Here is a 139,169-nt window from a genome sequence, read left to right on the forward strand (position 1 = left end):
TTCTTGAGGTGGGGAGGGGCAGAGAGAGAGGGAGATGCAGAATCCGAAGCAGGCTCCAGGCTCTGAGCTGTCAGCACAGAGCCCGACGCGGGGCGTGAGCCCATGAACTGTGAGATCATGACCTGAGCCGAAGTCGGACGCTCAACCGACTGAGCCACCCAGGTGTCCCTGTGTGGTTCTTCACATATTAAAAAGCTATTTGCACATTCTCTCGTTGGTTCATGCAAGCGCCTGTGAGGTAAAAATGATCTGTATTGTCCCATTGGATAGAGTTGGAGCCCAAGCCTCAGTGAGTTTGACATACCAGACCAGTCAGAGGTTATGGAGTGAGAATTGAAAACTCAGTGAGTGCCCTGACTTCCAGCCCAGCAAGTTCATGGTTAGTTGACATGGATGAATCTGAGATAGCATTCAAAGATGAAGCACAGGGGACACATGTGGACTGGCTCTTAGAAGCTAAAACTCCAGGGCTGGAATCTGGTTATCTGGGCCAGGTAGGTGGGGTTACGGGTGATGGCCTGTGCCGTGGGAACCCCTGCAGGTACTAACGTGGATTCCATTTGGGACACCCCAGACAAGACAGCCCGGACAGCGACACATTAATTACACATTGCTAACATCCTGGGCTCCCCTCCCTCTTGTTAAGGGTTTTACCACCTGTGACTCTGGGGACACAAACAGGGGTGTGAGATTACCCGGCAGGGGGCAGAGGTGACGTTCTTACAGATGCTGGTCTCTGGCTCCTGACTCCCTCTAGAGGGTAATTCTTGAAACTGGCGCCTCTTTTCCTCCATGTGCCTCTCCTTTTGGGAGAGGATCCCTGACGGGCCCACCCTGGGTCTTCTCTTTTGGAATGGGGGCGGGGAGGGGCTCACAGATGTGAGCAACAAGGAGCTCTGGGCTCTGCTAAGCCCTGACAGGACTTCACAAAGTGCAACTCCCCCATGTTCGGGAACCTCCCCCCCCCCCCAACCCCGCTCCCCGCCCTGCTTTAACACAGACAAGAAGCTGCTCAGTGGCTCCCGGGTGGGCTGAGCAGAGTTTGGTGCCTCAGACTTTGAGCATTCACATCTTTATTAAAGGCTGCATAAATGGAGAGAGGGCAGAAGAGCCCTTTGTTATAAAACCTGTGGTCAACTACATCTGCAGATGGCAAGCACGGGAGGGGCGTAAACCAGCGGGCACTGCCTCGTTCGGGGGGAGGCTGAGGGAAGAAAATACGAGTGGTGGCCCAAGGGCTGCCTTGCAATTGCCAGGATGGTCAGCACAGCCAGGCTGGGGCCCAGCCTCCTCTTCCCCTCACCCATCAGCCTGTTCCCACAGCTTTTGAGCCGGCACTCGCTTTACACTCGAATGCTATTTTAAACACGTCAAAGCTCACGGTTAGAGTTGACACTCCCACTGTGGTAGCTGGTTCCCATGTAATCCTTTCGTGGATCTATCTCCAGGGCACCCAGCGGACGGGGGCTGAGGTGTGGGCACACAGACTTCACTCCTGTGAAAGCTCAGGCAATAGGGGCAGGAGGCCCTGGGCTGTGGCCCGGCGGCGGGAGCCAAGGGAGGGGGAAGGGAGAGGAGATGGGGAGGGACAGTGGTTCTGCTAGTCAGAGGGAAGGCCCTGACCTTGCTGTGTTCTGCTGCTGCCCTCTGGTGTGACCACAGATTGAGGACCTTAGCTTAGGTTAGGGCTGAGAGCTAGGGTTTAGGTTGAAAACCATCTTGTCCACTGGCTCGGTGGCTGCCGTCCATGCCTAAAGTCCCAGAATGGAGGAACTGGAATGGGAGCTCTGAGCCCATCTGGGCCAATTGGCCCATTTTACAGTGGAGACACCAGGGGTCATTTCCTAGGTCACAGTGAACGTGCCCAGTCGGGGCCAGGACTTCCTCTGCTGCTCTTTCGGGAAGCAGTCTATCAGAGCACTGGTTCTTAGCGGGCATCAGAACCAGTTGGAGAACATGCTAAAACAGCTTGCTGGGCCCGCCTAAGAGATGCTGATCCCAGAGGTCTGGTGTAGCGACTCTCAGGGGATGCCAACACTGAGGGCTCCCGGTGTGTGTGGCGGGCAGCCCTGGGCTAGAGGACATTCCTGATGGGGCTGAGGGGGGTGGTACAGAGAGAGCAAAAGCCACACTGAGAGGGGCTGATGGCCTGAGGACCAAAGAGAAAAGCCCGACTAAAGGAGAGGCGTCTGGGTGGCCAGAAGGCAAGAAGCAAGCTTGGAAGGGTCAGACTCTGGAAGGTGGGACAGACATGGGGCAGCAGATTCTGTCTCTGCGGACACAAGGCCCCGTGGGGATGAAAATGCATTTTTATCCCCAAAGAAGTGACCAGGGAGCCGGCCTTCAGACAGGCAGGTGGTGGGAAAACCCAAACTCATGATGGCGGTTTGGTTGAGAGGCACTTTGGGTGCCTGTGGGGTGTTGCCGGCAGGCAGTGTCCACGGGGGCTGTTGGCAGGTCGCCCAGGGCAGTGGCCGGGGTCAGGGAGGAACTGCAGGGACACTCGTGGAGGTGGCGAGTTGGGTGGCTGGGGGCCTTCTTTGCGTAAAACCTCCCTGGTTTTGGCTCCTGGAGGAGAGGGGCCAGGTGTCTGGTGAACCAACCCACTGGTGCTCCCAAAGCCGGAATGGGGATTTGGTGGCCCCCGGGGGATTAGGACTTGGACTTAGAACCTTCTCTGTGGGGCTTTTCGAGAAGGGGAATTTGGTCCGGGAGAACTGATTCTGGACCAAATGACAACTGCGTACTGGGGCCCAGGGCCTGGAAATGCGGTCATGGGTGGGGCCTGCTCAGGGGCCTCATCCCTCTCGGCCCCCTTGAGATTCCAAGCCGGTCATCGCCTCCTCTCAGCTCTGTTGGGGCGCCTTTTCTGCCAAGCTGTGGCCAGCGATGCCTTCTGCCCGTGCCATGGCGGCCTCCTCTGACAGGCCTTTGAAGTAGCTGCTCAGAGCCTGCAGGTTGACAGCGCGCTGCATGGGGGGTGACGAGGTGGTCTGCAGGCTCAGGTAGCGGCTGTACTTCTTCAAGCCCCGCTCTGGGTCACGGCGGTGTGCGGTCAGCAGCTCGGTGAAGCTCACGTTGTGGAGGGCCAAGAGGCGGGCCTCGGCCCTGAGCAGGGCGGCCGCCTGCACCAGGGGCTGCAGGGACGCAAAGCACTGCAGGCTGCTGAAGGAGTAGACGTGCTGGGCCAGCTGGGGGCCCGGTGAGACCTCGAGGAGGCGGCACAGGTCTCGCATGGCCAGCACGGCGGCCAGGGCGCTGCGTTCGCTCATGTTTCTCGCCAGGTAGGTCTTGGCCAGACTCTTGAGTTTGAAGCTGCTGGCCCTGGGCACGCGCTCCCGGATGAGGGGCAGAGCGGCCAGGAAGCCCGAGATGACCTCCTGAAACTCCCACAGCCTGTTCATGTCCTCCAGGGCCCGGAAGAAGTTGGGGAGGCCGGGCCCCCACAGCTTGTAGCAGGCCAAGATGGGGCGGCGCATGGAGCCCAGGAAGCCAAGGAAGTGCTGCAGCCCTACCTCCAGGGAGACGGCCTTGGAGTAGATGCTGAAGAAGGCCTCGGGCTGGATGAGCACGCGGAACTCACTCTCCCGGTTCACGGCTGCCAGCTGGCTAATCTTCTGGGCTGGGCAGGAGAGAAGGGCAAGGTGAGGCCCCAGGGGCGGGGTGGGGGGCCCAGGGCGGGAGCAGTGGAAGCTCTAGGACCCCACCTCGGGGCCTGCTGGCAGGACCCAAGCGTCAGCCTCCAAATGCAGCTCTATGCTGGCTCCAAAGGGGACAGGGGTCAGAAGGGGAGGGCGGGCTGCTTTCCAAACACCCCCTACTCACCTGGTGGGAGTCCAGCTCCCCCCTGCCCCCCTGCCCCTGTCCCCAGCCCCAGAGTTTGCCAAACAGTTTAGATCCAGGTCCCTCCTGTCCGGCTCCTGTTAGCCTTACCCGCCTACACTCGGGACCCTTTGTTGTTTCCACCGCATCCTCTCCCCCCTGCCCCAGCCTCCAATCCCATCGTCACTGAGCCGACATTCCCACCCCAGGCAGACAGCACACCTGCCCAAACTACTCCACTCAGAACATGGCTCACAGCTGCCCTGTGAGGCCTGGGAAGGACTCCCCTGTCCTAGGAAAACCCACTACTTCTGTCTGGCTGGGCTGGCCCCATGCTGGGTCTGTGCCACAGGGCAGGCCGGAGCCTTCTGGTTCGGGGAAGGGCATTGCGAGGCCAGGGTCAGCACCGTGGAGAGTTGAGGGGCTTCTGGGAGAAGGGGTCATCTTTCTCCGTGACCTGGGCTTTGTCGGCCTCCCTGTGGAATGAGCTCTGTACTCAGAATTCTGCAGCCACAGCTTAAGGCCTTGCTTGGATCGCTGGCCTCCATGCAGTGACTTCCCACATCGTGTTCTGTTTACAAGTGTGTTGCCAAAGGTCTCTAGAGAAGCGCTGGTCAGGGGTGAGCTCACGGATGCACCTGCCTCATGCTTTCAGGCCCTGGAAGTCCTTATTCAGACAACCAAGTGGTACACCTGGAGTCCCAGGGGAGGCTGGGACTCAGGGACTGCCTGCTCTCTGGCTGCAGTCATTGGCCAGAGCTCTGGGCTCTCCCGGGCCCAGAACATAGCTCTGCCTGCACCTACTTCGGGGGCTCAGAGACTAAGCTAGAAAGGGGTGGGGGTGGCCACTGGAGAACCCACTTTCACTGTCAATCTTGAGGTCAAAGAAAACCAGGGGCCTGTCTTCTGCTTGGGGGTCGGCGAGGCTCTCATCCAGGACCCTCAAAGAGCTGGGACCCTCCAGTTGGAGGTCACTGGACTCGCTGCTGCTGTCGTCCAGCTCCCGGGAGGACTGCAACACAGAGAAACCAACAGGTCAGGGGCCCGGAGGGCGAGAGGGGGGGGTGTTGGCAAGGTGAGCATGTGCCCACGGGCCGGTGTGCGTGTGTGATGTGAATGTGGGAACAGGAGCAAGCTGGTGGGGGGGGGGGGGGCATCCGCACGCACATGCGGGAGAGAGGGGAAGGGGAAGGTGTATATCCGTCTAAGCAAGTGCGTGTGCACGAGGATGTGTGCGTATGAATGGATGTCAGTGTGCATGTGCACGTGTGAGGGCCGTGTGGGAACCACACGTTTGTGAGTAGGGGTGAAAGGCTGAGATCACGCAGACGAGTGTGTGCAAAAGCACGAGCATGGGAATGAATGCAAATGCCAAATGTGTGTGTGCACATCAGGGGTGAATTTATGAACCTGTGTTGACAGGTGTGTGGGAATGTGAGCATGTGTGAGTGTGCACATGGGCGCATAGCGCCAGGTCTGGAAGCTCAGGGAAGGGGCCAGTGCTCTGGTGGGCAGGGCCGGAGGGGTCTGCTGCTCCCTTCTCTCTGAACAGACTCAGAAGAAACACTTCTTGGGACGGGAGGAAGGAGCCTCATCTCAAACCTGAGGTTTCTCTGGAAGGGGCCAGGAGCTTGGCTCTTCTTGTCCCCATAGCCAGCCAAGGCTCCAGTGTCTTAGGGGGACCGCTCGCCTCAGGAATGCCACATCTGGGTGGACACACGAAGCCTGGAGGCCCTCTGTCATTTAGCATCCAGGAGCCGGCTGCTTAGGGAAGCCTCAGGCCCGGGGCTCCTCTAGCCTGGGCACCCAAGGCCCTGTTCTCACCAGCACCAAGGCAAAAAATCTGAAAGGCCTCAGGGTGGGGGAAGGGCTCTGTCTCCGTGAGCCCCAAGGGGCTGCGGCTACAGAGGGCGGTAGAGGCTCATCATCTGCAAAGCTGCCAAAGCCAGCCGATGTCTCGGGAGGCCTGCTCAGAACTTCCTGTGAATGCCACCTGTGGACGTGAGCCAGAGACCAGGGGGAAAGGACGTGGCCAACATCACACGGCCAGCTGGGAGTACTGCTGGGACAGAGTCCAGAGCAGCCTCGGGTCTTTCCTACTTACAGACTGCCTCACCCGGGGCTATCTGAAGCCTCCAAGGATGAACGCTGGCCTCTGGCTAATGTCCTTGGCTCGGCAGGTAATAAGCATGGGCCTTGGCCCTTTTATTCACCAGGTGAAACATTTTAACAAAGCTTCAGCCAAGAGCAAAGTCCTTATTAGCCACAGGTAAAATGTGCTGGTTTTCCCCAGGAGTGGCCGATTTTCACTTCATTGGCTTCTCATAGCCCTACCCCAGGCTCACCAGCTTCCTCCCGGTCACTGATAGAGAAAGACATTCACTATGAATCCGTCTAGAGCTGGTCTTGCTTAGAGAAGCCTGGAGTTCGGGGATTCTATACATAAGGTCCCAATAAAAGTCTTCGTCAAACGCCTCGCATATCTGGATCCTCGATCGGCCACGCGTCAAAGGTTTATTTTGCAAGGGTTGCTCTGCATCTTCTGTCTCACTGTGGAAGCTCCCTTTCCTCCCTGTGAGGAGCCTTCTCCAGGAATCTTCCTCGAAGTTGCTAGACCAGATACTCCACCTTCTTTCCTTGAGGGAAAACCCAGCTGGTTTTTATCTTCAATCTTCCAGACATTGCCCTTGCACCTGGGGTGGTGGAAAGAGCTGGGCTCTCCTTGCTGTGTCCTCCCCCGGACTGAAGAGCTGTCCCTTTGGCTGAGGCCTCTCTGTCCCCACCGACACGGCACCCGGAGCTGTCTCATCTTCCTTCCTCTTTTGGCTCCCAGCATGACTGCAAGAGCCCGTGCAGTGGCCCTGAGTTCTTCCGCCTGCCTCCTTCCTTCTGGAAAGTCTTCTCAGGCCTTAGAGCCTTGGTCACCTCTTTGGATATCTTCTTTCAAGACTTGAGCTCCCAGGACAGCAACACAGCTGCATCTTTGGGCTAGCTCCATTTCCATACCAGGTTGTTTATTTTTTTTAAAGTTTATTTACTTCTTTTGAGAGAGACAGAGTGTGTGAGCGGGGAAGGGGCAGAGAGAGGGAGAGAGAGAATCCCAAGAAGGCTCGACACTCAGTTCAACGTGGAGCCCTATTGTGGGGCTCGATCCTGCAACTGTGAGATCACGACCTGAGCCAAAATCAAGAGTCAGTCGTTCAACCAACTGAGCCACCCAGGAGCCCCAACCAGGGTCATTTATGATGGCCATCAGAATCTCATTTTTACGCCCTCCCATTGCCCTGGGGTCATTTTCTCTTATAGTGGCAGAATGTCTTTTGTCCTGAACTTGCTGAAGAACTTGGTGGCTCCCTTAATAAAAGGACACCCCCTTTCTGCTGAGCTTGTCAATGGAGAGAAGGCTGGAACTTCCAGCTCTGACTCCTCTTCCTTTCTGATCCTTCCTCACCCTTGGGGCTACTGCATGGAGATGATCTTGCCAGCACGCCTTCCACTCAACTCCAGCCAGCTGTAAACCCCACTCCCTCTCCCTGCCTTACGTCCCAGCAACGTGGCCAGGAAGTGCCCGCATGCTTAAAAAGGACTTTTCTCAAGACCCAGGTTTAGCAAAAGGGCAATCAGCATGAGAGGCTCTGGGGCAGGAAGGCTTTCTGCCCCCTGCTCACTACCCGAAGCCCTATGTTCCAATGCCCATAGCACTGCCCGCTGGGCGAGTGTGTGGGCGGAGAGTGTAGACGGAGAGGCACAGAGACCCGGGCCCAAGCCAGGCAAGGGCCTTTTACTGGAAAAGGCTTGAGATGTCCTGGGAAGGGAAAAGGAATGGTGGCAGAAGGCAGTGGAGTGGGGAAGACTGGAGCCCGTGTGCTCGGCCTGGAAAGTGAAAAGTGGGGAAAGCTCCAAGGAAGTAGGGAGCGGACACAATGGGAGGTGAAAAAAAGAGGAAGAGGAAGTGAAGATGTTCTGCTAAGAGCTGGAGGAGTAGAACTCACTTTAGTATTCTTTAAAAGATGCAAGCAAATAATAGGATTCATTTCTCTCTTTTTTTTAAATGTTTATTTTTGAGAGAGAGAGAGAGAGACAGACAGACAGACAGACAGAGCATGAGCGGGGGTGGGGCAGAGAGGGAGACACGGAATCTGAAGCAGGCTCCAGGCTCTGAGCTGTCAACACAGAGCCCGAGGAGGGGCTTGAACTCACAAACTGTGAGATTGTGACCTGAGCCAAAGTCGTCCGCTTAACCAACCGACTGAGCCCCAGGATTCATTTCTTTATTATACTTGGTTAATGGACTTCTTTGACTGCAAAAGTGTGCTCAGACCGAGCCACAGGGACCTGGGAGTTTCTCAGGACCCACATGTAACTAGGATACACGTGCAATCTGGCTTGTGAGCTTTAGTTCACTTGGATTCAACACAGATCAACTTAGCAGGGCAAGGGGATTCCACCTCCACACTCCACGTGGCAGGCTGCATGGCCGTACCAAGCACACCCATACGGCTGGCTTGACATTTTAATCACCTTCCCCAAGTCTAGGTCTCTTCCCCAAGATCCAGCACCCCCTCGCCCCCGCCGGATCATATCCCAGTATGTACAGGGCATCCCCATTCAAGGCTGATACACACAGATGACAGATATACAACTGAGTCCCCCCATCCGGTGGTTCTCTCTTTTTTGGCTGGGCATTAGCAGCCTCAAAAAATCCAGATGCCCAGGTTGCACCCCAGACCAGTTCAATTACAATCTCTGGGGCAGGGGGAGTGACACCCAGGAATCTGTCGTTGGTAACCCCCCCCCCCCCCCCGCAAGATTCCAGTGCGCAGCCAGGGTAGAGAACTACCGTCCTACTGATTAACTCCATGTTTGGGCATCGGCCACTCAGGAGCTGAACTCTGATATTTGGCATCCAGTCGCCTGAAGTTGTCTCTGCAGTGCCCGACATCAATTCTTATCAAGAGTCCCCAAGTTCCCGAGGGACTTCCTAAGCACCCACTCTTAAACAACAGCTGGGGTCAGTTTGGCAACACACACAGATTGCCCTTTTTTGCAGACACAAAATCCCAGCTCTTGCAACGTCTGGAAGCCCCGCGGTACCTCATGCGTGTCCGTGAGCCGGACCATCCTGTTAGCTAGCCTATGGCCCCTGCTGCCCCCTGCGCCAGGCCCTCGGGGGACAGGGCTCCCATCTTCTGTTACACACACTCACCAGCATCCCAGCCCCTCCCCTGGATCGGTCGTTTCCCACGGGCCCCTCCTCCTACTGCTGGTCACCACTGCCACTGCAGTCAGGGACTGTCCCCTCCTGCTTCCTCTTGGTCTTGCTACTGCCGGATAGTGGGGCGAGTCCTCTGTCACAAGAGTAGCTGAGAGCACCTATCTTTTCCTGCCTTGGACCCTAACCCAGGGCCCAGGGCAGAGGCACTGCTGACCCATCCTCATTTCCTAGGATAGTCCTCACCCCAGGCCTCCACCATCAGGCCTGGGTCTTGCCCCGCCACCCAACAGTGGCACCCCCACCGCTTCCGGCAGCGGCAGGGGCTCTTACAGACCACTCTTCCCGCACCAGCCGTCTCTCCTGGAGCCTTGCCCACCTTGCCAGGTCTGCACCAGAGCCTCCAGGCGTGTCTAGCTGCAGTCTGGGACACTTGGAAAATGTGCTCTTTTTGTAGGCCAACTTCCACACACGGGAGGTGGGATGAAGGCCACGGACAGGAGAGGACATGGGTATGTGGGAGCCCGGAGCACCTTGCGGGTGTCACCCTGCTCCCCACCCAAACCGCTGCGGGTACTCTGGGAGTGCCAGGGGTCTGGAAGGGAGCACAGAAGGTGGGTGAGAAACGCATGGAGGGGACCTAATTTGTTTTGTTTTTGCATAGATGTTTTTTAAAGCTTGGGACACCTGATGGTTAATTTAAAAAATGTGTGTCTGGAGGCACTTGGGTGGCTCAGTTGGTTAAGCACCTGACTCTTGATCTCGGCTCAGGCCGTGATCTCATGGTTTGTGAGTTCCAGCCCCGCGTCGGGCTCTGCACTGATGGCCTGGAACCTGCTTGGGGTTCCGTCTGCCCTTCTCTGCCCCTCACCTGCTTGTGCTCTCTCTCTCTCTCCAAATAAGTACATAAACTTAAAAAAAAGAAAGTGTGTCTGAAGAACTAAAGAATACCAACACAAAAGCAGTGGTCCTCTGGCCCTCCCCACTCCGGACCTGGTCTCCACAGGTGAGCAGCTGTGCTTCTAATTGTTTTAACTCTTCACCACCTGAAACACACTCCCTCCTTCCTGGAATAATTCAGACACAACCTGGCGACCCCCTACTGACAGCTGAGGATCAGACTGACACCCCGCCCCCCACCCCCAGCAGTGCTGGTTTCAGTTTCTGCGCCCAACTGTCGTGAAGTGTGGTGAGACTACTGGCATTCCGATCCTTTCTTGAGCTTTCCATCCCAGACTGCTACCTCCACCCAGGGTCAGTTTTGTTTGATGAGGTTTAGGGGATGGAAAGAAGTGCCCAGATTTCAGAGGAATTTAGAACATGGCTTAAAGGGAAGACTGAAATATTGACTGGTGGTGAAGAATAATCGAAAGAGGGGCATCCAGGGCGGCTCTGGGGGCCTTGGTTTCTGTAGCCGGACAGACGGTGTGACTTAATGGAGAGGAGAGGAAGAGAGACGAGTGATCTACGGGACACCCGAGTGCAGACGTCGGAGGGCCACTGGCTATCCTGGTCTGGCAGCAGGAGTGAGCGCCGGGCACCAGCAGCCTGTGGGCGCTAACTGAGGCCATGGGCAAGGCTGAGACCATAAAGATGGGCTGTAGCCGGAAGAACAAGGTGGAAAGGAACAGAGACCTGAGAGGAGGGTGAGGAGGGGTGGCTGGAGCTACTACAGGAGCTGGGACAGGGAGGGCAGGGGTCCTTGAAGTACCGGTGAGCTCAAGGGGCAGGAAGCTGTGGCCAGAGTCCCTGCGGGCCAGCTTTCAGTATGGTGAGGTCCAGGGGGTGGCCGTGGGGCTGGTGGCTGCAGTGGGGTGGGGCAAAGACCCCAGAGAGGCCAGGGTGCTGGATGTTGAAGTCCCCCAGAAAGAAGGCTGGACCTGGCTAAAGAGAGGCCACCTGGGAGGCGGGTGCTGGAGCCTCCCCTGTGTGGGGGGAGGCAAGAGGAGGTGTGAAATGATCTGGGGAAAGTGGGGTTCACCTCAAGAAAGGCACAGAGAACCTGACTAGATGGTGGGACCGACACAGTCCAGGAGGCACAGAAGGCCTTGACCCGCCTCCCCACTCTGAAGCTCACAGGGCGTTGGAAAGAGGGGACATGGTAACTCCACCAGAGAACCAAGTTTCAGTGCAGGGAGGACACAAAACCGCCTGCAGAGAAGAGCTAAGTCCAGCAGGGAATGTGATGGTCATGGAAGAAGGGGTTGCCAGGGCAATCTTTCAACAAATATTTATTGAGCAGCCGTATCTGCCAGGTCCTGGGATCGACACATTCCCTGCCCTCATGGGCTTAGGTCCTGGCAGAGGCCCAGCGGAAAGCCTCGGGGTGGTGGGATGGGGCAGTTGGAGGGGCAAAGGGAGATAAAAGCTTCCTATTTTGGGGCAAAGAGGCCTGGGGATGTGAGGAGCGGGCAGCCTGTATCTCAATCATGCCCTTTCAGGTGAAGAGGGCTTACATCTCCCTGACGGGTCTGTGCAGCCGCTCCTTCCTTGGTCCGCTCCTTGACCACGATGCACAGAATGCCTACTGTGTGCAGGGCCTTCAGCGAATGGGCCAGGCTGGGTGGTGGGGTGCAGGAGGGCCGGGGAGCAGGAGCCAAGTGAGCGAGTGGCCACGCGGTTCCAGGAGGACGGTGGCCACCAGCTACAGAAGAGGGAGGTGCTAGGGGTTCTCAGAGGCCTGTCTGAGGGGGGCCAGGCTGGTGGGGGGTAGGGGGAAGAATTCGAGGGCAGGGGGCTGGGAATGCAATTGGAGGCACCTCCAGAGGTCCTGGACGGGGTTCTCCACGGGGGCGGTGTCAGAATTCCCAGGGGGAGATCCTGCCCTAAGAGTCTGGGGTGCTCTGCCTCCCCCCACCCTTCCTGAGAGAGGTGTCAAGCTGGGAAGCCACAGAGAGAGGAACGGCAAAGAAGCTGTTGAGCCACTGGGCTATGTGGGGGGAGCCCCGGAAGGAGCGGCCGAGGGAGCGCACTGCTCCCCGTGCCCGGCCGCGTTGACTGATGGCCCTCTGGAGGTGGCAGGGACGCTCCTGGGGATCGGCAGGATGGCTGGGAGGCCCTGTGGCAGCAGGGGTGGTGGCCTGGACTGCGGGGGGAGGACACGTCCACATGGGGTTATAATACACTTTGAGGGGCAAGTGGAAGGCGCGGTGAAGACGGGGGGTACTCTGTGCTCTACGCGACAGGAAGCTAGTCCCGCGGCGGCTGCGGACGGCAGTGTCCTCCCGGTGACTGGCGGGCTGGCTGTGAGGATCGGCTTCAGGGACTGCAGGTTGTTCGGCGGGATGTTGGGGAGACCAAGCCGGGGGGCGGCATGCGCCATGGGGCAGGCGGGGGGGCCGGCAGGGGTGGTATGCTCCTGGTGCTCTTGGCAGGGGGTGGGCTGGCGAGGAGTGTTGTGCAGCGGTCTCCATGCGCTCCATGCACTTTCCAATACAGAACCTCAGACTGAGGGCCGGAAGGGACCTCAGAGGCACCCAGTCCAACCTTTCCCTCTGTTCAACCCCCCTTTCCCCACCTCCATTAACCAACCTCCAGGGACAGAAGGGTGCAATCCACAAAGGTACTCGTTCCATTGTGGGATGCCTTTAAAGTTCTTTCTTATCGAGTGAACGCTTGCCTGTTTGGGCCCTGTACGGTGCTGCCCGTGCCCTCACACCCCTGCACTGACCCTCACTGGCTGCGATTAACTGGGGAATGGGTTCTTGCCCCCGCTCCTCACTGAGGACTTAGAGGTCAGAGAAAACATAAGGAAGCTCCAGACAAAGGCATTGGCTAGTTCAGAAGAGAGACAGGGCTCTGGAAGGAAGCACTCTCTCAGCATTTCAGAAGAGTATATATGGTTACTGACGGCTCCTGCCCTGGTATAGAGGGAGGGCTGGGCTGGTTCAGGCCCGCAGCTGGCATTTGGAGACTGTCCTCAGGACAGCACAGAACTCACTGCCTCGCTGGAAAACTCCCCAGGCGCAGGGCAAGTCTAAGAGTCACCTGCTGCGGCTGGGTCTCCTGGGACCCGGAATGGGGGGAGGCAGGAGTCCAGGGCTGAACTTCTGGACCACTCACCGAGTTTTCGGCATCTGAGTCTTCCGAGCTGCTGATCACCACGACGCGTTCCTCTGAAACAGGGCAGAGGAGACAGAATTAGGCCCTGCCAAGATGCCCACTCAGTGGGGCCCAGGTGTTCTGTGAGAATCCCTGTGGGCCAGTGGATGGGGTGGGCGATGTGTGCCCTATAGAGGGGGATGTGAACATTCACCAAATGTGCTAGCATGGATCTGTTTATTCAAAGAGACTTTCCGTCACTGCCCACTGTGCCCTGTACGTGAATACTTAATTCAGTTATTGGTCCTGAATTCAGAATCTGTTCCCTACACAGGCAGCTTGGCAAAAAAGCACCTGGTTTGTTTTGCAATCCTAAAGAAGCACATTGGTTTTTTCCAATTCTGTCTCATGAGCTGAGATGTTTGAATTAAAAGCTACTTTATATTTGGTTAATCAAAACCTTTTGATTACCAATAGCATTGTGAGCAAGGAATGTCGGTCAGGGCTCAGTGTGCAAGCAGGATCAGGGCTCAGTCTGAGACCTAGAATGAAAACAAAGGGGGCCTCTGGGTGAAGCAGATCTAGGAAGAACTGTCTTGACCATTCCAGAATTCTATCAGTTGGCCTCAACTCATGCCCAAGAACTCCCAGTTTGGTGGTGTCCATAAAAGGTATCTAGGACAAATGACGTACTTTAGCCAGGTGGCCTTTGCAGACAAATTTGGGAAGTGATGGGTGTGGACTTGACCCAAGGTCTCTCTGGGAGCATGCCAGGCACTCACCAACAGAACTGCCTGGGGAGACCCACCTTGTGCAGAGGCACAGTGCTGGGCGCTGTATGGGTGCGTTCGGGGAAGGGGCTACAGACTGTGGGTTTTAGCCTCTTACGGTCCCCACACTGGAATCCCAGCAAATCACACGGTGAACTGTATCCAATCTTATCCCCCAGGAAAACCATGGGCTTTCCCTGCCCCATCTGGTGGCAGCTGAGAGCAGGACACACAGGGGATGCTGTTGGCTTTGGGCTCCCTGGGTGGGGTGAGGATTTGGGGGAAGGGTCCCACCCTACCCAGCCCCTGGAAGACAGCACGTAGGCCTCAGCCTCCGCTGCCCACCCACTTCCTTACCTGCCTCCCCAGACTCGCCGGTCACGTGGTTGCTGTTGGGCGGGAAGACCTCGTTTCCGATGATGGGGCTTTCAGGGCTGCAGGGCCCATCCAGGTGGGGTGGCGAGACTGCCTTGGAGGTGCTGGGCCTGGGTTGCTCGGGGGAACTCCGGGCCAGCCGTGTCTCCTTCTCCTCCTCAGACTCCATCTTGATAGCCTTCCTGGGGCACTCGGTCTGGCAGGACTTCCTCTTCTGGGGGGTGACTGGGCTGCAGACCTCCTATGCGGTGGGGAGTCACAAGGCCGGGTTAGCAGCCTTCAGGGGTGCTGGGGTGGTGGGCAGAGATGTGAACCTGGGTGGCAGGGACCTGTGGCCCGCCCCCTTTGCTCCTGCTGTCGCCTCTGCTCTCTGCCACGCAGATCGTGTCTCTCTCCACATAGGAAGACCCCTGGGCTGCCACGCACACTGGCCGTCTGCTGACCACTGACTCTGGTGGCCTCTGCCTGCCCTGGAGTGGCTCACGCTTACAGGGGAGCTTCCTGGCAGGGCAGCCAGGAGCAAGGGAGAGAACAGCGTAGGTGCTGACTAAGGCCTGGCTTCTCAGGTGGGAACCTGACTGCCTGGTGGGATCTGGGCCTCCAGGTGCAGAGGCAGGGGGCAGGGAGAACCTTACCTCTCTGCAGGAGGCGTCTTTGATGGAGTAGGCATGTATCGGCACCGGGTGTACCCCGGGCACCGACTGTACCAAAGCCATGACTGGGGTCTCAGCTGGCCCTGGGGCCTGTGCCCGGGCCCTCTGCATCTCCTCTGGCTGCGAAGTCCGGAAATAAGAGAGACCGAAATGAGCGGGTGGCAGGCCCAGGGCTGAGACCCCAGGCCTGGGGTCAGCCCAATCCCCAGGGCCTCAGCCAGCCACAGGTGCAGGCTGTCCAGAGCCCCCCGGGGACCAGGAGTCCTCCTCACACCCTCCTTCTGACCCTGAGGTGCTGGCATCCAGGGGCACTTCAATTCCTGTGCATCCTAACAGAGCCAGAAGGTGACTGCTGAGATTACACGGGACCAACCGCGCCTAAAGGTTTGCTCGACAGCTAGCTCCGGGTTAACAAAGCGCTCGCTCCTGGTGGCAGCAATTCCTCTACAGCTGCAGAGCTGTAACAGTGAGGACACCCTTCCACTGAGCTGAAACCCTTCCAGGGAACCTCCCTGTGACCTTCACTCTGCCCCTGGGCCTTCACTCCCCCTGGGTCAGAACAATTACACACCTTGGCCAAATCCCTTAAAACCCCTCAGCCCTCAGTCCCCCTCTGTGAAATGGGAATAATATTAATATCTGTCTCACAGGATACCGTGGATGAAATGTGTTACCACAAGTAAAGTGCCTAGAAGAGCACCCAGCACTCAGTAAGTGCCACCGATGATAATGATGCTAAATACAGTTTTTATTGCCACTCTGAGCCAGGCATAGTGCTAACTATACATAAACCCACCCCAAAACGGACTTCGGCTGGTTCTTCAAAAAGTTAAACACAGAATTCCCATATGATCCAACAAGTCTTCTCCTAGGCATGTACCCAAAGGACTGAAAACAGATGTTCAAACAGAAACCTGCACACAAATGTTCACACCAGCCCTATTCACGACAGCCAAAAGGTGCACACAACCCAAAGGTCTACCAGCCTCTGAGACATCAGCCAAATGTCTAAACAGCCCAAATGTCGGACAGTCATACAGTGGAATTTTATCCAGCCATAAAAAGGCATGAAGTCGGGGCACCTGGGTGGCTCTGTCGGTTAAGTGTCAGACTTTGCTCAGCTCGGGTCATGATCTCGCAGTTGTGAGTTTGAGCCCCGCGTCGGGCTCTGTGCTGACAGCTCGGAGCCTGGAGCCTGCTTTGGATTCTGTGTCTCCCCCTTTATCTGCCCCTCCCCGGCTCATGCTTTCTCACTCTCTCAAAAATAAATAAACGTTAAAAAAATTTTTTTTAAAGGCATGAAGTTCCGTACGTCAACATGAACTTTGAACACATTACACTAAGTGAAAAGAAGCCAGCCACAAAAGAATACATGTTGTGCGGCTCCATTTATATGAAATATCCACAAGAGCTGAGCGCATAGAGACAGAAAGCAGACTGGAAGCTGGAGTGGGGGTGGGGGCGGGGCAGATGTGGAGTGGCCGCCTCATGGGGACAAGGTTTCCTTTCGGGGTAATGGGAATATTTGGGAACTAGATGGGTGGGGTGGCTGTACAAGATTTGGAGGGTGCAATGTCACTGAACTGTATACTCAAAAATAGTTAAAACGGAATTTTCCTAGATGAATTTTACCACAATAAAAACAATTATAGTTAAAATAACGAAATAGGGACCATCCTGTGATTATTGCCAATCTACAGAGAAGGGTAGGAGGCACAGAGGTGAAGTGACTGATTTCCCAAGGTCATATACCTAATGAGGGTCTGGACCAGGGTTTGAGTGTAGTGTCTTTGAACTGGTGGTTCTCTTTCCTGGTCACTGTCTCTCTTACATCCCCCCACACCGCTTTTCTCTATACTGTGTGAAACGGAAGCATCCGCTGGGCGGTTCACTGAAAATAAGTGACGAGTGACCTGGGAAGTGTCCCTCCGAAAGGGGAGGCCCAGACTCTGCCACTCCTGCCTGCAATCCTGACCCCTTGCTGCCTCCAAGTCCATCCAGCAGATGACCGTGAGCAGGCGCCTGCAGTGGTCCGTGTGGTGAGGGAAAGGAAACAACACCCAGCTGGAGGGGGCGCTTCCTCGAGCACAGCCACGCTGGACAAGTCAGAAGCTGGACTTTGAGATCAGGAAGCCAGGGATAGGCTTTCCTCACAGGGGAACCCCAGGAATTAGCTGGCCAAACCTGGGCTGGGGCAGGTGGGGGAAAGCCCCATGTGGCCCCATCGTGCTGGGACCAGAGCTCGACGTGGGGCGCTTCTTGGTATTGAGCACTTTGATGTGGGCTCCCAAATCAATTGCTATAACGGACTGACTTCCTTTTCCCCTCCCTCTCTGGGTTTCTTTCTCTTAACATCTTTATAGAAAGGGAGGAGAATTGTCTCTCTGGATCAGAGTGTATCTGGGGGAAGTGGAGAGAATGGAGAATCTCCTTAAACTTTTTTAAGTTTATTTATTTATTTGAGAGACAGAGAGGGAGAGAGAGAGAGAAAGAGGGAAAAGCACAAGTGGAGGAGAGGCAGAGAGAGAGAGGGAGACTCCCAAGCAGGCTCCACAATGTCAACTCAGAGCCTGATGTGGGGCTTGAACCCAGGGACTGTGAGATCATGACCTGAGCGGAAGTCAGACACTTATCTGACTGAGCCACCCAGGCGCCCCTACACCAGTGTTTTTCAGACTATAGTCTGTGACCCATTGGTGAATCATGAAAGCAATCCAGTGGGTCACGACCAGCATTTTTTAAATTATGCAGAATAGTATAGAACAGAAAACCCATGTAACAAGGGTAATTTACTTTGCAAAGCTTCCATTTTAGCTACAGTTATGCATGTGTACATATATATACCGTAGATATAAAAGATATTTCTTTATAATGGGTAGTGGTCAGAAATTTAAACCACGTCACACCCATTAGGATGGCTATTAGTGAAAAAAGTGTGGATGAGAAGGTAAAGAAATTGGAAACCCATGAGGTGCCTGGGTGGCTCAGTGACCGACTTCAGCTTAGGTCATGATCTCATGGTTCGTGGGTTTGAGCCCTGCATTGGGCTCTACGCTGAACACTTGCTCAGAGCCTGGAGCCTGCTTCAGATTCTGGGTCTCCTTCTCTCTCTGCCCCTCCCCAGCTTGTGCTCTGTCTCTCTCTCTCTCTCTCTCTCTCAAATAAATGTAAAAAAATTTTTTTTAAAGAAACTGGAAACCCTGTGCACTGTTGGTGGGAACGAAGAAGGGCATGGCCACCTATGGAAAATTGCATAGTGACTCCTGAAAAAATGAAAAATAGAATTACCAGATGATCCAGCAATTCCACCTCTATGTAAATTTTGTTACGTATATTTTATCACCATTAAAAAAATTGTTTAAAAAAGTTAAAAAGGTCCTTTCATGTCTGGATCTACAAATCACTGGTATGTGAAAGACCCTCTTTCCAGAAGGGCAACAAACTCCCTGAAAGTGGGCCTGGGATTCTCTGCCTCTGTCCCACCCACGATGCCCTCCTTCCTGTGTTAATGAAGCAGGGGACAGACAAGAAGGCTCACTAAAAAAAAAAAAAAAAAAATCATGATGCCCAATTTGTTGTTTGGTAGCTTTAAAATGTTTTATTTTTTTCCATTCAAGTATTATAACGTCATGATGCAAAGAGTCTAGAGGAAATGGAAGAAAGATGGCCCCCAAGCTGGGGAGTTCTAGTTAAGGCTGTTGCTGTGTTTTCTCGTCACCTCTGTGCAGATACATGACTGAAATGAAAGTAAACCAACAGTTTCAAGAGGGATCCAGTGTTGGGGCGGAAAGCCCAGCTCCTGCCTCCTAAGGCAGGGACATGGGCCCGAGAGTCGCCTTTCTCCTGGCATAGCTGAGCGACCGTACTTTCTCCAGGGACTGCCCGGCCACGCCTGCCTCCCTGGAGCTGCTACACCAGCCCTTTGCACTCACAGAGTGAGACGACATCCTTCCCCCGGCTCCCCTGGCCTGCCTGCCCCCTCCTCCAGCCTACTACCAAAGTGAAAGCAAGAGGCTTTGCAGAAAGAGCATTCTTCTGATGTTCCAAGTTCAAACTACTTAGTAGCGAATGGTGAGAGGTCACATAAAGACAAAGACCCGGAAGAATGCCTAGACCTCACACAAGATAGTACAGGGTCTCTTGCTGTTCATGAACCAGCAACTGGCACGTAGAAAACAGCTGAGCTCTGTGGACCTGGGGCACCTTCCCCAACTATTTATAGGATTTCTTTGGGGGACATTATTCATCCTAGCATTGTGATACCAAAACAACCTAAATATGCATTGACAGGGAACTGGCTAAATAAAACATGCTACATCCATTCACTAGACTGCTATGCAGACACAAAAAGACATCAGGAAGCTACCTACCTACTGAAAATGTAAGAATTCCAGAATACTTTGTGGGGTGAAAAAGCCTGGGGCGTAATACTATGAATATAGGGTAGTATGCTACCTTTGTGCAAAAACAGAATGGAAAATGGAATTACCTGTAATCATATTTGCTTGTAATTACATAAAGAAATTCGGGAAGGATATGTAAGAAATAGAGACAGGTATATGGGCATAAGAAGTGGAAAGATAGGGACCAGAAGGGAGGGAGACATGATATGTTACTTTCTTTCTTTTTTTAAGATCCAGATACCGTACGTGCAGGATTTGGGCAGTAAGGTGCCATATGTAGGGGGTTACGTGAAAATATTGGATATGCACAAACACAGTCTTAGTTTGCACAAGAAATCTCTGTGATGCTGAGTAATGGAGAGCTCAAATGAGAAACGGGGTGCAGAGAGATGTTGGGGTGTCCCCCCACCTCAAAGCATTGGTTCTCAACTTAGCTACAAATTATCATCACCTGGGGATCTGAAAAAAAAATTTAGGTACAATTTATATACAGTGAAATGTACAAACGGTAAGCGTACAAATCAATGGATTTTAAGAATCGAAGTGTAGTTGACATATTTATCATTCTATGTTTTTACTTCTGACCGTGTGATTGTATTACTTCAAAAATATAATAAAAATGTCCTTTTTTACTTTTCAAGCTACATACGTGGGGATGCAGGACCCAAAGCAGTTAGGAGTCTGCTTCTAATCCTATCCCTAGCTTGCTGTGTCATGTGGCCTGGGGTTGTCACCCTCTCTTTGGGCCTCAACCTATGCAAAATAGAGGGTTAGACTCCATGCGCTCTCCTAGCTCTAAAACTCTCAGTTCCTAAATCCTGCATTCTCCAGGAAGTCTCTCCAGATTGCCTCTGCCTACAACAATCTCTCTCCCCCAACGGCCATACATGACAAAGCTAGGCTCGCCACCAGAAGACCTGATTTCTGTGGAAGTCTGATCAGTCCTGGGCCCACACCTTTGACAGGCAGACACAGGCAGACCCAGATGACCAGGACGTGGAGGAGACCAGACGCCTAGTCCAAGGAAGGATCTCAGGAAGCTTATCCCAGAGGAGCCATGCATGCAAGCACTTAAGAGGGCAAGCCAAAGGGGTAACACTGCATTTTCTCCCAGGGAAGCAATCTAAGGGCAGTCCAGAGATGGGGGTGGCTGTCTCAAGCATGAGTGAGCTTCCTGTCCTTGGGAGGTGTGTGTGTGTGTAGACAGCCATAGGTCAAGGGTGCTGTAGAGGGAATGCCGACGTTAGAGGGGGTATGGACACCTCCCAACCCTGAGAAACTATGATTCTTGCATATATGCTGGTCCTGAAATGACACCAATGAAACCCAACCTGCTGGGACTGAGGTCTGCCTCCTGGCCCCATTCTCCTCTCCAAGAACCATGTTGGGGGCGGGGGAGAAGTGGGGAAGGCCTCCGTGTTGATTCCAGGAAAATGCTCACATATCTAGGATGGGGGACAGGGTAAGGGAGATGTCATCTACCACCATCTGTCAGGGCCACCCACCAGTGACCGCTTTCTTCACCTCCTGTCCATCCCTGGTTCTCACCCCTCTCAAATCTATCAAGTGCTACTTTGGCATTTAAGATCTCAGAGCCAGCCAGTTCACCTGCCCTTCCTTTACTCCTTCCCACTGAAAGCTCCAGTCCGGCCACTTGCTGTCCCTCTCGGGCACTCTCCCCTCTCTAATGCCTGCAGACACAGGGGACAACAAGACTCAGGTTCCTTCCTGACACAGGGGAACTCTGAACCCGTTTGACCTGTGGGACCATACCACCTCCCCTTGAGACCTCAACCCATCTTACCAGGTCAATGTCAGAAGAGTCCCTGGGAGTGCTGACAGCCTCTGGGCTGGCCCTCCTGTGTAGAGCTGCATCTGGAGAACACAGAAAAGGTCACAGGCAAGTCAGGGACATCCCCGGTGGGAGGCATCTTCGCCTGGGACAGTGACAAAGGAAATGTCTCTGCTGCTTTTCCTAGAGACTCATTCTTCAGGGCCTCTCACAACACTGGGGCAGCTCCATGGAGGGGCTGTCATTTGGAAGGAGAGCTCCCTGATTGCAGTGAGCACGAACCCAGCCAGAAGGGAGAGGGTGGCATTAGAGAGTGCAAACCCCAGGTGCATCTCTGTCCATCTCTCGGCTGCCACCGAGGCACAGTTTGGTGGTATGAGCCCACAGCCATCAGCTCCAAGGGCAGGCGTGAGTGACTGAGCCCCCATCACTGGCACTTGCCCGGATGCCTTCAGATTCTGTTGCCATCCACCTCTTTCCCAGTAAGGGCATCCTCACACCAGCTATTCAGAGCTCAGATGTGAGCCTAGAGATTTCCTCAAAGAGCTGTTAAAGGTTCCTCACCTTGGAGGCCCTTTGGGGCACCCCCCTCCCCTTGGCGTCCCTTGAAAGCCCCGATGACGTCATCAGCTCATACAGAGCTGCTCCAACTCCTGGATCTGGACTGCAGAGCCAAGCACTGTCTCATTCTCCAGCTACGTGATGTGCTCCCATCTTGCCCCAGTTGGACTGGACAACTGCTGAGGTCACAAATTGGTCTGCTCTCCACTTCCCAAGGGCCCACAAAGGTAGGCAGCTGGTCCAGACAGCAGGCCATGCTGGAGGCGAAGCATCTCCTCCACTGAGGCGCAGTATGGTTTCTGGTAAACACCCAACCACTCCAGGGGGTTTTCTCAGTACCCTTCTGCTCTAACCTCACGTTCCAGTTGACTTCTCAATTGCTAGACAGGAGGCTTAAGAGAATTTCCTGAAGTGGTTATCCCTTTGGGGCTAAAATGATACTGTGTCTGGTTCTCAGCTTAGTAGTTTCTTAATTCTCCAAGGGTCACAAGATCACAGCTAATCCACAGGGCCCTGTAAATTAGTAAAACGTGACCCCTCTGGAGGGCTGCAGACGCACGTCAGGGCCTCCTCTCCTCCTTATCCTGTGCTCTGGAATGTACGATGTGAGCAAATCTGACTTTAAACAAAAACAAAACTAAAAACAAACCCACGGCTTCCTTTTCTGCCCTGTCTCCCCCAGGGAGCCACAGCAAGGCACAGGCCCTTAAATGGTAAACAGGTCGGCCACAAGGGTGGCTCGGGTGCTTACCCGTCTCCTGAGTGATGCAGGAGACGAGTCCCTGCAAGCGCACTTTGAATTCGTCGAAGCCATCGGTGCGCACGGCGGCTTGCAGGTTCTGGGGCTCTTCCTGGCGCAGGCGGCTGAGCGCCTCTCGCAGGAAGCCGTGCATGTCCAGCACCTCCTGGTCAGAGGCGTAGCGCTTCATCCTCTGCACCAGCGCGCCTCCCACGCGGATGCGCTGCAGCACCGCTTCCAGGTGGCCCAGCTGGCCCGCGATCTCATCATAGCTTCGCTGGTACCGCGCGCTCACTCCCTCCAGCAGCTCTTGCTCCTGGGCCAGCACGTGCGCTACCACCTGGCGCACGCGCGCGTGGATCAGCTCCTCGGTGTCTGCGCGCATGCGGCCCAACTGGCTGACAGCCGCGTGCATCTGCGCGTGCGCCGCGCCAAAGGCGCGGTCCTGCTCCTGCAGCGCCTGTGCCATGGCGTCCAGCTCGTCCTGCCGCTGCTGGATCTCCGCGCTGATGTCGCACTTGAGCTCGCTGTGGCCGCTATCCAGGAGCGCGCACGAGCAGCACAGCGGCTTGGAGCAGCCTCGGCAGTAGATGCTGCAGAGACACACAAGGCCGGCGTCAGTTAGGGCTCTCCTGCTTCTAATCCCTTTATATTTTTGTTATTAAACTCTTTTTCAAAAATTACAAAACTTTGAATCATGGTAGGTCCCTAGGTTCGTGCTTTTCTCCATTCAGTTTGTGGTCTCCAAACTACCCATAGAGCATTAGAACGTAAAAAAGTTACTTAAGTAACAACAGCTAGCCTCCAGTCGTGAGACAAGGCACAGATACACACATTGTCTCTCCACACCGTTTCTGAATTTCCTTTCCCCGCCTCCGAGGCAACCAGGTGAGCACTGGGGTGCATCCTTCCACAACTGTCTGCTCAAACCACTTTACACAAATATCCAGACTGCTTGCAGGATTTTAAGGACTTGATACATTTAAGGACTTGATACATGAAATGTTTTAAACTTTCTTTTTAAAGTTTACCGGGTACGTGGTGCATGGTGCGTGGATGGCTCAGTAGGTTAAGCCTTGGACTTTTGACTTCGGCTCCGGTCATGATCTTGGGGTTGGTGAGTTCAAGCCAGCAATCGGGCTTTGCCCTGACAGCGCGGAGCCTGCTTGAGGATTCTCTGTCCCCTCTCTCTCTACCCCTCCCCCACTCGTGCACACACGCTTGCTCTCTCAAAAATATATAAACTTTAAAAAAAGGTATTAAAGTTTATTTATTTTGAGATAGACAGTTTAGGGGCGGGGGGCAGAGAGGGAGGAAGAGAGAATCCCAAGTAGGCTCCACACTATCAGTGCAGGGCCCAAGGAGGGGCCTGAACTCATGAACTGAGATCATGACTTGAGTCGAAATCCAGAGTCAGAGGCTTTAACCTACAGAGCCACCCAGGTGCTTTTACATTTCATCCCATATAATCCTCACTAGAGTTTCTGAGGGGAGAATTATTGCTGTTCTCATTTCACAGATGAAGAAAGGGAGACAATCAGTGGTTAAATAATTGGCTCAAGTATCTACAACAATTTTGGTGGGTTGATGTTCTTAAAAAGAAAAAAAAGATCATGCTATAAAAGATCATGAGTAATGTCTTTGTAGCTTCCTCCTCTAATTTAACTTTTGTTCAGGACATTCCTCTAGGTCTAATAAGTATAGATCTAATGTATTCTCTTTATAGCCCCCTTAAATTCCACATTGTACCACAACTGATCCAGTCATTCTCCTGTTAATGGACATTCTAGTGATTTCCTATTTGTACTTTGTCAATATGGATAAAGCTTTATGTGGCCTAACACATGGATGCTTTTGTTTCTATGAAATAGGTTACAAAAAATAGGAATGCTAAATCAAAGGGTGTGCATTATTTTCATTTACTTAATATATTTTAGCTAGCACTTGCACAGCATTTATTATGTATCAGACAATATTATGAGTATTTGAGAAATATCACTCTTTTAATCCTCCTAACAATCCTACAGAGTAGGAATTATTATATCCCCATTTTAAGGATGAGGAAACTGAACAAGAGGTACAATAACTCGTCCAGGATCACAGTTGGTAAGTGATAGAGTCCAGAGGGCAAACTGTAGGAGGCAGAATAATGTACTAATTCCCAGAACTGGAGTATGTTAACTTCTATGACAAAAAGGACTTTGTATATGTGATTAAGTTAAGGATCTTGGGATGGGAAGATTATCCAGGTGGACCTAGTGTAATTACGAGGGTCCTTATAAGGAAAAGGGGAGGCAGGCAGCTGTGAGGAGGAAGACGTGATAATGGAAGCAGAGGTCTCGTGCTATCCTGCTGGCTTTAAAGATGGAAGGGGGTCATGAACCGAGGAATACAGGCAGCTTCTAGGAACTGGAAAAGGCAAGAAAATAGATTCTCCCCAAGAGCCTCCAGCAGGAACACGGCCCCGCCGACATCTTAATTTTCTCTCAGGGAGACCCATTTCAGACTTCTGACCCCCAGAGGTACATAGTAACAAATGTGTAATGTTTTAAGCTCCTAAATTTGTGGTAACTTGTTACAGCAGCAATAGGAAACTAATATAAAAACCCAGCCAGCCAGGCGCAAGTCCATGCTCTGAAACGCTATAATGCTACCTCTTCAAATACTACCAGGAAAATATTGTTAGTTACTTCCCCAGAAATATTGCTATCATCTGTTATCAACAGCAATGATAAGTCAGCCCACCTGAGGCCAGGAGAGAGGCTCTTAGCTGGAGCCACTTTGGCCTCAGTTAAAGATCAACTTGTCCTGGAACTGCCAGCAGAGACTGTGCTGGCCAACCTGACTCCAAAATTGTGGCACGAGGCACTGGTCCTCGGCTTTGTCGGCTCTCAACCTCCCCAGACCACCGAAGAGGGCAAGGCTTCAGAGCTCGAACCTCTTGATCAAATACAGGAGATTTATGCTAGGCTAGCTGAGGTTTCCTGGAGAGCCCAGAGCGTGAGGGAAGCATGGGAGTTGCCACTGGGTCAAGAGCACTCAGCAACTCCAACATGGGGAAATCTGATCTAAGTAACAGAGACCCATCACCAAGAGGCAGGGCCAGTGACTGAGGTAAGGGTCAACTGAAGCAGAGGGCAACTGTGGATCTGACCTCAGCTCTGTGCCCTTAGCAAGTCACTTAACCTCTTTTTGCCTCTATCTTCTATCTGTAAAACAGGGATAACCCCCACCTCATATGGGAATTCTATAGAGGATCAAATGAGAGAAGTCCTACATATATGTTCTCAACAAAGACTGCGATCATTATAATTGACTGAGATATTAGCGCTCACCAATGATACCATTAACAAGAAATGCTGAGCAATTATGAAAAGAACTAATAACTCTACAGAGGGCAGTTTGGCAATATCCATCAAAATCACAAATGTATTTATCCTCTCACCCAATAATCCCCCTTCTGCGTATCTATTCTGTAGCTCTACCTCAACATGTACAAAATAACATCTGTACAATGCAACACAGTCCATAATGGCAAAGAATTGAAACACGCTAGGCAAACAGTTGCATAAATTATGATACAACCACACAATGGAATGCTATCCCAGCAATTCAAATGAAAAGAATTATGGAAAAAATTCCCAAGCTCTCATTCACAAACAACAATTTTCAAATGCTCAAAAAAAAAAAAAAAGTAGACATACTTCTAACAAAAAATATATACATGGGAAAAAAAGAATTCCACTGAGAAAGAATCTAAAAAACAGAAGAGTGTCTCAAGGCCCCAACTGGAAACACTAAATAAACATCACGATATCAATTCTCTTCAAGTTCAGATAAAGGTTTAAAGCAATTTTAATCAAATTACAGATGAGAGTTTGAAACTTCACCAATGGATTGTCAATTTCACAGGACAGAATAAACAGATCAAATAGTTAAGAAATTTGGGGGAAAGGGCACCTGGGTGGCTCAGTCGGTTAAAAGCTGCCAACTCTTGGTTTCTGCTCAGGTCATGATCTCAAGGTTCATGAGTTCGAGCCCCATGTTGGGTTCTGTGCTGGCAGTGTGGAGCCTGCTTCGAATTCTCTCTCTCCCTCTCTCTCTGTCCCTTCCCTCCCCCTGACCCCGCTCGCGCGCGCGCTCTCTCTCTCTCTCCTAAATAAACTTAAAGGGAAAAAAAGGAATTTTGGGGAAATCAGTGTCAGAAAGGGGAATTTTCTCTGCCAGATAACATAGGATAGAACTACCATTATTTTAAGAAGTGTGTGTGGCACTAGTCCAAGAGTAAAAAGGAAGGAAAATCAGCAGAACAGACCAGATATTACTTATCTAGGTCCTGGCATCCGTATAAGAATGTGATATTTTATAGAATAAAGAAAGCATCCCACACTAATGGACATTAAACAATTCCACTCAAAAATCAGAATCGAGAAAACTGGCTACTGCGGTGGGGAGAAGCAAATTAGGGCTTGTTTCACACGTGATGCCGCAATACATTTCTGGTGGGTCACAGACTTAACTATGAACCATAACACCATAGAGGTGTGACAGTTGACTACTGATGATGGTAAAGACCTTATAACCACTGAAGAAATGGAAGAAATCATACACTCAACAGATGCGACTACCTAAAAATTCAAAACTATGTATTTTTCGGAAAGACATTCACAACTTCCTATCGTGAGAAAAGCAAGTTACAGAACTATCTGCTTCTGTTCAGTTTGGTTTATGTGATTATAGAGACGACAGGAAGGAGAGTACACAGTCTATATTGATGGGAGTTACTTCTTTCTCCCTCCCTCCCCCTTTTCATCTATTTAGATTTTCCCAAAATTTCCATAATCAATTCTAAGTGAAGGAGTTTGGACTTTAAAGAGGAGGCAATGGAGAACCCTCAGAAAACATTCCATCTAGGAATAATAAAGCTTTTCCTCTTCTTCCCTGACATGTATTGTTTTGCTTGTCCCTTTATGACTGTTCAGTGAATTGACTATGTCGTTAATATTTTAGTTAGAAGCCTCAACATGTTTCCTGGGTTCTCAGTCTCCCTATCTGAAAGCTGCCTATGTCTTAAATTGCCATGCCAGAGGCCATGTGACAGCAGGAAGGATACGGGTCCTGGAGGTGGACAGCCTTGGGCCTGAATCTGAGCCCGTCTGATTCCTAGCTACAAGGCCTGGAGTAAAATACTTTCTCTCGAGTCTTAACTTCCCTGTCTATAAAATGGGGATAAATAAGAATGCCTCTCATAGACTGTTGCAAGGACAAAGATGGGCTGGTGTATGGGAAGTCACCTGCACAGTGCCAGCGACACATTGGACATTCTGGAGCCATGCAAGAAGGGGAGGCATTAACTACACAGTTTTGCACGGCAGGGATATTAGCCCTACTGTTGGTAAGTCAACCTCTCAACCTCAGACAGTATGGAAACATCATATTGAGTGTGGTCTCTGGGCCGTCCCCTTCCCACTAGGGTCAGGCCAGCCCAGTGTAGCCACACCTCCTGCTGAGACCAGAGCAGTATGCCACTTCCGCTGTTCTAAGAAACAGGGCTGGGAAATCCAGGAAGCAAAAATCCTATGAAAATGGGACCCGTGGAGGAGAGCTGGCCCCAGAGCAGGACTCCAGGGCAGGGCCCGGCTGGTCTGAATGGGAACTGAAAAACTCTCTACTCTACCATGCTCACTTCCAAGAGAATGACAGGGAGCTTTCACTTTGAGGGAATAGCAAAAGGAACAGCCTCCTTTGGAAACTCAAATTATTGGCTAGAGGGCAATTAAAGGGATACATGTGTCATTTACATACAAATATGAATGCTTTCAATCAGACTGGTTTCCTGCTCTGCTGGGAAACAGAGTTGAGGAAAGATTTCTGAAGCCAGGAGAAGAGATGGGTAATTGCAGAGCCTGGGATACTTAGAGCGAAAGCATTATTCCTATTGACTTCCCCTCCTCCAACTCTTCATTGGTTGAGAAGCTGGTGACAGAGATCGGAGAACCCAAGGGCTCCGAGAGGAAACACCAGAAAGGCAGCAGCGAGAAAAGGTAAGAGGAGGAAGCTTTGTCTGTTTCTCACACCCATCTTCTGCCAACCCCACAGCCAAGAATGAGGAAGAGAAAGTTTGTGCTTTTCCTTCCCCACTCTTTTCTTTTTTCTTCAGACTGTCATATAAGTTCTAGTTAGTTAACATACCATGCAATATTGGTTTCAGGAGTAGAATTCAGTGGTTCAACACTCACATACAACACCCAGTGCCCATCAAGACAACTGCCCTCGTTTAATGCCCATCACGCATCTACCTTCCCCACTCTTTTCTAGGCAGGTCCCTGCTCCCAAGACAGAGGGCTGGCGTGTCCATTATGGCCCACTGAAAGGCCACTCAAGCCAGAGACCAAGGGGGAACGCCAGATACGCGCCCCCCTCCAACCACTTCAACAAATCACTAATCTTGCTGATTCTACCTTCATTTACCCTCCCCCCACAAATAGTAAATACCAACTATGCACAAGCATGGCACTAGGATGTAAAGACGACCAAGGTAGAATCCTGGCTCCTAAATCTGTCACATGAGTTCCCATTGCTACACACCTTTGTTCTTGCCTCGATCACAACTTATCTCCTTTGGCATATCCCCTAACAGGCTTCCCTGCCTCTGGTCTTTCCAATCAACCCTTCCCGGTGCCACCAACACGGTATTTCTAAAATGTGATGATCGTCATACGCTGGGACCATTGCAATGACCCCGCTCAGAAGTAGAGTCAAAACAGTATCAAGTGCAAGACATTTTTAAAGCATCACATAAGCTATATGTTAATAAAGGAGATTTGATTTTTGGAACAGAGTTTTAGATAACTTGGAATTCACTGCATTTTATCATAATGGACTACAATTATACAATATTGAATGTTAGCGAACAGTGATGAAGTAGGGATTTACACGCCAGGAAATGTTGCAAGGCAGCAAGACAAGGTTTATCACATAGATGAGTACAGTGACTACAAACTATTTAAATCTCATCTAATTTCAGTAAATGAGATGGCAAAAGAGATGGAAGTAGCTAAAACAATCGGTTAATTAAAGCCATGAATAAGAAAAACATGATTTGATTAAGTTAACAATAAACACTGTTTATCAATCAAGTGACACATGGCATAAAAAGGCAGCTCTTCTACTTGGCTATACCAATCTTGAAATGCTTTTCTAACTCTAACAGCTTTGGCAGAATAAATCCAAATTGTAAGAGATGCCAAAGCGGAATTTGTTACAAAATTCAAAGACTAAAGTTAATCATTAAATGTTAATGACTCTGGTAAAATAGAAAACAGGCAGTAAATCCTTACGTGCAACAATTTTGATAGTCTCAAGTACTTTTACTACAATGTGTATAAAATGATTTATCAAACAAATCAGTTCTCCCCAAATCATAGTAATACTGTTAAGATTATGAATCAGAAAAACCCAAGAAATAATACTAATACATTATAATACTAATGGCAATAGAGCAAAAAAGAGTACAATGAGGAGGAAAAAGGAGAAGGAGTAAGAAATTTTCCCTGTAATAAGGAGAATTTCTAGATTGAAGAAGTCTGCCAGGTTTCAGAATTGGATACAAAATGCTCAACACCAAGACAGTTTGGTTAAATTAATAAACTTCAAGAATGAAAATACCTTTAGGTATCAAGACAGAAAAAGCAAATAAATTTGGCCTCAGACCTCTCCTCATGAACATTTGATGCTGGAAGACTACGCAGCAAAGTCTACAAAATTCTAAAGGCAACAGTGTAACCCAGGTATATTATACCCAGCCAAGATATCATTCAAACAGAAAAGCAACTGATAGACATTTTCAATACTAAGAGATCCTAGAAATTTAGACTGCTTACTGACAACATCCATCCAATTAAGAGCTGAATTGAAATAAAGAATTTATAGGAACAAATGCTAAAGTACAAGGGCCAGGGCCACGCATGAGAGCCATTTTAACATAGAAGCAAGAGAGATAGATGGGAGTGGGCCATCCTGATCTTTTTCAGCAGAGATTCTAGCTACTATTGTCTAAAATGGAAATGTTTCATTAAAACCAAACTATAATAACTACAACCTCTTAATGTCTTAGTATTTTTTTTTTTGCTTAGTCTTAGATATTTTAGGAAACATTTTACAATGAAGAAACATTTCTTTGAAGTTTAGTAAAGTCTAATTTACTTCAGTAAAATTTTTCTTCAGTATCTTTTTCTTCTGCTAAAGTTAAGGAAAATTAAATTTATCATTTCTTAAATAGCACGCTTTCTTTTAATAATCCACTTCTGAGGGGAAAAAAACACTCAAGTTCTAAACAAGCAACTTGCAGAATCCTTTTTTGCAACTCAGCCCAGTTGTTAGTTGAGGACTGCCTGCCTGTAGTGGCCAGCAGTGCCAGGAAACACACACACGGTTTGCAGTCAGGAAACCCTCTACCCCATTTGGGTCTTGGCTCAGACAAGTTCTCCCAGTTGGGTTAGCTCCCATTAATGCATTGGCCTCTTGCCTCATTTATACAATGGGAACAGTTCTCTCTTCCTCAATAATCTTTCAAGAAGGCATGAGAATTAAGATAACAGCCCAGGAAAAACATCTCAAAAGACAGATAAGTATTAATAAAAGGGATACTCCATCCAGAAGAGCCCATTCTCGGCCCAGGTTGGAAAAGGGAAAACGCCTCCTGCTGGAAAGGGACTGCCCAGGTTCCAAGGAGTTGGGAAGCTTCATCTGAGGCTGGCTTCAAACCTGTCTCCTGCATGGATGGGTGTCTGATCCAATCAGAAGCATACTCAGACTAGGCTTAGAATCTGGGAAGGGATTCTTGCTCTCTCCCACTGGATTTGAGAATGAGGGTGTGTACAAGGGCCTCTGGAGCTGCAATCATCTGGCAAGCGACAGGAAGAAACCCTTCTGTGAATGGGGCTGACTTGGAGCAAAGAAGGGTCACAAGAAATACAGAGAAAGCAGGTCCTGTTGACATAATATGAATATCTAATCAAGTAGGGTCAGAGGCTGGCCACAACCCTGTTCACTTCTTACATAAGCCATTCATTCATTTTTGCTTAAGAGACTGACTAAAAATTTGTTACTAATTTACACGTTTGTTTTCGTTGTATCTCATACAGACAAACCTCTTCAAGGTACACTTCACATGGCCCTCTTATCTATGCATTCAACCAAATCTACCTTGGGGCTCCATGCCCCCCACCCCCATGAAAGGAAAAGCAGTTGCTCTTGGCTTGGCTCAGAAAACAAGTCCCCTGGGTGAGTTCATAGAAAAACTTGGAAATGGATTCTTTGTGCCCTAACTCCTGGCAGCATCCTTTTGCTTGCTCATGTGGTGCTTCTGGGTCAGCTTTCAACCCCGGTAAGATCATCAATCCCCAAGAAGACGCAATTTACTGATAACTTCACAGAGGGTACCAGGAAGGCCTCAGACAGGGCTGGGCCAAGGAGGCCAGCCGGACACCGAGGGTGCAAACGAATTTCAGGAGGCACTTGCTTGGTTCATGAGGGCAAGGGGGCTCCTCATAGTTTGCACCTGTGGCATCTGGCCTTCTTCCCCCACCCAGCCCTGAGGGGGAGTCCATGAGGTCCATGAGGATGTCTTTTCCATTTCCTTCTCAGCTAGCAGCCCTTCCCTTCTTTGTCCCCAGCTTTGCCACTGCGACCTGTCCGTCTCTGCCCTGAACCTTCCCCTGGGATGTCCCGCCTGCTTCTCCCTGTCCTCTTGTGAAATCATTCCAACTTCTGGCCTTGGGAACCCTTTTCCCAGGTTATGGTCTCATCACACCTTTCAAACTGGATTAACAGATCTTTTGTTTTTTCCACTCAACTAATCCAAATGCCTTCTGGCTATAAGCTTTGATGCCTCTGGATTAATTCCCCCACCCCATCCGGCCAAGCTTTGGGATCTGACACCCAGATATGGGAGTCAGTTCCAACTGCTGTCCTCGACTCAATATTACTATTGGGCAAAAGGCACTCCCCAGCAATCCCAAAAATGGAAAGGTTGGTGGTCACCTTTAACTCCAGGTGAGGCAGGCCCTGGTAGTGTGAGATTTGGGCCCCTTCCCCATTCTTCCATCTCCGCATTCTTGCAGACCTCACCCCCATCTGTACCACAGCCTCAGTCTCCTAATGGGGCTCCCTTTCCCCTGGTCCAGGTCCTTTGCTTCAGTTTCTGCTAGGTACGTATGCCCAACAGCACAGTGGTCAATCTCCTCAAATGCTTTATGGAATGGGGTGAAATAGAAATAAGTATGCAGCCAAAGAAACAAATACTGGGTCTCCTGGCTCCCAAACTTACCCACTTCACAGAACACAGTGCAGGGAGAGAATCTGACCCTCCCACCCTCTGCCTTAACGCCCATCAGTGGGCTTCCAGCAGAGCCCCCCCATAGGGTCCCTCTCAAAGTGTGTTCTATAGACTGTTCACTGGTAAAACAAGAGTGAAATGCACGAAAAAGGAACAAGCTGAGAATAATCTATGTCCTAAAATTTTAGGATAAAGTTCTAAATCCTCTAAGCCTCCCATGTCTGACCCCAGTTCCCTCTTCCAGCCCCTGCCTTCAGGCATACCCTTTACTTGCAATTCCTGAAATGCAGCCGACTGACTAGTGCCTCTGCCTTTGTACAGGCTTCCTGGTCCACCCTGTCCTGCCCCCAATGCCGTTTCCCCTTTCTCAAGTGTCAGGCTAAATGTGACACCTTCTTGGAAGCTGCATATGCCAGTCAATGCCTTTTCGAAGATGACTCGCTTTTAGGCCTGCGCTCCTCCTGCTTTCTGTCCTTAACAAATGACTGAGCACACATCCCGATGTCAGCCCAGTGTGCATGGGGATACTGGCAAGGGAACATGTAAGATAGCAAGGTAGAAGACAGTGTGAAAAGGGCAATTATCCAAGCTCAGGGTGAGCAGATTTCCTCCTGGCACTTTCTAGCCTTGATGGTTAGTTGCAGATCTGGTTCTTCCACCAGACGGCGACCTCGCAGAGGGCCAGGGCTGTATCTGTTCACATTTATACCCTAGCACCTAGCAGACTGCGTGCCACATAGAAGGAAGTAGGAAATGTACTCCACGCAGGGCGCCTGGGTGGCTCAGTCGGTTGGGCGTCCCGACTTCAGCTTGAGTCATGATCTCACACTTTGTGGGTTTGAGCCCTGCGTCGGGCTCTGTGCCGACAGCTGGGAGCCTGGAGCCTGCTTCCGATTCTGTGTCTCCCTCTCTCTGCCCCTCCCCTGCTTGGGCTCTATCTCTCTCTGTCTCTCAAAAATAAATAAACGTTAAAAAAAAAAAAAAAAAAAGGACTCCACGCCAGTGGTGGAAGTGGTGATCAGGATCAATGCCAGTGGCCCAGGACAGACATTCCCAGGCTGAGTTCTGAGTTTAAAGCCACCTGTGGTGCTGCTCCCCAACCAGAGTCCTAAATCAGCTTGGTGTCAAAGGACGGAGTGGCTTGTGACCGCATTGTGACCTGAAGAAAGCTGTGGGTTATTTATGGCACTGAAGTTTTGTGCAGAAAAAACAAGTTGAGTGTTCCCAGTAACTGCTAGCAAATCGTGAAAACAGTGTGAATCGTGAGTGTCTGTGTATGATTTTTAAGCAATATGATCAGGTTTTTGAAACCATCCACCTTGCTCAAGGGATGGGAATCCTATGCTCTTGGCTGGACCAGCCCTGCCCATTGTACCTGGACCCACCCCAACCCCTACATCAGAGGTGGGACCACTTGTAAGCCACTAACATCTTATTTAGAAATAAGAAAGGGGGGCATAGTTACAGGTATAAAAGAAATTTTTAAATTATGAAAGAACTTAGGATGAACTGGAAAATTTTCAGAAAATCTGACTCAAGATCCAAAACAGACCAATACCAAGGAAAAAACCTGACTCTTCAAAAAAAGCACCAGTCTCAGATAGTTTCTCAAGAAACTTCTACAAACCCCAAATTGCTTATGTTCTTGAATTGTTCTAAAGCAGAACAGAGAAATTATAGGAACAGGATTTTAACGTTGACTGTGTACTTAATATGTGCCAGGCACTGTGCTAAGCAATTTACGTGTGTGTGTATGTGTGTGTATACCATGTTCAAACAAAGCTTACAAATTCACTGAAGGAGATTAGTAGAAAATGGATCAAAAAACGTAAAAGAAATCACACATATTCATAAAAATTGATCACATTTATAAATATAGATAATAGCCTAAATAAGACAGTATTAAATGGAATCTAGCTATGAATTAAAATAATAGTATCAGGACCCAATAGGGTTTTTTCTCCTGGGAATTGAAAAAACGGCTCAACATAAAGAAACATACTTCTGTATAATTCATCACACTGAAAGGTAAAAGGACACCTTCACAGAATCAAAGAACACCCATTCCTGAGTTAAAAATAAAACAAAATAGCAGCCACAAAAAACTTTGTAGTAAGAGAGAAGCGGGAGGCAACTTTCTGAATGTGATTTTGTCAAGTTACCCAAGGAAGCCAATAATAAACAGTGTACTAGAATGCGTAAACTTTCTCATGAAAGCTAGGAATAAGATAAAGTTGCCTTTCCTGACCACTTCTTCGCAGTATTCAATATTCTGGCAGTTCTAGCTAATGAAACAAAGCTACAAAGAGGAAATATGCATAAATACTGGAGAGAAAAAGGTTTTTATTATTTGCAGATGATATGATTGTTTACCTAGAAAATCCAAAAGAATCAATTAGAAAACCTTACAAAATGGAAAGAGCTCAATCAGATGGCTAGTCTAATACCAATACACATGAATCAGGAGGCCTAGAGCATGTTAATGATGACCAGCTAGAAATTATAATGGAAAATATTTTATTCACAGGGTTATTAAATATTATAAATTAAACTATAATTTAAAAGTTCAAGAAGTATGTCAATAGCACTATAAAACTCAAAAGATATAAACAGAGATGAAGCCAACTCCCCCCAGATTTAATAAAATCCCAACGAATATGTAGGTTCTGAAATTACATAAACTGTAGGAACAAAAGAAAAGCAAAAATGAGGAAGAATGGGAATTTAATTTGCCTTATCAAACATGAAGCTAGCTACAGCATTCCCTACAGCAGTACAGATTAGCCAAGGAATAGTCAGGTCATTGGCCCAGAACAGATATTTACAAACATACTCATGATTACGTGGTTATTTAGTAGAGCATTAGAGGGCATTTCAGATCAAGGCAAGAGTGGATTATTCAATAAAAGTTGTTGAGAGAACCAGCTTTCCATTTGGAGAGAAAAGCAAAGTGAGAATCCTACTTTATACCATGCAGAAAAATAAATTCCATACAAATTAGAGATTTAATTATAAACACAAAACCATGAGATTATTAAAATAGAATATAAGAAAGTATTTTTAACATTGGAAGGGGGAAAAAGTCTTTCCTAGTATGATTAAAGCCAGACACGGTAAAGGAAGAGACTGATGAACTGGATTTTATAAAACTAAAAACTTAAACACAATACCTCCTAGGAAAAGAAATGACAAAAGTCAACCTGAGAAAAACACTTGCACAGCTACTGGTTCTTGCAATTTAAGAGACTTATTTCTGGAAGGAAAAACACCAAATAGGTAAAGGACCTAAATAGGCAATTCACAATTGAAGAAAAAACAAGGGCCAATAAACATATAAAAAAGTCACTAAACCTGAATCTTAATAACAAAGAAATCCAAATTCAAGTTGATATTATCTGTCTGCTGAGGAACCTGCAGGAAATGCATTCTGGTAGTGCAGGTGGTAAAAGTCCAAGCAGGAAGTAAGCCACCGTGAGGAGGGATGCAGTTCTGAGTGTGTCCCCTATGGGCAAAGAATACCTTCACTTTGCGGATCCCAAGGGATCTACAGAATCTTACAGAAGCAATCTATTGGGAGTGGGGAGAGTTCACATTCATATGCCACCTTTTTGGCTAAAAGAGGGAAAATAAGAATGTATAAGACTATATACCCCTATCTATCTGCGCATATACTCCCAAAGAAACCCTGGAAACATTCAAAACTGGTAACAATGGTTAACTGTGGATGGGGGAGGGAGGGAGAGAGAAATGGTAGGAATTAAGCAGACAGGGACAGAGTGGAAAGGAGACTTGCCCCCTCTCTTTATAAATTTTGTGACTTTTTGACATACAAATGTATTATCAAAAATACTGAATTAAAATCCTATGCTGTTTAATAAAAATAATTTTAACTGGATTCGATAGGGTTTTTTCGAAATAGACATCCTGAGATAGTACGGTGTTATAGTTTTGCCTTTTCGGACAGAAACGAACTACCTGCATCTCATCTAGAATCCAACTCTATACCCTGACTCCATGGCTGTGATATGGAAAATTCCACTGTAAGACTTTCTAAAGGCAGTTTGGTAACAGGTATCAAAGTATAAAATTTTCACACCCCTTCACCCAGCAATGGCATTTCCAAAATTTATCCTGAAGAAATTATTGGATGAATTTGTAAAGCTGACTCTGCAGCTTTATTGATTACAGAGGGGAACTGGAAACGATGACTACCCATTTGTAGGAGATAACAGAAATTGCGGCCATGGCCACAGCACAAATGCTGCCGGTCTGACGACCACACTTTGAGTTGTAGGACCCTAGAAGCTCCTCATCTCACGTTCCCAGCTATGTGCCTCTCTGGATCTCTGCTCCCTGCACCTTCTACCGGTATCTTGGATGTGCCACCCCACCCTGGGCCGGCCGGCTCACCTAGTCAGCATAGGGGTGCGGTGGTTGGGGTTGGAGCAGAAGATGTTGTTGGACTTCCGCGTGCCATCTAGGAACTCACGCACCGACTGGCTGCGGAGCTCTGCCAGGGGCCGGGCCTCGTGCTTGAGGAACCACTGGTGCGCCTCGAAGCACTTGGCACAGAGGAGCTGCTCACACTCGAAACACCAGAAGTCGGCAGTTTCTTTGCAACGGGTGCAGAGTGCCTGCGCGTCCACGATCTGCCGGTACACCGACAGGCGCCGCTGCAGACTCTCGAAGAAGACGTTATCCAGGGCCAGCGAGTCAGAGCCTGCGGGCTCGGGCGCCTGGCAGATGGGGCACTGCGTGCCCGGCGCCCCCAGGCATCCCGAGCACAGCGTGTGCAGACAAGGCAGCAGTTTGGGGCACTTGGCTTCTACCTGGCAGCCCTGGCAGCGCAGGAACTCGAACTCCTCCTCCACGGCTTTCTGGGGGACCAGAGAGGTGGGGGTGAGGCCTGAAATCCAGGAGTCCCCACCCACCGCACCCACTCCTGTGGCTGCACAGAGTCCCATTCCAGGCAGGATGATACAAAACCGAGGCTTACCAGTACCCCACTCCCCCACTCACTCACACCTTCCAGCTCTCCCTCCACAGTTTACTGAGCATCCCCTAGGCCCTGAGATACCCGGATGGATGGGATAAATCCCTGCCTTCAAGGAACTCAGTTTAGAAAGGAGATACATTAAAGCGTATCTCATAGGACATCGTATAAAGTGCTTAATATGGTTTGGCGGCTCCTCAAAAAGTTAAACGTAGAACTACCATACAAACTCAGAAATATCATTCCTAGATGTATTCCCGCAAAGAACTGAAAACAAGTACCTGAACAGATACTTACGTGCACACCCATGTTCCCAGCATCATTAGGCACATTATGCACAATAGCCAAAAGGCAGAAATACCCCAAGTGTCCATTGATAGATGAATGGATAAACAAAAGTGTCTACATGTGCAATGGAATATTATTCAGCTTTAAAAAGGAAGGAAGGGGGTGCCTGGCTGGCTCAGTTGGTAGAGCATGTGACTCTTGATCCTAGGGTTGTGAGTTTGAGCCCCATGCTCGGTGTAGAAGTTGCTTAAATATAAAATCTTAAAAATTAAATAAAATAAAAAGGAAGAAAATTCTCATACATGCGATGAGAACCTTGAAGACATTATGCTAAGCAAAGTAAGCCAAACACAAAGGGACAAATATTGCATGGTTCCACTTTCTAAATTAGGCAAAGTCATAGCAACAGAAAATAGATTGGTGGTTACCAGGAACTGGGAAAAGGGGGCAATAAGGAGCTATTGCTTAAAGAGTACAGTTTCTGTTGGGGGTGGTGAAAGAATTCTGGAAATAGAGGGTGGTGATAGTAACACAACATTGTGAATATACTTAATACCACTGAAAGGTACACTTAAAAATGGTTAAATTTTTGGAGCAGCTGGCTGGCTCGGTTGCTGGAGCATGTAACTCTTGATCTCAGGGTTGTAAATTCAAGCCCCACGTCAGGTGTAGAGATTACTCACAAAAATAAAATCCTTAAGGGGCGCCTGGGTGGCTCAGTCGTTAAGCATCCGACTTCGGCTCAGGTCATGATCTCGCAGTTTGTGAGTTCAAGCCCTGCATCGGGCTCTGTGCTGACAGCTCAGAGCCTGGAGCCTGCTTTGGATTCCGTGTCTCCCTCTCTCTCTCTGCCCTTCCCCTGCTCTCTCTCTCTCAAAAATAAACATTTAAAAAATTAAAAAAAAATAAATCCTTAAAAACATGGTAAGTTTTATGTTATGGATAGTTTACAGCAAAAAAAAAAAAAAGTGCTTAAAACAGTACCTGGCACGTGAGGAGTGTTCATAATTAAGTAGTATTACTCCTAGTTTTAATAATGCAAATACCACAAGAAGGTGCTTTCATGAAAGGGAGCCAAAGGGCCTGGAAGAACATAGAGCAAGTGATGTAAGTAGCTCCTTTGGGGGAGGAGGGGAGCTGGGGCATTTGTCCGGGAGAAGACTGAGGCAAGCTTCCAGGAGGAGGACCTTGTGGACGGGGGCTGTGCTCGAGGGGTGTTCCAAGAAAAGGATCCTGGAGGTATCCTAGCGGAGAAACCACCACAGGAGCTGTGAGGCCTTAGCCAAGACACTTCTCTCATCCGGGCCAGTTTCCCACTTTCTGATCTGGGAACTTGGGTTTTGGTTTTCCCACACCTGGGACATGTTCCTGGCTCCAGAGGCCTGCGCAGTAGGGCTGCTCCTGCCATTCTCCCTAACCTGTGGACCTTCATCTGAGGCAGGAGCTTAGGAGGCAAAGCGCCAGCGTGGTCATTTTGCCCCCTGCTCCTGGAGAATCACAGCCTGGAGAGGCTCCCCTAACTCATCCTGGTCTCACTTACCCCTACCCCAGCCAAGAGGGTCAGGACCCAGTGCCTGCTTTTCTCTCTGTGTCACTCTTTGAGGTGCTTGGCCAAGTTGCCCTCTCCCTTCCCACCTCTCCCCGCAACTGACCAAATCAACAAAGCCTAAACCCCATCTCCCCAAACCCAGTAGTACCTCCGTGGGGCTGTGGCTGGGGCTGGGCTGGTGGTCTTCGGAGACGGACTCCGGGGGAGGCATGGTGGGTGTGGGGGGCAGTGCGGGGTCTTGCTGGGGACCCGGAGATTGGGCGAGTGCAGGCTCCCGCTGCATGGATCACAGCACAGTTTCGATTCTGGGTTTTGAGCTTGAGGGGCGGGAAGAGAAGCGGAACGAGAAGCAGGCGCCAGAGGGCCAAGTCTCCCGAACCCGTCCGAGTCTATCCGTAAGGGGCGGCGCCCGCTGAGAGCCCGCCTCCCGAGAGGAAGTGAGACAGAGCGGAGGGGCGGTTCTAGGGGCGGAGGGGCGGCTCTAGGGGCGGAGAGGCCGACTTGGGGGATTTGAAGACACGCCCAGAGCCGGAGGACGGATGGAGGAGGAGAGGAGAAGACGGTTGGCTGACCTGGGGGTAAGGGAATGTAGCAGAACTGAGCTGGAAAGGAGGCAGCGCCCTCCCTCGGCTTTGAGGGAGGGCCAAGGGGTGGGGACAGAGATGAGCCACAGGTGGCCCTGCTTCGGAAGAACCCCAGGTCTAGTGGAAGAGCAGTTACCCAAACAGAGGTTTTCATACACTAGTGGGACTGGCTGGAAAGGAGATCCTCGGCTGGCACTTGAAGGAACGGGGAAGGAGGGTGGGTGGTCGCCAGGACTTAGGGGCTGGGGGAACACTTGAACAGCACGTGCAAAGGCACGGAGGTTTGACACAGGAGAGCCTGTTTGAGTCATGTTCAGGTTTAAGAGGGGACCCATGGGCAGCATCAGAGCCAAGGAGATGGACCAGTTCTGTGAGCAACAAGAGAGTGAGTTTAGAACCCAGGAACATGACCCAACATGGATGCTGGGACGGGCACTCTGACAACCGGGACGGCCTGATCTAGGACAACGGCTGTGGGATGCAAAGGAGGGATCTGAGTTAGAGACACTGGGAGGACACTGAGTGGAGATGAGGGGGGACAGGATGATGCCTTGGGTGGCAGTTGGAAAGGCTGGTGAGTCTGAGGCAGTGGTGGCAGGCTGGCAAGGGGGAGAGCTGGTGAGCAGATATGAAGACAGCGAGGAGAGAGCAAAGCAGCTCTTGGCCGAAGGAGAAGCGTGCCAGCTCCCAGCTGGTGAGGGGAGAAAGCACAACTCCTCACTGGGTCAAGGGCCCTGGCTTTCAAACATCAAACCATCCCAACCACTGTGCCACCTGCTGTGTACAATTCTGTGCTCAGTTCCAGCTTGGAGCAGACTAGGGATGGTGATAGGATCTTGCTCTTGTAAAGCTTATCGTCTGGGGTGCGTGGGGGAAAGGGAATGGCGGGGAGACCCGACTTCCTAGGGACTATGTGAGAGGCCTCAGGGGCCTACCCTAACCTTCAGCCTGATCAGTACCCACCAGGGCTTTAGAATCAGGCCATCAAACTAGGACAAGCCAAAGATGGTGAAGCAGCATCTGCAGAAGGGACATGGCTATGGCTGGGGTGTGAAGGGCCTGAGGAGGCAGGACTGGCATGTGGCTGAGACAAAGAAAGTTGTATTAATTTTTTTGCTTACTCTTTTTTTTAATGTTTATTTATTTTTGAGAGAGAGAGAGAGAGAGAGAGACAGAGTGTGAGTGGGGGAGGGGCCCAGGGAGACACATGCACAGAATCTGAAGCAGGCTCCGGGCTCTGAGCTGTCAGCGCAGAGCCCAGTGTGGGGCCGGAACCCATGAACCTCAAGATCATGACCTGAGCTGAAGCCGGATGCTTACTCAACTGAGCCCCCTCTTTGCTCACTTTGAAAGACACCCCGCCCCAACACCAAGTTGAAAATCAGTGCTTCTCAGAGTAAATTCACCATTTGCATTTGGATTTTCTTGAGCCATGGAGTGGCAAGTTACCTCTGGATCAAGGGGTGTGCCATTTCTGGACCTCTGTGATGCTCTCTCTGGAGGGCCTGCCCCAGGATGGTTTATGCTCTCCCCTTCTTCCTCACTCTGCTGTACTCCCTGAGGTCTGCACATGAAATTTCTCTTTTTGTGCCAAAGTTCAGGCCCTCCTGCCACACCGGGACCACAACAAGCTGGTTACGGCTTTATTCAACAAGTCTGAGATCCATTCTGTGCCGAGCACTGCTTGCTGGGCTGTAGGGACACAAGGAGGAATAATTTGCTCACCAGACCCTTAAGAAACCCTAATTCTAGATAAGACACCCCCACACCCACACGCACCGCCACCTCAGTATGTGAGTTTGCAGCGGGAGTGCTGAGAAGGCTGGTAGCATTTCCTTGATTCTGGAGTTTTAAACTTCGGCTTCTGAAAACCCACTCACAGAGTTCACCTTGCCTTCCTGCTCCTTTTCCAAGGCCGGGCGAGAGCAGAGAGGCAGGGCTCCAGCGGGTTCGGTCCTCCCGGCGCAGGGGGCGCTGTGCGACGGCGGGAACGCGGCCGAGCTAGCCGCCTCCTCCTGCGTCGCGGCCCGTGAAACCGGAAGCGGCGGCCTGCCGGGGGCGGGCTTGGGGAGCGGCCGGCTGCGCTTGCCGGGCACCGCGCGGGGGCGCGGGGCGTGCCCCAGTCAGGAGCCATGCTCGGCAGGTCCGGGTATCGGGCGCTGCCCTTGGGGGACTTTGACCGTTTCCAGCAGTCGAGCTTCGGCTTCCTGGGCTCGCAGAAGGGCTGCTTGTCCCCGGAGCGGGGCGGCGTGGGGCCGGGGGCCGGTGAGTGGCCGCCCAGCACAGCGGACCCGGGGCGGGGACCGGCCGGCACCCTCTGGAGTCAGCCGGTCTGGTGCCCTCGCACCCTAAGAGGAGGCACAGAGTGGCCACGATGTGGAGAAGGGCCTGGACCGGGCGTTGGGATGCTAGCGCTCCTCCGCCCCCCACGTAGGGCTGCTGGGCTGTTGCCCCGGAGCCGTCTTATTTTCTAACAGGCCTCACCCCCTGATTTCTCCTCTCGGCTCTTATCAGCCCTCTAAGCCTGGGAAGGGATTTCAAATTCCCATTTTGACCAGAAAGAACCCGGGGTCTAGGCATAGGAGGTCACCAGCTCACTAAGGGCACTTGGTGGCAGAGAAATGGCAGAATCTTCATCCCAGTGACTACTTCTGGATGCCCTGAGCTTAAGCATCTACCTGTTTCCTGATGGATAGCGACAGGAGAAAAAGGCAGGCCTTCAGCTGCCTGTTGTGTCAGCTTTGGTCCTCTTTTGCTTCAGAGCCTTGAGTGTTTCCCTTAGCCCCCCTGGGGTCAGATCCCACATGCCTCAGTCTGAAAACCGAACCCTCCTGTAATGATAGCCGACCCTATCCCAGGGTTTCTTTCCTGCAGTAGCCATAGGGGTCAGAGCCAGGCAGTATCCTGGGGCCTGTAGAGCCCAGAGGACATGGTGTTCCTGGGAGGTCTGAGCAGAGGCTCCTGTCTGCCTCTTGTCCAGCCTTGGCATGGGAAGGAGAGCAGAGGATAATCATCCTAGATTCTGGGGCTTTCTCAGCGCCACTTTTCATTCTGGGCTCTTGGTTCTCCAGGGGCCAGGGCCTCTGTCTCTGATGAGCCTATCTTCCTAGTTCCCACAGCCCATCTGAAGCTGCTTCAAGTGAAGCATTCAGTAGTCCTTAGGGCATTAAAGGGGGTGCATGGTGAGCCTGAGAAGAGAGAACATCTTCCCTGTCATCCATGGCTTCTGTTGAGCCATTAATGCTTTATCCCTTTAGGCTAAGGTATTATCTGCAAAAGGAGGCCCTGAAAGCATGCTTCTGGGCTGATGGTAGAGATGGAATGTTTTACACCACCAGCATTCAGTTCAACCCAGCACAGTGTGTACAGATGCCCAGGTGCCCCTGGCTCTGTGCTACACATGGATGGCAGGCTATATCAGACAAGGGAATTGGTCCAGATACCCAGAGAGGAGAGCGTCACATGGATGGCTTCTCACATCTAATGGCTGTTGCCTAGCAGAGACTAGGCCTTGTGGGAGCGGGACTCAGACAGATTAGTTTCGATGTGTGGGAGGAGGGAACATCCTTAACTAGCATCTGGTTAAAGATACGGGAGTATTAGGCAACGGAGAGCCCTGAAAAGGAAAGAGCTGGTGAAGGGGGGGTGGTTGGAGGTGGGCAAAAGGTGCCCTTGACCAAGTTCATTCAGCCTGCCGCTATCCTGCCAGAACCAGTTGGCGTTCCTTGACCGCCTCTGCTCTCTTGTCCCCAGATGCGCCCCAGAGCTGGCCTTCCTACCTCTGCCATGGCCTCATCAGTTTCCTGGGGTTCTTGCTGCTGCTGATTACCTTCCCTGTTTCCGGCTGGTTTGCCTTGAAGGTAAGGCTGGCCAGGTTACCCTCAGGGTGGTTGGGCTGCACTGAAACCTTTGGCGTTGTTAGGTGAATTCCCCATCCTCTGTCCACTTTCCCTAAATATTACATTATCACACCTCGATGAAATGGGCTAGTCAAGGATGGTTCATTTGCATCTTTCAGATGAGGAAAGTGAGGCTCAGACTTGCCCAAAGTCATACTGGGCGCCAGTAAATGGTCAACAAGCCTTCCCAGTTTCCCAAGTCCTGGGGTCTGGACACTGGCTTTATGGTACACACAGATATCTTTGCCATACGTTCCTTTCTTTGGGTCAGGCTAAAATCTGAAATGAAAAACACTCAACTTGGCCCAGCAGGTAATGAGTAGTAGGAATTCAGGCCTGGTTCTCAACAGGGCTGGTGTAGAGGGGAAAAAGATGAACTATAGTTAAGGATCACATCTGAGAGCTGCAGTGAAGGTGGAAGCCCAGGAAGGCCTTGCTCTTTGTGTGACCCTAGGCAATAATAGTCAACTTTTCTGGAAAGCCTTTGGGTTTGGTGTGGTCTGGAAGGAAGCCTTAGAAGGTCCTAAATCCTGGTCCTAAAACTGCCACTGAAACAACTACTGTGTGACCTTGGGCAAGTCACTTTGCCTCTCTGGGCCTTCATTTCTCAATTTGGACATATTTACTTCTGAAATTGGGAAAGCCCTTTGCTTGGGGTTGGAGTCATTCAGAACTACATCCAAATCTTGCCTGTTTCACTCGGGGGCTCTGAGATTTTTGAGTAAGGCATTTAACCTCTCAGAGCCTTGGTTTTCTCTTCTAAAAAGATCTAAGGATAACTGACACCAGCCAAAGCAAGGGAAGAGAGAGGCAAGGGAGGGATCCTGCCGGACGTTGTTGCCTGCCTACACTCAGCATTTTCACCCCTTTCCCTCGTTCTCGTGAACAGATTGTGCCCACCTATGAGCGGATGATAGTGTTTCGACTGGGCAGGATCCGCACCCCTCAAGGGCCTGGCATGGTTCTGCTCCTGCCCTTCATTGACTCCTTTCAGCGGGTGGACTTGAGGACACGAGCTTTCAATGTCCCTCCCTGCAAGGTGAGGGGCTTCTTGGCTCCCCTGGACAGAGGGAGTGGGGGCTTGTGCAGAAATGTATTGTGGGAGCGGCACCTTGGTGTATGAGTAGCCATCAGGGGTGGGGTCGGGGGAGTGACCAGAAAGTCGAGGATGGAGGTTGGAAAGATATCCTTGCTTCGTGTACCTAACACCATGCACTTGGGGACATGATTTTCCCCTTCAGGAACTAGGTCCCACGCGGGTGGGTCAAGCTGGGTGGTCTCAGTAGGCCTGACCTGCCTGCAGCCCCAGCCCTTTGAGTGTCCCCTGTCTCACGTCCTCCCCCAATAGTTGGCCTCTAAGGATGGGGCTGTGCTGTCTGTGGGGGCCGACGTCCAGTTCCGCATCTGGGACCCAGTACTATCTGTGATGACTGTGAAGGACCTGAACGCAGCCACGCGCATGACAGCCCAGAATGCCATGACCAAGGCCCTGCTCAAGAGGCCTCTGCGGGAGATCCAGATGGAGAAGCTCAAGATCAGCGACCAGCTCCTGGTAGGCAGCTCTCACACGGTAGAGGTCAGTGGTGGGCACGTGGGCCTGGCTCTGCCTGCCAGGGCACTTTGAGCGAAGCACTGGATCGCTCTGGGCCTCAGTTTACCATATGTCCTAACTTTTGAAGAGCCAGTGGTCTGGGTGGGACTGTGAGTTGAGGAACAGAAGACGGGTGCAGACCAGAGTGGTCTTGGGCGAGCCCATCTTAAAGAGGCAAAGGGGCCCTGGAGGGGAGTGGCCTGCCAGAGATTCCTGGGTCCTGCCTCACTGCTGGGGTTTTACCCTGCCGTGCCCTGCGGGCACTGCCAGGACCACACCGCGCCTCACAGGCAGGCGGGAAGGTCAAAGGAGCAGGCCTCCTGCCAGTCACCTTCTGGGGACTTCTGTGCTCGTGTGCAGCATGTGCATTTTGGGGGCCTTGTGTTCCTTGTTCAGGACAGAACAAAGGGACGTCGGGACCTGGGGACCTTTTTCCTGCCTCTTCTCCATGTGTGAGTAATTATCTATACCAGAATTCCCCTCATGTCCCTTCTATGACAAGATGGGGTGGAAGTGAATACACATGTGGCAGCACGTCCCCTGCTCCCCATGCTTACCTTGTGCTTTGTCCCGTGTCCCGGTGGACCGCGGATGAGGTTTCCCCTTGTTCCCCTTGGCTCTGTTTTACCCCGGGGACTTGGGGTGAGAGGACAGGAGGGGTGGGGTAATGCCAGTCCCTTCAGGAAGTGAATCAACCACGTGAGTGAAACTCCTCGGGAAATCCTACTGTGATGGTGACTGCAGCTGTCACATGCAGAGCATTTTCTAGTTTACAAGCCCCTTTGCCTGCCCAAGCGTAGCTCTGCTTTACATTTTGCTGCGAGAGGGCCTATTATTACTGTTTCATTTTGGAGGGAGGAAACTACAGGCTCAGAAACTTTTTTTTTTTTTTGATGTTTATTTTTGAGAGAGGGAGCATGAGCATGGGAGGGACAGAGAGAGGGAGACACAGAAACCGAAGCAGGCTGCAGGCTCTGAGCTGTCAGCACAGAGCCCAATGTGCGGCTTAAACTCACAGACCCCGAGATCACAACCTGAGCCAAAGTCAGACGCTTAAGTGACTAGGCCACCCAGGCGCCCAGGGCTCAGAAACTATTTGAGATGCTTTCTAAGAGTCACAGTCAAGGGCAGAGCTGGCCTAGAGCCAGATCACCTGCCCTCTCACCCCCCCCCCCCCACCTCCATCTTCTACAATTGATAACAATTTTTATTTATGAAACCACATGCCATTTTAACGTGCTTTTCAGAGCAGAAAACTGATCTCAGTCATTGCTGTCAGGAGCAGGGTAGGGGAAGAAGCCAGAAAGCCAGGCATGTTGTGCAACAAAGCCAAAGAGAGGCAGTTTGGGGGAGTCAGTCCCACACCAGGATGTTAGTCATTTAGGGCCTGTTGCCCAGACTGAGTTGGCGCCTGGTAGAGTAGGGTCAGGGCCTGTGGTTAAAACGAAATCCCGAGAAACCCAGCATGCCTCCCCAAAGCCCTGGGTCAGGCATAAATGTCTCATTCCCACTCGCCTTTTTGCCTACTTCTCCCCTGGAGGGGTGCACGCTCCCCACTGTCCCTTGCCAGGCCCTCCCTTAGCTGCTTGCTCACTCTTCCTGCAGGCCGATTGCTTCCCCTTCACCGCCCACCCACCCCTTGTCCCTCTGCCACAGCCTCGCCTCTTGCTCCTGGGGCCGGGGGCGGGGAGGGGAGGGGCAGATGCTCCAGGACAAGAGCCCTTTCAGCACCTCCAGCGTCACCCTTCTACCTCCTCTTCATAGGTGCTATTTTCCCTGCTTCACTGCCAGCTTCCTCAGAGACTCCGCCCTGCCAGGGCAGTGCTCTGGGCCCAGGGCTCAGCTCCTGCCTCCGCTAGTTCTCCCTCCTCCCCTTTCTGTGTGGGCAAAGGCTCATCCACCACCCCAGCCCTTACTGGCTCCCACCTGCCTCTCCCCTGCCCTTCAGCAGCCGGTCCTCAGTTTAGGCTTCCTCCAGGCCCCTAAAAGAGACAGCCCCTTCTGCTAGCTCTGGGGCGTTTCTCAGTCCTATGCTCGCTTCACCTGGCAGTAGCCTTTCACTCTGTGGACCCTCCTCCTCTCACTCTCAGACCCTCTGCTTCCCTTGGCTTCCACTATTCCACAGTCTGCTTGTCCTCCTTGCTCCCAGCTCACTGTGTTACTCCTTGTTCTCCTGCCCTTCAGTTTCCAAGTTTCTGGCGTTGGCCTCCTCTTGTCTGGGACGGCCTGGGAGAGCTCGTCCACCCGGGCTTTGTGCTACCTCTGGACACTATTTACAATCCTCTGCTGTAGCCCTACTCCTGTGCCCGGGACCCTATTTATCCCCAGTTTATCCCCTGTTGGACACTTGGCTCTTCCATAGTTATCATCCCTCCCCTAGCCACCTCCAAATCTGTGTCTCCCTCTGTGCTTGCTGTCTAGGTGAACACCTACACTCACGATCACACGGGAGCCCACACCAGAAATCTGACTCCTCACTGCCTTCCCTCATTGCACATCCAGACAGCCACCAAGCTTACTGGTTGTTTCTCTGGTGTCTTGCTGTAGCTTTATATAGTTTCCAGAGTTGTGCTCTGTCCTCTGTGTACCTTGGCTGCACAGCCACATCTCTGCCTGACAGCAGATCCGAATCGCTTCTGCCTGCAATTTGAAACAATGTCTTACCTGGACTCCATGCCTCCACCTTCAGCCCCCTTCAATCCAGTGTCCACACAGCAGCCAGGAGGATCTTCCCAACAAGCAAGTCTATGACCTCCCTGCTAAACTCCTCTCTGGGGCTCCTTGCATGTCAGAATAAATCCAAGTGAACCGGAGCAATCCACCCTGAGCCCTCAGCTATCTCCAGTCTCCCAGCCCACACCTGATGGTCCAGCCTAATGCACCTATGGTTACTCACACTTCCTCAAACATTCCAGGTTCTCCAGTCTGGGCTTTTGTACATCCTGTTCCCATTGCCTGGAAGAGTCCTTTTGGGGTTCCCGGACCCATTTCCAATGTGGGGGAAGGGGGTTCCCCCCACACAACACCAAGCAATTTTTAGACACCAGTAGAATGTCCAAGAATTCAGCTCAATTCTGACACTATCTACTGGGAGACAGCATCATCAGACCCCATGGGTTGAGGGCTCAGTCCCACAAGACTGCCCCCCACTCCCCACTAAAGATGCCAGTCATAAGCCCCAGGCCATTACGGTGCTTATGACCAACCAGATACAGACCGGAGGTTCCAGTGACCTTCCTGGGTTCTTCTGCTAGAGCGGCTCCCAGAACTCTGGGAAACACTTAATGTTTGCCAGTTTATTAAAAGATACGATAAGATATATGAATCAACAGCCAAAGAGATACACGGAATGAGGTCTGGGGAAGGGGCATGGAGCTTCCACGGCCTCCCCAGACACACCATTCTTACCACCCTCCTGGTGTTCACCAGCCTGGGAGCTCTGGAACCCAGTCCTCTTGGGGATTTTATGGAGGCTTCTGAGGACTGAAAGTTCCAATTTCTCCAGTCACATAGTTGGTCCTCCTGGCAGCCAGCCCCCACCTTTGGGTGGGGTCCAAAATCACCTTTGCTATCAGAACCAAAGACACCTTTATCACTTTTCTCACAGGCAATTCCCAGGGTTGTAGGAGCTGTGAGCCAGGAACAGGCCAAATGTATAGAAATATTTTGATGATTTAAATGATCAAATGTATATTTCTTACAAATCATAACATTGTAGCCCTCCTTTCCCTTAGGCCCTTTCACCGGTTTGACTCCCCTCCAGCCAGCACCCATGCTCCCTCCCTGGACCTCCAGGGCTTCAGGCCCTCTCCAGGTTGCTCACCACCAGCTGCGCACTGCTGGGTTGTAAAGGCTCTCAGCCTGTGTCCCCTGGAGGAGCTTGGCCCATAGGGAGTTGTCCCGGGAGGCTGTGGGGCCTCCGGGCCAAAAAAAAAGGTGCTCCCAGAAAGGCTTGTTGATTTAATTCCATTTCTCCCCACACTTTTTTCCAGCTGGAAATCAACGATGTGACCAGGGCCTGGGGGCTGGAGGTGGACCGAGTGGAACTGGCAGTGGAGGCTGTGCTCCAGCCACCCCAGGACAGCCCAGCGGGGTCCAGCCTAGACAGCACCCTCCAGCAGCTGGCCCTCCACTTCCTGGGAGGAGGCCTGTCCTCAGGGGCAGGAGGTGCCTCACCCCCAGGGCCAGGTGAGGAGCCCCGGGGGAGGAACTGGGCGGCGCTCAGCCAGGCTCTCAGCTTGGTGTCCTGCCCAGGAGGGGCTTTGCTGCTTGTTCCCTTACGGAGTTCGGCACCTGTGTGCAGTGCACCCCTGCCCAGCTGCTCAGCCAGCCCCGCTGGTGAAGCGGACCGAGCTAAGCAGCAAGAAGAGCCCAGGGACCTGAGTGTGTAGAGGCCTTCGGGAGCCTCGGTGGCAGGAAGTGACCGCACCTGGGAAAGAATTTGACTTTCAGGGCTGGAGTAGCTGAGAAACAGGCTCTGGGGATTAAGGCTGAAAACGTAAGGGCTACTTCTTAGAGGAGGAAGCTGAACTCAGGCCTGAAGGGCATATAAGAGGAAACTGCCACGAGAGGTACAGAGGTGACACTGGTCTTGACCTTGGCAGCACACTGACTTTCTTCTCTCTGCCTCCTTCCCCAACCCTGTTGGCCACGCCCAGCGGACACCTTGGAGATGGTGAGCGAAGTCGAGCTGCCTGCCCCTCACGGCGGCGCCGGGCCCAGCCCGAAGCAGCCTGTGGCTGAGGGGCTGCTGACGGCCCTGCAGCCCTTCCTGTCGGAGGCCCTGGTCAGCCAGGTCGGGGCCTGCTACCAGTTCAACGTCCTCCTGCCCAGCGGGACCCAGAGCATCTACTTCCTCGACCTCACTACAGGTGCCACCACCTTCCCCGCCCTCTCCTTCACACCCACCTCCCACCCCGGTGGTCCTTTTTTAAATTGCCCTCTGCTCCTGCCAACAGTTTAGTCAGGGGCTCAGACACCATGCGCAGACAGCAATTATCCGGGCCTTTGTCTCCCTGCCCTGTCCTGGCCAGCGGGACAACCTAGACAGCCGAGCTTCCTACACCAAGAGCCCCACACATAGTGCAGGCCCACTGCACGCCAGGCTCTCTGCTGAGCATTGTGTGAGCTCAGCTACTTCTCACCACGAGCCTCTGATTTCGGGATGATCAGCATCCCTATTTCACCAGTTTAGAAGCTAAAGCCCTGAGTGGTCACACACACTTAGAACCCACACACTTTACTACTTTCCACTCCCCCCAGCGGGTCATGCTAACCCCGTCTTCCCCCTGCTGCATAGCTGTCCCTCTACTAATACTCAGTTTTCTTTCCCTGCACAGGGCACGGGAGGGTAGGACACGGGGTGCCTGACGGCATCCCTGATGTGGTGGTGGAGATGGCTGAAGCAGACCTGCGGGCCCTTCTGTGCAGGGAGCTGCGGCCCCTGGGGGCCTACATGAGTGGGCGGCTAAAGGTGAAGGGCGACCTGGCCGTGGCCATGAAGCTGGAGGCTGTCCTCAGAGCCCTGAAGTAGCAGCCTTGGCTGACTGTCCATAGCCCAGCCCCAAGTCTGGCATCAAGCCAGGGGGGGCATCTGGGAGGAGGAGGCACCGGTGCTGTACCTTGGATTGTTGAAGCCTTGGGAAGTTTCAGCCCCAGCCAGGAGCCAATGAATGGAGGCTGGCAGACACCAGACTCTGGGAGAGACTAAGTCAGGCTGCCCTGCCTTGCTCACCTACAGTGGTCTTCTGAACAAGCCTTTGCCCGTCCCGGTCCCCTGCTGAGTGCCCAGCCCCGAGCTGAGTACACAGTGTGATGACAAGAGAGCCAGGCCTGCTTTGCTCTGCTGGCTACCTGAGTGGAGAGGCAGGGCCCATAGAAACAGTTTGACCATAACTGGTTTGGTCCCAGTGTGAAGGAGCAAAGCATGTGGCTCAGGTCCAGCTCCAGAGTGGGGATCAGAGACGTGGAGTCGGGGAGAAGGAAGGCAGCCATCAAGAGGTCACTGCATGGCAGGGATTTGGGGGTTGGGCTGGGCCTGCCTTCCTGGTTGCAGCCTAGGCCCAGGCTGCTGGGTGGTGGGGATGGAAAAGCGTGGGCCCTGCTCCTGAAGACGTCTTGACTAATCCGCCAGCTCCGTCTTGCATGCTTGACGGGCTGGGGCCCAGGGCAGCATGTTGGAGAGCCCTGCTGTTCTGTGCTTTTTACCAGAGGTTTGCAAACCACCAATAAATGTGCTGTTTACAATGTATTGGAGAGAAGTGGGGACACGGGGGTGGGCTAGGGGGCTCCCAGAGGCCATTTCCCTGCTGCCCCCCTGGGCAAGGACGAGGGTTTGGAGGCTGACACACCGTCAAGGTACACTTGAACCGCCCACAGTTCCCCTTCCTGCCAAGGGTTTCAAAGACCCTGGGGCAGGTGCTGGGCACTCTGTTCCTATTTAGGGTAGAAGTTTGCCAGGAAAGAGAGGGAATGGGTGTGTCAGAGCTGGTGCCGCAAACAACCTCCTGAGAGGCAGGGTGGGGGTTCTGATCACATTCAGGAGCTCCTGTCAGCTCCCCTTCTTGTTACACCAGGTCACTGTTCTCCACCAGCACAAAGGAAGGAAACAGAAGGAACTGGGCCTGGAGGCCTAGCCTGGGCTTTCGCCCCGGGAGCCCAGCCCGGCTTTCTGCTCCAGTGGTCCAGCCCAAACCCCAGGGACCCCAGAGAAGGGGCCTTTTACTTCTTTAGCCCTAAGAAATGAATCTCACTTCCTGGAAAGGCTTATGAAAAAAAAAAAAAAAAAACCCACAGAAATCCGGACCTCCCCTTTTGAGAGCAGCCTCAGGCTTGTCCTCTGGCACCAGGCATTTCCCCTCGGGGCCCTAACCAGCTCCCCTGGCACCAGGCTCCATCCAGTTTTCCCCTCGGTTCCTGCCAGTGCCTGCCTTTCCCTCCTCCTGTAAGTCCTCCCGGCATAGACTGCGTGGCCTTCGGGTTCAGGTTTTAGCTACAGGGCCCCAACCTGGAGAGCCAGAGCCCCCGCTGGCTGCCCCTGCTCTGCCGCTGCCCCTCACCTGGAGGCCACCCCGCTAGCCAGGCTCTCTGTTAGAAGCCTTCCCTCGAATGCTTCCTCTCCCGGTCAGCCACCCTTCTGGCACCCCTGAGGCCTGGTGGGGCATGGGCCTCTGCTCTCGACTGGGCCCCCTCTCCACTTTGGGGCCGTCATTATGGCCCTTCCCCACTGTGTTACTGTCCCTTGCATAAGTGCCTGCTCTCCTTGCCGGACCTTGGGCTTCATGAGTGAGCTATTTACCTATTCCTTCCACCACTGCTGCACACAGTGCACCAAGAGTTTATGGGAAAGCCCAGGCATCTTCCTCAGGAAAGCTTAGAGGAGAAACTGAAACTCAGGTGTTCTTTGTGGATGTGCGAGGATCAACAAAACATTTACAGGAAATAGAAACTTTTGGATGTCTATATAGGTGGGGGGTAAGGCCTGCCATTAATCCCCCCTATTGACGGGAACTCATTCCTGGGCCAGAGTAGCACTCCAGGAAAGCGAGCCCATGGATTCAAGGACGCTGGGCTTCAGAGGGCTGACATGACCTTGCAGTCCCCAGTCCCCAGGGGAAAACAAGGGGCAGTTATGTGAGGGAGGAGGATGTGAGGAGGGAGGGAGAAGGTGTCATCAGAGGAAGCTTCCCTGAGGAGGTGATGCCCTTGCAGCCACAGGGCAGGGGTGAGAGAAGAAAAGAGACGGGGGCAAAGCATTCCACAGAGGAGAAAGCCCCCTCGAGGACCAGATGGTGGAGGCAGCTGAGTGCCTCTGATTTGGGGAACTGGAACCTAAAGTATGGGGGTAGGTGGGTGCAGAGATTTGGGGGCAGGGGGAATAAAAATAGTAACACTGTACCAAATATGTCCTGGCACTGAACTAGACACTTGCCATATATCATTTTTCCCCTCAAGATAACCCTGTGAATAATAATTAAAATAACTTATGTTGACGTATTATTTTGATGTTATTTAAAAAATAAGTTAATTTTAGGGGCGCCTGGGTGGCTCAGTCGGTTGGGCGTCCGACTTCAGCTCAGGTCACGATCTCGCGGTCCATGAGTTCGAGCCCCGCGTCGGGCTCTGGGCTGATGGCTCAGAGCCTGGAGCCTGTTTCTGATTCTGTGTCTCCCTCTCTCTCTGCCCCTCCCCCGTTCATGCTCTGTCTCTCTCTGTCCCCAAAATAAATAAACGTTAAAAAAAAAATTTAAAAAAAAATAAAATTAAAAAAAAAATAAGTTAATTTTGAAGAGCTAGTACTGTCACGTTCAAAAAACGTTTTAACTTTTAAATTTTTTTTTTTTTTAAGCGAGAGATCGTGAGCAGGGCAGAGGGGCAGAGGGAGAGAGAACATCTTAAGATCCTAAGCAGGCTCCACGCTCAGCGCAGAGCCTGACGCGGGGCTCGAACCAACGACTCAGGGATCATGACCTGAGCTGAAATTGAGAGACACTCAACCGTCTGAGCCACCCAGGCACCCCCCAAATTTTTTTAAGGATTAAAAAGGTACACTATTAAAATTGTCCTTCATACTCCTGACTCCATCCATGTATGTCCTTCCTCCAAACAGGTATCCCCTGATGCTAGTTTCTTGGTTATTTTTCCAGAAGTTTTTTTTTTTTTAATGCATATACAAGAAAATCCAAATATATAGCCTCTAGATTTATTTACTTATGTATGTATGTATGTATGTATGTATGTATTTATTTATTTCAGAGAGAGAATGCAAGTGGCGGACGAGAGAGAGAGAGAGAGAGAGAGAGAGAGAGAGAGAGAGAGAGAGAAAGAGACTCTCAAGCAGGCTCCACGCTGAGCGTGGAACCCAGTGCAAGGCTCTATCCCACAACCCTGTGATCACAACCTGAGCTGAAATCAAGAGTCAGACACTCAACCGGCTGAGCCACTCAGGCACCCCTCTGGCTTTTTAAAATACAAATGGCAACATCAAATATAATGTTGCTTTATTCACTTAACATTACACCTTAAGGATCTTTTCATAATAGCACACACAGACTTTTCCCACTGGGTTTTGTAGTTACATATGATTCCATAATACGGGATGTATCATAATTTATTTAATCTGTCTACATTGATGGACATTTAGATTATTTTGTGTGTTTTTCTATTCCAAACAACGTTGTGATAATAATCTTTAACATACACTATTTTGCGTGTGGTTAAGTTTATCTGTAGGATAAAATTCCAGAAGGGAAATTCCTAAGTCAAAGCATTTGTAGTTTAATAAAAATTACCCAAATGCCCTTGCTAGGGGCTGTTCCAATTTACTTTCATCATTAGTAAGAGTGTGCTTTTCCTCATAGTCATGCCAACACAGTGTGTTATTAAATTTTTGGATTTTTTAACAATCTGGTTAGGTGAAATATTGCATCTCAGTGTGGAGTTTTTATTATTGTTCAATTGTTTACTGCTCTTTAACTTGGATTTTCAGTCCCAGAAAAAACACAGGATTTTTGTTGTCTTCCTCCAGCAATTACTTAAATAAAAAAAAGTATAGTATAATGAAATGCGCCCATTTTAAATGTAGCGCTTGATGTGTTTCGACAAATGTGAACACCGTGTAACCATCAGCCAACACAATCAAGATCTAGAACATTTCCATCAACTCACAAATTCCCCCATGCCCCTTTCCCCTATCCCTTTCCCAGGCCGCCACTGATCTGCTTTTCTATTGCAATGGATTAAATTCCACTTTTCTAGGGGAGCCTGGGTGGCTCAGTCCATTGAGCATCTGACTTTGGCTCAGGTCATGATCTCGTGGTTCCTGAGTTCAAGCCCCGCATCGGGCTCTGTGCTGACAGCTCAGAGCCTAGAGCCTGGAGCCTGCTTCGGATTCTCTCTCCCTCTCTCTCTGCCCCTCCCCTGCTTGCACTCTGCCTCTCTCTCTCTCTCTCTCTCTCAAAAATAATAAACATTAAAAGAAAATAATAGTAAATTCCACTTTTCTAGAACTTCATACAAAATGGAATCACACAGCACATTCCCCTCTTGTGTCTAGCTTCTTTCTCTCCCTGTAGTGTTGCTGAGAGTCATTTGTATTATGTCTATCTGTGGGTGGCACCTTTTTCCTGTATGCTCCTTCCACTGTGTGGATAACTGCACAATTTACTTATTTGTAGTTTTCCATTTTTGATGATCAAACAAAGCTCCTTTGAACATCTATATACAAGCCTCTGTATGGACATATGTTTCACTTGGGTAAACACCTAGGAGTATAATTTCTGGGTCAAGAAACTGCCAAACCAACTCCAGAGTGATCATGCCAACACTTGGTATTGTCCATCTTTTTAATGTTAGCCATTCTAGTGGGTGTGACTGATGATGTCGAGCCTCTTTTTATACGCTTACTGGGCACATGTCTTCTTTTGTTGATATCTTTATTGGAATTGCATTAAATGTGTGAAGAAACGCATCAAAAATCACAATGTGATATTGAGTCTACTGCCCCATGACCGCAGCATGTTTTTAGGTCTTCTTCTGTGTTCTTCAGGAATTTTACAATGTTCTTCATATTGGTCTTGAGCATTTCTTAAGTCTATCCCAAAGTACTTTATCTTTTATGATACTACTATAAACAAGGTCTTTCCTTCCATTTTAATATCTGATCAGGATGCAATTTACTCTGTAGGAATTTGGTGCCTCATTGACTTAACTGTATTTCTATTTAGATCACTTCATCTTCAGCACCCAGTCACCTACAAGTGTTAACTTTATCTCCTCCTTTCAAGGCTTTGAGATGCTTTCTGTTGTCTAATTGCATTGGCTGGCATCGAGGTGAGTACTTTGAAGATGGGAGTGAGAGATTATTACACTGAGAGGAAAGATCCAGTAAGAAGAGAGAAAGAGGGAGGGGCGGGGAGGTCCTAGAGGAAGAGAAGGAATGGGACCTGAGCCCGATGAGGGGATTAGCAGTGGACAAACGGAGTGACCCCTTACCCTGAAGAAAGAAGGAGAAAGTAAGGATGGGGTAAATATCTGGGTGAAGGTGAAAAAGAATCTCTAGTTGGCCCCACGTGCAGCCTGGGTCTAACACGTGGGTAGGAGTGGCTGGTGGTAAGATCTCAGTCGCTGAAACATCAAGGCCCTGGTGGGTCCACCCAAAACCTTGCAATGAGAATGATGAAGAGGTGGGCTTTGGGGAGACTTGTGTATGGGAGGGATGAAAGCTGGGAGGAGAATACTTCTGGCTCATTCCGGTAAGTAGTTCTTGGAAGGGAGGGGAGGGGGAGAGGGAGAAAGCAGAGGATAAAAGGGGGTCATCTACCACAGTCCTCCTTCACCGGGAGCTATTCCCCTAGACTGAGACTCTGACTTGTCTGCACTGACTTTCCAGAGCCTGGGACAATGTCTGCCGCACTGGTTTTTAAAACTCACTTGTTGGGGCACCTGGGAAGCTCAGTCGGTTAAGTGTCCGACTCTTGATTTCGGCTCAGGTCATGATCTCACAACGACATGAGTTTGAGCCCTGCATCAGGCTCTGCGCTGATAGCACAGAGCCTGCTTGGGATTCTGTAACCCTCTCTTTCTGTCCCTATCCTACTTGCTCTCTATCGCTCTCAAAATAAATAAAAATAAACTTTTTTTTTTTAACGTTTATTTATTTTTGAGACAGAGAGAGACAGAGCATGAATGGGGGAGGGGCAGAGAGAGAAGGCAGACACAGAATCAGAAGCAGGCTCCAGGCTCTGAGCCATCAGCCCAGAGCCCGACGCGGGGCTCAAACTCACGGAGCACGAGATCGTGACCTGAGCTGAAGTCGGACACTTAACCGACTGAGCCACCCAGGTGCCCCAAAAATAAACTTTTAATAAACTAACTTGTTGAATGAGGTGGAGTCGTATTAGATATGTTGAGGCAGATATTAGGTATGGATGGCAGAAAGAGAGCGAGAGAGGCGGGGAGAGAGAGAAAGGGACTGAGAGGTACAGACAGGCACAGACAGGAAGAGGGAGACAAGAACAAGGAGAGACAACAAAGTTGGGAGACCAGGACAGAGAGGGAGCAGGAGTCAAACTGCTGTGCCCTGCCACAGTGGTGAAAACAAAGCCATGCAGATCACCCTGGAGGGGCCAGAGTCACCCCAAAGAAGCCTGGGGCCTGGGGACGACACCCAGGGGCCTCTCTGGTCTCTTCTCTCTGAAGGGAGCCCACCGAAGCCCAAGCGTGAGCTTGTGGCACCACCTGGTGGCGATTTGGGAGATTGCTGGTTTCTTTAATCCAGAAGCTGCTTTCAAGGGGAAAGGGATTTTAGGGGGCAGTGACACAACCTGAGTGGAAAGCAAATGAAGAGGGGACCAGAGCCTGGGAAATGTACACCTCGCCTGACCACACACACACACACACACCATGTGTACCAAAGGCCAGGGTCGGTTTGTTGGAGAGAGTGGGTAGGGAGTGGGGGAAGTGGTGATGGAGTAGGAAGCGGGGAGGACTTGGCCAGGAGAAATTGGGGAGGTTGACTAGTGTGACCAGGAAACTGCAGATCATAGAGTTAAATCTGTAAAGTGGGGCTAATTGTATCAAAGAACAATTTTGAGAACTTAAACATTTTAAGAACTTCCTAGGATGAAGTACTATCACGTTTCAAAGTTCCTCCCCAAATCAATTATTAAAACGCACAGAATTGCCACATTAAATATAACACATTTACTCTAAAATAATACGAAGTGAGGGGCGCCTGGGTGGCTCAGTCAGTTAAGCGTCTGACTTCAGCTCAGGTCACGATCTCGAGGTTTGTGGGTTTGAGCCCCGCATCGGGCTCTGTGCTAACAGCTCAGAGCCTGGAGCCTGTTCCGGATTCTGTGTCTCCTCCTCTCTCTGCCCGCCCCCCCACCATGCTCATGCTCTGGCTCTCTTCCTCTCTCAGTAATAAATGTTAAAAAAAAAATTAAAATAATACGAAGTGATTTTTGTAACTCTGCCTCGGAAATTATTTGGCTAAGAGTAATTCATTTACACTATAATTATCTGCGAATTCTCTGCACTCTTTGGGCATTCACTTGCATTCTTGAAGTGCTTGAAGAGTTTTAAAAAATCTAATCTACAAATTATTTCGAAACGTAATGAAATACTTATGAACACTACATTTAATAATTAAAGAAGTTGACAGAATTAATGACATAAATTAACAACTGATGACATTTTGTAGACGTTTCATTAAACATTTATTAATTTGGGCTATTGTATGTTTTGCATTTGGGAGCTGGGGCTTTTCTAGGGCTTTCAACTTTTATGCAGGTCTCCAAGCACGTGAGAAGGGAGAGGGCCTGGGATATTCTGGAACAGCAAGGCAGTCAGGTGTGGCTGGCGTGGAGACTGGGGGAAAGTAGGAAGGGATGAGGCTAGAGGGGAAAATGGGGCCAGGTCACGTAGGGCCTTGTAGGCCATCGTGAGGACTCTGTGCAAAGGGGACTCACCGGAGAATTCTAGCAGAGGAATGTGAGAGACCAAATTTACAAACTGACAATGGCCAGGCTACAAATAAAAACAGAACTCTGACCTGCAACCTGCAGAAACCACCCCCCTTTTCTATGATAGCCAGGCCAGGAAGCCAGCCTGCCGTGAGTCGGGTTTTCGAGATGCCAGACCACTATCTCTGGTGACAATCCAGGAAGCCAAACAATAGCTTCTGTAACAACTGGCCCCAAATGGTCAGAACTTGATGCATAACTGACAGGTCCCCTACTTTTTGTCCTTCCTTCCAACTTAGAGTCAACCAGAAAAAGCCAAGCATGCACTCCTAACCAATCACACAGGATGTCTGACTTCTGATCAGCCCACCTGTAGCTTGCCTATGCCAACGGCCTTCACTGGGGGCACACCTGAGGCTTCCCCATTTTCCACCATCAAGCCTTCCCACTCCCCTGCTTGCCTTTGAATCTCTGCCAGAACATAAGTGACGGTGGCTGACTCCCTTCCAAAGCCGGCTTCCCATAAATAGCCTTTGCTTTTCTCCTTTGGTTGGTCTTCATTTATTTCCATAAACGACAGAAATCGCCTTCCATTTTAAAAGCTGCTCTTTTTGAGAACAGGCTGTATGTAAAAGCGGGAAGACCCATGAAGAGGCAGTTGCAATAATCCAGCCAAGAGATGATAGTGGTTTGGACAGGCCTGGTAACAGGGCAAGTGACTGGAAGGGGGTGGATTCTGGCTATATGTTTTTTTAATTAATAATTAATTAATTAATTAATTTTGAGAGAGAGACAGCATGTGAGTAGGGAAGGAGCAGAGAGAGAGAGAGAGAGAGACAGACAGACAGAACGCAAAGCAGGCTCCAGGCTCCAAGCTGTCAGCACAGAGCCTGATGCGGGGCTCGAACTCGCGAACTGTGAGATCATGACCTGAGCCGAACTGGGACGCTCAACCCACTGAGCCACCCAGGTGCCCCTATATGTATTTTTTTTATTTTGAAGTAATTATAGATTCACAGGAGGTTGCAAAGGAATGCACAAAGAAGTCCTATGTACCTGTCCCCCCACCCCCCTCTCCATCTTCCATAACCCCAGCACAGTAGCAAAAACAACAAATTGACATTGGCATAGTGTAATTTACTCAGATTTCACTGGTTCTATGTGGACTCGCTTGTGTGCGTTTGCATGTAGCTCTATTTAATTTTTGTCACAATGTGAGCCTGGAGTAACCACCACAACAATCAAGATGTCCAACTGTACCATTGCCATGAGGTCCCTGTGTCACCCATTTTTAGCCACATCCCTCCCTTCCCATTCCTGACCTCCAGCAGCCACCAATATGCAGCCCTATAATTATGTTACCCACAGTTGTTACATACGTGGGATCATGCAGGATGTATTCTTTTGAGACCAGCTTTTTCATGCCATGTAATTCCCTGGAGATTCATCCATATTGCTGCATGTAACACTAGCTCATTCCCCTTTGTTGCCAACTAGTGTTCCACAGCAGGGATGTACCAGGGTATGTTTAACAATTCACCTGGGTAGTTTCCAGGTTTGCACTATTGCAAATGAAGCTGCTTGGGAACATTTGTGGACAAGTTCCTCCGTGAAAATAAGTCTTCGTGCCTCTAGGATAAATGCAATTGCCAGGCCGTCGGTAAGTGCATTTTTAGTTTTGAAAGGAACTGGTTATATTTTGAAGACAGAGCCACAGGATCAACCTGACGGGTTAGATGTGGGTGGGAGAGAAAAGACAGGAGTCAGGGAAGGTTTGAAAGAAACTTAGCGCAGTGCTGGGACACGGTAAGGGCTCATGTCAACTAAATGGCAGTTACGCCAGACAGCAAACACAACGCACACTGTGGGGAAATGAGAAGTGAGATACTGGAGGCCATGGGCACCGGGGAGTCACTCAGAGGACACTCAGGGCATGGAAACCCCTTTGACTATCTGCATGTATTAAAGCGAAAGAGAGGAGTTCGGCTTTCTCTCGGGATGCAGAAAGCCACAAGAGAGCGTCATTTCTAACAAGACAGAGCCAGATAATCTGCAAACTGAAAGTTTAAAAACCCACCAGAGAGCTGAGGTCGTTGTGAGCGACCAAGAGAACTGAACTCCAAAGAGTGAAAATTGCCTCTTAGGAACGACAGGACAGTTGGCCTCGGGAGCTCAGGTTGGGGGCGGGGGAGCGCCCCGCCTTTCCCAGGAAGCTGATGGAAGGCCGAGTGGGAGGAGCAGGAGAGGGGAGAGACACCGCCCCCTCCCCCCCCCCCCCCCGCACGTGCAGGAGGTGATTGGCTGGATGGCAGTCCCCGCGACATCTCTTGTTTCTCAAGGAGGTTGTCTCTAATAAACCACTTCCGGTGGGGCTGGTTGGGGGCGCAGCCGACTCTGATCCAGGGCTGCTGGAGGAGAGGCAGAAACTAAGATCCTCTGTTTCTGGGGAGGATAAAAGTCCACGCCGCCTCTTGCCTTTTGAGAGGTGCAGGAACCTCTCTTCTAAGTCCCACCGAGAGACACGAGGTGAGGGTCAAGAACACTGCCAGGACTAACCCTGAGTCCCAGGTGCACAGGTTCTGTGAGGCTGGTCGGGAGAGCGGAGAAACTAACAGCAATCTACCACGGGGGGGGGGGGGGGGGGGGAGCAAGAACACGCGGAGGGACGACTCAGCCCTTGGAGGCAGGCAGGGACCTCTGAAGGCTGAAGGTGGAACACCAACAGCGGGGGGGGGGGGGGGGGGGGGCGGGGATCCCTCGCGAACCCTAGGCTGTGCCTCCAAGAAACCCGCCCTAAATATACAGACCTAGATATTAGGGTAAAAGCAAAAGAATGAAAAACAGACATGCCATGTAAACACCAATCCAAAGAAAGATCAAGTGCCTATACTAAGACAAAGCAGACCCCAGAACAGAGAATAATTCCAGGAATAAAACACATAATGATAAATGGGTCAAGTTCATCAGGAGGAAAACCAACCTCAGGGTGGACAACAGACCCCCAGGATACATATAATTACAACGGAAAGAACTGAAAGCAGAAATGGACAGATCCACTTCTCTCTGAATACTTCAAAGAACGAGTGAGTAGACAGAAAATCAGTCTGGATGTGAATAACTCAAATAACACTGTTAACCAACTAAACCCGACTGACATTTATAGGACACTCCACCCAACAACAGTGGAATACACATTCTTTTCGAAGCACGTGGAACTGGACCAACATTGATCATATTCTGAGCCATAAAACAAAGCTCAACAAATTAAAAATAATGAAAATCATACAAGTATGTTCTCTCATCATAATAAAACTATAAATCAATAACTGAAAGATACCAGGAAAATGCCCAGATATCTGGAAGTTAAACGATATATTTTTTTAAATAATTCATAATTCAAAGAAGAAACCATGAAAGTCATTGGAAATATTTTCATTAAATTAAAAATAAACACACACAACCTGGCAAAATTTGTGGGACAGAGTTTAAAGCACTGCTTAGAAGGAAATGATAGCATTACGTGTTTATATTAGAAAATGTAGAAGAATATGTTGGGGTGACCTAATTTAGATAGAGATTTCTTAGATAGAACAAACAGTACAATCCATTTATAAAAAAAAGATTGTATTGGCTTTCACTAAAATTAAAAACTTCTGCTTTTCAAAAGGTACTAGGAAGAAAATGAAAATACAAACTCCAGGTTGGGAGAAAATATTCGCAAAACACATAACTGATAAAGAACTTGTATCCAGAATAGATAAAGAAGTCTTCCAACTCAATAATAAGACAGGCCATTTAAAAATGGGCAAAGGATTTGAAGAGAGACTTCATCAAAGATGAGATATGATGGAAAATATGTACATGAACAGATGCTTACCATTATTAGCCATTAGGGTATGGAAAATTAAAAACATAATGAAATACCAAATACAACTACATACCTATTAGAATGGCTTAAAAAAAAAAAAAGACGGGGCGCCTGGGTGGCGCAGTCAGTTAAGCGTCCGACTTCAGCCAGGTCACGATCTCGCGGTCCGGGAGTTCGAGCCCCGCGTCAGGCTCTGGGCTGATGGCTCAGAGCCTGGAGACTGTTTCCGATTCTGTGTCTCCCTCTCTCTCTGCCCCTCCCCCGTTCATGCTCTCTCTCTGTCGCAAAAATAAATAAACGTTGAAAAAAAAATTAAAAAAAAAAAGACAATACGAAGTTCTGGCAATAGCCACTTTGTAGAGCAACAGTGACTTCGGAGAGCAGTTTGGCAGTTTCTTGTACGGTCAAACACGCATGTATCATATGACTCAGTAACCTCATTCCTAGATGTTTACCCAAGAAAACTGAAGATGCGTGTCCACTCAAAGATCCGTATGTGAATGATAACAGCAGTTTTCTTCATAACGGCCCCAAACTAGAAATGACCCAAATATTCATCTTCTGGTAAGTGAAAAAACAAACTGTGGTCCAGGGGATGGAATACCACTCAGCAGTAAAAAGGACCAAGCTGTTGATACATGCGACAGCATGGGTGAATTTCAAAAACATTATATTGGGGCACCTGGGTGGCTCAGTCGGTTGAGCATCAGACTTCAGCTCAGGTCATGATCTCACGGTTGGTGAGTTCGAGCCCCGCGTGGGGCTCTGTGCTGACAGCTCGGAGCCTGGAGCCTGCTTTGGATTCTGTGTGTGTGTGTCTCTCTCTCTCTGTCCCTCCCATGCTCGCACTCTGTCTCTGTCTCTCAAAAATAAATAAACATTAAAAAAAAAAAGCATTATGTTATGTGAAAGAAGACATACAAAAGGCCATATACTATATAATTTCATTTATATAAGATTCTAGAAAAGGCAAAACCATAGGGGCAGAAAACGGATTAGTGGCTGCCAGGGGCTGGAGGTGGGGGTAGAAAATTGGCCACACGGAAGCATGAGAGAACTTTCAAGGTGACAGAAATATTTTACATCTTGATTGTGTGCGTGTGTGTGTGTGTGTGTGTGTGTGTTTTACAACTGCACATACTTGTCAAAACTTATCAAACAGTACATCTAAAGTGGGTGAATTTCACTGTATGTAAATTATTCCTTACTATATCTGCATTAATTTAAAAGTGAAAGAGACAATTGCTGTGAATCAGAAACAAGGTGGCCTTTGATGTCACATAGCCTGTAAACAGAGTCCTGCACCTTCTGGTGGCCTCCAGGTACAGTGACAGTTTGTTTTCTGGCTAAGAAGCTCCCAGACAGCTGGGACCCCAGACAGAGGCCAAGGCCCGCACCTCTTGTCCAGCGTGGGTGCACTGCCAGCTGGATCAAATCCCTTGGGCCCAGGATTTGGTTGCCCAAGTCACCACAGGCACTGTCCCCAAGTTTTTTGGGGGTATGTATCTTGATACCTCAAAGAGGGGAATTCCATCAAGACTTGATTATTTAATCAGATGTTACCAAGCCCAGCAGGGAGAAGGCAGAGGACGTAACCTATTTAAAAGCAAACAAGCAAAGATCTAAGAGCTTCTCGAAAAGAAAAAGAAATGACAAATTATCAACCTCACAGGGTATTCCAGCTGACCACAAGTTTCTAGCAAGTAGCAGTAATTCAAGTGTAGCCTTTTTGTATTTCTGCGGGCTTTGCATCCTGTCTCTGCATCCTGCGAGGGGCAGTTAAGAGTGTAAGGGAATGTTGGGTCCCTTTTGTTCGGACCCAGATATTAGGGTCCAGTTTAGCCCCAGCACAGAGCAGGGGTGCGGGAAAGCATGCCAAACACCCGGTGTTGGATAACTGTGGGCATCACTGACTGCATTAGAGAACACGATAATACGGGGTTCTGCTCCAGGACTTTTGTATCCAGTGCCAAGAATAAAACTGGTCTGTGGTTATTCATCATGAGGGCGGGCAGGGTGACACGGTGATCTTTGTCAGATTTCTGTGTCAGGATTATGTTAGCTTCATAAAATCAATTCAGAGGCATAAAATCTCTCTGTCGTTTCCCCCATATGCTCTGGAAAAGTCTAGCCTAGAAATGACCTCCTCCCCTAGTTTGAAATAACTCATTCTAAAACGCTCTACCGGTGGTGTCTTTTTTAGAGACGACAGCTTGTAAAATTTCTTCTGCGGTGACTGGCCTTTCACTCACCGAGCCAATTTTGGCAACTTGCAAATATATTCCTAGAATATTATTATTCAATGTTGAAACACTAATTAATAAGTGTGGAGTTGTATGTACTGTTCTCTTAAATTTCAAAAATAATCGCCATGGCTGTGTTAACATTCCCTTTCTAATCTCATATTTTGTGTTGTTATTTTTCTTGACTGGACTAGTTGATGGTTTGCTTATTTTATTTTCTTAAATGTATTTTGTTTTTATTTTTAGAGAGAGAGAGAGAAAATGCACATAAGCCAGGGAGAGGGACAGAGGGAGAGGGAGAGAATCTCAAGCACGCTCCACGCTCAGTGCAGAACACAACGCAGGGCTCGATTCTACGACCCTGGGATTATGACCTGAGATGAAAATCAAGAGTCAGACGCTCAACCGACTGAGCCACCCAGGCGCCCCAATGACTTGTCTATTTTAATTAGCCCCTACCTTATAAGCATTCTATTTATTTATTTATTTATTTATTTATTTATTTATTTATTTAAATGTTTATTTTTGAGAGAGAGAGAGAGAGAGAGAGAGAGAGAGAGACAGAGCATGAGCAGGGGAGGGGCAGAGAGAGAGGGAGACACAGAATCTGAAGCAGGTTCCAGGCTCTGAACCGTCAGCACAGAGCCCAACGCCGGGCTGGTTTGGCTTTGAGCCGAAGTCGGATGCTTATAACCAATGGAGCCACCCAGGCACCCTCCTTTAAAAAAAATTTGTTTTTAATGCTTTTTATTTATTTTTGAGAGAGAGAGACAGAGAGCGTGAGTGGGGGGAGGGGCAGAGAGGGGGGACAGAGGATCCGAAGCAGGCTCCGCACTGAGTGGTGAGCCTGATGCAGGGTTTGAACTCACAGACCATGAGATCATGACCTGAGCCCAAGTGGGACGCTCAGCGACTGAGCCACCCAGGTGCCACTTCCCATAAAGAGCGATCTAAGTGTGATTTATACGACTTCTAAGAGGAATTTTGCTTTCCTTCTCCCAGCCACTTTTTGAACTGTTGTTTCCAGGAGTCATGATTCCAGAGAGTTGCAGAGGAAGGAGATGAAGGTTTGAACAGTGGTCTGGCTGTGCTTCAAAGCACAGGCATATGGCTTTGGGTCTGGTCCCAGATGTCTTTGAGGATCTGGTGGAAGCCACGCCCCCATCTCCAGAAATGTGCCTGCATTTGAATCCTGGCTCTCTTATTTACTAGCTGGGGGATAGTGGGGCAAGCCACATGGCCTCTCCATGCCTCAGCTTCCCCATCTGCAGAATGGGAATAATAACAGTGATGCCTTTATAGGGTCACTGTGAGGAGTAAAGACTAACATTTGTATAGCATTTAGAGCAGAGCCTGGCACATGGCTGTGTTCCAGACGTTAGCCATCATTATCATTTAAATTTTTTTATTAATTTATTTGTTTAATGTTTATCTTAGAGAGACAGAGTGTAAAAGGGGGAAGGGCAGAGAGATTGGGGGACACAGAATCCAAAGCAGGCTCCAGGCTCGGAGCTGTCAGCACAGAGCCTGATGCGGGGCTCGAACTCACAGACGGAGAGACCATGACCTGAGTCAAGGTGGGACACTTAACCGACTGAGCCACTCAGGCGCCCCCCCCCCCCCTTATTATCATTACTGATGTCCTCCTGCCCTGTCTTTTTCTCCTCCCCTGCCCCACCCCCAGAAGGTGCTTGTGCTTCCCCAAGCCCTTGGCTTCGTGATCGAAGTGGCTTCGTGAACCCAGGCACACACCGTGGGGGTGAGGGAAGGTTGCCCCAAAGAGGAAGAGGAAAAGAGGGAGGGATTAGGGAGGACATGGTGGAAGCCGGTAGAGGAAGGGGGATGGGAGACCTCCCCTCCCCCACCCCTCCCCCACGACCGAGAGATGGGCTGTCCCTCTGTTAGTAGCAAGGACAGTGTCCTGCCTGGGCAGTGCCCTGGGGGGTGTGGTGGACCTCAAGGGACATGGCTGCGTGGGGTCCTTGCGCCCAGCCTTGCAGGAAGCAGGGATGCCCTCCCTGGGGAGTTGTCAGTGGGCCAGCGGGTGCTGCCTGCCGCCGCGGACTGAAGACCTCAGGGCCCCTCCTTGTTGTTCTGGGCCTTTTGAAACCCCTAAAGTAAACCGACTCAGGACATCAGATTTCCCACCCAGTAGCCAGCGGCTCAAAACTAAATTTCATTTTGAAGAATTAAAAAAATAGAAGTGATTCCACACAGCCAGGGAATATGGAAACCCAAATCCATACCTACTTCCCTTGCCTTGAGTATTTTGAGTGTCACTGCTAAAGCCTTTTCAGGACCTTTTCATTCTCAGAAAGTTCCACGACAGTTTCCAGGGTGGCGTGTGTCATGTGCACCCTTGGGTCTCAGGTTCTGGCTGCTCTCCTCACCCATACCCCCAGGCCCCAGTGAGCTTCCTGGGGTGCGGGCGCCACCACTCATTCTCCCTGGCCAGCTGGTGCCAACCTTGCCCACGGGGACCATCTGCATGATTCAGTCTGGGGGATGCTGGGCGGCACTTTCCAGAAGTGCCTTGGCTGTTGTAGGTACCCGGATGCAGCCATAGGGAGGAGCAGCTGGGGAGGGCCCGGCCCTATCAGTGGCCACAGGGCTCAGAAGCTGTGGTTGGGCAGCCAGGGGGCTTTGGCCTCTTGTTGTGGGCACGAAGGGGAAGAGATACCCGGTGGGAACTGGGAAGTAGGGCCCCCCACCCCAGGCTGGAGGGGTAGGTGCTATCAACCTCCCTCAGTCTGGAATCCACAGGGCCCCACAGGAACCTCTCTCAGGAGGCTGGCCTGAGGGGTGGCACCAGGCGTAAGATGTGGCCTGGGGCCACCGTGGGTGTTGCGGGATCGGGCTGAGAGACCTCCGATGCAGAGGGGTAGGGGCTGGGCCCCGGGCCCCATCTCTTCAGGGTCAAACTTCAGAGGCTTTGTTTTCGGGAAATCTGTAAATAGCCTCACAGCACCCCTCCCCCGCCCCTTGCTGAGCAGTCTATGAAAGTGCTCTCTCTTGAGTCAGTTCTACAGAAGAAAAGCTCCTTGCCTAAACGTCAGAACCAGCTCTGCCGTTCACACTGTGGTTACCAGATGCTTCCATGAGACAGGCCTAAGTAGCTTCTCAAAAAAGGTGGGAATTTTGTGGAGCCGGGGGAGCCAGGACCGGTAATGTTTTCTCCCAGGCCCTGCCCTAACGAAAAAGGTGCTGCTGTCCTGGGTAAGGAACAGGTGTGGAACTATGTTCCTCTGGGGAGGGAATGGAGAGAGGATGGAGGCTGTGACTAGTGAGCAGAGGGATCTGGGCCTGAGCAGCTCCATTAGCGGGATTTCATTGTTGCGGGGGGCGGGGGTGGTGAGGGATCTGGGTCCAAGCTGCCCCATTAACGGGATTTCATCGGAGGCCCCGTCCCTGGCCAGGGTCCACCCAGCCACACCTCCCCCTGCCCAGGGCCTACGGACTGCCAGCCTTTCTGAAGGTTCCAGATGCAACCTGGTTTGGCATCTGATGCCCCCGCTTCAGGCCTCCGTCTGTGGTGTCCCCCATGGCCAGTGATGCCCCAGGCCCTCCCCAGGCTGCAGTCTCTCCCTTGGCTGCCCTGCTCTGAGCCCAGCAGCAGTCCCCAGGCCTGTCCCCACACAGCCTGGGCTTTGCATGGGTCACCTCTCCTCTCCTCCTCTCCCTCCCCTTCCCCACCCTCCCCTCTCTTCTCTTCTCCTGCCCAGTTCGCTGGCAGATGAGGATCAGCACTGGAGCCCTAGGAGCCCAGCCCCTTAGGGCACAGATGGGGAGATGGGGGCCTACCGGAAGGGAGAGTTAGGGCCACAGGCAGGTCCCCTGCCACTTGCATGGCGTCTGCTCTCTGTCCTTCCTGCTTTCCGGCCATGCCCATCCCAGATTGTTAGTACCTAACATTCTGTGGCCTCGACCTAAGAGGAGACTGAAGGGAAGCCCATTGTGCCTCGAGATGTTTCTAACAGCGTCATCTGAGAGTCGTAAGCTTCTCTGCATGGGCGCTGAGCAAGCCCAGGGTGGGGGGTACTGGGCAGGTGTCCGGGACGCCCTTTGCAACCTAGGTGGCTTCCTGCATGTGAGTGCCTAGATGTGCTGGTGGAGACCCTCCGGCTTTGTGAACCCCCGGAGGGAAGTGCTGAGAGTCATGGCTCACCCACCAGGTCTCCCTTCTTCCCCCCTGGGAGGGGGTTGAGTGCCGAGCTCAGGTGGGGCACGCAAGCATTGCCAGGGACCAAGAGGGACCCTGTGTGGCACTGAGGACCTCACTGACCGGTCAAACCCCATAGCGTTTTCTTGGAATGTTGAAGGATTCCAGGCAATCACCCCTTTCGGGCTCAGGTGGGGAAGGCAACCCTGCTCCTCTTGCTGTGATGCTCCTCAACCCTCTGGTCCCTGGAGAGCAGCAACCCCCCGGCCCCTGAGCACTGTGCATCCCAGGGGCCTTTCTTGAGCTGAAAGCACAGATATACCCCCCCGAACACACCTGGCATGCGGCCCTGGCCTGGGTTAGAGCATGGGTTCCGGCACTGGGTCTGGTTTGAACTCATCCGTGGCCTCAGACAGGCTCGCATTCTGGACTTCAGCCGTCTGACCTGGAAATTGGGGACTTTTGACTCTACCTTATAGGGTCCTTCTGTCTGGAATTGGGGACCTTGTCTGAGACCTCCCTTGCTCACTCCTGGGGACACCTAGAAAGGAGAGGGGTGGGGCTGGAATCAGACAGCATCCCTGAGGCATACGTGGGCAAGAAATACAGCAGAATGGGGGGACCCCTGGATGACAGGCTTCTCCAGCCCCTCACAGAGAGTGGCAGGGTCTCAGCACCCACCCTGTGCCAGGGGAGAGTTGAAGCCTCTCACGGCTCAGTCGGGGAAGGTGGGAGGGTGCAGCCATGCTTCACCCTGTCCTGCTGACTGGGCTGGGGAGTGGTCCAAGGGCTCCAGTGGGCTGGGGCCAGGACCCTTCTAGAACTGTGTGGCTCCGAGAAGCCCTCCCTCTCCACAATGTCCTTCACAATGTCACCCAGCCAGTGAGCAGGAGAATTGGCCCTGGACCCTAGAGCCCTGGTTCTTGGACCAAGTGCCCTGCCCTTTCTCACTAGTGTTAATCCCCTAGGAAAGAAGGAGGCTGGCAGCAGCAGCAGGTGGCAGGGGCCAGCCGAGATAGCCTAAGGGCTCTTGGGAGGGACAGAGGGGAGGTGCCTTCCTTCTGCTTCTTCCTGCCAGGACTCCCCTCGGCCAAGTAGATTCTTGTCCCTTCCCTTCCTGGGAGATGCCACCTGCCTTCAGAAGTTTCTACCATCTTCCCGGGGCTGTCTCACTAGGTGTGGTGAACACTCTCCTCCCTGCCCTGTGAACTGCCCCAGAGCAAGACTGATGCTCAGCCCCGGCACAGGCCCGACATTCAGTTGGAACTCAATACGCGAGTAAGACAGTAGGTGCCTGGAAGAGTGAATGACTGTGGGAGAAAGTGGGGCGGGGGGGGGGGGGATGGCAAGGCTGCAGGAGGAGGGGAGGCAGAGGAAGGAGACCCCAAGGAGGGGTGAGTGGGCTAGAGCTGCCCACCCCATCCTGCCAGGACCCCTCTCTCAGGGATGTGGGCCCCTTCCCACACTGTGGGCTTGGCCTTGGGATAAACCCACGGGGTTTCCACACTGGGCTGGATGCCCTCTTGGTCAAGCTGTGGTCCTGGAAGGTGGCGGCTGCCATTTCCACATTCTGCTAGGGGAAGGAAGAAGCCCGAGGATGTCCCCTGAGCCCAACTTTGCTTTGGCCAGTCCAGCCGGCAGGCCACATGCAGAACCACAGAGTAGAAAAACCTTGTTTTATTCAGCCCGGGGTCTGGGCAATCTTGCTCTGTGGTAAGGCCAAAATACAAAAAATAAAAACCAACCATCGACAAAATAACGTTGTAGAGAAGAGTTAAGTACAAAATTGGGCCTGGCATCCGGAATCCCTGTGGTTTCGGTCTGCGTTTGCTCCCTGAGGCCGGCAGGGAGGGATGCCTGTGGCTTCCAGCTGCCCCTGCCTGTGGGTGGGGGCTGGGCCCCTCGGGGCCAGGTCTGTCCTGGCAGGAGGCTTCCTGGGGAGCCGGGCTGGCTTTGGGAAGTGGGGACTTCGGCCGTGTGTCCATTCTCTCCGAGATCAGGATCTAAGGAAAGAAAGAGAACGGTGGTAGGCTGCAGGGCAGGACCCCTCACTCGACTGTCAGCAAGCCCACCTCTGCCTCCCAAGCTGAGGGCTCCCCTTCCACAGCCCAGATCCCTGGGACGGGAGGCCCCAGCTTCAAGAAGAGGGGCTTCATGGACTCACCGACCCACCCAGGGTGCGGTCTCTGCACCACCCCCTCCCCATGCCCCGAGTTCCACAGTGTTTTCTAGGCCATTAGTAGAGCTGCTACTGTCTGGAAACACTTTTTTTTTTTCTAACTCAGTACTTTTCAAAAAAGCCTCCTTCTTCCTTTTCAGAAACATGAGCGAAACCCACAGGCGTCAGTCCCATGGCCTTTCTGGGAACACTGCGTCCGGCTTCCTGTGCGCTGGCCCGGCCGCCCGCCTGCGGTCAGGGTAGCAGAGACGCTCTAATAAGACCTGAGCCTTTCCAAGCACTTATGTAAAGGGCTTGGAAAGAAGGGCCTCAGCCTTCCCTGGCCCGCAGGCCCCAGGGGAGCTGGAGGGGTGCATGGGGCTGCTTCTCTGTCTGCCCTGCTGAGGGGCCTAGCTCATGGCATCACCAGAAAATGGGATGCTTTTCAATCCACCTTTCCCAGCAGCAGGCAGGAAAAGAGAGGGATGCAGGCTCCCTGCTTCCCTGCGTATCCCTTGACCCCCTTTTTTCTTATGTGCCCCTTCCTTCCTTCCTTCCTTCCTTCCTTCCTTCCTTCCTTCCTTCCTTCCTCTTTCTCCTTCCCCAGAATTGCTTCCCAGAGGCCCTCTACCACTGAGATGGCCCCTGAACTGGGAATGGCTGAATAAGAGAGGCCCTGAGGAGGAAGGAGGTCAGAAACCCAGGCCTATGAGAGAGCCAAGTTGCCAGGGATGGGGCAGGAGTCAGTTGTTTTAGACAGACTCTGTGACCTTGACAATTTTGATCAAATTCAATTTATGAGGAATCTGATCTCTGTATTCAACTAGAGGCTGCTGTTCTCATTTTTAGCATATGTGGTGTAGTGGGGGTGGGGGTAGGGGTGGTGTGTGTGAACAGTTAGCTTAATGGTAGCAGCCAAGGGTAAAAGGGCTGTATCTAAATGGGCCCTGACTCTGATCACACACTGAGCCTTAATCCTGGTCACACACTGAGCCCTGACCCTGGTCACAAACTGAGCCCTAATCCTGGTCACACACTGAGCCCTAATCCTGGTCACACACTGAGCCCTAATCCTGGTCACACACTGAGCCCTAATCCTGGTCACACACCGAGCCCTGCCCCTGGTCACACACTGAGCCTTGAGCCTGGTCACAGGCTAAACTTCATACCTGTGAATCACTGATAAGCATATGCTGACTCTCTGGGCCTTGGAGTCTCTGCCATTTGTCACCCAGCTGATGGCCTAAAGCAACTCCTGGGCTTTTTGTTTGTTTGTTTTTAAGTGGAAAAGAGTTGCTGTGGTCTGATCATTTTAAATTCACATGGGTGGGGTGGGGTTTCTTTGCGAGTTTGTAAGCAGAGGGTCCCTCTGCAAAGTGGCAACTGAGGACCCCGCCAAAGGCTTGGGCCAGAGTGCATCAGCTTCCCCTACGACTGGGCCCAGGCGTGGATGAAAGCTCATTCCAGCCAGTATCAGTTCTAACTCGGGGCTGTTGAACTCAATCCACTTGATAAGGCCACTAACGATTCACTGAGCACCGTTATGAAGGATTCTCCAACCCGCAGACATCAGGCCTTTCAATCTTTCAGTCGCACAAGCCTACAGGGGAAGGGCCTATTTTGTAGTTGCGAAAAGTAGTTCGGAGAGGTGAGGCAAACTGCCCAATGGTCACAGAGCGAGGAAGCCTCAGAGGCAGGACTGCAGACTTCCACCCAATTATGCTGCCTCCTGCTGGTTCCCATCTGGAGCCACACAATCTGGCCCCAGATCAGCACGCCAGGGCCCGGCTTCCACCGTGAGCACTCAGCCTGGGGCTGGCATGGACGAGGCTCCTCCTGCTTAGCCTGTGGGCTGGGCCCAGCCGCAGCTGGGTTTGGCTAGGAAGGTGACTCAAAGCACAGGTATCTTGTGTATTTCATGCAGCCCTGCCTGCCACTCCCTGGCCATCCCCCCCCCCCCCCCCCGCCCCCGACCTCAAGGGTAGAAAAGGGGCTGGGGGAGGGGGGGAGGGTGGTGGGTGTGCACTTACTGGACAATCTTGCAGTTTGTTGTAGAAACATAGCGACCTGTATAGTGAATGTTGCATCTCACCACATTGTTGGTGAAGTCAGACTCCAAAACAATATACTTCGGGTTCACGTGAACCTGAAGAAGAAGGGGAGCAGAGGGCAAAGGGACCTGGTCAGGGGGCTGCATTTCACCTGGTCATTAGGGAAGGCCCCGGAGACGCAGACAGACAGACGTGGAGGAGACAGACGACAGAAGGATATAGGATGATGGAGGAAGACCCCTCAAGACCAAGAGATACGGAGACAGAGCCACACTGGTGGAGAGACATGGAAAGAGAGAGAGGAAAGAAGAGACAGCTCGTGGTCAAAGAAAACATCGCCAGATCACCCTTATAGGAATGTGGGAAGCTTCCCCGGAGCCAGAGCCTGGGCCAGGTGGGCCCTCCACTGGGCACTCAGGGTCAGAGAGGTTGAGTCACTGCCCCAGGGAACACAGCAGTGAATGGGGGGCAGGGGCTGGGCAGGGATGCCAAGGCTGGTCTCCTGAGTCTGAGGCTGGCACCCTGTTACCACCCATGCCTGTCTACATGACCGATGGAAGGGTTGTCTGCTGCCAGGTGGCATCTCCCGCCCTGGAGCTGGAGAACCTGACGCTCAGTGAGATGATGGCCCACCCGTGCCTTTTGTCTGAAGAACCACTGGGACACAGGAAGCCTTCTAAATGTCGGATTAACTGGGGAGGGGGTGCTTCACTGGGGTAGGCTACACCCAGACTAATATTTGCAGAACATGGAAGAACGTGTTACTTTTAAATCCTTTACACTCCCCAAGGGCAGGAATTGTGCATTACTTAGGTGGTTCCATTCCCTACTGCCTGGAACTCAGAGGGTCCTTTGCCCATGTCTGGTGAGTGGATGAACCAAGGGAAGGAGAAGAACCCTGGCCCCTGGGTGAGTTGAGCAGAGGGGCCTCTGAGCCTGCTGGGAGGTGCTTGGGACCGGACTGTAACCAGTGGCTTCTGGGTTGCTGCATTCTGAATGCAGCTTTCCCGGCAGGCTGTGTTCATGCAGGTTAGAGCACCTCCCAAGCCCATCGTCACTGCTCACAGCTCTGTCTTTGCTGCTCTGGGGTGTGGAGCTGCGGGTCCAGGGGCCCTGGTGGAGTGGTTCCCCACCTTTGCTTTGCACCTTCACAGAGGAGGCTGACCTTTGACTTCCCCAGGTGAGACAGCGATGCCCAGGCCCCAGCACAGCCTGCATGGATGTACCACATGGGGCTGTGTGTCCTTAACATGCTTTTCTACCCACTCTCACCCCACCCCCAGGGAAGTGGCTCTGGAGTAGCATTCATTGCAGGAGGGGTTCAGGCCAGAGGGACTCTTGGTCACAGGAGCCCTGGGCTTTGCAGGGGTCACTGTGAGGAGTGGAGGGTCTCTTCAGAGAATGGCAGGGTCCCCTTCCAGATGGCACAAAGCCTGCCCTGTCTGCAGACGGGGGGGTGCACCGCACTTCAAATCCTCTGTCGCTTAGGGAAGACAGTGTCACTGCCTCCTGTAGCATCACCGCACCTGGGCCGAAGGTGCCTTGGTGTCTCTATGGAAAGAGAGGCTCTGTCGGCCTGAGGCTAAGAGCCTCCAGGGGGAAGAGGAGACCCCCACTCCAGGTTGATGTCCAGGATGCCACCTCAGCAGCTGGGGGAGGAGGGGGTGCCCCAGTGGCTGAAGCATATCCCAGAGGCAGGGGCACTGAGCACAAGCAATAGTAGGGGGAGTGGCCCAGACCAGGAGGCCCACCTTGAGGACATAGTTCCCAGGCTGCACATCAGTTATGTCAATCCACTGGCAGTCGATGTCCGCGTTGTAAGTGTCATAGCAGCCGGGGCTCAGGCCCTGGGAAGAGGGGACAGGATCAAGGCTGGGGTGCCACCCTGTGCCTTTCCAGCAGTCTGGCCCCACCTTCCTCTGACCCGGGGTAGCTGTTCAGAGTCGGTGTGTCCCTTCTTTTTTTTAAATTTTTTTAAAGTTTATTTCTTTATTTTTGAGAGAGAGGGAGAGAGGGAAAGAGAGAGTCCCAGAGCCGGGTGCGGGACTCAAACCCAAGAACCGTGAGATCATGACATGAGCTGAAATCAAGAGTCAGATGCTCAACCGACCTAACCACCCAGGTGCCCCAGGGTGTGTCCCTTCTGAAACCAGTGGGTGGATGGACCAGAGAGACAACAGGGAGGTATAATAGCCAGGCAGAAGGGACTGAAGGAGGGGGATGGCTGGAGAGATGGATGGAGGACTGGATGAAGAGACAGAGGGGCAGGACAGAGAGACACTCGGTGGATGTTTGGACAGACTGATAGAAAGGTGGATTTGGGTGGATGACCAGGCAATGGAACACCACGCCATCTACGTTTCGCTGCAATGTTCCTTTCTCTCCTTGGGCAGCACACCTGGGAGGCAATGCAGGGAGGGGTCCAGGCAGGGGAGGGGGTGGGCGGCCCCCACAGGGGAGGGGGTGGGGGCCCTGTGGTGGCCTGATGACCCGTGAGAAGACCCTTGCTCTGACGGAGCTGAGTGGAGCCTTGGTGCTGACCCATCTTCAGCCTGGCCCAGCTGGACATCGCTCTCTGCTCCCTGGTCCCCTCTGGCCCCACTCCCCTGGGCAGGCTTCACCCCCATGCTCCCGTGTCCCCACCGCGGTGCCCTCGCCTGGCCGGACCTGCGTGTGAGAGGTGCATGCGTAGCGCTTGAGGTTGCCGAAGTCACAGGTGCTGTCCTCCAGGCAGAAGCTGGCCTTGTGGCCCTCGGCTACCTTCTTGCCTGTGGCTGCATCCAGCAGGTCGTAGTGGCTGAACTCATCCATGCTGTGGTAATGTCTGGGGGCAGAGGACAAGAGGAGGGAAAGAAGGGGGCCTAGTCACCCCTGGGCTTCCTGTGACACCGCCTCCTGACCAGTCTGGGCTCCTGGGGCTCCTTGGTTCCCCGTGTCCCTCAGGGCAGCGTCTCTGGGGCTCCCCACTTGGCCAGGTCCCCTGGGAGGGCACCCCCTCAGGATTCCTCGCGTCCTTCTTGGGCTCCCACCTGTACCAGCCTCCCTCGGGCAATTCCCCGTACTCTAGACATTTCTGTCCCCTAAGACGGATCCTCCTAGGTCCCCCTCCTGCAGTCTAGCTTTTGCTAAGGAACTCTTGCCCCAGTGGAGGATCCATGGCAGCAAATGTCTCCCGGGAGTGCCTGCCCCTCCCCGAGCACATACGCGGTGGGGGGGAGAGGAGGGGCCCCACCCGGGCCCTCCCACCAGCCCCTGCCCCTCCCTGGGCACCTATGGGGGAGAAGAGGGCCCCACTCACTGGTGACAGCTGTGCCACTCCCAGGCGTGCCGTGGCCGGTGCGGGAGGAAGTCCGCGGCTCCCTGGTTCTTCACTCGCTGGGGGAAGCGGAGCAGCACCCGTACGTCATAGTCAGTGGCCTCGGGAGTGTAGGCCGTGCTGCAGGGACAGGGTGGGGGACCGGGTGGGGCTGGGTGCCGTGTCACCAACGCCCAGAGCCAGCTGACCTGTCCCTGACCGTCCTCACAACTGACTCCCTGTACTGAGGCTGGGACTCAGGTCTCTCCCCGTCTCTCCTGACCACACGAGCTTGGCTGTACCCTCCTTTGCGGCTTCCACCCTGTGGCCGGCAGCTGCCAGAGGAGTCTTTCTAAAGCAGCGTCTGGTCTGGCGATGACAATCTCATCTGCAGGTGACTCTCGGTGGGGGACAGCCTCTGGGGGCGGGGGGACCTATCGATATCTCTGGAGGGCTTTTTAAGAATGGCCCATCCAGGAGATTTTGATAAGTGGTCCCTCCTCTGGATGGGGATGGGGTCCCGGTTGTTGACCAAAGTACCATGTCTCAGGTGCAGGACTAAGACACAGGCTCGGGCTCTTCCATGTCAGAGTCCCTTCACTTTCCCGTTCCTGTCTGCCCTGCTGCTCCCCCACACATCCTGGGTTCCAGCTTCAGACACTGTTTCTCAAAAACGCACTTCACTCATGCTAATCTATACTTTTGCCCGTGCTGTTCTTCGTTGGACCCAGAACTCACCCAGCCTCCTAAGCGCGACACAGGCTCCCTCCTCCAGGAAGTCTGCCTTGATTGCCCCACCAAGAAGACCCTTGATGGCCTGTGAGCTCTAACAGCACTGCCTATACACAGCCTGATGCCACATGCTCCTCTGAGCTAGGTCGGTGTGACTAGGTCCTTTCCCTGACGGTGTGGCTTCTGGAACAACGATCTGCCCTCTTCTGTTTGGGGAGCACAGGTCTGAGGCAGACTGCCTGCTCACAATTTGCTTGCTGACCCCCAATTCCCAGCTGACATGGGCTTTGTGAAAAGAGAAAGGGAGGGGGAGGAGAGGCGTGAGGGACAGCAGCGAGGGGAGGGAGGCAGACAGAGACACACACGTGCAGAAGGGCTGACTGGAGCTCCCCCCCTTCGTCAGAGTACTGCTGATAATCGTCCAGGCCGGCCTCAGGGGCACTCCCTTGGCACTCATTAAGGTCTGGGTCCTAAAGCCAGAGGCAGGAGGTGGCCAGTTGTGGGGATCAGCTCTCTCTGAGAGGATGTCTGCACAACAGGCGGTGCAGGCTCCTGTCTGCCAGGACGTAAGGCCCTTGGCCTTGTCTGGGGGAGGCTTGGAATCTGTCTGTGTCTGGGTTGGAACAAAACATCCTCCTTCCCTCTGTTCAGTTAAATCCTGCCCTTCTGTTCAGCCCGGCACACCGTGGGAACCCATCAGGGTCTAGGTTCTAGGCCCGGCGTGGCCACAAACTCGCGGTGAGACTTGGAGCACGTCCCCTCCCTGGTCTGGGCCCTGCCTGTAGCCCACGCCACCCGTGATCCCGGAGAGCCCCACCATCCCAGGCCTCAGTTCCGCTGGCTCTTCTAGCTTTGTGCCCCACGCCCAGCTTCCTCTGCCACCTCGGCCCTTGCTGGCCTTTCCTCCTCTGACCATTTTCTCCTCCTCTGACCGTGAGCCACTCATGCCAGCTCTCCTCCCACTCTCTGTGACTGGGTCCTGTCATCGGGGCGGCTGAGGGGCCGCTCTCCAGTGGCCCAGGACAGGGGGCCGGGCTGCCTCTTCCCCAGCCCATCTGGGAACTCGGGTCTGGGCCCACAGGGTGCTTCATGAAGATGGGATGATAATTTAGCTTTGACTCAAACTCCTCAAAACTCAGCTTCAGTGGACTGCCTTGCAGGCTGTCAGGTGCTCACTGCTGGAGGGACTGGTGACAGCAGGAACACGATCATTATGCTCCCTTCCCAGGGACAACTGAGGGGAGACCAGACCTGACTGGGCAGGCCAGCGGAGTGGTACAGTGGACCTCCTTATCCGCAGTCTCGTTTTCCGTGCTTTTGGTCACCCACGATCAAGGGCAAGACATTCTGGACCTAGGAAGCGGTGGGTGAAGTTACAATCTGGTGTAAGCGTCTTATCCCGTGACAGACGGATAAGGCCTTGTGGTCAGCTACTGAGTGGCAGTGCACTAGCAAGTCCGTAAGTGGGAAAATGTGGAAATTCCAAAGGGCTTCCCAGATACTGAAAAGTGAAAGTAAATAAAGACTCCAAAGTGGGGGGGGGGGGGGGAGGCAGCAAGTAATTAAGAAAAATAGATGTTCTCAACATAGAGAGATGTCAACAAACGAGTCAGGACAATGTAACCTCTAACAGATTCTTTTAGCACAGGGAGATGTCCCCAAAGCATATGTATTTGAACAGAATATTCGCCTTTAATAAATTCAGAAGCAAGGGCTGCAGGAGGCAGAGACGCCCAGGAATAACGGAGAGTTGGCTGTGCTCACCTTCCGGTTCTTGCAAACTGGTCTCCTTTCCCGGTCTCTCTACTGCCATGCATAACTGGGGCCCCTTTGTCACCCGCGCCCACTGCCCCTGCTGGAGAGCCACACCTGTCCTCCTTGGAGAGGGCTCTGTACTCCTGCCCTCTATCCTGAAGGCTTGTTCCCCCATTGGACTTCCCTGGGTCCTTGTGGGAGCACCTTCTCGTGAGGCAGCTCAGATTGGAAAAGTTTTAGTTCCTCTCTTTGCTCCCCAGTCGCCTGGGGCGACTTCATACTTTCAGGGCTGGAGTGAAGATTAAATGCCCCAGTAAAGTTCCTTGTATAGTGACCTATATAGAAATGCTCACTTGTTCCCTTCTCTTCCTGACTCCCTGCGGGCAGGCAAGGCTCACAGATGAAGAGGTCAGGGTCCTGAGAGGCTCCGAGGCTTGGCCAGGGTCATTCAGACTGTAGGCAGCCTGGCTGGCATGAGCACAGGCTCAGGGTGAGTCCCAGAGCCTGTCCGGACATTCCATGCTTCATCGTCACCTCCTTACCTGGCCAGACACTTCTCCTCCGCAGCACAGCGCAGAGAGTACAGGTGGGCTCTCTGGACATAAGTGGATGCTTGCACGTAGTTGGGGTCCGGGACCAAATCAGGGAGACCTGGGGATGGAGTGGGGTAGATGGAGGTAGGGGAAAGAGTTGGCATCGAGGGGTGTCAGGCTGGCCACGGCTAATGCCCAGAGACCTCCCCAGCCCCAAGCACCCTTTGCTGTTCTCCTTCCTCTACACAGGGTGTCGCCTCCTCCAGGAAGCCTCCCAACCTGAGCCAGGGGTATGACTGGAACTGTTTCCCCTGGGCTCAGGTGTGGGCCAGAGAGGTCGGGGAGCTCCATGCTGTGGGAGCCTCTGAGCGCTCCCTGGAAGAGCTGGGACGTGAGCGAGGTCTGGGAGGCAGGATAACGTTTGGTGAGCTAGAGAAGAGAAAAGGGTATTCTTGGCAGGGCGACCAGCACGAACAAGGGCCTGGAGGCAGGACTAAGTTGAAGCAAGCAATTTCCAGACACTGCCTCCCTGTCCTTGTTCCCCAGGCCTCCGGACCCCAGCCCCCGTCTGCAGACAGCTTTCTTCTTGAACCACCAGGAGAACCCTGGGTTCTGGCCCCACGTGGGTCCCAGAGAGCTCATGGGCAGGGCCAGGTAAGTGCTGGTTGGCACAAGTGGGGTGGACAGGAAGGGAAGGGCTAGTGGGAAAACACATCCCCAGAGCAGGCTGCTGACAGGGCAGGATTCTCGGACTGGGCGCCCAGCCCGACCTTCTTCAGGATTCCTTTCTTCCTGCCATCGGCCCCCAGACCTGACCGCACCCTCCCCTGTCTGCAGCTTCTGGCCTGCAACCTGAGGGGCCCGGCTTCCTCCCCTGCAGGACCCAGGGAAGTCGGGAGTCTGCTCAGCTCCTGTGATCACTTGTACCCTGGGACATGCTAGAGCCAGGGATCTGTCCACCCTGCACCTCCCCCACGTCTGTGCACAACTTGGTCCCAGGGAGCATAATTAGGAATTAGCAGAAACCAAACTCAGGTGTCTAGACCGTCTCCGCACTGGAATAAAGAAGGAAAGATCTGATCTGGTGCTGGGCGTGCAGGAGTGGTGGGGGCAGGGTGGGGTAGGAGGTGGGCAGGGGGCACTCCAGAGCCTTCAGCTCCATCCCAGCTTGGCCACTGACTTCAGGGTTTGCGAGCCGGGGGCTCTTTGTCCCCTTACCCTCAGGCTTCGGGGATTCTGGCAGATAAGCAATGACATGAGCCTACAGGTTGCTTAGTTTCTTTCAAGCTCTCTGCTCTTGGGGGACAAGTAAGGTACGGGGACTTGAGTCACACAGACCGGATTCCGGCCCCTCTTCTTGCTGCCAAAACCCTCTTGTCAGGTTCCAGGTCCCGAAGGTGAGGCAGACCCTCACACACACACATCCCTTGGGCTCCAGACCCCAGCCCTGCTCACCCTGGGCCTGGGCCTCATGCAGGAGCCTGGTCCAGGCAGCCAGCGTGATCTCACCTACTCGGAATGGAGAGGAAGCTTGGAGCACAAGGGTGGGTGAGGATGAGGTGGCTCCTGGCTGAGGGGGGCCGTCTTGGCCAGCCTAGGTCCCATTACTCAAGCTCCAGGAATGCCTGCAGTCATTTCCCAAGGGATCCTAGGGCCCTCAAAGCGAGGGCCCACCTCGGTGCCAAGCTGGTTCTCGCGCTCTGGTCCCCAGAAGCCTCTGGTGGGGTGGGGTGGGGGGCGGGGGAGGTGAGGAAGACGGGAATGGTCCCTCTCCCCATCATCAAAGTGCCTTTCCCATAGCAACTATGTGGGGGTGGGTTAGCTGGGCCTGAAGCCTCACGAGATCCAGTATTTGGCGCCAGACGGCCTGCCTCCCCCACCCCAGGCCCGGTTTCAATAAACAATGCACAGATGGCTCCTCAAAGCTTTTCTGGCCCGACCCTTCCTCTCTAGGCCACTCCATGGAGTGGCTGTGCAGTCCAGGGAAGTTAGAAAAGCCAGCTATGGAAGAGGCCAGAAGTACTCAGGGCCAGCGAGGGCTGGTGACACTCCTGGCCTGTGACTGAGCCCCGACCCTGCTCCTATACTGAGCCCTAATTTTGGCCACACACTGAGGTCTGACACCTATCAACAACTCGGAACCTCAAGATTATGGACTAAAAACTCTGTACTTACAACCATTTTTAGGGAATTGCTTTGACATCATTAATCCTTGTTGGTTATAACTGAGTGGGTGGAGGTGTTTTTTGTTTTTTGTTTGTAAACTTCAAAGCCATGGGGGGAGGGGCACCTGTAGCATCTACATGTGGGGATTCCGGAGGAAGACTAAGGACAGACAGCTCAGAGCTGCTGGTCACAATCTGAGCCCTGGCCCTGGCCACAGGTGACCATCTTCCTCTTACTGTTGAGGAATCTCAGATTCACACGGGTGCCTTCTGCTCCAAGAAGTCTCCCTTGACTGGCAGTGACATTCCAGGCTCACATACTTCTCCTGTCTCCCCGCTGGATCTGTATTGATCTATAATTAGATGTCATCCTATTTACCTGTGTCTACTTCCCTCCAGATCCTGCACTGGGTACCACTCACGCCCTAAGCAGGCAACCCACCATGCTTTGGGGCTGACTAACTGACCCGTCCCATTGGCCTCTGTCAGGCAAGTTTCTTTAGTGATTAGTGGCTTAATACTTCATATTTTACCCTGTTCCTTGCAAGGCACCAGGGCACATGGAGGTGCTGGAGGGAACCAAGGCTCAGAGAGGGCAATGAATTTGCCCATGGTGGCACAGTGAGTTGCAGCAGCCCTAGGAGGAGCTCCCCACCCCCTCCTAGGGCTCTACTTATCACTGTTTTTATACAAATGAACTTTTTTGAAGTATAATCTATACACAGTCAAATGCAGATTTAAGATACACAGTTTGATAAGTTTTGACAAATGGCATACACAGCGTGACTACCACGACCATCAAGCTAATTATTGTTTCCATCATCCCTGAAAGTTCTGTCCTGCCTTTCCCAGTAAGTTCTTTCCTCCCCCAACCACCCCAAGTAACCATTGATCTGCTTTTCAATCACCTTAGACAGTTATGCCTTTTCTAGAACTTAAATGGAATCACTCCTATTATTTTATCTTCTTTGTTCTGTATCTCTGATCATCACAGGGGTCCTGTGACTCCCCTAACTGGCTTCCCCTGGCCATACTCCACCTCTGTCACACTGGGGGAAGCTGCTGGAAAATAAGGTAGCCTTGGGAGCTCAGGCTTGGTCCCCCTATGTCTTTCAGAGGAGGGGATCCCCTGGGAACCCCAGGCCCTTCCCTCAGCTGGCATGTTTCTCTAGGAGGGAACAATGCCTCCTTCTCCTCCTGCTCTCCCAGGAGGCATTCCATTGGCAGTGGGACCTGTAGGCTTGAGATCTCAGCCCCCAAGGGCCGGGACTTGGGGGGCAGCCCATGTGTTGTCACAAGGGGGTGAGGGAAGGCTTAAGCGGGGGCTCGCGGATGCAGGAATAGGGGACTGGTCTGCCGTTTCTGGCTTATGGGGTACAACCAGGCCCTCCAGGCAGGGTGGCCAATGTGGAGTGAAAGACAGTTATAACTGGACCATGTGCTTATCCCCCATCCCCAAAAGTGTGCATTTTAAAAGGAAGTCTCTAGAGAGAGGGTAAGGCTTACTCGGAAGGCAGGAGAACCCTCAGTCGTGGAGATACAATTTTGAGGAGGGCCTGGAACCTTTTATCCAGAATATATGGAATCATGCAACCCTTGGACCCAGCACTGGAGATTCTATAGAGTGGGTTCCAGTGGGAACTTCTCCCAGACACCCCCATTTCTTTAAATGCAGAGACTGAATTAAGCATAATTCTCATTTCGGAGCAAACAAACCATTATCACTGGTCTACACAAGGCTCCCCCTTTTGGAATAACATTTTTTTAGTGTTTATTTATTTTTGAGAGAGAGAGAGAGAGACAGAGCACAAGTGGGGGAGGAGTAGAGAGGGAGACACAATCCGAAGCAGGCTCCAGGCTCAGAGCTGTCAGCACAGGGCCCCAGGTGGGGCTCAAACTCATAAGCTGTGAGATCATGACCTGAGCTGAAGTTGGATGCTTAACTGACTGAGCCACTCAGGTGCCCCAGAATAACATTTCTTTTTAACCTTCATCATCACCCCTGACCTTCAGATATGTCCCTGAACATCTGTGTCTCTGTATAAAATCTGCACCGTGTTGGGGGTGGGTATGTATCCTTAAAGTACATAAATGATACTGTTTCACAGTCTCATCCTGTTTCTTGATTTTTCAGTCAACGTATAAACTTTTAAGATCTACCTAGCTCATTATTTGTCATTGCTAAATAGGACTCCACAGTGTGCACCCTCCGTGACCAATATGGCCAGTCTTCTGGGTTGGACACCCAAGATGGGGCCAACCATGGAAAGTGTGGCTGTACAGTCTGCCCAGGCTACCCAAGGAGTCCCTGGTCACCAACAGCATCCTGCCTTCCGCTCCCAGGAGGCAGACAGGAGCTTGGCCTCTTACCCTATTCTGTCACAGACTTTCTACGTGACCCGAGGCAGGACTGGGTCCTCTCCAGGCCTCACTGCCTCCATTTATCCAGCTCTGATCATTCTCTATCCTACTCAAGGCCTTTTGGAGCTCTGGGCCAGTCCTGGGCACCCTTCCCCAGAAGCAATGTGCTGACTGTGGGGGTTGGGCACATAGGGATTCAGGCTGCACCAGGGTCTGGGCCAGGTTAGAGGGACACTGAGTCAGAGGGCAGAAAAGGCCCTTGGGGTAGCTGAAGCCAGGCTGCTGCTCGGCTGGGGAGGGGCTCGGCATAGGTGAATCAGGTCCCAAGGCCATGCTGCAGGCAGCCTTGGAGGGGACCCCGTCAGACCCTCCGGGGCAGGGAAGACACAGAGCCGAGGATAAGGATCTTCTGCATTCCTGCTCTGTCCCTGGAGCTTCTTCTGAGTGGGCATCCAGGGCCCCTTCACAAGGTGTTCTGGACAGTCGGCCATGCTCCCCACCCCAAGCTGACCTACATGCCAGCCTGGGGGAAGCTGAGGCCTGTCTCCCTCTTCCCTGGCAGGACTTGGCTGGGACCTTCTCTGGAAAGACATCAGAAGGCAAGTTTGCCGTCCCATCCAATCCCCCATTGTACAGTCCTTTCCCTTTCCTTAGGCTCAGTTTCCCCATCTGGACTATGGACACACTAGCCTAACCTGCCCATGAGCAGTTTGATGGCTCCCAAAACACTTGGAGATTAAAAGACTTTTCAGGAGCTCTTTGGTCTATTCCCCAGCCTCGGGCAAGAGCCCAAGACCTCTCACAACCTCTACAGACGATACTTCAGCAGCCAGGAAATTCTCCCACTGTCTGACCTAAATCCTTCCTGCTTCATGAGAAATCTGTTCCCTCCTGCTCAGCGGTTCCTGGAGGCTGCCCAGTGCAGAGGGCCTGTGGTTACATTCCTGTCCCTTGCCCACACCTCACCTGTTTCCCTCTTGGCTTGCCCCTTTCTGTGGGTTCCATAAACCTCAGCTCCTTTGAACTCTTTCCTCCCCAGGCCTCCTGCTCACAAGAAGCAGATGAAGGAAAGTGGAATGCAAAATAGCCCTAATCTCTTGAGCCTGGGGCTGGAGGATAAACAATGTCCAGCAGGAACCGGTCAGTGGGTTGTGAAATATGTGTGCAGCAGGATGTTTTGGCTCAGCAGCCAGACTCCAGAGGAGCCCTTAGGTAGGGAAAGCAGCAAGCTCACACAGAGATGAGCTGACAGGCCCTCCGGGGTGGAGGTGGGCAGCTCCCAGCCCTGTGAAACCATCATCTGATAATCAGGACATTAAATTGTCAGGGTTGGCCCGGTGGTGCCACCCCTGTGTGGCGAGCAGGTCGGCGAGGTGGCTGTGGGGTTCGCCACATCCTACCATGAAGGGGCGATCCCGGCCCGGGAGAAGGAGCCACGAGAGCCATAAAGCCAGGCCCAGAGCCTGCAGTGGGTCCCCACTGCCTACAGAATCAAGCCCAGACTTCTCAGGGTGGCAGCTGAGGCCTTTTGTGGTCTGGCCTTCACCCGGCCTTTCAGATCTCATAGCCCGCAGGGTCAGGAGGCAACTCGCTAGCAAACCTGACCTCTTCTGCCCCTGGCCTCTGACACCACGGTGTCTCGTCTTGGAATTCCGGGCTTATACACGCACCCAGAGCCTTGCAGGGGCACACAGTCCTCAGGCCCCAAAGCCTACCTTGTCAGTCCTGACCACCGCTCTGCCAGCTCACGTCTGCTGCCCCCCACTCGACTGGGAGAGACAGTCCTCACTCCTCCCTGCCGCAGGGCCCAACTCCGAGGAGGGGATCTGGGGCTGTGCGTTCAGATGAGTGACAATGGGAACAGGCTGGGGCTGAGCTGGCAGGAGGCGGACATTCACCTTTGGGGAGGTCAGCCGCCTTTCCCTCTGCTGCCTCCCTGCACGCCTCACCCCCTCACACTCTACTCCGTGTGAAGACAGCCTCCGCCCCTGCTGCCCTCCCTTCCCCTGCAGGCCGGCGGGGTGCCCCCTGCCCCTACCTCCAAAAGTCTTTGTGGGTGCTTCTGTCCCCTGGGTCCCTCCCTGCCCCTCAGACCCTTCATAGGGACTTGAACTTTCGTCGTTCTTACAAAACCTGCTCAGCCACCGCCTTCGCATCTCGGCTATGGCAGCTGCGACCTTGCTGTGCAGGCTACACGCCTTTGTCTTACGCCTGGCCCCTGTCTTTCTCTTACACCCCACATCCGGCCCATCAGGAAACCCCATCAGCTCCCTCTCCAAAATAGATCCCGAATCTGACTACCCCCCCCCCCCATCGTTCCCGCCCTGCCTGCCGCTGTCACCTCCGCCTCGATCTCTATACCAGCCTCCTGTCAGCCTCTTGCCGGCCTCCCCACTGCCCATCCCCGCCTAGTGGTCAGAGACCTTGTTTAAATGTCACTGATCAGCTCAAAGCCTGCAGTAGCTCTCCAGAGGATAGAGAGTAAAAGCCCAAGTCCTCACAGTGTCTTCCAGGGTCCTGTTACCTCTCTGACCTGCCTCCTATCACGCCCCTAACTCCTGGGCTACTCTGCTGTGAGCAAACCGGGAACACACTTGAACCCCCCCTATCCCCACCCCAGGAATTCCTGCCTCAGGGCCTCTGTACTGGCTGTTTCTTCTACTGGAATGCTCTTCCTGATTGCTGCGTGTTTCATTCATTCGCCTCCTTCAAGTCTCTGCTCCAATGTCACCTTCCTGAGGCCGACCTTAACCAGCAACCTGCTCATGCCCCCTCCCCCTCCAGATCTTATCAGTGCTCACCACATTCTATTCTTTACCTATTTATTATGTTTATGCATGAAAATGCAATGTCCACAAAGGCAACGGTTTTGTCTCTTTCATTTCACTAATGAAGACCCAGCTCTAGACCGTGCCCAGCATGCAGTAAGACAACCCATAAATATTTCTTGAATGGATGAGTTTCCTCATGAGAAACCTGCCACCCAGCTGTGGGTCCGGGGGTTGGTGCACGGCAGGTGGGGGCTGGAGACACGGGTGAGCTAGCGGTGGGCTTGGGCCCCTGCACCCCGTAGCCTGGTTTCTGGCTGCTGGGCCGAGATCTCGGAGGGGACAGGGCTGGGTCTGATGCACCCCTGACTTCTCTGTACCCAGCTCGGGGCCTGGCACCTGTGTGCCCTGGGGAGCACAGGCCTCAGTACCTGCAGGGTCTGGCAGCATCTGCCTGCACGAGCAGACTTCATTACCAAGCAAAGGCTGGGACTGACTCCAAAAGTCCTTTCTTTTGACAAAGGATCAGCTTTGGGGTTGGAAAACTCATGGTTCCAGTTGGTCTACAAGCAGGAGGAAGGGTGGGTTGTCTCCTGAGGCTCTGATGGCAAAGCCTTCCCCACCCGAGTCCCTTCCTGCTCTGGTGTTCCGACACCTCATTTCTAGGTGGCACTAAAATGCCCAGTTCCGGAGTGCCCGTCAGCAAGGGGGAGAGGACCCGGACCCAACCCTAGCCCTGTGATCCCGAATCCGTACAAAAGGGCCCTCTGGGTCCGGCTGCCTGCGGCGAGGAGGCTGTTAGGTCAGAGCAGGGGAGGCGACAAGACCCAGCCTTTCCTTCCGGCCTCTGAGCCGACTGCCGCTCCGCAGGAATGCCCGGCACGGGAATTGGAAGCAGGTGTGGGCTGCCTGGGCGGCCCACCCGCCTCCTCCCTCCCTTCCTCTCCTGCCATTCCAACACTGCCCTGGGGAGTTTCCCATGTGTTCCCGGCTTGGACACGAGTGGGGTGGACTCAGGCCGGGGCTGCTGGCGGGGGTGGGGGGGCCCCTTCAGAGATGAGAGGACACTGAGATGGGGGCTCCCCGGGGTTAGGGGAGAAGGAGGAGGGGGGACAAGAGGCCAGAACTCCCAGGTCGAGTGTGGCCGCAGCCTGGTGCCCGTAAGGCTCTGATGACGCCCCACCCTGCTCGAAGGCTGTGTGGGGCCTGCGAACTTGAGGCAGACGTCCAAATTTTGGCTTTCCAGGAGGTGTAGACCTGAGAGAAACAATGGACAAGGAGCCGTACCCTTCCCAGAGAGTCGGCTGGGGTCCTTGGATGAGGGACTGTGAACTTCTCTAGCCTAGTCCTGGTCTGCACCATGGCGGTGATAATACTCTCTACCTCACAGGGTTGCTGGGGGGATTAAATGAAAAAGAAAAAAAAAAAAAAGGAAACAAAATGCTTAGCATAGTGTCTGGGGCATAGTCAGCGCTCAAGAAATATCAGCGGCTATTATTATTATTTAGAATAGGAACTGTCTCTTTTTGCAGGGATGGAGGGTTTGAGAGCAGGGGAGAAAGGATGTGGCCTTACGACTGGATGATAACAGAGGAGACAGGAAGTCTGCCTGAGCCGAGGCTGCCTGGGACACAACTTGTTTGTTCCGACACTAGTGACCTTCAACTGCCAAACAGGGAGCAGGAAGAGGACCCAGGCCCCTCTGTTGCCACAGCTCGCCTGAGCCTTTACAACAGCTTCCTCGTCCTGAAGGCTCCATTTCTTCCTGTAGGAGCACCCAAAGCAACCTCAGGGAAGGAAGAAGGGAGGCTGAGCTGTGATTCCGGCTCTACTGGGCACCAGTGATGTGACCTTGGACAAGTCACTTAACCTCTGAGGGCCTCAGTTTACTCATCTACAAAATGGGGATGAATGATACCCAGGGTCGTCCTGAGGATTCAGTGCCTCTAATCCTGAAGCTCCAGGAAGAGTATAAGACACTTAGTGAGCAAGACAGAAGTGCTTGTGAAATAAATGCCCTGGAATCTGCAGTGAGAATTGCAAGGCTTTGTGGACACCACGCCGAGAAGGGACTCTTTGCGTCCAGGGCCTTGCAGATCCACTGTCCCATCTCACCCTGTCACCACAGTGCCTGGAACACAGCAGACAGTCAAATCTCTGTTGAAGTACCAAATGAATGAGTGGATAAATGAGGAGTGCGGGATAAGCAAGAATACATAACGTTTTAAAAAATTACGTATGGCCGTTAAGAACCCAGGATGGGACCGCCATCCTGGTTTCACTACTAAGAGGTCGTGTGGTAATCAGCAAATGAGCCTGTCACCTTATCTATGAGACGGGGCAAAGAGCAGTAGCTGGCTGGTGGGGCTGCTGCGGGAATGAAGAAGGGTGATGTGCAAAGTGCCCACAAACGCTAGTGCCATTCTCTGTCCCCGGGTTGCAGTTGGAGGAACTGAGGCCCAGAGAGCTGGTGGAGGAGGCCCAGGCTCTCTCCCTGCCCCCCACCCCACCCCCACACCCCACTCGTAGGTGGAGTGTGGGTCCTCCTGGGGTCATCTCCGTGCAAGGCAGAGATGACGGGCTCGGTTTGAATTCTGGCTCAGCGGCACAGCTGTGAGACCTCCCTAGGTCTCAGTTCTCTCATCTGTGCCAGAGGAGCATAACCTCTACCTTTCCAGGAGGCTGTGAGAATGAATGAAATTGCACATTTAAGCCACCCAGCTCAGCGGGTACCCTTCAGCAAATGGCTGGGTTGTTATTATCTTCCCTGCCTTGGGGCCTCAACTCTGGACACTTTCTGGGTAGAGGTCTGCTTCTGTCCTTCCCTGCATTTACTCCAAGCCCTGTGGAAGTAGGGAGGTGACCTGGAGATCGGGAGGTGGCCTGGGGGGCGTGGGAGGGGGTAGGGGCTGGGCCAGGCATTGGGGCTGCTCTCAGGGACTAAGGGGCCCCGTCTGGCTTCCTGAGTGCTAGATGGAGAGGGGAGTACCCTAGGAACATCCCTGGATGTGCAGAGAGGTGAAACATCCAGGTTGAGGAGCAGCCCAGTTCCCATGGGACTGTGGGGGCGTGAGACAGGGAGGAGAAAAGGAAAGAGATGCCTCTGGTTCTAGAGCAATAGGCTGAGGCATTTAAGTTTTATCCTGAAGGCCTCCGGGAGTTATAAAACTCTCTCGAGCGGGAGAATAATATGGTCAACACTGCAAGGATTTATCCGCCCCACATGTAGAGGGACTGGCCAGGGACAGGCTGAGAGCAGCCCCAGCTTCCTCCTGGGCTCTGATTGGCCATGCAAGGACAGGGACGGAGGACGGCGCCAGGCAAGGCTGGCACAGCCATCAGCGATGCCCCGGGAGAATGGCCAGGGAGGCGGCTCCATGTTGCTTTCACAGGGTTGCCAGGGCCGGGGAATGAGGCCGGGGCTGGAAAGGGGAGCCCTGTGAGAAGAGTTGTGGTTTTCTGGGACCAGGAGTCAGCTTAGCCCAAAGACCACCAGCTCAGAAAAGCTGAGGCTATGGGGAGGCAGGAGCAGAGAAAAGGGGCTGGGAGAGGAGGGCCTGGCCATGGTGAAGGGAAAGGCAGGGGCCACAGCTGGGCCCGGGAATCCACCAGTCACCCTCCAGGCCTCTGCGTGGATTTGCCGAGAGCCAGGCGAAGTATGTGACCCTCTCTGGGCCTCTGTTTCCTGGTTTTCTCTCCAGTTACAAGTTTCAGAGTCAGAGACAATGGTATTGCAGGAGGCCTGGGCAGCCCCAGCCCTGGGTGGGAGGGAAGAGGGTGAAGGCGCCAGAGGAATAAACCGGGCTCTGGACAGGCACTTGGAAACTGCCCAAACATGGAGGGACGTGGGCGGTGCGCACATGTGTTTGGTGTTGTGAGGACACATCCACGCCCACACACACACAGGCTGCCAGCACCCAGCCTCAGACCCCTGGGTGTGTGGCCAGGAGGAATGAGGTCAGTCCCGGAGAATCTGCCCTGGACTCCCACACCGGGCCTGGGGGTCTGATCTCAAGCACAAGGCTTGGACTTCTCTTAACTGGGATTTTCCATGGTCTGGGCCTAGCAGGGTGGGGAGGGGGAACCAATGATCGGGGCAAGGTACTGTTCCCTCTTTGGCTTCTCAGTGAGCCCCAAACTAGCCTGTACCCTCCTCCCCCCCAACTCCCTCCCACCATCCCCTCCATGACTAGGGGAAGGAGCACCTGGAGGATGCTGATGGCCATCACTTGCAGCAATGCATGGGTACCTCCTCCTCCGGGAAGTCCTCTCTGAGCCCCTAGCCCCTAACTGGGGAGGCCCCTTGTGTGGGCCCCCCTAGCTCATCCCTCTAATGCCTGCCCAACCATAGCACTGATGTGTCCCCTATGCTATGCCTCCCCCAGAGCACGGCCTGGATTGGATGCATAGCAGCACACTGGGCGCCTGGTGGTCTACCTTCAGGGGGAAATGTCTTTAACCCCAAATGAACTGTGGGGCTCAAGAGCAAGACCAGAGGCCCTGATAAGCGCCAAGGACCCCCAGTCCAGACTTGGCCTTGCCTGGCCGGTGGCCTCTGAACTTTAAGAACTGTCGGGCCAAAGAGGGGGCCCTAGAAAACACACTGGCTTGGAGCACAGATGGGAGTCCCAGGCCTGACTCTGCCAGCAGTTCTATGGCATCTGAGGTCTCAGTTTTCTCCCCTGCCCAGAAAGTGGGGCACTTCTGGCTGAGCCCCACTCTGAGGTTGTGTATTCTAAGAAGAGCCACCGTGAAAGCTTAGCTCCCTCTAGATGGGATGACCTCTCCTCCAAGGAGCTCTAGGAGCAAATGAGGCACAACTATGAAGCACCCTGCTGCAGGATGGTCCTGGTGAGGACCAGCTGTGTGTGAGGCCACGCTGGGCAGGAGGATGTTCGTCATCACAGAAGTCCCCCGCCGCCCCCAGCTCCTGTCCTGAGCTCCTGCAGGTTCTCGAAGTGGGATTCAGCACCCAACTTGAGTGCTATGCCAGGGATGTGAAGGAGTGGGTGCTACCAGTGTGGACCTTCCTCACCCCTAGCCTTGGGCTCCAGCTGCCCCTTGGGAGACAGAAACCTTACCTCCACCCCCAAGAGGCAGCCTCTCACCCAGGTCAGTGTGGCTGGAGACAAGACAGTAGTCCCAGTGCTGACAGAGCCAGAGTAGCAAAGGCTGGCGGAGGGGGGTGGGCGGTGTACCTGTGCCCCTGGGCCCTGCAGGGCTCAGCCCTCCCCTGGTGAGTCCCACGCAGCGACCTCAGCGCCGAGCAGAGAATCGGGGCACCGACTGCCGCCTCAAGGAGGCAGGCCAGGGTTGCGATGTGGACACACAGGGGACTGCATGGAAAACCTTGACCAAAGCTGACTTTGGACTGGCAGCTACAGAGGTGGAAAGGGGGAATTCTGGGACAGCAGAAGATGGGCCAACAGTCAGCTAACCTTGGCCAGACCACAAGTGGGCCCTCACCACAGTAGCCTGCCTGCTAAGAGCATGTGTGGAGTTGTCCCTCTGAAGAAGGAAATCTGCCCCTTCGCTGTGTTCTCACGTACAGACGGCTTGGGCCTTCCCTAGACTAGGTCCTGTCTTCACGTCCCCTCTCCCCCCAAAAGATGCCAAAAGGGAGGCCTGTCGGCAGCTCCCTCCCAGGACTCTCCCCCACGCCCAGGACTAGAGTGAGCCGAGTGAAACGAGTGAGACACTGGCCTGGGCGCCAAAACACTCAGGAACCAAGATGAGTAGTATTTGAGGCAATACTTTTAAAAACCAATGCTAGTGCCAAAACATCTGTGATGAACAAAATATCAAAAGTTTAAATAAAGACGGGATCAGTATTTCTGAGCTTTCAGTTTGCCTCAGGCTCCAACAGGGCTTGGCATGGCACCACTAACTCTACTTAAAGGCTGGATATTTTGTTCATCATAGGTTTTTTTTAATGTTTGCATTATTGTTGATCTAAAAATGCCATTAAAATATTACTTTTCTTGATTACTGAGTTTTTTGACATCCCCTTAAATTTTGCACCCAGGCCAATGCCTCACTACCTCTCTAGTCTGGCCCTGGCCGTGTCCCTCTGAAGGAACTCCTGTCATCTAGTCTGGACTCTTGCCTAGGGGAAGGGCTTCCTCCCTAACCTCCTGCTCAACCAGGCCAAGCTCACAGATGCTAGTGCCTGGGACCTTGCCACACCTCCAGGGTCATCCCCTAGGACCCTGCTGACCCTGAAGTTTTCTGATGTTGATGCTCCCTGCTTCACCCTGTGTGGCTGGCTCAGGGGCATCTCCAAGGGTGCCCTGATTGAAATGAGGGAGGGCCAGGGAGAAGGGCTCCTTCCCTTTGTCCCCAGATGACCCAAACCAGGTCTGGAAGGTGCCTCCTCCCAAAGCCTGGCCTCCAGCCCCTACCCATCAAGCCAGGGTCAGAGCCCAGGCCTCCCTGGTCAAATGCTGCCACTAACGATGAGAGGACCCGGGGAAGGTTGGGAGGTGAGACGCACGGTGGCTGTGGAATTCCTTTCTTAGCTCAGGGGAGGCCCATGGAACAGTTCCGCCGACCATGACCGTGACCGATCGTGCCCCCGGAGGGTGGGCGGCGGGGCGCGGAACGGTACTCACCACGGCCGTTCTGGTTGGGCCGGTACACGCTGCCCACGCTGAGGCGGCCCTGCTGCGCGCCGCCGCGCTCCCCACCGGGCGGGGGCGCGTCGGAGCTGCGCACCGGCAGGTAGGGCGGCTCCAGCACGCGAAACGGGGGCTGCGGCTCCACGGCCCGCGGCGGGACGTAGGCCTCGGGCGGCACGTTGGCGTAGGGCGGGTACCAGCCGAGGCGGGGGTCAGCGGCGTAGGCGCCGCCGCCGGCGGGCGGCGCGTCGGAGCCCGGGTCGGGGTAGGGCTGCTCGAAGCCGGCGGTGCCCTCGTGGTACAGGCTGTGCGAGTAGCGGCGATCCAGGCCGTCGGCGGGCGGCGGCGGCGGGGGCGGCGCGTAGGGCCTCTCGGGGGCCGGGTAGAAGGCCTGCGGCGGGTACTCGGGCTGCTCCTCGCCTCCACCGTACTCCTCGTAGCGCGCCCGCGGCTGGAAGGGGTAGATGACCCCCGCCGAGGCCACGGCCGCCGCCCCCGCGCCCCCGCCGCCGCCGCCGCGGTAGTACACGTAGCCCTGGTCGTAGGTCCGCGACGCGGGGTCGTAGGTCTCGTACTGGCTGACGAAGGGCGCCTGCGGGTAGGGGAACTGCTGAGGGAAGGAGGGCGGCTGGCGGTAGGTGGTGGCGAAGGCCGAGGCCGAGACCGAGGAGGCGGAGCCCCCGTGTCGTTGCTGGGAGACGGAGGTGCGGACCCGGGCCATGCCAGTGCTGTCCCCGACGGCCACCTCGCGCCAGTTGTCGGGCACCTGGCCGAAGCCGAACGGGTGCCGCGCCTGGCCGCGCACGGTGTCCGAGCCGACGCGCCCTGGCAGGGGCAGCGACGGGGCTTGCCGACGCCGGGGGCCTCCTTGGCTGCGCCGCTGCGGGGCCTGGGGTGCGCCGGCTAGCAGCACTCGGGAGCTACTGTCGGTGCGCTGGGGCCCGGCCGGCACGTACTCTGAGCCGGAGTTGAGCAGGCTGTACACCTGCCCGTTGTTCTCCCACTGAATCAGCTGCCGCCAGCGCCCCGGGTCTGAGCCCTGCCCCTGCCGCGCCTCCTGCCCGTGCACCAGGACGCAGAGGCAGGCGCCCCACACCAGGGCCCCCAGCTGCCAGCATGCTCGGGCTACAGCCATGGTGGCCCCTCTGCAGAGGCCTGGTGGACCGAGAGGCTCTCAGGAGTGTACTCCTGTACGTGCTTCTCTTCCCACGGCCTCGAGGACAGGACGGCTCCTTGCCTGCCCCAGCTCTAGCTTTGTCCATCCTGGCCTTGTCCCGAGCGGGACGGCTCCTCCGATGACAGCATTTCGAGGCCAAGGGGTCAGGGCAGGGCAGGGGCGGTGCCCAGGGCTGCACGAGGCTCTCTGCAGGGCACCGGACAGGCAGGACTGCCTGGGGGCCTTACATGGCCAGCCCGGTACTGGCTGGCCGCTGGGCTGGCGCTTTCCCACTCTGAATGAATAAGCAACAGGCTGGGAGCGTTGGGAGGTTTCGGGCAGCCTGGTCCGCCTGCTGGGGCCTCCTCCGCGGGGCCCTATGGCCCGCCGGTTTTTAGCTATGTTGCCTGTCCCACAGCTGCTGTGCTCCCTCAGTCCCTGGAGCTCCTAGCCAAGCCACAGACCTGCCTCTGAGGAAGGGAATGGAGCAGGGAGTAGAAAGGAGCCTCTGGGGGTGTGTGTCTGTAAGTGGGGCCCTGGCAGGCGGAGCAAGGCTGGGGTGTCTCTACCACTATGGCCATTTCTCCCTGCTTTGGACCCAGCATCTCTGGTCTCTTTGGGCTTGAGCCCCTGACTCCTGTCCACTCCAGCCTCTCCCCAGGACCTCCAGAGCTCCCCTTCTCCTAAGTCAGTGCTAAGAGACCCCCTCCTTGTTGGTGGGCTATTTGGGGACATGCTGAATTTTGGACCCCAGGTGCACCTCAGTTCCTTGGGCTGAGTACAAAGGGGCTGGAGCTTTAGCTTTTTCCTTCTTGGGCCTTACTCGCCCAGTCTATAGAATGGGGGCATGCCCTTGTGGTGAGCAGAACTTGTGAAATCCTGGGAGAGGTCAGCTTCCCACGCATCACCTCACTCGAAGTTTCGGTTCTGTGTCTTTTGAGTCAACATAGCCTGGCAATAACCTGAGTGTGCACGTTGCTAAAAATGAGACCCAGGGGCTATCTTTGACATGAGATAGGAGGCCTTAAGTGCTGTCAGCATAGAAAAGCAGAAAGAGGGATTCAGGGGAACTAGGCCCGGTCCTGTTGCTGTGATTAAGTTGCTGGGTCATCTTGGGCAAACCTCTCTCTTCTCCATTCTGATCCAGTTGTCCCATCTGATCTCTGGAGAATGAGACGAGATGGTCCTCAAGAGTGCTTTGGGAGTTTCTCTGTCCTCTCTGAGGACAGCAGAGCTGGGAGGTTCCAGAAGTTTGAATGTCTTAGCATCCAAGAAGTCACCCTCGGCAAGCCTCCTCTGGGCTGCCTTCTCCAACTTTGCTCATGAACTGAAGGGCAGAAATTTCCCTCCTGTGCCTATACACCACCTAGGAAGAACTTGCCCTTAACTTGGCCCCTGCAGATCCTCCTCTACTTTGGAAACTCCTGGAGCCCCCCTGGGGGAAGATGGCCAGTGTAGACATTCCTGGGGGGGCCCTGGAGCCCTGGCCCCCAGGATTCATTCACCCACTGTGCTGTGCCTCAGAGTGGGGCTTGATTCAGGTGACTTCTGGCATCTGTTTACCCTCCTGATCCAGCCAGCAACCGATGGACATGGGCCCCTCAGCAACCCCACGTGGGGTTAGGTTTCATACTCCAGACAGGACCGATGCCGATGCCAGGCTCACTGGGGGCCGGGACCTGGAGGGTTAAGCCTTTCCTGCCTCCTGCCTGCCCCCTGCAGTGCTGGCCCCAGCTGCTTGGAATCCCTGGGGTCCTGTAGGGCCCTCCCGCCAGCCAGAAGGGCAGCAGAGCCAGGAGAGGAGGAGGAGAAGGAGAAGTGGAAACAGGCCTCAGGGTACCCCCAGTCAGGGAGGGGAAGGGAAGGGAAAGGATGGAGGGTGGACAGAGGATGGCTGTGAGGTAGGGGAGCCCCACTAGCCAAGAGTGGAGAAGGCAGGACCCCTCTTCTAGAGCCAGGCAGCGTGCAGGGGCTGCCTCAGGCGTTTGGGGGCTGTGGGGAGATCAGGGCACAGGCTATCGTGCTCGGCTGGCCCCTGCCTCAGAGCCAGCTCTTGGCGTGAAACCCTACCCAGTGCTGGCTCCTGATCCTTTTTTTCTTAATAAGGTCGGATCAGAGTGAGTCAGAGGAGCCAAGTTTCCTGTTAGGCTCTGTTGGAATAAACCCCGCTCGGAACATAGCTTGGGCCTCTGCGTAGGTCCTCCGGGCCAGGGCTGTGGCCCTGCTGGCCATCTCTGCAGAGACCAGAGAGCTGGGGTCCCTAGGGTGACCCTGCTGGGGACCTGGCCTGGCCCTCGGCCATTCCCTGGAGAAGCCTGTTAAACTCAGAGCTTCAGCCTTCATCTGTCTCTTGGGGGTGACAATACCTTTCTTGTGGTCAATTTGGTAGGATGAAATGACATTATGAAAAGTCCCCCAGGCACAGTGCCAGGCACGCGGCCACCATTTTCTTCCTTCGGCACCTCCCGAGGGTGTTCCCCCTCCCCCCATTTTCTCTGTCCCTTTCCTGTTTTTATCTGTCTTCAGCATCCTTCCTAGTTTGGGGCTGAGTGCCACCCCTCTTCTTCCCTCCTCTCCACTCCCTCCCTCAGCCTCCTTCTCCCTTCCTGTCTGGATCTCCTGCAGCTCTGGGAGCCCAGGGGAGCCTGCCTGGCTCCCCCTCTCCAGCCCCAGGGCCAGGCCTTGCCTCAGTAGCTGGAGGTGTCCTGGCATCCTTCGACTGCAACTTTCAGAGTGGCCGTCTGAGAGAGACCTGGGCGGGCTGTAGAGGGTGCAGAGCTTGGCTCCAGGGAAGGCCTTGAGTCACCAGGCTGGGCTGGGCTGAGCTGTCTGGACCTGAGGGGGTGGGGTGGGGGCTCCTGTCTAGGTCCTGTCCTTACAGGCTGGGATTCACACCCACATTTTTAAGATCTAGCCATACGGTTGAGACGTGTTACCAGTCCCTGGCACTAGGAACCAGTCTCAAGGGACCTTGGAGGGCTGGCGATGCAGGGCTGAAAGCTTGTTGAGAGCGCATGATTTCGCTAAGCACTTACTATGCTCTTGGATCTGGGTTGGGCTGCTCTGTGGCTGGGGCTCTCTCATGGAGCAGTTAGTGTCCCGTGATCCTGTGATGGAAGTCCAGGTTCTGGAAAATCCATGCAGGAGTGAGAGAGTGTCAGTCCTGACCAGCAGAGGGGAACAGAGAAGGGACTGAGTGTGGGACGCCTCACTGCTTTGTAGAGGCGAGGAGGCCCATTGTGGGTCCGAATGTTTCTGTGATTGGGGGGTAGGGATGTGTCCCACACAGGGCAGGGCCTGGTCTCCCCCTCCTCCCTTCGATCCCTGACTGCTGAGCCCAGGCCCTGGCACCTGGGCGGGCAGCTCAGGAAAGGGCATTGATGGGATTTGTGTTGAATCGGGAACAGAAGGCCCAGCCCAGCCAGCCTTGGACCACGAACTACATGGCGCTGCCTCTGGAAAGGGGGCTGAAGGAAGTGCTGAACGAGGAGGCCTGGCGAGCTGGCACGGAACTTGCTGACTCTGCAGGGAGAGGACCACCGAGTGACCATTGCCAGCTGAGGCCTGTGCTCTCCGCTCCCCAGCAGCCACATCTGGCGCAATGGTTGGGGAAGCAGGGGGGCTTTGGTCCCCAGAGCCAGGCCAAGGGAGGGGCCCATGGTGGGGACTGGGGCCCTTTGGTTTGGAGTGTCTCTCCTCAGGGCTGAAACTCTGGAGAAGTCCGGAAGTCGGGGGGGGGGGGAGGGGAGGTCAGGACCTTTGGTGGGGGGGACAGATGGGGTGGGGGTGGGGGGAGGGAAGGAACCCATCCTTCTCTAGGACCCAGGGGAATTCAGTAGCCCTGGCCGCCTCCCACTCGGTTTTCCCTCCCAGCTCTCTGGGCCCCTTCCCCTGTGGTTCCCTGGGGAATTGGAAATACCAGAGCTGAAATAACAGTCTGGGCACAGAGGCAAGTCTCCATGGAGGGCAGGAAGCCCCCTAGATCCCCCTCAGCCACCCGCCTGGCCATCTTCTGGTTTTCCTGACTTTCTCCCCCTCTCAAGAGGCAGGCGGGGCTGCGGCCTGCTGAATGGGTAACCTTGCCTGTTCCCACCCAGACCCCTCTGGCCCAGGACTCCGGAGCTGGTAGAGGCCCAGCTGATCCTCAGTCCAGGAAGGAAGAGAGGGGATCTCATCCCAGGGCCTTCCTCAGTGAAGGGATTGTGCAGAAACTGCCGTCTGGGGCCTGCTGAGCGGGAGAGCCCCTTCTGTCAAGGTGGGGGGTGGACCTCAGCCAGGAAGCAGTGGGGGGGGGAAGGAGGTTAACAGTCCCCTGCCCAAAGGAGAGAGCCAGCCAGACCAAGCAGGGTGCCAGTCCCCTGGGTTACGGCCCTGTAAACCCTGAGGAGAGAAACTGAGGAAGGAACCCAATGATGCTGACTAATAACATTCTGGCAAGGCTGAGGGAAGTCGCTCTCCTCTCCTCTCTCTGCTTTTATCTTCCTGCCCCTGTTCATTTGGGTCTCACTGGGTTTCTCTAGCTTTTTTCTTTTTTCTCCACACCTTCCCCCATCTTGTCATTCATTTGTTCACTCATTCATTCACTCATTTACCTTCTCCATCTCCATTTCTGTGGCCTGCGGTCTCTTCCATCTGTCTGTCCTTTTGTCTGTCTTCCCCACTCACTCTGTCTCTGTCTGCCCAGTTTGTCTCCCAACTACTCATCTTCACATTTTTTTTTAAATTTTTTATTTTTGAGAGAGAGACAGAGTGTGAGCAGGGGAGGGGCAGAGAGAGAGGGAGACACAGAATCCGAAGCAGTCTCCAGGCTCTGAGCCGTCAGCACAGAGGCCGACGCGGGGCTCGAACCCACGAACTGTGAGATCATGACCTGAGCCGAAGTCGGATGCTTAACCGACTGAGCCACCCAGGCGCCCCTCTTCATCTTCACATTCTGTCAGCATGTCCCCTGCATACCTGCTGAAGGCCAGGCCCCGGCTGGTGGCAGGGGTGACAGAAGCCTCACCTGGCTGGTCCCCAAAGAGCCCCAAAGAGCAATCTAGTGAGGGCAACACAATAGACAAGACCAGAGTGACAAGCCCCCAGTGGAGGCGAGGGCGTTGTGCCAACTCTCTGTGACCTTTGAGAGAATTTCTATCTGTCTGTCCATCCAACCATGGTCCCTGTCCATGTGTGACTCTGTGTGTGACTTCACCCTTGGGAGGTGGCTCGCTTTCTGCTTTCCCTAGGGCTCATGCAGTTTGCTTATTTCCCTCTGGTGGGGGGAGGCCAGTGTTCTGGGGCGGGTGGCCAGGGCCCGGCGCTCCAGTGTGCTTCTGAGGCGTGAGTCTGATGCCTGGGATTCTACTCAAAGGGTGTAGCTTTGCAGGCGGTTAGTGGTGGTCATGGGTATGGATTAAGCTCCTACTGTATGCCACGGGACTGGACAAAACAAGGTTCTTCACTGATGGTGTTTCCTGTAGTTTAGTGGGTGGGACCACCTTTCCCCCCCACACCGCCCCCACCCCAGGAGCCCTCCAGGAGTTTAGTTTTGCCCACCCGGGGCCTGGAAGTAGGGGTCACAGCTTATGAAAGAGGAGTGGAGGCAAGGTGCTAGCAATCTCTCCTTCATGTATTCTATAGCTTTTTATTTCAGTTTACAAAAGAAATGAGTTACAGGAAATTTAGAATATAGACAAATCAAAAAAAAAACAAAACAAAACAAAAAACCTTACACTGTAACCACTCTTTAGAGTGACCACTCTTTCAGGCTTTTTCCTTCATTAAAAAAATTGAGATCATGCTGCACACATTGCTTTATAACCTGCTTTGCTTACGCAGCGATATTGGATGACCATTTTCTCATGTCAGGGTAACCGTCACGACCTGCTTCCCCTTTCAGCATTCACACTGACCCCTGGGAGCTCCTCCTTGCCCAGAAGAAGAGGTGGCCAAGACTTTGTTCCCTCTAGATGCCTCTGTTTGGGGCTAGCTCCAGCCTCCCCTGTTAAGCCCTCCTCCCCTTCAGGACTGAACCTGGATCCTGAGGCTGCAGTCAGATCCTCAGTTTCACTCTGGCGGGGGGAACTCGCGTCTAGGTTGGGGCATCCTGACCCACTGGTCAAGATGGAAGGTAAAGTGCCGATGGAAGGATTGCCATAACTTCTGTCCATCCGCTTCCTTCCTTTGGTAGCAAACTCCCCAAGGAGTAGGCTGGTGGCTGCCAGCCTTATGCCTGCAGAACCAAGAGGGACTCTGGGGACCCCAGAAGACTAGCTCCATAGACGTGACTGGGTTCCCCAAGAGGAAAAGCATCTGACAACATTTTTAAAATAACTTAAAAGTGTTTTACTATAGGGGAGCCCAGGTGGCTCAGTTGGTTAGGCATCCAACTCTTGATCTTGGCTCAGGTCATGATCCTGAACATGAGAGCCCCACATGGGGCTCTGTGCTGACAGCATGGAGCCTGCTTGGGATTCTCTCTCTCCCTTTTTCTCTGCCCCTCCCCTGTTCTCTCTCTCTCTCTCTCTCAAAATAAATAAATTATTTTCAAAAAAATTTTTTTACTATAATGTACACACAGAAAAGCATGCAAAGTGTAAAGTTTGATGAACGATCCCAGAGTGAAGACACCCATGGAACTACCACCTAGATCGAGAAATGGAACATCACAGCAGCTGGCAACTTCCGGCAGGAAGCTCCTTGAAGTTCTGCTTATGTCAGCACTTGGCTACATCTAAAATGATTTTTCTTCAACAAGATTTTTGATGACTGAATTCTATGTTTAGATCATAATTTAACTAGTAACCTCCCTTTGTTGGTTTCATTTTACTTTTTTAGCTCTTATAAACGAGGCTGTAATAAGCAACCTTGCACGTAAACCTTTGTCTGCCTCTGCTATGTAGTAGCCTCAAGTGCCTGGGTTTGGATCCAGCCCTCCTTTGTGAGCTGCAGGACTCACTATGCCTTATTTCTTTCTGTCAAATGGGAATAACGGTAAGGACTTAAATGAGGTGACATATAGGGTGTGTTTAGTACAGAGTCTGGTGCTTACAAACAATAAGCATCAGGCATTATTAGTTCCTTAGATTCATTTATTAGAAGCTGGATTTCTGGAGAAAGGGTTTGAATATTTCTAAGGTTTTGAAACAAGTTACTCAGCTGTCTCTAGAGTGCCCTGGCTCTTATCGCCACTGGGTACTATCTTCTTAAAGAGCATTAAACATTGGGTAGGTTAAAAACACATCAATGTATTTTTTTAGTTGCATTTCTTTGATTACCTGTGAGAGGGAGCCTTTTTTTAAATGTTTATTTATTTAATGTTGTGTGTGTGTGTGTGTGTGTGTGAGAGAGAGAGAGAGAGACAGAGACAGAGAGAGAGAGAGAGAGAGAGAGAGAGAGAGAGAGAATGAGTGGGGGAGGGGCAGAGAGAGGGAGACACAGAACCTGAAGCAGGCTCCAGACTCTGAGCTGTCAGCACAGAGCCCTACGTGGAGCTCAAACCCACGAACCGTGAGATCATGACCTGAGCTGAAATCTAGAGTCGGATGCTTAACTGGCTGAGCCACCCAGGCACCCTGCATCAGCATTTTTTATACTTTGCTGATGTGCCAAAGCACTTCATTTTTAAGCTGTCAAATTATTAATTTTACCTTATGATCCCAGACTTTATTGTTGTGTGGTCTTTGCTTTCAAGAATATATACATTAAAAAAAATTTTTTTTGTAATGTTTATTTTTGAGAGAGAGTGAGGCAGAATGTGAGCAGGGGAGGGGCAGAGAGAGAGGGAGACGCAGAATCCGAAGCAGGCTTCAGGCTCTGAGCTGTCAGCACAGAGCCTGACGTGGGGCTTGAACTCACAGACTATGAGATCATGACCTGAGCCAAAGTCAGACGCTTAACCGACTGAGCCACCCAGGCGTCTCATATATACTTTTTTTTTTTTTTTTTTTTTTTTAAGTAGGCTCCATGCCCAGTGTGGAGCCCAGTGCTGGGGTTGAATTCACAATTGTGAGATCAAAATCTGAGCTGAGATCAAGAGTTGGACACTTAAGCGACTGAGCCACCCAGGCACCCTCTAAACATTCTCAATTAAAATTTCTTTCATGATGTTATGATTTCATTTGTTAAGCCTTTAGTGTATTTTGTCTTTATGTATGGTGAGAAGTAAGAACATAGCTTTAAAACAACTTAAGCAACTATCCCAATATGGATCATAAATGAATTAATCATTTTTGAGTCATCTAAAGGCCATTTTTAATCATATGCTGAATATATTTTATGTGTTTGGGCTTTCCATTCTGTTCCATTGGCCTATCAGATCATTCTTGCACTGGTATTGTCCATTGCAATAATTATGACAAGTCCCCTTTATTATTTTTTTAAATTATGTTTTGCGGTTGTCATTTATATGAACTCTAGATTTTTTTTCTTTGCCAAAGTAAACAGAAACGAAACAATCCCTCTGGGAATTGGAATTGGCTAAAATGTATAGATTAATTCAATGATGATCAACTTCTTTGTACCATTTGAGTGTTTTCATCCAGAAACATGGCGTTTCTTTTTATTGTGAAGGTCTCTTTTATTGTTATTCTTCAGTGAAGTTTTATTTTATAGATGAGTGTGTTTGGTGCTTCTTTTCATGAAACATAGAATGTGTGTCTGTGGTTGGTGGCTCCAGAAATGGCTCCCAAGGATCCTTGAAAGTCCTCACGTGTATGATCTTCTCCCCTTGTATGTGGGTTCCACCTAGTGACTGCCTTCTAATGAATAGAACATGGCAAAATGTGATGAGGTGTACTTCTGTGATTATGTTATAAAACACTGTGACTTTGTCTTGCTACAACTCTCTCTGGCCCTCTCACCCGCCTGCTGTGATGAAACCACCTGCCACATCGTGAGCCACCTTAGGGGAAGCCCATGTGGCAAGGAACTGAGGGTGGCTTCTGACCACCAAGTAACAAGGAACTGAGGCCCTCAGTCCAACGACCCATGAGGAATGGAATCCTGCCAGCAATCACCTGAGTGCACTTCCCCAGGTGAACCTTCAGATGAGACCACAGCACTGGCTAAAAACTTGATTGTAGCCTCGTGAGAGACCCTGAGACCGAGAACTCAGCTAAGCCACACCCAGATGCCTGACCCACAGAAGCTGTGAGATAGTAAATGTTTTTTTTTTTATTTTATTTTTTTTTAACATTTATTCATCTTTGAGACAGAGAGAGACAGAGCATGAGCAGGGGAGGGTCAGAGAGAGAGGGAGACACAGAATCCGAAACAGGCTCCAGGCTCTGAGCTGTCAGCCCAGAGCCTGATGTGGGGCTTGAACTCACAGACCGTGAGATCATGACCTGAGCCGAAGTCGGACGCCCAACCGACTGAGCCACCCAGGCGCCCCGAGATAGTAAATGTTTTAAACCACTAAGCTTCGGGGTAATCTGTTATGCAGCAATGGATAATTAATATAGTATCTTTTGTGCATATTTTCTTTTTAAAAAAATATTTATTGGTTTATTTTGAGAGAGAGAGAATGTTCATGAGTGGGGGAGGGGCAGAGAGAGCCTGATGCAGCACTCGGCCCCATGAACTGTGTGATCATGACCTGAGCCAAAATCAAGAGTCAGATGCTTAACTGACTGAGCCACCCAGGTGCCCCTGTGCATATTTTCTAACAGGTTAGTCTTTTCTAACAAGTAGAAAAGACATTAACTTTTCTGTAGTTATTTTATGTCTGGCCACTCTTCTATTCTGGTATTTTGTATTTCTTTTCCTAGTTTTTCCAAGAAGATCATCGTATCTACAGATATGTAATAATAATATAATTTTTTCCCCTGTCTAATTGCATTAACTAAGATCTTTAGAACAATGTTGAATAACAAGACAGTAAAAATCTTTGCCTTGTCTCCATATTTAATGAGAATGCTTCTTGAATTCCACTCTTTTGCCGCAGGCTATGGGTTTGAGAGTTAGTATTTTTTATCATGTGAAATAAGTACACTTCAATTTCCAGTTCACTAGAACTTTTTAAAAAGAAAATGAGGAATGGATCTTGACATTTACCAAACATTTATTTGGCATATAAAATGACTTTTCTCTTCTCTGACCTATTGCTGTGGTTAATCAGCTTACTGCATATTTTTAATTAAACTTTTTTCTAAGTTTATTTATTTTGAGAGAGAGAGAGAAAAAGCACATGCCCAAGCAGGGGAGGGGCAGAGAAAGAGGGAGGGAGGGAGAGAGAGAGAGAGAGAGAGAGAGAGAGAGAATCCCAAGGAGGCCCTGCACTGTCAGCACGGAGCCTGATGTGGGGCTTGATCTCACAAATTGTGAAATCACGACCTGAGCCGAAACCAAAAGTAAGACACTCAACCAACTGAGCCACCAAGGCGCCCCTCCTGCATTTCTAATATAGCATCATCCATGTATTCCAGGAGTGTTTGCTCATGGACTTAAACTTTCCACTTAATCTGATTAAAATTTTATTAGGACTTTACGTTGATATAAATAAGACTAGTATATGATGCATTCATTCATTCTGTCTTTCTTTGGTGCCATTTGTCAGGTTTTAAATTTTTTTTAATGTTTATTTATTTTTGAGAGAGAGGCAGAGGGAGGACATGAGCAGGGGAGACACGGAATCCTTAGCAGGCGCCAGGCTCTGAGCTGTCAACACAGAGCCCAACACGGGGCTTGAACTCACAGAACCACGAGATTCTAAGTTGAGCTGAAGTCGGATGCTTAACCAACTGAGCCACCCAGGCACCCTGTCGGGTTTTAATAACAGGGTTATTCTGGCTCTACAAAAAGAATTGAGAAGTGTGTGAGTCAGCGTCCTGGCATGAAACATTCTCCCCAAATGGTTTTAAATAAAGAGACTTTAATGAAGGGACTACCTACAGAAGTGCGAATCAGGTGGAAGGGAACAGACAAGGGATGGCAAGGCACCCAGAGACTAGCAATGACCAGGAGCCATTGCCATCCCCGGGGCCATGGGGACAGGGTGGGAGATAGATCCACACAGGCACTGAAGCTGGTGACAGTGCATAGAGAGAGGGCACTAAAGTAGGGAGGGAGCAGGAAGGATCTACTAAAGCTTGTCTCCTCTCACCCTCCAGGCTCCTGCCCACGCCTCCTGCTGTGAGAACCCAGCCCAAAGCTGGAGGACCTGAGCCTGGCCTGATAAATGCAGCTTGTGTGGTCAGCGCCCCCCCCCCCCCCCAACCCCCGCCGCATGCAATTGACTAGGCAGGGAAGGATGTAGTTTCCGTGACTGGAGCCTCACATATCCCTGCAGAATCATGTGCCTAACACCTTTTAAATATCCATTTCCAGGTCTTTTACACAACAGCTTCCCCATACAGATTTTTTTGTTGTTGTTCACTATGATTTATTTTGCTTATTTGGATCCTCTCATTCTTGCTAAGAGTGCATGGCTGAATATGTTTCCCCCACAGAAGGTAGAGCCACGCGTGACAATGTGTCCTAAGTTCTGGTATGTACGAAAGTCTTTCTCTCTTGTCTTCATGTACGAATGCCCCTGGCAGGTTGTTGCAATTTTAGGTCACAGCTGTGATCTCTCAAAATTCTGTAGAAAAGGGGCTCCTAAAGTGTAGTCCAGCTTGCCACACGGTCAGTGGAAAAGGGTTTCATCATCAAATAAATGTGAAAAAACTGTGCTTGCTAATCTTGCTAATAATATGCACAATTTAAAAGCCCTGAGACAGCCTCAGTCTGAGATTTTCTCTCTTTTTTTTTGTCTCATTCAGCATTTCCCATGTTTGTTTTATGGCAGAAGGCTCTTTTCTCCAGCAGAGAAGCCCTTCCCGACATTCCACGGAATCTCTCTTCTGATTATACTATTTCAGAAATGTTGTAGGTGTTCCCCGCATCTTTCCCTTCCACATGGGTGTTTATAGGATTATTTCTTTACCCTTAAAATGGACAAAATCCTGCGTGGTATTTCCAAGGATGCCTTTCGTTTTATTAATTAGACTTAGATAAAAAGGATCCTTTTAACTTTAGAGGCGCAGGCTTTTCATCAGCTCAGGAACATTGCTGTCTCCTTTCTACTTTGATTCCTGCTTTGGTTTGGTTTCTTCTTTGAGCCTCACTGTCTGTTACATTCTCTCCCATGTGTCTCTCCCTTTGGGTTTCCCATGTGCGTTCTCAGAGCGCTCCTATCTGCCACATTTACGGATTCTCTTTGCTGCCGTGTCAGTGCGTTCTTCACCATCCAAATGCAATTTTAAATTCCGCTGCTGCTTTTTGGTTTCTTTACAGCCTTTCTTTTCCTTGTATGGTTTGCTTTGGATTTCCACCTGCTTCTGAGCCCGCAAACCTTCTCCCGTCGTTCTTTCCATCATGTTTTCAACTCTCCTTTCTTGGAGTTCACATTTTAATTAACTGAGTACAAAGCGAATGTGGCCTGAAAGTTATTCATGTTTCTGTGATAAACCTTTTTCAAAGGAATTCTTTTTCTCTGCCTTTTGAGGGACATGATCTTGTCCCTTCACAATACAGAATCTTTCCAAAGGCTTTGCAAGCATGTGTTTGCATGTGGGTGTGTGTGTGTGTGCGTGTGTGTTTGCTTTCATTCCTCCTTAAAAAAAAAGAGTGTTTTGTAAAATCTTATTATTTTCCCCAAAACAGGAGGGAAAGAAGTTTGTCTTTAGCTCACCATCCACCTGGACATTTTTCCAATTGTCTTGTCATAGCTTAGGCTGAAGGGCTGGTCAATGCAAACTCATGTCACCAGGTGGCTGGGAACACAAATTGCCTGTGACATATGTCCCTCCCCCCCCCCCCCCATTGCCTGAGTTGACATGTGGGTCTCCGGGGCTGCAGAGTTTGTATGTGTGTTTGTGTGTGAATGTTCATGCACACGCAGTTTTCCCTACTCAGGTCAAGGCTTCCCAGGGCCATGATGAGCTCAGGGATCTAGCTGAAGGAAAGGGGTGGACATGGCAGGGAGCAGGTGCAGTGGGGAACTTTGCCTGTGCACCAGGGCGAGCTGTATGCTAGGCTCCTCTTCTAGGTAACTGATGAAGCCAATGCAAGGCTTGAGCTCACCCTGGCACGGCAGGAGAGGTATGGTAACACGGGGGAAACTGATCCAAGGAGGAGCTTGCCCCGCTTAACTACTTGGCCTGGCAACTCTGTGCCCACCGACCTCTCAGTGAGCTTCTCCCAGATGTTGTAGATCCCCGTGCTTCCCACCTGCCCTCCAAAGCCAGGGGCAGTCAGCCAATGCTGTCAGGATCTCATCCACTTGCTTCTCATGAGGGAAGTTTTGCTTTTGCAGAAACTGGAATTGTGAACCGGCCCTCGGGGTCTCCCTTCAGTCTGGACCTTGCCCATTTCCCACAGATCCCCGGCGTCTCTGGCTTAGGGATGCGCCTTCCCTGGCTTCCCGGCCAACACAGGCTTTCCCTTCTTTATATTCTTTTGATCAATTCAGCTGGGATTTGGGCAGGAGGAGAGCCCTGCACCAGCACAACAGGATGTTGCGTGGGACTTTTCCTTCTGTTCTGGAATGCAGCTAAGACCCAAAACTGTGTATGAAAGACACTAGGGAGCCTGTGTCCTTACACTCAGGGAGTTGCCAGTGAGCGGACACCTCCCTTCAGCACGACTGGCCCCGGGGCAGGGGCGGGGGGGCTGTGCTGGCTCTTTTCTCATCAACCACCACCTCCTCCCACAGCCAGCGCAAGGGGCAGGGCAGGGGGGTGGGGAGTCATCTGCCTTGTGGGGGGTGCAGGGTTTGTAGCACTCCCCTCTTCAGAGGGGAGGACTGCCTTTTCTCTCTGAAGCCACAGGGAATTTCGAGTAAGGCAGACCAGCATGTCCTCCCCCGGGTGGGCGTCTGCGGACCCTGTGACGCTCCTCTGAGCTGCCTGAATAGGGGAAAGGGAAAGAGGAGACAGATGGCAGGTGGAGAGAGCCGTGTGAGGTGGCTGGGTTCAAGGCCACGTGCTGGTGCCCAGCCCGGAAGGACCTCGTACAGGGCTTTAAGGTGTGCCCAGGCCCTCCAGAGGGAGCCAGCTTTTGAGCAGAGGATGAGTTGGAGGAGCCAGAGACGCAGGGGACAATCCACCCAGGACAGGACAGTCTTGTGAGATTTGCTTCCACATCCCTCTGTCCCAGAGATCCCCGGAAGAGAGGGCAGGAGGATGGGTGTAGCCGGATCCCCCTTGCTCTGGGTCCTGCGGCTAGGGGGGCAGCACTCTGTCTGAGCAAAGGCGGGGGTGCCTAGAGGGGATGAACAGGCTCTGCTCTCGGGTCCAGTTACAGAAACCAGACTGCTCCGATAGGGGAAAATGGTGGGGAGCTGTGCCACTCAGCCCTTGTCATTGAGAGCCCTGCCACCCAGCAGGAGAGGGGATTTGAGCAGGACCCAGTGCGAGTGCGGTGAGGAGGGTGGCTGTTAGAAAGCAATTTTATACCTCAACAAACTGCGACTCAAATAAATGTATTACACGGGAACAGAATCATTCTTAAAAGTAAAAAGGAAAAAAAAAAAAACCCCGAGCTTTGGAAACTTGTAGGGTGGGGCAGGCACAGAGGTGTGGGATGGGAGCATCTGTGAGTGAGGACGGAGAGAGGCCATCAGCAGGGGACCGAGGGGGTGGATGAGACGTCTTGCCCTTTTGCTTGCAAGTGACGGAAGCCTGGTTCACACTAGCTTCAGCAGAAGTGGGATTTATTGGAAGGGTCCTGGAGCATCTCACAGAATCTAAGTAAGAGTCTGACAGTTGAGACTGCTGTCTCTCTCTGCAGGAGGGGCAGAGAGAGAGGGAGAGCTAGAGAATCCCAAGCAGGCTCCCCACTGTCAGCGCGGAGCCCAGTGTGGGGCCCCATGCGGGGCTGGAACTCATGAACTGAACCGGGAGGTCATGACCCGAGCTGAAACCAAGAGTCTGACCAAGAGTCCCACTAAACCGTCCAGGCGCCCCCTTCTTTTTTACTTCCTGCTGCAGGCCAGCCTCGCTGTTTCCTCTCACTGTAGACTGGTCTCCTCGCAGGGCAGAAAATACCACCACTGACAGCTTCCAAGCGTTGGAGTTTGGAGGTTCCGCCACAAGACAGGACTGACTCCCAGTGGCCCCAGAGGAGGCCTGGACAGTTAGCCTGGCCCGAGGAGGGCAGCTCCACAGAGAAGCAGCGAAGGACCATCCCGGGAGAAAGAGGCTTGCTGTCTGTCAGTCTGACGCTGGCCTCCTGCAAAGACGTGGCTCCCATTAGAGGTTCTGATGACACTGTGCCCTTCAGCCTCATGAGATCCATGGCAAGGGAAACAACAATAATATAACTAGTAATCATAGCTGGTGTTTACTGTGTGCTTACTGTGTGCCAGGCCCTGGGCTGTGCTCTGGATGAAAAATGTCTTTTATTCCTCACAGAAACCCTATTACTTACACCCATTCGGAGGATGAGGGTCCCGCAGCTTGGAGAGGTCAGGAGCCCAAGGTCATGTGGCTAGTGAGGGGCTGTCCTGGCACTCTGCCCGTGTCTGTCTGGCTCCCCACCCCACCCTTTTTCACCATCAAGCTCTCCTGCCTCCCAGACTGAACGGCTGGGCCCTGGTGTTTCCAGAGAAGGAAGGAGAATCTTTCTGATCTGGGGTGTAGTTCCACTGTGTGGACTTACAGGCATCACAGCCAGAGCCTGGGAAACTCCCTGGGACCTGGCTGCGTCACCGTGAGGTCTCAGAGGGTGCTGAGGAGCATCCGAGATGATTCTGTGGGAAGCCCCTGCTGTGGTCGGTGGAGTGGCTGCGTGGCCGGCCCCTCCATCCTGGTGGCTTTGAGGGTAGAAGGAACCCAGGTTCTGGTTTTCCCTCCTCCTGCACTAGAGGGAGGGGTTTCCTTGTCCCTGTCCAACCCCCCCCCCCCCCCCCCCTCCAAACCTGGGTTTGCTACAAGGGCTCTAGCTGGGTCCCTTGTAGACTGCAGGCAGCGCTATCCTCAGCAGAGGGCGCCAAAGCCTCTTCACACACCCAAGGCCCAGGCCTGGTGCAGGAGGGGAGAGCAGAGAGGCAGGCTGGGGAGGGCAGGGGTTGGGGTGGTGGGGGGGGGGCGTGCAGCTGGAGGCTCCCTGCCCATTCCTCCTGCTTCAGTTAGCCTGAGGTCTGCACCCCTACACCCTGAGCCGCACCCTGAGCTAACAGATACGCGAATGCCCTCGTGGGTGCCCCTGCAGCGTCCAAGAAGGTCAGAATCAGGGTATAGGGACAGATACTCTGTCCATAACAATCCACTGATTTTACAGATCCCAGTAAAGCCATTTTCTGGGCAGGCAGTATAATTCTAGTTTCTGTCCTACTGTGGGGCAGGCAAAGAATGACTTTGCAGGAAGGGAGGTTACCAACCCTGGAGGTCTTGGCCAGGTAGGTCTTGGCTATAAGCTCACCCTTGTCATCCTGGTTGACCATCCCAACAGTCCTGTGAGCCAGGGCAATAGTAGCCTCACTTTACAGCCGAGGATGATGAGGCTCCGAGAGGTTAAGGTACTTGTCTGAGGTCACACAGCTAGGAAGTGGTGAAGCTAAGATCTGAACCCTGGTCTCTCTGATCCCAAAGTACATGCCGGTTTCGCATCCTCAAAACCGGATTTCTCCAACTCGTGTTTTCCTTACGTGCAGACCCCCGCCAGTGAAGTTTCCGGAGCCGCAGCTGGCTCGTGGCTGGAATGACTGAGCTGAGAAATGAAAGTTGATGGACTGTTAGTGGCCAGTTTCTAGGAGTCAAGGAGTAAGAGACTATATTTAACAGTTTGCTGTGGGCTCATCAGCTGATAGGGCGTAAGGGCCCAAGCTGGGAGAGAGGAGGGGGAGGCAGAGACAGTGAGACAGAAATGAGAGAGACAGAGAGAGAGAAAGAAAGAGAGGGAGAATGAATATAAGGTGCCCGGCTGCCTGGTCTGGCTTCTCACCCTCACAGTGGGTCTCTGTCGCCAGCTTTGCACGGAAGCACGATGGCTGGTTGAGGTCTCTTTATGAAGGGAAGGCCCGGCAGTACCTCCAGGCTCATGGGACAGAGAACAGGGCTTGCGGAAGAGAATCTTCCAGGCCTGAGGGTGTCTTCTCCGCATCCGTGACTTTGGTGTACGAGCCATTCCAGCTTGGGGGTGCTGGGGCTCTCTCCACCAGCACCTGGCACAGCTCAGGTCCAAACAAGAGTCTCTCAGCACTACAAACATGTCGTAGATGTGGTCAGGCTTTGATTCACCTGACCTCAGTTGCCCCTCTTTGTGGGCGGGGACGTGTCTCTTCTTCCCACAAGAGGAAATCCAGACACTTGCTCTAGATATGCTTGGGCTTGGTTTTCTGGAGCAGTCAGCTTCCAGGGGAACTGAGAGATGAGTTCTGGCCTTCTCACACAGAGGTCTGTGGTTCTGCCCCCGCCTGCCCTTGACATGCTTTCTGGGCATTTCTCTCCACCCCGTCTCCACCCTTCTCCCCACTCAGTTTTCCAGCCTCCCTGCCTGTCCTCAAATCCCTCAAGATGGGTAGCACATAGGCCACCGGTCCCCAGGCCTCGGGTTCCCGAGAAGGCAGTGAAGCTATAAAGAACAACAGAACTATGTGTAGAAGTTGCACCAACTTTCCAGGACTCTCTTAGGCAAGCAGAGAGGCACTGGGCTGGAGACCCGGAGACCAGCCTGGCCCATCCCATCCGTGTCACTTGTGACTGAGAGCCAGCCACTTCCCTTGCCCGGCCTGCGTTTCCCTGACTGACAATCAGGATTCTCTGCGGTTGCCTGCCTTTCGGGCCAGGGCTCTTTCCTCCAGACCACACTGCCTTGAGGGGAAGCACGAGGGCCCAGCACTCCCATCCAGGCTCTGCCACTTGACCTTCCCCAAAGGGCATTCTGCTCTGCCCCTTGAGGGAGGCTCACACCTGAGCAACCTGGGCACCCTAAATGGGTGGGGGTGAGGGAGGTGGGTGAAGGAACTCACCTGAACGAAGAAAAAGAACCCGTTTGTCGCAGCTACCAATTCCCATGGTGTAAATACTGCCCCCCCCATGATTGATTTCAAGCTATCAACATGATGCCCCTACATGCAGAATTGGGAAAAGCTGTGCAAATAATTTTTTTCAGAGCCAGTACAAGCTGACTGCGGCATGCCACCGACTAAGGGGAAGGGGGTGAATCTGGGGGTCCTAACCTCAAAGATTCGCAGAATCCCATGGTGGAGGGTGGGGGAGCCCCCAGGCAGATCTGTGGGTCTACACGTCCCTCCCCCGGGTTATTTAAGAAGGAGGAATGAAAAACCCAAGAGAGCATTGGGAAGGAATTTCTTTCAGAAACAATCAAATCACTTCGCGATTTAATTGCCTAAATATTTTTTTACCTAATTTAAAATCACTCGTCATGTGAGTAATTGGGCAACGCATTATTGAATTGCGGAGGAATTTAGTACCTAAATTGAAGAAGCAATCAAACATTTGCTTTTTGGGTCAAGTAGTTGATTGATACCTGGGGAGGCATCCACACCGTGGCTGTGGGGCCTTGCTCTCCGCTCTCTGGGCCTGTCTTGCAAGTTGCCGCGCACACCCCGGGACCTTGAATGTGGCAGAGCTTCCGTGGAGCTCCCCTGGCCCGGCACCCTCTCCGGCCTCCCCTGTGGCTCCTGTTTTTATTCCATTTTTGCACCACTCCTGAGTTGTCCTTTTTTGTCACCGGATTCTTCCCTCGCTGCCCTTGGCTTTCACGTTTCTGTCCTCTCCCTTTCTCCGGCTGTCTTTCTGCCTCTCCGTCTGCCTCCCTGTTTGCCTTGTCTCACTCCCTTATCTTCTTCTCTGCGTATGTTGTTTGTCTGTGAGCTTCATCTCTCCACGTCTCTCTTTCTCTTCTCTCCTGGGCTCTTCCTTGCCGTCCCCGTATCTCTTAGTCTCTGTTTTTCCTGGAGTCTCTCTTTACTACACAGACACACGCAGAGACACGGACACGCATGTAGACCCCCACACACACAGATACACACACAGACCCATGCGGACACGCATGCACAGACACAAATACACACACACACACACACAGACACACGGAGACACTTAGACCTCCCCCTGCCAGACACACAGACCCACACAGACACCCGGCTGCACTCTGGTCCCTGGCTCCTGTCTGCATCCATCCGGGCACCACGCTGCCCAGTAGGCACTCCCCCTCCCCGCCCCCGCTAATTCAGCCCTGCCTCTTGAAGGAAGCTCTGAGCGGAGTCCTGTGCCATGAGCCCACTGACATACCACATACTGACATCCCTGACATACCGAGATGCCATCACACCTGGGAACCACAGGCTGTGGGGGGGGGGGGGGGAGGGCCAAAGGCCATGATGGCTCGCTGAAGAAAACTAAATCCTTGATTTGCAGCATTTGCCAATTTCCGCGGTGTAAATACTCTCACCACAGCTGACGCAGGCTAACCGACACCATGTCAGTTGAACCCAGAAGTGGGAGAAGATGTGCTTTGGTTCTTTCGAGCCGGTGCAAGCTGACTTTAGCACACCACCGGGCAAGGGGAAGGGGCTTCCTGCCTGCCTGCAGGAGCTGGGGGTCTGCTAACGGGGCTGGCCAATGAGCGGCCATTGTAGTCTCCCTCTGAGCATAAAACAGAAGCATAGAGGGGGCAAGGCGTTGCAGGCGGAGGGCAAGAGCCAGAGTGGAGGGAAAATCGCTGTTGTGGGCAGCGCAGGTGACCGTGAGCAGTTCAGTGTGGCCAGAGTGTAACAGCTGAGGACGGGAAAGGTGAGAGGTGCTACAGAAGAGGCAGACGCGGGCCAGGATCCCTGAGGGCCTTGAAGGCTGAATGAAAGAGTCTGATCTTTCCTGGTGGGCAACGAGGAGAGTAACATGATCTGTTGCCTTAGTTTGGCTTCCCAGGAAACAGGTTTGTTGATAAGGATTTGAGTTCAGTCCTCTGCTTGGAGAGGATTTCGGGAAGCAGGTGAGGGAGTGGGGCAGTGAGACCAGATGGCGAGGAAAGCGGAGCAAATGTGTACTATTCCTTCTGCTGTTGGCGATGGGGGTCCAGTCCCAGTGGGGACGTGCCTTAGAACTGTCCAACTGAGGGGCAAGCATCCACCAGTTCTCATCCCTTGTTGGTTGGGGGTTGTTCCTGGGGGGTTAATGCCCTTGGCATTCCAGTCTGACCTATGTGCGGGCCAAGTTCAGTCCAGGGCCAGAGAATGCCCTTGTGAAGAGAGACCAAGAAGCCTATGGCGTGGGCACCAGGGTGGGAAGCAGCAGAGAAGCTTGTTCCGGTCAGTGCCTTTTGAGTGATGCCTTTGGACCAGGTGGCACAGAGGTTGCTGGTGACTCTGGGAGGATGGTCTCAGTGGGATAAAGGGGCCAAAGCCAAAGAGGACTGACTCATGGGGAGAAGGAGAGACAATACAGAGAATAGAAGCTATTCTGAAAAGTATGGAAAATGGGAGCCCTATTGGAAGGTACTCGGGGCTGGGGAGCCGGGGAGCTGGGAGCAGGCTGGGGAGTTGCCCATAGCCAGGGAGAGCAAGTGGGTGAACCACAGGGGCAGGAATGCGCTACTCAACCAGCTGGCAGCCCCAGATGGATGGAAGGGTGGGTGGGCCCTCCCCAGGGAGCCCCAGCCTGCACTGACTCACATAGAACAGCCAGAGCATGGAGCTGACACCTTGTACCCCCATCTTTCATCTTGGGAGCCACGGACAGGCACGGCATGACCCAGTTCCGCAAGCATTTATTTGATCGAGTGGAAGCAGACGAGGCCTCTTCTCTCCAGGGAAGCAGATCCCATGCCAGGCATCGAAGGGGGAGAGGAAATGAGGAAGACCCATCCTCACAGTCTAGGGAAGTTGCAGGTGAGCAACGAGATGCACACAGCAGTTTGGGGTCATATGCACCAGTGGGGGCTCCAGCGAGCACGGTGGAGGCCCAAGAGGAGGCAGCTGTTTTGCCTGGGCTAGGGCAGCTGAGCCTTGAAAGATGAACATGTAGAAGCAGAGAAAAGGAGTGGGCATTCCTGGACTTCAAAGCCTCCCCAGCCTGCTTAAGCCTTCCTGGTAGCTGGTTACCACACACCCTCAAGACCAGGGATCTACTTCCATAGCCAGACCCTTCCCCTGCTCCTTGGATGGAATCAGCCTGTCCTTGTTTGGGAGATGTCCAAAAGAGGGTGCTTGGGAGGAGGTGAGCAGCGTCACATTGGGCCTCCAGCTTGAGGGGAGAAGGCTGCTTGCTTGGGTTCGGTTTCTTGGTGTCAAAGGCTATATAATAACACCCTCCCTTCCCTGCAAAATATCCAAATCCTGATCCCCAGAACCTGTTACCTTATATGGCAAAAGGGACTTGGCAGATGTGATTAAGTTAGGGATCTTGAGATGGGGTGATTCTCCTGGACTATTGCTTGTCTGATGTAATGCCAAGGGCCCTTATAAAAGGGGGGCAAGAAGTTGCAAGGAGGAAGTAGGACATATGATGACAACAGAAACAGAGGTAGGCCAAGGATGCTGGCGGCCTCCAGAAGCTAGAAAAAGCAAGGAGGGGCATCTGGGTGGCTCAGTAGGTTGGGCGTCTGACTTCAGCTCAGGTCATGATCTCACAGTCTGTGAGTTTGAGCCCCGCGTCAGGCTCTGGGCTGACAGCTCAGAGCCTGGAGCCCGCTTCAGATTCTGTGTCTCCCTCTCTTTCTGCCCCTTCCCTGCTCATGCTCTGTCTCAAAAATAAATAAGAACATTAAAATAAATTTTTTAAAAAAGGCAAGGAAACAAATTCTCCCTTAGAGCCTCCAAAAGGAACCAGCCGTAGGGCTGGTGAGCTCAGTTGAGACTGCTTTTGGACTTCTGGTCCCCAGAGCTGTAGGAGAATAACCATGTGTTTTTTATGTGTGTTTTAAGTCACCAAGTTCACAGTGATTTGCTCCAGCACCAGAGGAAGCAGACCCAGTGACGAAGATTTGCATGCGCTTAGAGAGTGCCCTTCTCCTGCGGGGAGTGAAGGGAGCAGAGGTGGGTAGAGGGAGCAGCTGAACTGGTGGGGAGTCACAGACAGTTCCAGATGGACGCAAGAGCACTTGGCACATGACCCACACTCGCTGAACGGGGCTGCCGCGGGCAGGGGGTGTGGCCTTGGATGAGAGCAGTTCTTGGGGAGGGACCGTGAGCCCTCTGCAGGCCACACTCACCTGGTCCTGAAGGAGGTCTGGGGGCACAGCTCAGTATCCCCGCAGCTCTGGAAGGTGCCCCCTCCTGAGCCTTCCTCCTCTGGTCTGCAGGCCTGGCACCGGACCACTTTCTAACATTCTAGGCTTCTTCACCTACCAAGGAGCTCCACAGTGTGTCCACATCTTTCCCTGAGCAGGGAACTGGGGTTCTATTCCCAGTTTCTACAGCTGCCAGGCACCGTCCAGGCACCGCTGTCGTTAACCCTGGGAAGAACCCTAGCTAGCATTCCCATCTTACAAATGAGCAAATGGATACTTGGAAGGGTGATACGAATGCCCAAGTTCAGGGCCAGGATGCTCCCTAGGTCTGCCTGGCGCTTCTTCACTGCTCTGTGACTTTGCCTCCCGTCACTCACCATTTTCTTGCCAGCTGCGCTATGTTGAGCAGGCCATTCAACCTTTTGCTTGGCACAAAGGCACCATCTGCCAAGGGGCTTCATCTACCCAGGGGGGATGGCCTTTTCACATTGTCACAAAAGTCCAGCAGTGGTTCTCAGTGGGCAGGGATGGGTTGGTTTTGCGGGAGGCCATCGTTACAGCTCAGACCTCAGAGCCTGGAATCCAGAGTCTAGAAGGGAAGCAAGAAGCAAATGCCTACCAACTCACGGTCGCAGTAACAGAAGCCACTGGAATCCCTCTGTGGGTGTTACCCAGGCCCTCCCAGAGATACATGGGGGGAGCCTGGGGACTCCAGGGTGGCCCATTTCTGAGCCTTTGACTGCTTCTCTCTGCCAACCACAGAAGGGCACAAGTCCACATTAACTACCCCAAAGCAGTCACTTCCCTACTCACCTCTCCCTTCTCCCTTCCCAGTCCTCTCTGCGTGAGCTCCAGATTGCTGTGCCTCAAAGCCAGACTTTCAGAAACTTCCATGCTTCCACCTTGTCTAGACTGGCGGTTAGTGCACATCTCTCTCTCTCTCTCTCTCTCTCTCTCTCTCTCACACACACACACACACACACACCCTCCAAGGCCAACAGCTGCTCCTTTCTCTCCCCTCATTTCCCTTTGGCTCCCTGCCATCTCCTGTCCCCCAGATCCCACCTCCAGACCTTTGCACAGACTGTTGCCTTCCCGGAACTCTTTCCTTATCCTTTCCACCATCTAAATATTAACATCCCTTACGTGTTACACAAAGGCCCTATGCTCCTGCGGGGCAGAACGACATCTGGCATCAGCTGGGCAATGGGTCAGGACAAGGATTCGGGGAGTGTGGCTTGGTGCCTTGAGTGCCCTGGGGACTGGGTTTGAAGAGCGCCCCTGGTGTGCCCTCTGTGGGGCCCGCACCAGACGGCAGCCTCCTCCAGCAGGGTTGATGGCCCTTCTGGCTCTGAGTGGCTTCCAGGGCCCCAGGAGGCTCCCAGGGCCCCCTAACTAGGAGAACCAAAAGTAGAAAAACTAAAGCTCATCAGGCCTTTCAGTCACCGCTGCTGCAGGATTCCCAGGAGACCACCAGCTTGTAAGCCAGTCAACACACATTTATTGAGATTGGGGACCAGAAGATAGCAAGTGTGAGCGACCAACGTGCACTGGCCCATCCAGGAGCCACTAGCCACAGGCGGCTACCGCACACTTTTAATGTGTCTCATCCCAATTAAGACATATGTGCCGAAAATGTACAATACACACTGGATCTCGAAGACCTAGTAGAAAAAAGAGAGAATGTAAAAATCTCGTGAATAATCTTTATATTGATGTGGCGCCTGGGTGGCTCAGTCGGTTATGTGTCCAACTTTGGCTCAGGTCATGATCTCGCGGTTCGTGAGTTCAAGCCCATATCGGGCTGTACTGTCAGCACAGAGCCCGCTTCCAGATCCTCTGTCCCCCTTGCTCTGCCCCTACCCACCCCCCTCAAATGTAAATTAAAATAACATTTAAAAAAATTTTTTTAAATACTCTTTATATTGATTACACAGTTGTAACAGTAATATTATGGCTATATTGGGTTAAATAAATCTTCTCACCCGTTTCTTTTTACTTTTTAATGTGGCTACCAAAATATTAAAAGATGCTTCTGTGGCTCACGTTATGTTTCTGTTGGACATTGCTGGTCTTGGGTGGAGAAAACATAGGGGAGGTCCCTGGATGGTTGTTCACACGGTGAAACAGGTAATGTTTAGAAATTGGGTAGAGAAAACAGAGGCAGCCTCCCACTCCAGGCCCACATGGGGACCTGCGGGCAGCTGGAACTGGCCGCAGGCACTGGCCCTGAGGCTCACCCTGCAGCGGGAGGGCAGGGCTGGCGCGGCTGCTGGCTGTGGGGGCATGTCCTGGAGCACGGCCTTTGCTAGTGGGGACAGCGCATCCTGGGTGTGTGAGAGGGGCGGGGGTCGTGGATGGAGGCCTGCGGGCCCAGGGAGGAGTCTGACAGATCCTCTCCAGGTGGTCCTCATTACTACCCCGAGATGATGACTCTGCTAGGTCCCGCTCTCCTCAGGCCACCCTGGGTGGTGATGGTCCACAGGCCATCAGGACGATTCTCATCACTCACAGTGAATGATGCTGGACCACGCACTGTGTGCGTGTTTTGGGAAGGGAGGGGAATTCCCAGTCAAGAAGGGGGGCCTGGGAGAGGGCACGGTGCTCCCTGCACCTGCTCACGGGGCTCTGGGGCTGTCCAGAGATGCTTCCAAGGGGATCTCAGGGGCTCCTCCCTCTCAAGCTAACGGCCAGCTCCCCGCAAATCTGCAGCCAGAGTAGGCGGCTTAGGACTTCTGAGAGCCCAGAGCAACAGATTCCTTCCGTCTGCTCCCCTTCCAGTCCCCCAAAACAGCTCTGGCCCAGGGGACTAGGCTTCCTCCCCTGCAACCCCTACACCCAGCCAGAGCAGGGGAACTTCTGGGCAGGTTGCCTTCTCCTTGGAGCAGCCTTGCCTTCCGGGTGGGATCCTGGTTCGTGGAGGAGGCGCGCCCTCTACAGGACGAACGTGCAAGTGCAGGTTCCACAAGAAGGAGGTGGCTTATCCTAGAGGCTATACCTTGGGGTTGTGGGAAGTCATGGGTCCTGGAGATGCCCTCTCCTGTGGCTACTTCTTCTGGGGTTACAGAATAAGCGATACTGGTGCACCTTACTCCTGCAGTATCTTCCCGACAGCTATGGGGTCTCTAAGTTGACGTTTGCTGGACCAAACACATTTATAGACATCCATGCTATAATCTATAAGGTAGGTATTTTTATTTCTAATTTATAAGTGAGAAACCAGAGGCGCAAAGAGGCTTATTGTCCAGGCTCACCCAGCTATTGCCTGGAATCTGATTCTGGAGCCTATGGACTATAGGGTGTGGCCTTTTAGGAGGGAAATAGAGCTGTGAGCATAGTGTCAGACCCACAGCTCTGGAACCCTTCACTGAAGGGACCGAGATGAGGGGAGGGTGATGGAGAAGTGTGGAGGATCCGGGCCGTGGGGTAGGAGAGACACTGGGAGTTTCCAAGTTCTCCCGAGGAGACATTTGTCAATGTCTCCCAAGCCCCAGTTACCGTGTGCTATTTTTCGACACTCACCCCTCTTCCCCGCTCCACAAGGCAGCTTCATTCCAGAGTCAGTGACCCTGCCATCAGCTACCTCTGCTGGGAATGGAAGGAGAGAACAAACTCACCTGTTCACTTGGTGGCCACACTTCCTCCCACTTCGCAGAGCTCAGTGGGGCTGTGATTTCTCCAACCACGGGGTCACTTGCACACCTCAGGCCTGCCACCTTCCCTGAGCGGAACTGGGGTGTAACAGCCGAGTCTTTGCCAAGGAGACAGAAGTCAGGAGTTGTCTCTGAGCTTTCTCTGGGTCTGTTGTTGGGGGCCTCCCCCGACCCTCCCTTCCGCATCACGGGAGACCTTGTTTGTCCTCTTCACATTCCCCCCTGGTCCCCCTGCCTTCATCTGACAGGTTCTCAAACACCCTCCCCTGCTGAGGTGAAGGGTTTTGAGAGCCCGTTTTCACCAACTCCCCCTCCCCATCTTCTCCTCTGTCGCGTCTCCACCCATCGGTCAGCTCATATTGGTCACACAATGACCGTCACCACCCATCACTCCACCCGGGCCACCTATGCTACCCGCATCATGGCCACGGTCACCCACCACCGTCACCACCACTGCCCTTCACTCTCTCCCAGCACCCCTGCATCACTGTCCTCCTCCTCCCCACTGCATTCCTTTCCCTCACGACTACTGTTAACATTACCTCTGTCATCGCCACCTTGCCCCCAGTGTCGCCTGCGATATTGCCAATGCCGTTATCGTCACCACCACTGCCGCTACCATCCCCTCCCAGCCCATGTTCACCACCCTGTCATCACCACCATCGCCAGAAACACCACTCCCCTCACCTCTGCCTTATCCTCAATTATTTCCACCCCATCCCTTCCCACTATCACCTCTCCTTTTGCCTCAGCCACCTCTGCCATCCGTGTCACCACCTCTCTCCTCCACAGCTCTGCCTGGCCTTGAACCTGGGACTTGGGCAAGGAGCCCAGTCAAAGAACATCCCCCTGCCTGGCGGGCCGCCCCCCTCCCCGCCCCCCAGATTTCTCAGAGAAGATCATCAACAGGCCAGTGTCAGAACAGTCGCTTCTCTTGACCCTTCCTCGGGATGCTTCTGACAGGCCTCCCTGTCGGCCATGCCTGTACCTGAAGAGACAGCTGCTGTCTGGTTGAAGGATGGAGGCCATTAATCCGGGGCTGCCCTTGTTTGCATAATGATTGCATACATTTGCATCCCATTTGCTCCCAGCTTCTGAGTGCTGCACTGTGGGTGTTCAGGTGCCATTTGCATATCACTGCAATTGAGGGTCAGGCCTTTGAGACTTGGGCACTTATTAATTCCCTAAAGAGATCTTTTTTTTTTAATGTACTGGTGCAGAAAAGGTGGGATGCTTAATTCTAGAGTCGTTCAGCTTCAGGGCTCTAAGGTGGGGAGGTGGGGCAGTTCGGGAAAGAGCTGGCGAGGCAGGGGCAGCCGGAGGCTTTGGTGTGGTCCAGGGTTGGACCAGTGGTGGGGGGCTCAACTGCAGTGACCTTGTGGGCTCTGCCCCATGGTATTGGTATCAGGTCAGGATAGTGCCCTGTGTCGCCACTCCTGTCCTCTCCAGGCCATGATTCACTTGCTGTGTGACCTTGGGCAAGTCTCTTCCCATCCTGAGTGGAAGGAGGGCGTTAAACCACGAATCCCACTCCATCCGACACCTGCTCTGGGCACTGGGGTTCTCATTCCTGGCTGCATATTGGAATCATGGGGGGGGGTGATTTCTAAACAATACCAGTGTCCTGGCCCCACCCCCAGAAATTCCGATTTCATCCGTGGGCCTTGGGCATGGGTTGTTTTTAAAAGCTTCCTGGTGATTCCATTGGGTCACCAAGATTAAAAGCTACTGCTTGTGACTTTACCTTCCCACCCTGCCCCCAGCCTTCTGCTGCCTCCCTTTGACCCACCTCCCTCATTTCTGGTTGCTGCTAATCTTTTCCCCACTATAGGCTCACTAGCCCCAGGGTCTGGCAAGACAGTGTGGCTGTTAGTGCTTTTGTTTCAGGTCTCAGAAATAACTCCTTTCCCCTCCTGGGTAAGGAAGCTGGGTAATGTGGCATTGTACTTGGCAATGACTGGAACTTCCCCACTCTCCACTTTGGTCTTGTTCCATTCCACCTCCGGCCCAGGGCCGCGGGGTGGCAGGGGCTGGGGTGGGGTGGGCTAATCCTGTGCGGCTCTCCTCTACCCCTCCTCTCCCACACTCACATGTCTGGCTCATTCTGGCCTCACAGGCTTTGCCGCCGCTGTTTTGCACCTGGCAAAGAGGCTCGGCAGCCCCTCTTGGGTCCTCACGTTCACCCGTGCGCACTGACGTCCTTATAGCCCCAGGGCCCCAGCTCAGCCCTCGCCCCATAGAAGAAATGACCAGAGTAACCTGAACTTGGTTGCAAAACAAGATGTGGGAAGCATGGCTCTGGTCTGGCCTTCTCCAAACTTCCGGGGGTCATAGCAGGCATGGGCAGGCTGAGGGAAGTGGCACAGAGTCTCCTGCATGTTCCCCAGTTGTCTAGCCCTACATCATCTCCCCACCCCCCTACCCCCTGTGGGTCCTCAGTTGCCAAGGGCAGGGGTGGCCTGTGAGGTGGGGGGTCTGGCAGAGGACCGGACGGGAGACGGGTGTGGGTCATGGGGTAGACGGCACACCTGAGTGAGGCTGGGAGCAGGCAAGGAGGTGAACACAGGGCACCGCCCCAGAGCCAGTACTGTGGTGTTAATAGTGTAAGCTCCCGGGTTTGCCTGCCAGCGTTCATATTCTGACTCTGCTATCGTGGGCCATGCACCCCAGCGCCTCTGGTTCCTCACCAGGAAAAAGGGGGTAGTGATGGTGTCTGTCTTCTGAATGAGGCCATGGGAGAGAAGGCTTATGATGCGCTTAGCATGGGGCTTGGGACATAGTAATCACTCAGCAAGTGCAGTTGTGACAACCGTGAGGGTTAGGGCCACAGCACCCTCCCTGTTCCTGACCTCCGGGAGCTCCAGCCCACTCCTCATTGTCATGGTCCCCTCCCTCTGGGGCTTCAGGCTCCTCGGGGATCCGTGGGAAGGTGGGATCTGGGAAGACGTGCTCCCTTGTCCTCTGGGGTGGGGGCTGCAGCTCCAGATTCGAGGGCCAGGCTACTTGGTGGGGTTCTGGCCATGGCACCGAGGCATGGCCTCTGACCATGGCTCAGGCCTCGGCACTGATGAGCTCTGGCCTTGCAGACCCTGGCCTGTATCCGCCCAGAAGGAAGAGGGTCAGAGGGCAGGTCGTCACCTATCCTCCCCCAGGAGTTCCAGAACCGGCTGGTCCACGTAGGGGCGAACAGGCAGGACTCAGGTGAGGAATTGAATGAAGTGTGTGTGTTGGGGGGTGGTGAGTGCCTGCAGTCAGGGAGGAGGAGAACTCCTTTGGTCTAGATGGATCCAAATGGCCTTTTTCTGAAAAGCAGACAAAAAGAAGACGTTTCCAAACCAGACGTAGTCACATCCCAATCCGGTTAAACAACAAAATCTCCAGGGGTACCTGGAGGCTGCAGTGTGAGTGTATGATTGGGTCTGGGGGCGGGGGAGGTGTCTGGCAGACACATCAGTGAGCAGCAGTGGCCTTGAGGATCACTACAAAGGTGCCATTTGTCACTTTGCCATGTTCCACCTACATTGCTGGCTCTGTGGATGGTCCGTGACGTGAGTGGCAGGCGTTAGTTAGCTGAAGAAGAGACTTCATATTCCCTCCCATTTCACTCCCTCCCTCCATTTGCTAAAACTTCTCTTTTTCCTGCTTTTCCTTCTTTCTCACTGTCCTCTTCACAGGCCAGTGCTCCAGCCTCCAGTCTGGTCACTGGGGCTGGGTCCTGGGGAGTGGACCCCCACCCCTGCACCCCCCCAGCTACGTGCTTCCTCCTGCAGCTAGGGGGAGCCCTTCCCCCTCGCTGGACACGGGTCTGTAGCCGCAGCCCAGGCCCAGGCTCTGTGGGCCTCCTCCACCTCTTTTCCCCCTCTGAGTCTGAAACACAGGCTCTGTGGCCCCGAGAACTTGGATCTTTATACATGCTGCCTCTGCAAAGCTCTTAGTGGGTAAAGAGCCACTATCCTGGCTCCAGGAACAAAGAGTGGGCTGGGGGTCACTCAAGGTGGGCAGAGAGGGGAGAACGAACCACCTCTGGAGAGAGAGAGAGAGAGAGAGAGAGAGAATCTCAAGCAGGTTCCATACTCAGCGCGGAGCCCAATGAGGGCACAATCCCACAACCCTGGGATTATGACCTGAGCCAAAATCCAGAGTCAGGCACTCAACTGGCTGAGCCAGCCAGATGCCCCAGGCTCTAGGGTTCCAGAGCTTCCCACAGTTCTGTCTCTGGTCTGGACCTTACTAAGAAAAAAATAACACTGGATGATAAAGTGATAAACGAAGTGAGGAGAAGCCTGGGCTGTCTCTATGATATGCATAGCAGCACAGTGGGCCGATTCTAATCCACACCCCACCGGCCAGGGGTGCTGCAGATGAGCCGAGAAAAGTCCGCTCTTCTAAGATCTTTACTCCCATCGTTACATAGCCTGGAATTTATCTGACCCTGGGTCAATTCAGGGTTGGGACTTAATCCAGGTCATGTGTAACACCAACAGAGGTTTCAAACGTGCTCCCAGTAGGCCAGAGGTTCCACAGGGAATGACGCGAGGGTCAAGGAGGGGCCTGAGGGAGATCACAGGGAGGAGGGCCCTGGACTCCCCACCCAAACCTCAAACACTGGGCTCCTGAGGAAAATTGTATAACGGTGGTCTTAAAAACACATGCTTTTATTTTTTTTTTAATTTTTTTTAATGTTTATTTATTTTTGAGACAGAGAGAGACAGAGCATGAATGGGGGAGGGCAGAGAGAGAGGGAGACACAGAATCGGAAGCAGGCTCCAGGCTCTGAGCCATCAGCCCAGAGCCTGACGCGGGGCTCGAACTCGCGGTCCGTGAGATCGTGACCTGAGCTGAAGTCGGACGCTCAACCGACTGAGCCACCCAGGTGCCCCAAAACACATGCTTTTAAAAACAGGTTTGAAAGCCATCAGCCTAGAGAGTGACTTCTTGAGTATTTTGGTTTTGGAATAGATGTCTGGCATTGTGTATACGTCTGAGCCAACAATCATAGGCCAACTAATGCTACCAGGCCAAAGGACGCGTCAGGAACAGCACATCTCCTGTGTTTATGGACTCTCCCCAAGGTCACGGTTCGCGCGCCGAAATGTCTCTTACTCTGGTTCTTTGGTAAAATGAAAACACAGTTTTGTTTCTGGAGAACTGTATTCCATGCAGGAACCCTTACTTAAATAACCTGTCTTGGGAACATAAACCCAAGAAGCGTAGTACATGAACTTACCCATGTGCCTTCTTGCCCGGCAAGCACTGGCTCTTTGGCCATGCAGAAAAGACGCTGGTGGGGGAACAGGGCCGCACTCTTCAGCAACACCCCCCACCCCCAGAAGACATACGGCAGCCAAGAGACTCAGAGCCAGCCATGGATGGGGATTGTCACTTGAGGGGAAGGAGACCAGACATTAGTTAGGGACGTAGTGCCTTTTGAGTGACAGTCACTGAGAATGACAGGATGGGAAAGAAGGGGGAAGCTGGGGAAGAGTGAGGATAGTTATGCCTCCTCCTGAGGGCCAGGGTCACAGCAAAAGCGGTGGATCCTTCCTGCCCATCCATCAGCCCCTCTGAAAAGGTGTAACCCCTGGGCAGGGGTGTGTGTGTGCGTGCATGTACGCACAGGCGAGCAGATGAACACGCTTGCAGAGCAGATATGGGGGCACCAGGCCAGCCCCAGCCCCTCTGCAGGTTCAGCCCCTTCTGGCCAATCTTCACGTCTGCCCCCAGGGCACAGCAGGCTGGGCAGGGGGCTTAGGGCTGTGGCATGGTCCGGTCCGGGGAGGGCACCCAGCATGAGACTCTGCCCCAGGGGGCAATCGATATGCCTGGGCCAGGGGACGGTTCTCTGGAGAAACTGAGTGAGGCTGAAGAAGAGAGTTTGGTTTGCGGATGCATTCCAGGCTGAGAAGGGACCGCGTGACCGGGAGGCTTTGAACCCAGGAGGGGAATGGCCTGTCCTGGGGAATGGCCTGCTAGCCAGAGACTTGGGCTGTGTCCTTCCTCAGACAGCCAGGGAAAGCCCTGGAAAAACACTTTAATGTGTGGCCGCCGTGTTGGGAGGAAGGGGAAAGACGCGGGTCGTGTGTGCAGAGCTGTGTGGTCAGGCCCTCCTCTCAGGACCTGGTCTCGGGGATTGATCAGGCCTATTAGACACGTTCAGTTTGTCTTCCACAGGAGGCAGGGAGGCTCTCAAAGTCACTTACATCCTTACCCATTTGCGTCTGAGTGTGGAACCACCGTAGCCTTGGAAAGCCCTCAGCTGTGGAAGAGTTGTGACCCGCAAGGTCTCCCTGGTGGGCCTGCCCTCTCTCCAGCTCGTGATGGCCCTTCTCGCCCCCCAGGCCTCTCTTCTTATCAGACAATCCTCTCTGCCCTCACGTGTCGCCAGGCGATAACACTGCCCACCACAAACTGTGAGTCCAAAGCCTGTTTCTATTGTAGTTGTATTACCTACACTCTCACCCTAACGCCCCGTCAGACTTCATGGCTGAAGCACCACCTTCCTTCTGTCCTTTGAGGGCATCTGTCCATCGTGAGAGTCTTCAGAGAAAGAAATCCTTTAACGGCTGAGGAGCCTGGGGAAGAGGAGGGTTCTGGCAGACTGAGGTGGACAGACATTGCTCTGTTGAGGTCATTCTTCACGTTTGTCCAGCTAGTGACATTCTACAGAACCCCTGGGTGCTCAGTCCTGTGCCTGATCCACTGGGAGGGACACAGGGAACCAGGGGCGAGGGCCGTGTCCTCGGGCAGTGCAGTCTCCTTGGGGAGGCAGGAGCTGCAGATGGAAAGCAGCAAAGAACCAGACACAAACTGTGTCTCTGAAGCCGAATATGCCTGCCGGGTGCTTGGGCTGGGCTTGGGAAATCAGAGAAGGCTTCTTGGAGGAGGAAGAGGAGGAAGACAAATAATCAAGGCAACTTACACCTCTTTGGATGAGCTCAGCGTAAATCAAGCAGGCAGCAGAGATCAGCACATCAGCATCAAGGTCAATGAGGTTGTTGCAGGCCTGTGCAGAGAGAGGAAGCTGGGACGAAGCAGGTCTCCTTGGGCACAGGCGACTGCCTCCTGCTTCAAGGGACAAGGCGGCTGCCCATGGCAGTCACTGGGGCCACCTGATCTCTCTCCAACCAGCCCAGCACAGTGCCTGATATTTCACCACTGGAACTTGATATATGGGGGAGATGGTAAATGTAGCTTTCCTGCTGGGCTCTAGGGAGTACCAGGGTTCCACTGAGTGATGCGCGGGCTTCTAAGGAGGGCCCATTTTATAATCGGGCTGCCACCCTAGAGCTTGTTGAACGTAGACCTCAGCTGCTTTTTTGAAATGCCAGAAAACTCTCTGTCTTTTGCCGCAGGAGGACCCTAGGGCTAAGGGATTAACTGTGAGGCTGCGAGCGCAGACAGTAAGAGGCATTCAAGGCCTCGGGTTCTTCCTGTGCTAAACAGGGGTGCTGGGGATGGTTATGTCCCACTGCATCAGGCTTGTCGTGAGGCTTAAATGAGCTGCTCTACAGAAGCACCAGCGCAGTGCTCAGGACATCACAGATTCCCGCCAGGGGCGAAGGGCTGGCCTGGCCCCAGGGCGGGTGCGCTCACCAGGATGATGTCATCCCTGGTCATGCTCTCCTGTAGCACCTGCTCGCGCACCATCTGCAGCATGCTGTAGGCCACCAGCACCTGGAAGTTCCTGCAGGGCTTCCCCGTCAGCAGAACCTGCAGGTGGCCGGTGAGTGTCAGCCAGGTCCCCGCAGCCGAAGACCGCAGCCGAGCCGAGGATGGTGACCCACCCGCTGACTAGGCACCAGCCCAGGGTCAGCGGTTCCTGGGCCCCACTACTGACTCCCTCATTCGCTCAAGTGCTACCTCGGGGGTCCTGAAGCTACTGCGGGCTTGGAGAAAAAGGCTTCAGGGAATTCATTAGCTAGGGGGAAGGAAGAGGAGGAGAGAATGAGAGAGGGAAGGAGGGGAAGAGGAAGGGAGGGAGGGAGGGAGGGAGGGAGGGAGGGAGGGAGGAGAGGGTGAGGGAATGACCCAGTGACTGTAGCATTTGAGTGGAGCTTTGGCAAAGCAACGGTTGATGAGAAGTCAACGATCCAGGGGTGTCAGCAGAGGTCTGGGGGTGGCCATGGACTTGGGCATGGAGACCAGCAGGCCGTGAGGGAGGGATAAGGCAGGTGGGAGTTGACTCGGGGGGCACTGAATGCCAGGCTGAGGACTGGGCTGGGCTGGGCAGGGCAGAAAGTGGGTGGTGGGTCCGTTCCCAGCGAGCTTCATCTGCTGATGGCCCAAGGGCTTGGGAGCAAAGAACTGTACCTTTGACCTGCCCTTTGGTGGGGGGGGCCCTCCTTCTCCAGGAGTGAGGGGCCAGTAGGGAAACAGCACTCAGATGGAGGGGAAGGCAGAGGAAGGGGCAGCTGGGGAAGCAGAGCAGAGGGCGGCCCACCTGGGCAGGTGGTGGGAAAGCAGGCCAGGCTCCCCCTGCCCCCAACACGGGCCAGAGGCCCCTCCTTTCACCCTGACTGCCCTCCAGGAGGTGCTTGTGGGCCTGGATGAACAGATGGACCAGCTGATGTCCTAGCCTCCTCCCACGAGGCGGGAGCAGGGTCGCTGGCCCAGTAAACCCCAAGCTGCCGAAGTCCAACCCGGGCCAGCAATAAAGGGGAGGCAAGGGAAAGGGCTGCCCGCTGCATGCTGGAGGGGTGGGGTCTAGCCCTTCAGTCCAAGGATGCCTCACCTCCCACAGCCTCCAGACATCTTCGAAGGACTTGAAGGCACGCTGGAAGCAGAAGCAGAACCAGGGGAAGAGGGACTGCACGGTCCCGGCACCCTTCCCTCCTGTGCAGAAGAAACAGGGGCGTCAGCCCAGAGGCCGTGGTCGGAGAACACAGGGACAGGTCACGTGACAGAGCAAAGGCACACAGAGGGTGAAACGACAACATGCCAACACGCTGGGGAAGTACGAAATGCCTGGCCCTCACTGTTCCAACCGCCTTTGGAGACTGTTTGGGGTGAATTTTCAACTGTCCGGATGCCAACGCCATCCGGGTGAACCGTGCTCCCAGGGCCTGGAGGGAAGACCAAATGACCCGCTCCCGCCCACCATGAGTGGGCCCGGCTGCCTGGAGCTGGGTCCTGGTGCCCCCTCATGCCTGCCCTGGTTGGGGGGGGGGGGCGACGTACTGTTGCAAGAGGCGGAGGGTCCACTCACTTAGGTGCTCAGCGAACACGGGGTCCAAAAAGTCGATCAGGTTGTTGAGCATGTCTAGGTTCTTGCCCACTCCGATGTTGATGACACAGCTGTGCTCCTGAGAAAGGTGGGTGGGAGGGAGGGAAATGGCACCTCTCTCCGTGTGGGGGCACCAGAAGAGCCAGCCCTGCTTCACAGCATCTTGGTTCTGGAGGCCCCGTGCGGGGCTGGCTCCAGGCTGGGCTCATGCCTCTGGATGAGCCTGGATGCCTGGGTCTGGGCGTGTCTATGTGATCTGTGTCTGTAGGGGTGTTTGTTTGCACATGTGGATGCACCTGTGTGTGTGTGTGTGGTGGGGAGGCAGGGATGTTCCAGATGTGGCTCACGTGCAACGCATCCAGTTCTGCCTCTACACACATGCTGTGGGTCAGAACCAAATGGGACAAGGAAAGAGCAGTGAGCACTTTGCTGCAGGGATGGAGAGAGGGGTGAGGGTAGATGCTGAACAGCCTCTCACAGATCATAAGGAAAGGTTTTCCAGGGAGGATGTTCCAGGGAGCAGCAACTTTAAAAGCCCTCAACGTGGTCATTGTGGGGGTACATCTGGGGAGTACCGAGTCTCCTGCTGTGCCTGAAGTGCAGGGCGTGTGAAGGGGGCAGCGAGAGACAAGGCCAAAGATCGTCCTTGACTGCCTGGCCAAGGTTATTGGACTTTATTCTGGAGGCGATGGGGAGCCATGGAGGATTTGTGGGAGCAGAGCCATGTTTGGGGAGGGCAATGCCAGGAAAGGAAGCCTTCACTGGGACTGGCCAGTTACACTCTTTCAAAGTTTGGGGAGAACTGGACCCAGAGCACCTTTCTAGCCATCTCCTCAACTCCAATGCCTACAACACACACAGCACTGTCCCCCAAAACCTCACTGGTGTTAGTGTTGCCTGTCCAGGCTCCTCTGGGATCCTGAGGGCTGTTTCAGGGCTGAAGGAAACGGCCGGGCTGCCAATGCCTGCCTGACCTCAAGGGGTTATTTGGGGAGTGGTAGGGAGGTTGTCCCTGAACTCAGGCCCAGCCCTCACCGTTTTCTGCAGGAAGAACTGGAAAAGCCAGAAGGTCTCATGGTCATGTTCCACCATCAGCTGGAAAAGCATCACCATCTCGTGGAAACCCTGTTGATACTCTGGGGTGGAGGGGGAGGGCAGTGAGGAGGGGCTGGGTGGGGGCAGGGAAGGGATTCCAGGAAGGAACTGAGAAAAGGGGGCTGCGGGGAGGCCCAGCCCCGTGGCCCACCTGCCTGGGTATTACAGACGTAACTCAGGAGCAGGATTTTCTCCAGTCTCTTCTTGTCGATAAGGACGTTGCCTAGGTGGTCTTTGTCGTGGAGTTTCTGAATGTCATATGCTAGGTTGCGGAAAAGAGACAGGTAGGGGGCACCAGATCACCTCCAGCAGGGGGGCCATGAATGAGTTCATTCCCCCAAAGGGTAAGACCCAAGGCACCCTGGGGAGGGGGCTGTGAAAAGTACATCGGCCTACATCTGCCCATGAGGCTCTACCCCTCATCATACCCTGAGCTGTTTGGCCGCGTCCCCACCTCCAAATCTTTGACGAAGCTGTACCCTCTGCCAGGAATGTCCCCCCATCCCACCCCACCGGTTCTGTCCAACTGAAATCCAGCCAGTTCAAGGCCCAAAGGGGAGAGATGAAGGCGAAGCGGCAGGAATAGGAATCACCCCGGGGGGAAAATGGTGCTGGGCATCTAGGGGCCCCCAGCAGAGATGGGGGATGGGCTAACCAAGGTTTAGCCAGCAAAATTCCCTGTGGAGGCAGCTCCCAGGAACCAGGGGACCCATCGGCCCCTGGACATGACTGAGGAGGGGGCAGGCATGGCTTCAAGCCCTCCCCTCCACCCCGCCCTGCCCACCCAACTCCGCTCACCAATGTTATTCCGAGTCTCCATAAAGTTCCGGTGCAGGTTTTCCAGAAGGGGCTGAATCTTTTCATACATCTCGCATAAGGCCTCGTAGTTCTTCCTGTGAAGACAGAACTGAGGCTGAAAGAGGCAGCCTCCCCCTCCTGGCAAATCAAGGGAACTCTGCGGAGCACTCTCCAGGAGGCTGCACGCTCTCCCTGTGATGCCCCCTCTCATCCCCACCGGTGCCAGCCCTAACCACACTCTAATGTGCTCCTGGAGGGCAGCATGGAGGCAGGTTCAATCTTGTGGCTCTCGGGTCCCATGGCTGCTCCTGAATCCTGGCTCCACAAATTAATAACTGGGTGTTTGCAACTAGGGTCAGGCCTTGTGGACATCACTCAGTTTCACTAAGTGAAACTTAGTTTCACTAAGCCTTAGTTTCCTCCTCTGTAGAATGGGGAGAATACTGGCACTTCCGCCTTAGAATAGAATGTGCTTAGGGCACGTAGGAGGCTGAATGGTGGCCCTCCAAAAGATATGTCTACGCTTTAGCCACTGAAACTTGTGCTTGTGAACTTATTTTTAAAAGGGCCTTTGCAGATGTAATTAAGGATGTCGAGATGAGATCAATCTAGATTATCCAGGTAGACCCTAAATCCAATGATGAGCGTCCTTCCAAGGACACACAGAAACACACAAAGGAGAGACAGAGAGAAGGCGAGTAGGCCATGCGACCATGGAGGCAGAGACTGGAAGAACACCCAGAGTCAGCAGGAGGAGGCATGGAAGGGTTGCCCCCTGGAGACATCAGGGAACGTGGCCGTGCTGGCACCTTGCTTTTGGGCCTCCGACCTCTGGAACCGAGAAAATACATTTCTGCTGTTGCAAAGCCCCTGGTTTGTGGTGCCTTGTTTCAGCAGCCTCATGAAACTAATACGGGCCTTGTCAGGGCTCTCAGGAATAGAGCATTCCAGGCGGACCCTCAGTTCCCCTACGGCCCTGGATCATTCTCCACTGGCCTCTTGTGCGTGAATCTTCAGCTCAGAGAGGCGCACAGGCTCTAGGGAAGGATGGGATGGGATGGTGGCAGGCCAGAGGAGTTGCTGGAATGAAGCCCATGCAGGGCAGTGTGTGGGCTGCTATATGGAGCTGGGTGGGAATGTGCTGGCACCTCCCGTGTTCAGGCCCTGGGTCGGGAGCACGTGGGGGTTTTGTCTCTCAGGATAAGAAATCCATCGGAGGGAAGAAGACTGAACTTGCCAGGCAGGGGTGGGCACTCCATCCCACCTGCACTGCCATCCACCCTCCCCTGAGAAGATCTGGAATGTTCTACCTCCTTGCGCTGTCCACCGTGAGCCGCTCATCCTGGGAACTCTGCCATGAGTAGTAGCCCGTGAGGAACTTCCAGGCTTCTGTCCTCACGAAGGGGTGCAGACCCTGAGGTGTGGGTGAGAGGTGAGAGGTCACAGGCCCTTGGGGTGCCTGCTGAAAGGGCCTCTCCAAACACCTGCCTGCCCTCTTGCCCACCCATGCCCCCCAGTGCCAGGGCAAGGCCTTGGGGATTGTACCCTTTCCAGGATGTTAACACAAATGGAGTCTCGTGATTTGGCCAACAGACCGTTCTCATCAAAGAAGGCATCCCATTCCGTCTTGTCAATGGGTGGTTTTCTCTTCACCTGGCAAGGACAATCACTTCAGCCTTCGTTAAGAAGCTTTGGCTTTTCTTTTAAGTGTGCTCTTTTTCCTTTCTGTTAATGTTTTATTTATTTCTGAGAGCATGTAAGCAGGGAAGGGGCAAAGAGAGGGGGACAGAAGATCTGAAGCGGGCTCTGTACTAACAGCAGCGAGCCCAAGGTGGGGCTCAAACTCACGAACCATGAGATCATGACCCGAGCCGAAGTCGGATGCTCAAACAACTGAGCCAGCCAAGTGCCCCTAAGTGTGCTTTTTTCAATGTTATACTCTGGAGTTTGTAATATGAGTCAAGTTCCCAGTCTCTGACTCACTTCTGGAAATCTATCCTGAAGAAATTACTGCAAAGTTATACAAAAATGCTGAAAGCACAATAATTTTCATTGCACATTACTTACCAAAATGAAAAACGCACGTGCTCTAAACATTATGCAATAAGGGAATAGTTAAATAAACTATAGTTTATATACTCAATGGAATATTGTGAGGCATAAAAAAATGATGCTGACAGGGAATGAATAATAATCTGGAAAAATTTAAATGTTAACAGAAAAAAGCAAAATACAAAATTACACATTCCGTATCTATCCTCTATCTTCTCTATGTGCTATCCTCCTTGTATACCTACGTCATATATTATAAAAACTACACCTCATATACTCTAATATAGAGTGAATTAACATGATTAAGATTCTGGCAGAAAAAAAACTGAAAAGAAAGCCCCCACCAATACCAAAAATCCCCACTAAAAGCAAGAGTGATTGTCTTCAAGGAATAGGATTCTACATAATTTTTTCCTTTTTCTTGTATTTTTGAACTTTTCTGCAATAATGTCTACTGCTTTGATAATGGAAAAATATAAAATAAGCACAAATTAAACACACCCATGGGCTCCATTTTGCCTTTCTTGGAAGAGTAAAACAATTCATCATAAGGAGTGGTTTCTGGTTTACATAAGAGATGTCTGTGTGTGTGTGTGTGTGTGTGTGCATGTGTGCATGTGTGTGTGTGTGTGTGTGCACGCACGTGTGTGTGTGTGTGATATGGGGGGAAAAGAGTGTGCTGCATGCAAAGTAATTAAAAATGCTCATGAGACAGTAACCAGGAGGTAAGAGCTCCTGTCAGGAATCTTCTATTGGAGAGAAGCGTGTCTTGAAATGCCACACTGCAGACATGAAGACATGCTAATGGACAGAGCTTGGCAGGTGACTAGACTTGCCTGATATATACACTCCCAACTTCCTGAGTACACCTGAATATGCACATGTGTGACTCAAATTCAAATTTGCATATGAGTCACCTGAGGATCTTCATAATATGCAGATTCTGACTCAGAAGGTCAGGTGTTGGGGCCTAGGGTGATGCATTTCTATCAAGCCCCCAGGAGATTTCTTTTTTTTTTTAATTTTTTTTTAACATTTATTTATTTTTGAGACAGAGACAGAGCATGAACGGGGGAGGGTCAGAGAGAGGGAGACACAGAATCCGAAACAGGCTCCAGGCTCCGAGCTGTCAGCACAGAGCCCAACGCGGGGCTCGAACTCATGGACCGCGAGATCATGACCTGAGCCAAAGTCGGAAGCTTGAGCCAAAGTTGGAAGCTTAACCGACTGAGCCATGCAGGCGCCCCGCCCCCAGGAGATTTCTGATGCTACTGGTCCTCTGATCACGAGAGAGAGGCAAGCTATTAGAAATCCCTTTAGCACTGGAAATGAAACAATAAGGGCCCACAGGTCCAGATTTGGGATAATTTCTACTGACTCCACATTCGATAGGGATGGATTGAGCCCCTTTTTAACTCAAACATGCTCTGTCTTCTGAACCAAAATAGGACATGTGGGCCCAAGAAGATATCAGAAAAATCCCACCCTCATTGGAGATGGCCTAACCTTGGGGAGCGGGGTCTGTCCTGATGTCATGTCCCAAGTGCACAGACACTGTTGTCTGGGCAGACCAAAGCCAGGGTTCCATCCCTCCAACTGCCATCATGTTCTCCAAATCTGTACTCAGACTGCAACACTCAGCATGAACTGTGGCAGGAAGCAGGAGGGAATAGGCAAAGTTGGGCTGTGTCCTGGGATCCTTAATTATAAAAAGGAATGCATGGACTTTAGCAATGCATTTCCATATAAATCTTAGTCAACTTGTCAATTTCTACAGTAAAGACAGCTATGATTTTGATGGGGATTGCGCTGAATTTAAAGGTCAATTTGGGGAGCAATGATAATAATATTGAGCTTTCTGATCCATGAACAGGGTATATTTCTTCGTCTATTAAGATCTTCTTTAATGTCTCTAAGCATTGTTTTGTAATTTTCGGTATATAGGTTATTCATATATTTTGTCAGATTTATCCCTAACTATTTTGGTTTGGGGGGGATGTTATTTTAAAAGTTGGTGTTTTTAAACTTCCCAACTATTCATTGCTATATATAGAAATACAATGGATTTTTGCATATTGATCTTGTATTCTGTCCCCTTATTAGTCCTAGTGGCTTTTGTGGGATTCCATGGGATTTATTACAGAGGTCAACAATCAGTAAACTACAACCCATGGACCAAATCTGGCCTGCAACCTATTTTGTTTTTTTTTTTAAATAAAGCTTTATTGGCACACAGTCATGCCCATTCATTCATGTATTGTCTGTGGCTGCTTTATGCTAAAATAGCAGAGTTAAGTAGTTGTGACAGAAACATTTGATACACAAAGACTAACATACTTACTATCTAGACCTCTGCAGAGAAAGTTTACCAGCCCTGATATAGACAAATTTCTTCTCTTATAATTTCGTTGATTTTGGTACCAGGGTAATGTTGTGTTCATAGACTGAGCAGGGATGTATTCTCACTTAAAAACTTTTTAGAATAGTTTGGATAGAATTGATATTATTTCTTTCTTCAATATTTGGTATAACTTACCCATGAAGCCATCTAGGCCTAGGGTATTTTTTTGTAGGAAGATTTTTAACTATAAATTTAATTTTTTTATTAGATTGAAGGATAGAGTCAGAAGAGTTTGTTTTATTTTTTACTTAAAAAATTAGAGATTTATAGGAACAAGGCATTTCCCTTCTAATCCCCTTTAAAAATAAAAGTAAATAATACAGGAAACAACAAGGAATTAAGAAAAGCATAAACATAAAAAATGATACAAACCCAAAGAAATCAATTATGAAAATAAATGCATTAAATTCTCTGGTTAGTTGTAAACATCTACGAAGCATTGATGAGGTGCCAGGCACTGTTCTAAGCACTTTATATTTATCACTTAATCTTTGCAACCACCCGTGAGGTAGGTGTGGTTATTACACTGTTTTACAGATCAGGGAATTGAGGCTGGAGGAGTGTTGGTTAGTATATCTGAAGTCATACAGTAAATATTAGGGCTGAGATTTGAACCCAGAGCTGTTTGGTGCAGGAATCAGGGAGTTTAACCCCAATCCCATGCTACCAGGGAGAGTAAAAAGCAAGGATTTTCCATTTGAATGGAAAATGCATACCTGATACCTGATACAAGCTGTTAACAAAAGGCATACCTTAAAATCTCATGTCATAGAAAGATTGAAAAATAAATGATGAACAAAGATATGAAAAAAGGGTCAAATGCGATGAAAGGGTGGCAAAGTAAGTAATGTGCACAGAAACCATAATAAGAGGTATGGCATCAGCACAATAAGGCAGAGATAATTAGAAATGTCACAAGAAGGTGTTTGCCGAGTGCTCAGTGAATTTATGTTGCTAAACCTCTGCCTGCAACAATTGGCCATCCTCCTACTTTGCCATGGCTGAATTTGCTTACAAAAAGCCACTGACTTGTGGGGTGCCTGGGCGGCTCAGTCAGGTGAGTGTCCAACTCTTGATTTTGGCTCAGGCCATGATCCTAGGGTTGTGGGATTGAGCCCTGCATAGGTCTCCATGCTGAGCACGGAGCCTGCTTAAGATTCTTTCTCTCTCTCTCTCTCTCTCTCTCTCTCTCTCTCTCGCCCCTCTCCCCCGCCCTCACTCTCTCATTAAAAAAAGAAAAAAGAAAAGAAAAAGTCACTGACTTCTCCTTCCAGGAAGCTCAATTTCTCTATGTCCACCACTTCTGTGGGCAAAACTTAAACAAACTACAGGCCAACCACAAGAACATCTAAGACATTTGCTAGCAAGCCAAGGACAAACACAAGAAGCTTGTTGACCTGCAGAGGCCTAAAGGGAAAATTTCCACACAGAGGGCCCCTCCCTTTCTTCTCCAGTATATTCACACCACCTGTCTATGCCGGAAATCAGAGACCAGAATCTGTATCTGGGGTCCTTCGAAGTATTAGAGACTGTCAACTCAATAATCTCTCAAATCCGTCTTCCTACTCCCACATTCGCCCATTCCCGGCTCCACTTACTAGTAACGCCCTGCACCACCATCTGGGTACAATTACCTGGTGATCCAGGAGGGGAGATACATAGGCCATGAGGTGCTAGATACCCTTTAGCTCTGCAGTAGCTTTTTTTCCTGGTCTCTTAGGAAGAGGACTGCTAGACGGAGCCATTGTGAAAATCTCCCACCTCCATGGTGTGCTTAAGTAGGTTAAAACTCCCCACCAGCAAACCTGGGGACACCTTGGCCACGTTTCCTCTAGAGAGGGGGGCCGGAAGTAGGAGTCCTAAGTGGCTCAGTTTCTCTAACATCCTCCTCCTGCCGGAGGCCCGGGCTGTAGGCATACATCTCCCCACCCTCCTTCTATTCTGCTTCCTTGGGTTGAAGATTTTCTCTAGCATTCTTACAAAATAGGAAAGCTACTGGAGGGTAAAGCAAACTTTCCAGGAGGGTTCCTGATGCCATGTTGCTCTGAAAACTCATAGGGACAGAGCCCCCAGTAGGCCTCGGAAGGGTCACAGGCTACTTATGGTTCCCAGCCGCTTCCACTCCAGTTCCCTTGAGGGACAAGACACGCTCTCACCAGTAAGAGTGGCTCATCATGTCAGTGATTCTCACCCAGGGGAGAGCAGGGTGGCCCAAGGAGGGAAGGAATGTTAAAATTGGGGTGGGGGGAAGCATATATGCAACTTGAAAGTTACCTGGGTGATTATTAGCAACCCAGGTGTGGGGGTGTATCATCCATATAGCAGAGCGATTAAATGAACGGTTTAAAATAGTGGTTCTCAAAGTTAGCTCCGGATCATACTCCCCCGGAGTGCTTGTCAAAACACAGATCATTGGCCCTCACCTCCAGAGTTTTTGGTTCAGGTCACCTGGGGATCAAGAGTCTGCATTTCTTACAAGTTCCCCATTGATGCTGATGCTGCAGTTCTGGGCACCACATTTGGAGAGTCACCGATGTAGAATGCCACCTCTGCCACTTAACAGTGTGACTTTACACAACAGTGTGACTTTAGGCAAGTTGCTTAGTCTCTGTGCTGCAACTTTTTCATAAAATGAAGACAATAGCATCCTATACCTCATATATGGTTATGGTGAGAATAAGAGACTCTAAGTAAAGCATTTAGAACAGCCATTGTGCATAATAAAGGCTATGTGACAGTTTGTTATTTTATTATTATCATCACTCTCTACATTCAGAGAAATGAATAGAGATATAAAGAAAATCCAAATCAAGACCTGGTAGTAATCTGCAATAAAGCAATAACATTTAAA

General features: G+C 52.4%; 4 protein-coding genes and 1 long non-coding RNA gene across 18 annotated transcripts in view; 2 read left to right on the forward strand and 3 right to left on the reverse strand.

Annotated features, from left to right (window-relative positions):
* Positions 1 to 1,053: 1,053 nt before the first annotated feature.
* On the reverse strand, positions 1,054 to 39,954 carry PML (PML nuclear body scaffold). 8 transcript variants are annotated; one of them, XM_015077292.3, is made up of 9 exons: positions 39,686 to 39,954; positions 37,118 to 37,584; positions 22,381 to 22,961; positions 21,081 to 21,151; positions 14,856 to 14,993; positions 14,203 to 14,461; positions 13,097 to 13,149; positions 4,684 to 4,834; positions 1,054 to 3,622 (listed from the first exon to the last, which is right to left on the reverse strand). In XM_015077292.3, exons 1-9 carry the CDS (start codon positions 39,818 to 39,820, stop codon positions 2,847 to 2,849), a joined length of 2,631 nt encoding a protein of 876 aa, XP_014932778.2. In that variant the 5' UTR covers positions 39,821 to 39,954; the 3' UTR covers positions 1,054 to 2,846. The 8 variants fall into 8 exon arrangements, with proteins under 8 accessions (XP_014932778.2, XP_026923548.1, XP_026923543.1 ...); XM_027067742.2 differs by having other exon boundaries at positions 3,474 to 3,617; positions 39,686 to 39,952; XM_027067746.2 differs by lacking the exon at positions 4,684 to 4,834 and adding an exon at positions 13,547 to 13,617 and having other exon boundaries at positions 3,507 to 3,622; positions 39,686 to 39,952.
* Positions 39,955 to 39,975: 21 nt separating this feature from the next.
* STOML1 (stomatin like 1) lies at positions 39,976 to 51,712 on the forward strand. 3 transcript variants are annotated; one of them, XM_015077304.3, is made up of 7 exons: positions 39,976 to 40,115; positions 43,875 to 43,981; positions 44,910 to 45,059; positions 45,369 to 45,596; positions 49,604 to 49,799; positions 50,270 to 50,482; positions 50,951 to 51,712. In XM_015077304.3, the coding sequence occupies exons 3-7, from the start codon at positions 44,931 to 44,933 to the stop codon at positions 51,142 to 51,144; spliced, it is 960 nt and encodes a 319-aa protein (XP_014932790.2). In that variant the 5' UTR covers positions 39,976 to 40,115; positions 43,875 to 43,981; positions 44,910 to 44,930; the 3' UTR covers positions 51,145 to 51,712. The 3 variants fall into 3 exon arrangements, with proteins under 3 accessions (XP_014932790.2, XP_026923549.1, XP_026923550.1); XM_027067748.2 differs by lacking the exon at positions 39,976 to 40,115 and adding an exon at positions 42,159 to 42,386; XM_027067749.2 differs by lacking the exon at positions 39,976 to 40,115 and adding an exon at positions 42,163 to 42,386 and having other exon boundaries at positions 45,369 to 45,572.
* Positions 51,713 to 71,009: 19,297 nt separating this feature from the next.
* On the reverse strand, positions 71,010 to 95,282 carry LOXL1 (lysyl oxidase like 1). Of its 2 annotated transcripts, XM_027067740.2 has the most exons (7): positions 93,777 to 95,259; positions 79,881 to 79,989; positions 76,855 to 76,992; positions 76,224 to 76,380; positions 75,308 to 75,403; positions 73,536 to 73,651; positions 71,010 to 71,350 (listed from the first exon to the last, which is right to left on the reverse strand). In XM_027067740.2, the coding sequence occupies exons 1-7, from the start codon at positions 94,915 to 94,917 to the stop codon at positions 71,344 to 71,346; spliced, it is 1,764 nt and encodes a 587-aa protein (XP_026923541.1). In that variant the 5' UTR covers positions 94,918 to 95,259; the 3' UTR covers positions 71,010 to 71,343. The 2 variants fall into 2 exon arrangements, with proteins under 2 accessions (XP_026923541.1, XP_053079717.1); XM_053223742.1 differs by lacking the exons at positions 71,010 to 71,350; positions 73,536 to 73,651 and adding an exon at positions 73,671 to 75,107 and having other exon boundaries at positions 93,777 to 95,282.
* Positions 95,283 to 98,735: 3,453 nt separating this feature from the next.
* On the forward strand, positions 98,736 to 104,825 carry LOC128315899 (uncharacterized). Its single transcript, XR_008299042.1, has 2 exons — positions 98,736 to 99,193; positions 101,501 to 104,825. It is a non-coding gene; the product is annotated as an uncharacterized LOC128315899 (long non-coding RNA).
* A 22,346-nt stretch (positions 104,826 to 127,171) lies between these two features.
* TBC1D21 (TBC1 domain family member 21) overlaps positions 127,172 to 139,169 on the reverse strand; it is a 15,243-nt gene continuing 3,245 nt past the window's right edge. For 2 of the 4 annotated variants that reach the window (XM_053223743.1, XM_015077258.3), the window contains 10 exons: positions 133,411 to 133,518; positions 133,176 to 133,279; positions 131,866 to 131,960; positions 131,219 to 131,329; positions 131,008 to 131,108; positions 129,955 to 130,051; positions 129,481 to 129,581; positions 128,343 to 128,459; positions 127,669 to 127,752; positions 127,172 to 127,521 (listed from right to left, as the gene is read on the reverse strand). In XM_053223743.1, the coding sequence (XP_053079718.1) occupies positions 127,429 to 127,521; positions 127,669 to 127,752; positions 128,343 to 128,459; positions 129,481 to 129,581; positions 129,955 to 130,051; positions 131,008 to 131,108; positions 131,219 to 131,329; positions 131,866 to 131,960; positions 133,176 to 133,279; positions 133,411 to 133,518 (1,011 nt within the window). In that variant the 3' untranslated portion in view covers positions 127,172 to 127,428. The remainder of the gene's footprint in view (positions 127,522 to 127,668; positions 127,753 to 128,342; positions 128,460 to 129,480; positions 129,582 to 129,954; positions 130,052 to 131,007; positions 131,109 to 131,218; positions 131,330 to 131,865; positions 131,961 to 133,175; positions 133,280 to 133,410; positions 133,519 to 139,169) is intronic. The other 2 variants (XM_015077259.3, XM_027068366.2) reach the window with 2 other exon arrangements.

This window comes from Acinonyx jubatus, chromosome B3 (genome assembly GCF_027475565.1).
Source record: "Acinonyx jubatus isolate Ajub_Pintada_27869175 chromosome B3, VMU_Ajub_asm_v1.0, whole genome shotgun sequence".
Classification (NCBI taxonomy): domain Eukaryota; kingdom Metazoa; phylum Chordata; class Mammalia; order Carnivora; family Felidae; genus Acinonyx; species Acinonyx jubatus.

Excerpts from the sequence above, each read along its gene's own strand:
- PML (XM_015077292.3), bottom strand. The coding sequence starts at position 39,820 with ATGCAGCGGGAGCCTGCACTCGCCCAATCTCCGGGTCCCCAGCAAGAC. Across the intron at positions 21,152-22,380 it reads CTGCATCACTCAGGAGACGG|ATGCAGCTCTACACAGGAGG; the intron begins GTAAGCACCCGA and ends TGTGTTCTCCAG. Across the intron at positions 3,623-4,683 it reads CCTCAAGATTGACAGTGAAA|CCCAGAAGATTAGCCAGCTG; the intron begins GTGGGTTCTCCA and ends TCTCCTGCCCAG.
- STOML1 (XM_027067748.2), top strand. The coding sequence starts at position 42,254 with ATGCTCGGCAGGTCCGGGTATCGGGCGCTGCCCTTGGGGGACTTTGAC. Across the intron at positions 49,800-50,269 it reads TGCCTCACCCCCAGGGCCAG|CGGACACCTTGGAGATGGTG; the intron begins GTGAGGAGCCCC and ends GGCCACGCCCAG. Across the intron at positions 50,483-50,950 it reads CTTCCTCGACCTCACTACAG|GGCACGGGAGGGTAGGACAC; the intron begins GTGCCACCACCT and ends TTCCCTGCACAG.
- LOXL1 (XM_053223742.1), bottom strand. The coding sequence starts at position 94,917 with ATGGCTGTAGCCCGAGCATGCTGGCAGCTGGGGGCCCTGGTGTGGGGC. Across the intron at positions 79,990-93,776 it reads GCCCAACCAGAACGGCCGTG|GTCTCCCTGATTTGGTCCCG; the intron begins GTGAGTACCGTT and ends CTCCATCCCCAG. Across the intron at positions 75,404-76,223 it reads CATGCACCTCTCACACGCAG|GGCCTGAGCCCCGGCTGCTA; the intron begins GTCCGGCCAGGC and ends CCCTCTTCCCAG.